This window comes from Labeo rohita, chromosome 17, assembly GCF_022985175.1.
Source record: "Labeo rohita strain BAU-BD-2019 chromosome 17, IGBB_LRoh.1.0, whole genome shotgun sequence".
Classification (NCBI taxonomy): Eukaryota; Metazoa; Chordata; class Actinopteri; order Cypriniformes; family Cyprinidae; genus Labeo; species Labeo rohita.
In genome coordinates, this window is record NC_066885.1 from 24,381,110 (window position 1) to 24,501,050 (window position 119,941).

A 119,941-nucleotide genomic window follows, 5' to 3' on the forward strand; every position below is an offset into this window, starting at 1 on the left:
ACAACAACTCCGTGACTGTTCTTGAATGGCCCAGCCAGAGCCCTGACTTAAACCCAATTGAGCATCTCTGGAGAGACCTAAAAATGGCTGTCCACCAACGTTTACCATCCAACCTGACAGAACTGGAGAGGATCTGCAAGGAGGAATGGCAGAGGATCCCCAAATCCAGGTGTGAAAAACTTGTTGCATCTTTCCCAAAAAGACTCATGGCTGTATTAGATCAAAAGGGTGCTTCTACTAAATACTGAGCAAATAGTCTGAATACTTAGGACCATGTGATATTTCAGTTTTTCTTTTTTAATAAATCTGCAAAAATGTCAACAATTCTGTGTTTTTCTGTCAATATGGGGTGCTGTGTGTACATTAATGAGGAAAAAAAAATGAACTTAAATGATTTTAGCAAATGGCTACAATATAACAAAGAGTGAAAAATTTAAGGGGGTCTGAATACTTTCCGTACCCACTGTATTTTAATAAAAAACATCCTGAACAGCAAATCAGCATATTAGAATGATTTCTGAATGATAATGTGACACTGAAAACTGGAGTAATGAAGCTGAAATATCATCTTTGATCACAGAAATAAATTACATTTTAAAATATATTCAAATAGAAAACATTTTAAATAGTAAAAATATTTTTGCTGTACTTATACTACAAATAAATGCAGGCTTGGTGAGCAGAAAAGCATTAAAAAACATTAAAAATCTTACTGTTCAAAAACTTTTGACTGCTAGTGTATATCCACTTATTACCTGAGGTAGTAGTATTAGAGTTGGTGTATTGCCTGTGATCAGCAGGTCTGTGGCAGTGTAGTGAAGTACATGTTTCCTCCTCCTCCAGTCTTCCGCCTGCTGTCATTACACACATTGACCTCCAAACATGGCCGGCGTACGAGCCCTCGGTTCCCTCTCCAGACTCTCAACCAGAAGATATACGCTGTTTCCAGGTATTTCACACGTCCACAACCTTTCCTTAAATTACTCTACATCCCCATCGTATTTGGCTTAGACACTTGCATAATAAACCACTTTGGAGAGTCATCTCAGTCCCACTCCACTGTACTAGCTTAGCTCAACTGCTAATTAACTCAAGGTCTAGTAATGAATGTTTTGTGGCTGTAGAAGTTTAACGCTTCTGTATTTACACTGCAATAACATTACGATGTATGCAACGAAACGACAGTGTTTATTAATGCCGTTTTTGTTATATATTATTAACAGTAGCGTTAGCTGACATGCTGTTCCCATTCATATTGCTAATACTGACTCTTATCTGTTAATGCATGACAAAATGAATAAAAATAAATATGTATAAACGTGTGTAATATTCGCTTACTGCAGAGTTTTCGCCTCTGCTATTGAAAACTAGTTTAATCGTGATTAGTTGAATGAGATCTGCTGCTGTTTCTAATAGATAATATATGAATTATTGTTAAATTATGATTAATAAGTCAAATTTGTTCATAGAGAGACTTTGTATTCAGTTCATAATGTTTTCATAATCTCTGGGAAGTGTGTGGCTTTATCATTGTGGTTTATAGGGTAGGTTAAGGGGAAACTAGGTTAAAGTTCATCTGTGACTGTACTGCTGGAGTAATGTCCTCTACAGGCTGGTCTGCATTCTTCTGTGTGTATTTAATCATCACCTCTTTCAACTTATCCTAACATGACCCTGCCTGATTGGAGGTCGTTTATATTAGGTATTATGATGACCCTTCAATGATTTTACCTTCACATATTCATCACTATTTTTTATTTATTTTTTGTCCAATAAAGGTGTCACGAGACGGACCTTTAGAGTTGCCGCTTGTATGATGGGTAAAATCATTATATATTATATACAAAATAAAAGGAAAGTGTGTGTGTGTATTTAGCGTTGTCAAATCGATTAATCACGATTAATCCAAAATAAAAACATGTATGTGTGTGTATTTATATAAACATACACTACCAGTCAAAAGACTTTTAATATATATATATATTTTTTTAAGTTTCTTTGCTCACCAGGCCTGCATTTATTTGATCCAAAGTACAGCAAAAGCAGTAATATTGTGAAATATTTTTACTATTTAAAATAACTGCTTTCGATTTGAATATATTTTAAAATATAATTTATTCCTGTGATCAAATCTAAATTTTCAGCATCATTACTTCAGTCTTCAGTGTCACATGATCCTTCAGAAATCATTCTAATATGCTGTTTTGCTGTTCAGGAAACATTTTTTTATTATTATTATTATTATTATTATTAAAATTTAAAACAATTGAGTACATTTTTTCAGGGTTCTTTGATAATAGAAAGATCTAAAGATCAGCATTTATCTAAAATAAAAAGCTTTTGTAACATTATACACTATACAATTCAAAAGCTTGGAGAAATTAATATTTTTATTCAGCAAGTATGCTTTAAATTGCTCTAAAGTTACGATAAAGACATTTGTAATGTTACTAATGATTTGTATTTCATATAAATGCTGTTCTTCTGAAATTTCTATTCATTAAAGAAACCTGAAAAAAATCTACTCAGCTGTATTCAACATAATAATAATAGTAGTAATAATAATGATAAATGTTTTTCTGAGCAAATCAGAATATTAGAATGATTTCTGAAGGATCATGTGACTGCAGTAATGATGCTAAAAATTCAGCTTTGAAATCACAGGAATAAATTACATTTTAAAATATATTCTAATAGAAAACAGCTATTTTAAATTTAAAAAATATTTCAAAATTCTGCTGTTTTTACTGTACTTTGCATCAAAGAAATGCAGGCTTGGTGAGCAGAAGAGATTAAAAATCTTACTTTTCAAAACTTTTGACTGGTAGTTCATTCATGTGGAAGCATGTGTTTTTATAATATCAATTATTTAATTGATTATTTTTTCATTTTCACGTCTTCTCAATATTTCCTCAGCTCGTACACACGTGAACTATGAGATCAAGGGAGATGTCGCTGTGGTTCGCATAAATGACCCCAATGCACGGGTAACTGTCTCCTCAAAACCTTGCATTTATGCATTCAGGTGATATTATAATGCATCATGTGTTTTTTTTTTTTTTTTGTCTAGGTCAACACACTGTCTGTTCAGATGCAAAGGGAGATGACAGAAGTTATGGAGGAGGTTTGGGGAAACAATGCAGTCCAGAGCGTTGTTCTCATCTCATCCAAACCCGGCAGCTTCATTGCAGGGGCAGACATTAGGTTCGTATCAGGACTTGTAATATGCTAATTATCTGATTGTGGTGATCATTATCAAATACAGTTCTGATATATTGCCTGTTTGTTTTGCTGTACCTTGTATTTAGCATGATCCAGGCCTGTAAGACCGCAGAGGAGGTCACTAGCCTTTCTCAAGAGGGCCAGAAAATGTTTGAGAAGATTGAGAAGTCTTCTAAGCCTATTGTCGCTGCCATTAATGGATCATGCCTCGGTGGAGGCTTAGAGGTATTGCATTTGTGTGCATTTGTTGTGTTTTCTTCTCCCACATGGTGAGCATAGGATTACGGTCAAATTTCAGACCTTATTTTTAGAAATTTTCTGGATGTGTTTTTTTTATTTATTGATGATTATGATTTACACAAACACTAAAATATAGAACGAGAAGCAAATAACCTAAATTTAAGACAAAAATGAGATTTAAAGTGCATTTAGTTCTACAACGATGATATTGTGTTTTATGTTTTTGTAGTTTGCCATTGCCTGTCAGTACAGAATAGCCACCAAGAGTAAGAAGACGGTTCTGGGCTGCCCTGAGGTCATGCTCGGCCTTCTGCCTGGAGCTGGAGGAACACAGAGACTGCCCAAAATGGTCTGTAATATGCCACCAATACGTTTAGTAAGGATTCTCATGACTGATTCTTTGCAATGTAAGTCAGGTTGTTTTTACATCTTTGTTTTATGCAGGTTGGTATTCCCAGTGCTTTTGATATGGTGCTAACAGGAAGGAGCATCCGTCCAGATAAAGCCAAGAAAATGGGACTGGTTCACCAGCTGGTGGATACTCTTGGTAAAACAGTTTCTGTGTTTTTGTAAAACCGTAATATTGTGAAATGCTCTTATAATTTAAAATAACAGTGTTGTATTTTAATATATATTTTAAAATGTTCAGTGTCACATGATCCTTCAGAAATCATTATAATGTGATGATTTGCTGCCGTAGAAACATTTTTTATTATTATCAATGTTGAAAACAGTAGTGCTGTTTAACATTTTTGTGGTAACCATATTTTTTTTTTTTTTTTTTTTTTTTTTTTTTTAAAGTAAATTTAAAGTAAAAAAAAGCCAGCATATTTGAAATAGATTTTTTTTTTGTAAAAACGTATAAGTCTTTTCTTTTCACTTTGGATCAATTTATTGCATCCTTGCCAAATACAAGTATTAATTTCTCTCTCTCTCTCTCCCTTTTTTTATTATCTAGGGCCTGGACTGAAGAGTCCAGAGGAGAGGACCATTGAATACTTGGAGGAAGTAGCTGTGGAGGCTGCCAGAGGACTTGCTAAGAAGCAAATCCCACTTACCAAAGAAAAGGGCTTGATGCAGAGTAAGTGTTACCTGTAATCAAATTACCAGTCAACTATGTGTCTAAAATAATTTTAAAATAACTATTTAATTAGGCTTTTGCAAGGTTAAAGACATAGTTCACCCAAAAATGAAAATTCCGTCATTAGTTACTCACCTTCATGTCGTTTCAATCCTGTAAGACCTTTGTTCATCTTCAGAACACAAGTTAAGATATTTTTGATAAAATCCGAGAGCTTTCTGACCCTGCATAGGCATAATTGACATGTTCCAGGCCTGGAAAGGTAGTAAGGACCAGTGCTGGGAAAAGCTACTTTTAAAAGTAATGCATTACAATATTGCGTTACTCCCTAAAAAGTAACTAATTACATTACTTAGTTATATTTTATAGAAAGTAATGCGTTACATTACTTTTGCCTTACTTTTATATTTGGGCAGGGCTTGCTTGTTTGTTTTTAATATAAAAACTTCTATTTTTGGAAAATGTAAAAGACTTATCGCACCAAAAGCCTTACACCAAAAGTAATTTTTGCTTATTAGTATGGATGAATTAAATCATTGAAGGTCAGCAGCAAAAACACTGGTTAATAAAATGGGATAAAATACATTTTATTTGTATTTTTTAACTTATTTAATTATTGCAGGTTTGTGTCATATTCTGAGTTGCATTTCAGTGTTTTTATCCATTTTGTGGAGTGCTGAATCAGTTTTTTTTTTTTTGGTGTGCGAGATGATAAAATACACTTCCCTCCAAAAGTTTTGAAACACCCCTGGCAAAGTGTGGTTTTGGACGATATCAGCATAAATACTTTTTTGGTGCAAATACATTAAAGTAACTTGACATTATCATTGAAGACCAGCAATAATAAATTTCATTTTGTTTACGTAATAATGGCAATATATACATGTCAAAGTCAGACATGCCCCTTTGCCAGCTGTGATGCCTGGTTACTGGTTTAAACTTGGCCCAGGTTTTTAAAAGATTCTTGGGTCAGCACACCTTAATAGCTACAATTATCAATTGCCAATTAAGTTTAGAATACAATGAATTGAGGCCCAGATTACGCAGAGCTGTAATAGTTGCTAATGGTGGATATTTTAATGAATCGAAAATTTAATTTTTCTATGTATAAACTGTTTATGTAATAAAATATGTTTGTCCCTTACCAGTGCAAAATTATCACAAATTAAAAAGGATTCATGCCAATATTGTCCAAAACCCCACTTTTCTAGGGCGTCTCCAAACTTTTGGAGGGCAGTTTAGTCCATGTGACATCAGTGGGTCAACCTTAATTTTACGAAGCTACGAGAATGTTTTTTTTGTGCGCAAAGAAAACAAAAATAATGACTTTATGGCTTGTTTACAATTGGGAATGCACACACGTGTTATGATACTGTCGTGAATGTGCACTGAAGACTGACACGGATGGGAAGAAATTGTTCAATAAAGTCGTTTTGTTTTCTTTGGGTGCAAAGAGTGTTCTTGTACCTTCATAAAATTGAAGTTGAACCACTGATGTCACATGGACTATTTTAACAATGTCCTTACTACATTTCTGGGCCTTTCTGCAAAGTGTCAGTTGCATTGCTGTTTATAAAGGGTCAGAAAGCTCTTGGATTTAATAAAAAATATCTTAATTTGTGTTCTGAAGATGAACAAAGGTCTTACGGGTTTGAAACAACATGAGGGTGAGTATTTAATGACAGCATTTTCATTTTTGGGTGAACTAATCCTTTAATTCATTATCTGAATCAGTGTTGCATATATATACCATAACTTTGCTTTGTTTAAATTTTTTTTTTAATGCAGAAATTCAAGACTACGTCATGAGTTACCCATTTGTGAGACAGCAGATCTACAATACAGTTCAGAAGAAAGTCATGAAACAGACCAAGGGACTGTACCCTGCACCACTGAAAATAATTGAAGTACAATATTTGTTATTCTGTGCTCAGTGTGATGTGTTATCATAAATCATGGTAGCAATAGTTTATGTGTAATGACACCTGCTTGTTTTCTCTTTCAGTGTGTGAAGGCTGGTCTAGAACAGGGTCCGACTGCAGGTTACCTGGCTGAGGCACAGGTGCTGTGAAAGTGTTTAAACTGTTTATTATCAGTTCTATCCTACACTTGAGTTAATGAACAGTATCCCATGAATTATTCCACTTTATTACACATCTCATTTGTCTCCTCAAATCCTCACTTGCGTTTCTGATCTGGTGTATTTGAATTTTGTAACTGAAAGCATGTTGTTAATTTCAACTGATTAAAGACAATGTTATGTGTATAGTATTAACATCTAATATTACCTCTTTATCTCCATTTCAGAATTTTGGCAAGTTAGCCATGACCTCCGAGTCTAAAGCACTTATTGGCCTTTACCACGGTCAGGTCACATGCAAGAAAAATCGATTCGGAACCCCTGAAAAGGAAGTAAAGTATGTATTTTATTACTCTATTACTATATGTCAATTCATAAGGTAGACTGACACTGCGTGACTATCGTTAATTAATCACCTTCATTCATCTTCAGAACACAAATTTAGGTATTTTTGATGAAATCTGAGGGCTCTCTGACCCTCCATAGGCAGCAAGTGCCCTACCACATTCAAGAAAAATAGTAAGGGCATTGTTAAAATAGTCCATGTGACATCAGTGGTTTGACTGTAATTTTAACTGATCACGTGAAAAACGGCACTTTCAGTGCGAGTGCTTTGGGTGTAGAGCCTGGTTTATATTTGCCGCGTCAGCATGGCAAAAATGACACGTATGTTGAGGAATCAGTGGCAGATGGAGGATTTGTTTTTGTTTTTAAGCTAAAGTAAAGTAAAAAAAACGCTTCCTAAACCAGAGAAGGTGAACATGTTGTTATTCTTGTGGAAAAAAAAAAACATGGAAGCACTGTCACTGTTTTCTTTTTGTTTTCATTTTGAAAAGTGTGTTATCTTTGTGTTTAACCTCACGCTATGCTATGGAGGCTTTCTTTAATTTTTTTTTTTATTTGATTCCTCGGTTTTTGCTACACATTCTGTTATTTATTAGTCAGTGTTTAATAGCCTGTGGTGTATGCAATGCCTCATTGTTTTCTTTTTTGTTAATAAACATTATGTAAGCTAGTTTGTCATTGTAGCCTAGTGTTTTATCGTTGTGTTTTTTTAATTAAGAATAACAAAAAAATCGATCTTTTGTTTTAATCTAAAAAAAGTGAAAGGTGTATAGATGTAAGCAAAACAGACAATCTTTTCTTGTAAAACGTGACGAGAGTGAATTCAAAAGCGAAAGCATCTGAAGCCCGGCTTATAACATGCAAATAGGGAACTCCCGTTCACAAAATTCAGATCACATCTAATAATACTGATAAAAAGGACCGATTGAATATTAACCACTTTTGTTACCATATACTTGTTACCATATAACTATGAACTATGATAAAAGTTCATCAGCATGCATTGATTAATCCTATGTTATAGCATAAATAAATAAATAAATAAATAATAATTTGACCAAATCATGTGCTCTTGTGACCAACTGAGAAAGTTAGTCACAGAAGAGCGACCAGTGGGTAGGATGAGTCTAGAGCCCTGTGTTTGTTTATTGCTTGTAAAATTGTAATTCATTTGTCTTGATTTTCTGTTTGTAGAACACTTGCTGTCTTGGGAGCAGGGCTGATGGGTGCTGGCATCGCTCAAGTGACTGTAGATAAAGGCATTCACACTATTCTTAAGGACACCGCAGTGGAAGGACTCAGTCGCGGAGAGCAGCAAGTCTATAAAGGGTGAGTATTAAGTATACTGAGCTAATGAATTTAAAAATTATCTAGATCAAACAGGGCTCTACGCTTAGGTTTCTTTGTAGGAGCACCTTCTAATCAATAATCAAAAAATCGGATCAAAAATTAGCCTTCCCCTTACGAGGTGATATTTGACTCCTTAAAGTGATTTAGAGAGGAATTTTGTTTTTACCTTTGTAATGGCATTTTTCTAACTTTATTAAAAGTGTGTCATCTTTTATGTCAATTTTTTTTTTTTAAGGTTTCAAATTAAAATTTTCTAATTAAAACAACAGAATAAGAACAAGTAGAATAACAATAAGTTAGCAATCAAATGAAATCAGTATTAACAAAATTAATTTGTACTACAGAGGTGGCACAGAAGAACACAAAAGTGGCTTGTAGGTGTATTTTCATATGTCTAATGAGGTTCAGAGGTGGCATGAATGCAATCAAATTCATAAATTCATGTTGAGATTAATGTTTTAAATATAACATTTTGAAAACAGAAATATTGATTTCTGAAATGATTTAAATAACTGAAAAGCTTTAAACTTTAAAAATGAAACTAAATCTGCCAGTAGGTGGCGGCAAGTCACTGATTTAATTACTGAATCATTCGTTCATTTGATTTGTTCAAACAGCTGATTCATTCATGACTAAAGCAAGTGGCTGTCTTTATAAATGGGAAATTGAATCATTGACTCACTAGATTGATTTAAAAATATAGAATCATTCATAAACAAAACACCGCTGTGTTTGAATAGAGTCATGAAGCGGCTCAGTTGTGACTTGTTTCAGACTATTTTTAATGACGAAATAGAGCAAAATCAGGCAATGGTGTTGTGGTCAGACAGTGTAAGTCACTTAATATTAACTTCTTGTTTATTTAACTGTTGCATTAAATCAATATCTCATTTACAAACTCCCTTAAAAATGATTAAATCTATCTGTCACTCATTTCAGTTCATGGCAATCTTACAAAGTTTCATTATAATAAACGAAGCTCTCTACACTGCACAAACAATCTCTTATTTACACCCTGTCTACAGTTTGTTTATCAAAGGATTTGTGAGATATGTCTGTGATGCATTACGCAATAAACACATAGAAACCTTTGAAGCTCCCCTCAGCGCAAACACAAATATGCTGATCGAGTCAGGCGCACATGGTGCTCGTAAATATTTTTTTATAGTCGCACGCAGTAGTTTTCAGTCACAGTGTCAAACCTGAAGAAGTTCAGCCAGAAATATAAATCACCCTCATGTTGTTTCATGCTGTTCATCTTCAGAACACAAATTAAGATGTTTTTTGATGAAATCTGAGAGCTTTCTGACTTTTTAATATATTTTTGTATTTTATTTTTAATTTCATTTTGAATTCTTTATTATATTTAACTGTATTAATTGTATTTTATTTTCAGGCTAAATGACAAGACTAAGAAGAGGAGCATAACATCATTCGAAAGGGACAGTTTTCTGTCCAACCTCACAGGGCAGCTTGACTACAATGGCTTTAATAAAGCTGACATGATCATTGAAGCTGTGTTTGAGGACTTAAACATCAAACACAAAGTCCTGAAAGAAGTTGAAGCTGTAAGTTCAAGATCAAACAAGACTTCATTTTCAACTTCTCCTAAATACGAAAGCTTTGATACCATATTCTGTCATTGTAGGTGATCTCTCCGCACTGTATATTTGCAACCAACACATCTGCTTTACCAATCAAAGATATTGCAGCTGTCAGCAAGCGACCTGAAAAGGTAAGAAATTTGAGTTCTTGACCACCATGTCATAGTTGGAGGTGATCTCAAATGTGTTGTTGTTTTGTTTCAGGTAATTGGAATGCACTACTTTTCTCCAGTTGATAAAATGCAGCTTCTGGAGATCATCACCACAGATAAAACCTCCAAGGACACAACAGCCTCAGCGGTGGCGGTTGGCTTGAAGCAAGGCAAAGTCATTATAGTTGTTGGGGTGAGATGTCATATATTCTTCTGTCAATCCTAAATGCACAATTTATGGCTCTGTAATCCATTAAAATGTTTTGGAGTAATGTACAATTTTTGTCTTCAGGACGGACCAGGTTTCTACACCACCAGATGTTTAGCTCCCATGTTGGCTGAGGCAGTGCGTGTATTGCAGGTTTGTGTATTTCCTTCCGAATTATTAATTTTTACCCATCTGTTGTAGAAGTATTAGACACAAGCTACAATGACGTCCTTTATAGTATTAGTAACATGCTCAATATGCAGATCATTTTGTTTTCTACTTACAGGAAGGTGTTGATCCCAAGAAGCTGGATTCCCTGACCACAGGCTTTGGCTTCCCTGTGGGTGCTGCTACCCTGGCTGATGAAGTGGGCATTGATGTGGCAGCTCACGTGGCTGAAGACCTCGGCAAGGCCTTCGGCTCCAGATTTGGAGGGGGAAATATTGAGTTTTTGAAGAGCATGGTGGACAAAGGATTTAAAGGTACATTCTTTAGATTAAGGGCAATTAACAGGCAGAAATTTGTCAACCGGTAGATTTTTATTTTTATTTTTTTTGGACTATCGTCTCTATCGCGATTACATACTAATGTGACATTGCTGTGCTATGTGGTCACGAAAACATATTGTTTGCATGCATTTTAAGCATTGCAGTGTAAAAACAAGAAATTTTAAGCCGTTTAAATGCAATAAGCAGTGAAAGAGAACTAATTTCGCAATATGCGCGCACTCTGTTTCTGAGCTCTGTCAGTGCACATGAAGACGGTGCTCATAGAGCGCAGGAGTATTAAGTTATTTTTGTCCCTTTATAGGCCTTGATTGGTTAAACACACACTTGTATGTGTCAAAATGCCCATCTGCAAGTATTCTCGCAAACATGGTAATTTAGCTCTTAAAGGAGAAGTGCACTTTCAGAACAAAAATTTACAGAATGTACTCACCCCTTTGTCATCCAAGATGTTCATGTCTTTCTTTCTCCAGTCATAAAGAAATTGTTTTTTGAGAAAAACATTTCAGCATTTTTTCTCCATATAATGGACTGATATGGTGCCCCGATTTTGAACTTCCAACATGCAGTTTAAATGCGGCTTCAAACAATCCCAAATGCAGTTGTAAACGATCCCAGCTGAGAAAGAAGGGTCTTATCTAGCGTAACGATTGGTTATTTTCATTAAAATAATACAATTTATATATGTCTTTTTTTAACGTCAAATGCTTGTCTTGTCTTACTCTGCCTGGACTGTTTTTTTTCCGGTTCATGACAGTTAGGGTATGTCGAAAAACTCCCATCTCATGTTCTCCCTCAACTTCAAAATCGTCCTATATCGCTGTTTTGTCTTTTTTGTTAAGGGTGTTTGATCTTCTTTGCATGTTCACTTTGGAAAGACTGGGTCGGTACTTCTGCAGCAATGTAGGATGATTTTTGAAATGATTTTTGAAGTTGAGGGAGAACATGAGATGGGAGTTTTTTTCGACATAACCTAACTGTCTTGAACCAGAATACACAGAGTTCAGGCAGAGCAAGACAAGACAAACATTTGAAATTAAGAAGTATTTAAATAGTATTTTTTTTAATGAAAATAACCGATCGTTTCGCTAGATAAGACCCTTCTTCCTCAGCTGGGATTGTTTACAACCGTATTTGGGATCGTTTGAATCCGCATTTAAACTGCATGTTGGAAATTCAAACTCAGTGCACCATATCAGTTCATTATATGAAGAAAAATGCAGAAATGTTTTCCTCAAAAAACACAATTTCTTTATGACTGGAGAAAGAAAGACATGAACATCTTGGATGACAAAGGGGTGAGGACATTATCTGTAAATTTTTGTTCTGGAAGTGAACTTTTCCTTTAACATGTTCAGTATAATTGGCATAAATCATTTCTTCTTAATTTACTCTTAGGCCGTAAATCAGGCAAGGGCTGCTACATCTACCAGCCAGGACTCAAACGCAGAGATGTGAACCCAGAAGCTCTGGAGATTTTGGAATCATACAAACTGACACCAAACGCTGCAATGTAAGTTGTTCAGACTCATTAGGTTCAATTCATAAAGCAACTTTTTATCAGGACAAATGCAGTGTTATTGTTTTCTAGTAGGATAATTTATAATTTTTCATCCAAATTAGAAAAAAAAAATGTATTTCTGTCTCTCCATCCAGATCTTCAGACTCAGATATTCAGTACAGGTTGGTGTCTCGTTTTGTGAATGAGGCTGTTCTGTGTTTGCAAGAGGGAATCCTTGCCAATCCAGTGGAGGGTGACATTGGGGCCGTGTTCGGTCTCGGCTTTCCACCCTGCCTTGGAGGTGAGAATCTAAGTCTGAATTAACATTTTTTGACTTTTTTTTTCCTTTAAAGAATTAGATCACTTCCAGAATAAAAATTTCCTGGTAATTTACTCACCCCCATGTCATCCAATATTCATGTCTGTCTTTTTTCAGTCAAAAAGACATTAAGGTTTTTGAGGAAATCATTCCAGGATTTTTCTCCATATAGTGGACTTCAATGGGAGCCAACAAGTTGAATGTCCAAATTACAGTTTCAGTGCAGCTTCAAAGGACTCTACATGATCCCAGCAGAGGAATGAGGGTCTTATCTAGGGGTCTGATCAGTCATTTTCTAAAAAAATAAAAAAGATATACGCTTTAACCACAAATACTTGTCTTGCACTAGCTTGACTTCACACATTACATAATCACGCACGTCTGATGCAGGCGAAAGTACCGACCCAGTGTTTACAAAGCAAACCCCATTGAAGTCCACTATGTGAGGAAAAATCCTGAAATGTTTTCCTCAAAAAGCTTAATTTATTTTTGACTGTAGAAAGAAAGACATGAACATCTTGATGACATGGGGGTGAGTAAATTATCAGAAAATATTTATTCTGGAAGTGAACTAATCCTTTCAAATTTCCCTTTCAAATTTCCTCTACAGTTTAGGAATAACATGCATTCAGTCCCATCATTATGTTAATTATCCAATTGCAGGACCCTTCAGGTTTGTGGACAGCTTTGGTGCAGACAAACTTGTGGAGAAGATGAGAAAGTTTGAGGAGGTCTTTGGGAACCAGTTTACACCTTGTCAGCTGCTGCTCGATCACGCCAAGGATCCAAGCAAGAAATTTCACAAGTGACTTTAGCCGTCATGTGCCATTACTACTTCTTAGAAGATTCATGTGAAAAACAAGCAATCACGATTGTGCACTTAAAGCAAGAGTACAGAATGTGAAGGGCCTTTTGTTCCTTTAAACGGACAGATCATATATTACAATATGAAATATCACTTCCCCGTAAGATGCCATGTGTAAGACTAAAATTCAGGTAGACTATGGCCAGGCGATAGCCTTTTACTAAATTAATTTAGTTTTTGAGTTGTTTTTGTATATTAATGAACTCCAGGTGAAATTGTTTTCTAATGATTGTGTACAAACTGTACAGGCAGAGACATCAGGCGCATTCCAGTACAGATGTCAAAATCAAAACCTAATGCTCTTCCTCATGTTTTCTAGGGTATAGGCCAAAAGCACTTATCTGTAAAATAACTTTTTATTTGACAGAGCTCAATCTGTCTCTCTGGACATAGAATGTGGCCTCACATAAAAAATGTCAGTGAATTAAATGAAATGCTCAAATCTACTGTGTTTTTATTGATTCCATGTGTTTGTTACAGACAATTTGGGTCATGTGAACTTGTCTTTCTGATGTTATAAACATGTAGACATGCATCTGTTAACTACCAACTGTACTAAAAATTGTGTATGAAACATACATTACATTTAATGACAAAATTGGAAGCTTTATTTAATAGCATTAAAAAATATAGGATGTATATTACAATTTAAATGAACTATAGCTGTACAGCATCTTTATATAGTAACTTGGGTACTAAAGCAGAACGCCATATGAGAACATTTAATTTAGATCATTATTATAGCATAATCTGTTCCTGTCTTTTCTACAGACCTTGAGATCTTGAGTTGCAATCAATAAACTAAATGGAGTGGAAAGGTCAATGTTATTGATATTGGCTTTTTCTTATAAAGAGAAAACTTGATCTCCTACAGGGGGCGCTCGGTGGATCAGTCAAATAAATAAATAAATGAAATATACACCTGCTCTGGATAAATTTGCAAATTAAATTAAGAAATCAACTTTGAAGGTGTTTATTTTGTGATAATCACCAGATTATTTGATTATTTGACACATTATTACATTTATGGACCACAGTTTTTTTTTTTTAAGTATTATTAATATTATTAATATTTTATTTTTGTATATTTTAATATTTCTATTTTTAATATTTTAAATAGGTTTTATTATTTTATTTTTATACTTTTTTATTTTAGTTTAAATTTTAGTAATATTGATAAGTGCTTTTGTCATTTGTATTGAATTTTATTATATTTTTTGAAGCTTTAAGTGATTTTGTTTTAATATATATTAGGCCAACCTTGTTTTAGGTTAGGTTTTTCATCAAATATTTATATTTCAGTTTGTTTCAATTAAGAAAAACATATCTTTTTTTTTTTTCGTTTTTTCTTTAACAATAACAACACTGTCCTTTACATGAAATACTGATTTTATTTGTAATCGTAAATTACTTCTACATTACTTTACAAAATACAAAACAATTGGTTTTAGCAACAACATTAATGTATGCAATGTTTTAGTAATATTTGTACGTTAAACTTTTTTCAGTTTGTTGCCAGGGTAAGTTTTTCCATCAAATCTTTATAATTCAGCTTTATTTTAAGTCAAACTTCTTTCTTTCTTTATTTTATTATTATTATTTTATTTATTTATTTTGACATTTTTATTCTAACAATAACAGCACTGTTGTGGACATGAAATATTGATTTTATAAGTAATTCTAAAAAACAATTGGTTTTAGCAATTTTAGAGCTACAATTTTAGTTTATGCATATTTCACATATAAAGCTCCTGGTCCTTCTGCAAAACTGTACAGTCACAGAAATAAAAAGAAAAAGAAAAACGTGAGGGGCTGAATTTTTAAAAAAATAAAATAAAAATAAATAAAAATAAGGCAAATATTTGTTAATATTTTAATAAAAAATGCAAAGCTGTCTATCATGTGGAAATGCTGTCTGAGGAAAGTTTATAATTAGTTTTTTGAGTCTGATTTGACCTGTAAACAATTGGTTTTAGCAACAACATTAATGCATGCAGTATCATTACAGTACTCCTATGACAAGAAAAAACACGGATTGATTTATTAAAAAAAAAAAAAAAAAAAAAAAATCTAATTAACACCTGTAAATTAGTTCTTGCTAACCAGTGCCTATAACAATAATCAAAATAGTGTAGTAATACAATTTTTAAATGCTTTTAATATTGATTTATCAATATATATTTGATATATTAATATTTGTTATATTTATTGTATTTATTTTATTTTGTATTATATAAAAAAAAATTAAGTAATAACTTCCGCGCGTAGCCCCGCCCCCGTCGGTCCGCTTTCCCTTCCCTCAGTTTTATTTCAGCGGACAGGATCCTGCCACCCGGAAGTTTCCAATGGATGATGTTGGCGATTACAGCGCGCTGATTTGCTCGTCCATTGCGGCTGTGTCTGGCGTTCGCTGAGGCGAGTGCCCGAGGATGTAAGGCTGTCTGAATTCCCCATTAGGCTCCTCCAGCATGAAGAAGAAAAGCGAGTGAGCGGCGGCTCGTCCGGGATCTCAGTGAAGGCAGCGTGTTTTCGGCAGGATGCTCCGGCTGTTCGCGGCTCTGGTGATTGTTGGGCTGCTGCTCGCGTGCTTCACTTCCTGGGTGTTTGACAGCTATGACACCGCTTGGCACCCGAAGCGCAGTTTACATCAGTCCAGAAACAACGGCCCGCCGTATCCCGACGGGCAGCTGGACAATATATTTTGGTTCGTGCAGGTGAGCAGAGGTTTGCGCCGCGGTGTGTGAGAGGTCATGAAAAACGTGTCGCGCTGTCATTAGTCTGTCAATGAGCTGATCATGTGATTGATTGAGGGATGGCTTTTATTTTGTGCTCTGCCATAATAATTTATTATTCGTGCAGTGAAGAGGATTGTTGTGTGAAATATTTAAGCACGAAAAGGTCGGAATATTCTGGCCTCTAACATGACATCAGATGTCTACAGTATAGCTGTAGAGTGTATGACCATGAATACTCAATAAATTGTATTGGTGTGATCACGACGAGACATTAAATGAATGTGCAATTGTCTGCAGATGTGTGTTAGGAAAAATTAAAAGGACATTTATTTTTCGTGAGATCACATACTTGTAGTTATTAGTGTAATCAAGCATAAGTAGCTTACACTTAATAGTATACTGATTTCATTAGTAAATATTAATATTAGCATGTAACTGTTAATAGGAAATATTGGCCTACAAGACTTTCCTCTATTAGAACATATTTGTTTATATTTGCTATATATTTATGAATTTATTTACTTATTTAAATATGGTACAAAACACTATTATTACTATAAAATATATAAAATATAAAACTATAAATCTAAAAATTAATCTAAAATGTAAATATAAAAACATTTTGATATTATATTGTATTATAATAGCATCCGAAATGTTATATATATATATATATATAGTATTATACTATATTATTATATTGCATGCATTATATATTATATCAGTATTTTATTATATTCAGGATATTCAGTGTTTCTATTAATTATAGAATAACACAATTTCAAAATATGTAATGGCATTTCAAAATATGTCATTTATTTTTATAGTTTAATTTAAAAAAATTATAATATATATATATTTTTAATGAATCTATAATTTAAAACATTTTTGATTCAAAGGGATGTAGACTTTCACAGTTTATAAAACATTTTAATAATTACACTATCACACCCATTATTTATCATAAAAATTATATTTGAATGTAGCATTAGCAATTTTATATATATATATATATATATATATATATATAATATTATATTGAATTGGATTATACTATATTATTATATTGCATGCATTATATATTATATCAGTATTTGATAGAAAATATATATATACACATATATATATATATATATATATATATATGTGTGTGTGTGTGTATATTCATATATATGTATGTATGTATATATATATACGTTTATATATATATATACTTTTTTTAATGAAACTATAATGAAATTATAATTTAAAACATCTTTGATTGAAAGTGGTGTAGGCTTTCACAGTTTATAAAACATTTTAATAATTATATTTACTATCACACCCATTATTTATCATAAAAATTATATTTGAATGTAGCATTAGATATATATATATATATATATATATATATATATATATATATATATGTATAAAAATAACACGATTCTTTGATTTTTATTGTATTTTTATCTGCTGTATATATGACATTCTACAAACCAAAAGCATGTCATCATTCGTGTATGTACAGTGTGCATGAAGCCCTAATGTTATAATTTACTTGCTAAAACATGAAACCTTTAGCTGTGTACTGACTTGCACATAAGAGATGCCTCCTCTAATATGCCAGTGACACTTGTTCTATAAATAGGCAAGTTTTATGTGTGAGATTTCCAACACTCACTGTTAACTACACACAGGCCTGCAGGAAACCTCATTATTAGCTCATTTCTAAACATGCTGATTCCTCTGTGCAGGTTTCCGACATCCATATCAGTCGTTTCCACGATCCGAGGCGCATTCCAGACTTCGAAAGATTCTGTACTGACACTATTGATGTGATAAAACCTGATCTTGTGCTGGCCACAGGTGAGCTGCCATACATTACTGTATACTGTATACATAATCAAATTCGATTTACAGTTTTACTTTCTTTAACAGGGGACTTAACAGATGCGAAGACTGAGAGTAAAATGGGCTCTCTTCAACATGAAGTGGAGTGGCAGGCCTACCACAACGTCCTTAAAAGATCACGAGTGCTAGAACGAACAAAATGGATTGACATTCGAGGAAACCATGGTAATTTATTTACTTTTTTTTTTGTTTTGATGATCTTTAAAGGGATAGTTCACCCAAAAATGAAAATTGTATCATGCATTACTCCCCCTCATATCGTTCCAAACCCGTAAGGAACACAAATTAAGATATTTTTGATTTTTGAAGGACATCGTTAAAATAGTCCATGTGACATCAGTAGTCATTTTTCATTTTTGGGTGAACTGTCCCTTTAAGGGATGGAGTAATATATTAAGAGGTGCTGATTTCAGATCATACAAATTCATACGAATTAGCCACCAATTCACCAAAATGTACGATAGCTACACAATGAAATTAAATTGTGTTGAACACACTGCTTGCCTGCCATTGGTCAGTAAAACAGATAGTCCCGCCCCAAAATCACACCATTGGCTGAGCCAATGTTGCTGTATCGGGCTTGAATGATAAAATGTTTACACACCTTATAAACGGAGCTTACGTACAGTTGCATGTTACAGTGGGATAGGAAAAATATTTTAACATCACAAAAACTGACACAAATCGGACACCTTAGCTTTGTTTTCTTATGTCAGTTGTGTTTAGAAATCATTATGAAAGCGTCTTGAGGTTTGTGCGGGAGATCTAAACAAAGAGAAGAATTAAGTTTACTCTTTGCACGTCACCGTTGGTCAGGGACAAATAAATTGTTCGTCTTTGTCCGAGTGTCTGTTGGCAATAAAACAATTAAAGGACATTGAGTGAAGACAGCTGGACACTCTTATGTCACACTAATGACTTGAAATGAAGCCCAGCTCTATTAAAACAGGATATTGCCAGCTTGTTGTGACACAGAGCAAACTTCAGTGGATTAATATCAACTTTGCAATCATGAGGCTGTTTATGATTTCTCCTCCAAGTTACTATCTTGATTTAAAGGGATAGTTCATCCAAAAATGAAATTTCTGTCATCATTTAGTCAGCAGTGTTATTTGAGTATTATTTATATACTGTTACAGTATTTTATGCATATTTTGAAATACACTGCCGTTCAAAAGTTTGGGATCAGTAACGTTTTTACAGAAGTTTCTTATGCTCATCAAGGCTGCGTTTATTTGATCAAAAATACAGGAAAATTTAATGTTGTGAAATATTTTATATTCAAATTTATTCCTGTGATCAAAGCTGAATTTTCATCATCATTATTTCAGTATTCTGTGTCACATGATCCTTCAGAAATCATTCTAATATGCTGATTTATTATCAATGTTAAAAACTGTTGTGCTGCTTAATATTTTGTTGGAAATTGTGATACTTTTTTTAAGAATTCTTTAAACAAAAGTTAAAAAGAACAGCGTTTATTTAAAATAGAAATATTTTCTAACAATATACACCACCGTTCACGGGTCAGTACATTTTTATTCTCTCTTTTTTTGAAAGAAAATAATACTTTTGTTCAGCAAGGATGTGTTAAATTTCTAAAAAGTGATATTCTTTTCACAAGTTTGGGGTCAGTACATTTTATTCTTTCTTTTTTTGAGAAATTAATACTTTTATTAAGCAAGGATGTGTTAAATTGATTTAAAAAAAGTGATAGTAAAGACTTATATTGTTAGAAAAGATTTATATTTTGAATAAATGCTGTTTTTTTTTTTTTTTTTTTTTTTTTTTTTATCCATTAAAGAATCCTGAAAAAACAATCACAGGTTCCAAAAAAATCTTTGGCAGCACAAATGTTGCCAACATTGATGATTCTAATAATAAATAAGTATATTAGAATGATTTCTGAAGGATCATGTGACAGTGAAGACTGGAGTAATGATGCTGAAAATGCAGCTTTGCATCACAGGAATAAATTCGATTTAAAGTATATTAAAATAAAAACCATTATTTTATATTGTAATAAGATTTCGCAGTATTACTGTTTTTATCAAATAAATGCAGCCTTGAAGAGCATAAGAGACTTTAAAAAAAGCTTTTATTTTTATATAATCAGTTTTCATTTTATTGTTAAAGTTATTCAAATTAAGTATTTTTGTTATGTGCTTTTTCATTTTTATTAGTTTTTTAAAAAGATTTCTATTTAGCTTTAAATTATTTGTATTGTATTTGTATTTTTTCTTTTTTTACAAAAATTATTTTTACTTTTTTTTTTTTTGTAATTTTAGTACTTCACTTTATTTTATTTCAGTTAGTTACAATGGCAACTTTTATTATTTAAATTATTCATTTGATGCTCAGATACACCTCATTTTAAATCTGTATGATTTTTTTTTTTTTGTGTCTGTCAAACACAAAAGGAGATATTTAGTTGAACGTTCATGCTGCTCTTTTACATACAGTTGGTTGCTAATTCATACTATAAATCCATAAGTATCCATACACTACATTCCAAGTCCTAATAAGCCATTTGATAGCTTTGTGTAAGAAACAGACTGAACATCAGGTTTACATCAGGTCTGTAAGAATTACATTTTGCCATAGCTCTTCAAGCCTCATTTTACAACCAACCAGGTGTGAAACGTTAAGTTTCCAATGACAAATCCACGTTAAATCGAAATGCTTTGAAGTGCAACAGAATCCCAGCCAATTGAAAGTCATTTAATGTTTAATATTCAGTTAAATGAAGGAACTGGACTAATTACATTTAAAATAAACAGATTAAATATACATACCTCTCTGAGTAAAGTGTGCAGTAGCTGTGTTTAATCTGGTATTAGTATATTAATATTTAGCTACGAAGACTGCATCGACTGGTGGAGACTAATGAACATCTGTAATGAACTCGCATAGCTCACGTATCATTTTTCCTCTATTCCCATTATCCCATTTCCCCACAGGTCCTTTAACTGGTGTTACATTACGAAAGCAGCCAGACATGTAATAAGAGCCCCATTATCAGTTATTTTGCACTTCTTCCGTTTCCAGGAAATCATGACTGATTTTTTTTTTTTGTCTCCTCAGATGCCTTTAATATTATTTCACTGGAGAGCGTGAACAATTATTACAGGTCTGTACAAATATTGCGAACGCAGAACATAAGGGCTATAAAGTTAGAAGAAGGTTCGACATTAAAAAATTCATTTTTAATGCATATTTAATAGTCTGACTGGTAAAAATTTCTTTTGTCTTATTCATCTCCATTACTGAATGCTTAGAAAATACTCTGCCAATCAGAAAGTTGGATCCTTCCACTACATACACAGAACTCCTTTTGGGAACTATTCGTTCATTTGTGCCGACGCCACTCTGACCCCTGGACCCAAACGACCCTATAACTTCTTTGGGATTATCAATCAGGTAGGAGAGATAATTTTAGCTTTGCTTATGTAAGTGTGATGACAACATTTCCTTTGGACTGAAATGTGAATGTTCCCAATAGACTCAAATGGACATGTTGGCGAGCTTTAGAGAGGAGAGTCTGAGCAGTAACAAGTCCATCTGGTTTGGACATTATACCACATCTACTGTCATCTCCCCCTTCCCAGGAATCCGAGAGCTCATGAGGTTTGGAAAAAATCTTGCAGTAACACTGTCAACCAATTTGATTTTTTTCCCCCCACTGACCGCCAATAACCGCCCACTTAGACTGGAAGAGAGCATGTGACCAACATATAAAGTGACCACAGTTTGTTTTTGTGTTCTGTTAGGGGTTGGTTTATCTGAAATGAGATTATATTACAATAAAGGAGCAACATGAAAAAAATAAGAGTCCCAAATGTATATATATGTACTGTACTGAAAACGTTAGAAAACAACTTTAAATGTACGCTACCAGTCAAAATTTTTTAATGTTTTTTAAAGAAGTCTCTTCTGCTCACCAAGCCTGGAAAAGCAGCACTATTGTGAAATATTTTTACGGTTTAAAATAACAGCTTTCTATTTAAATATATTTTTAAAATGTAATTTATTCCTTTGATCACAGCTAAATTTTCAGCATCATTACTTCAGTCTTCAGTGTCACATGAACCTTCAGAATTCATTCTAATATGTTGATTTGCTGTTCAAGAAACATTTATTATTATTATTATTATTATTATTATCAATATTTAGCAGTTGTGTACTTTTTTTCAGGATTCTTTGATGAATAGAAAGATCCAAAGATCAGCATTTATCTGAAATTAAAAGAAATTAATACTTTTATTTAGCAAGGATGCTTTAAATTGATCAAAAGTGATGATAAAGACATTTATAATGTTGCAAAAGATTTCTATTTCAGATAAATGCTGTTCTTCTGAACTTTCTATTCATCAAAGAAGCCTGAAAAAAAAAATCTACTTAGCTATAATAATAATAATAATAATAAAAATTTTTTGAGCAGCAAATCAGAATATTAGAATGATTTCTGAAGGATCATGTGACTGGAGTAATGATGCTAAAAATTCAGCTATGTAATCACAGAAATAAATTACATTTTAAAATATATTTAAATAGAAAGCAGTTTTTGAAGTAGAAAAAATATTTCAAAATTTTACTGTTTTGCTGTACTTTGGATCAAATAAATGCAGGCTTGGTGAGCAGATGAAAATGTTAAAAATCTTACTGTTCAAAAACTTGACTGGTAGTGTATATAGTTTCAGTCCGTATAAAATGATAATACAGTAATATAAATTATTGCACAGGTGTAATAAAAAAAGACGAAATTTGGGGTTGATACTTTTTTGTAATGGTTTTGTAAGAAGTCTCTTTTGCTCACCAAGGCTGCATTTATTTGATCAAAAAATAGTAATTATATATTATATAAAAATTCTATTTAAAAAATGTATATATTGTGATATATATTGTTACCATAAAATAAAATGTTGGTCATATCACCCACTCCTAAATACAATAATATAAATTACTGCAAAAAAAATGTAAAAAATGTTCAAAAGTTTTGGGTCGACACATTTTTTTTTTTTTTGAAAGAAGTCTTTTTTTTGCTTACCAAGGTTGCATTTGTTGGATCAAAAAAAACAGTAAAAATAGTAACAATAGTAACAATAGCATCATTACTCCAGTCTTTAGTGTCACATAATCCTTTAGAAATCATTCTAATATACTGATTTAAGGCTCAAAAACATTTTTTGTTATTATTACTGTAAACAGTTGTGCTGCTTAATATTTTTTGTGGAAACCGTGACATATTCTTTGATATATTCCAAAGACAGCATTTATTTGAGGTAGCAATCTTTTGAAGCAAGATTGTAATGAAAACACTATGAAAAACAACTAAAAACTTCTGTAGAAATTGTTATATGTAGACTATATATGTATATATATATATATAATATATAGCCTACATACTTTTGTTTCAGTCCATATAAAAGTAACTCCAAAAAACCTGAATATTTTATTTCTTTTTCTTTGTTTCTTTTTGAAAAAAAAAAAAAAATCCCTTTGTTGCATATTAGGGAAGGGCTTACAATATTTCTGTGCAGAATGAATCAGAATCAGTCAGTGACCTGTGGATGGCCTGTGACTGTGCCATCTGAGGCTGTGACTAGATTTAGGCCACTTTTCAAATGTCATTCTAAATCCGACGTCTATTTGGCCATCTGACCTACATCTAAACCATAGCATATGACTCTCAAGCAGGAATTCTGGTCTGAAATCAGTGTTTGGCACTCAGCATGCTGTATAAATAATATCACATTCAGTGCCGTTTATGTTAAATAAATATTAAAGAGCTGGCAAGCGACACTAGATTACATCTTATGATATTCATCATATTCTGCTGAATCTCACATTATCCATTGTTCTTTACAGTACAGCCGTAGCGTATTTGTGTGGGCACCTACATACACTAGGAGGCTTCATGCCGGTACTGCACAGTCGACATCAAGGAGGCACGCTGGAGTTAGAGCTGGGAGACTGGATGGACAACCGCAGGTAAGTTCACAAAGAACAAGGCCCACGCTCAAGGGAATGCCGCATGATGTAAATATAGCTGACTGTGTAAGCAAGTACAAGAACAACAGCTGATATATGAGGAACACTTATCGCTGTTCCCTAAAAAAGCAGTGATACGCAGTTCTCTCTTGGTTCAGGTACAGGATATTGGCTTTCGACCATGACCTGCTTAGTTTCACTGACTTGAGATTCGAGGACTGGCCAGCTGTGCTGATCACCAATCCCAAAAACGCCCAATACCTGCAGCCGGGAGTGGAACCTCTGAGTCGTATCCGCAGTTCCACGCACATCAGGTGTCTCTGTGTGTGTCCTCTTGAACCTTCAAGCGCTTGTGAAACATTATCGTCTCTCATCCGAACCTGACGTTCATTTTTATACCCTGCATGCTTGTCTTGTTCTGTCCTACCAAGAATGTCACATTCTGAGGTTGCACTTATTGCTGAATGTGCTTTGTGTGTTGGTTTTGTAGGCTTCTGGCCTTCTCTGAATCTCCAGTCACAGCTGTGCACGTGAGCGTGGATGGAGTTTCACTGGGGAAAGCGTTTAGCACAGGGGGTCCTTTATACGTGCTACAATGGGATCCAACGCTATACACTACTGGACTGCACACTATTAGAGTTAAAGTGGAGGTAGGTAATGATTTAAACAAACCACTAGCTCTAGTTTTAAACATGTCACTCACCCTTCAAATGATGCGGCTTATTGAGAAGAGGTGCACTGCTGAGAAGAAGTGATTGCTTTTCTAAGCGTTTGATCTTAGCAAATTCTGCTTGGTGGATGACAAATTAGGCAAAACGTCCTGGAGACATAAATGGACTTCAGCAACAACCAAACACACAGAATAACAGCATGCTTAAAGGGAGAGTTCACCCAAAAATGAAGACTTAATTACTCACCCTCATATTGTTCTAAATCCGTAAGACCTTTGTTCGTCTTCAGAGCACAAATTAAGATATTTTTGATGCAATCTGAGAGTTTTCTGACCCTGCATAGACAGCAACGCATCTGACACGATCAAGGCCCAGAAAGGTTCAATCTTAATTTTATGCAGCTACGTGAATACTTTTTGTGTGCAAAGAAAAAAAACGACTTTATTCAACAGCTTCTTCTCTTCTGTGTCAGTTTCCTCTGCACGTTCACTAGAGTACCACATTGAATGCGTGTGTTGCTACTGGGGTCAGAAAGCTCTCAAATTTCATCAAAAATATCTTAATTTGTGTTCTGAATATGAACGAAGGTCTTACGGGTTTGGAACGTCATGAGGGTGAGTAATTAATGACAGAATTTTCATTTTTGGGTGACCTATGCCTTTAAAACCACTCAGAAAACCGTATAAACTGCACTTTGTAAAAATAAATGAAAATAAATAATAAAAAAATGTAATTAAATTCATACAAATTACAGTAGTTTTTATTTGCTATTTTAAAATTGTTTATTTAAATATAGAAATGGTTGTGGTGCTATTTTAAGAAAATGGCACAGAGTGACTTTTTCTCACCTATTCTCTGTCTCCCTGTCCCAGGACTCTGCAGGTCGCTCAAAAGTGCGAGAGCAGCAGTTTACAATGGAGGAAGATCTCACTACAAGCTTCGGCTTCATGCAGTCCTTCATCCTCCTCACAGACCACTACATACTGGTACGAAAATGAAACCAAGTCATCGTGTGATGGTGAAAAATTGATTATACAACAAATATTAAAATAGCTATCTACTTCACTCTTCAGTTAAAGGGACAGTTCACCCAAAAATAAAAATTCTGGGTAACACTTTATTTTAAGGTGTCCATAATACAGAGTAATTACCTAATTAAGTACTTAGTAGTAGCTGTTGTACTTGCATGAAACAAAATGTACTTACCATGTAAATAAGTTATGGAACAGCCTGTAATTTGTAATTATGTAAATGTAATAGGCAGCTACTGTTACACATATGTAACAGGCCGAGTCTGTTACACAGCTACTTGTACACTTAAGTACAATCTTGATACACTTTAAGTAGCTTATGCCTGTGTAATATTCTGTCATTTTAATGTAATTAGAAAGGAATTACATGTATTTAAGCTGTGTACTGGTTGGTTAAATCAAACTAAGGTGCAGCTGGATAAGCTGTAGATACACATGAAGTACGTTTAAGTACAATAAAGTATTTTGATACACTTTATTTTAAGTAGCTTATGTCTGTGTACTTACATTTTTAATTATGTTGTATAAAGTATGCAACACTTATGTAACAATCTTTTGGTTACATATGTAGCTGTGTAACAGACTCTGTCTGTTACATATGTGTAACAGTATCTGCCTATTACATCTACATAATTACAAACTGTAATTACAGGCTGTTCCATAACTAAGTTACATGGTAAGTACATTTTGTTTCATGTAAGTACAATGGCTACTACTAAGAATTTAAATGGGTAATTACTCTGTATTATGACACCTTAAAATTAAGTGTTACCAAATTCTGTCATTAATTACTCACCCTCATGTCGTTCCAAACCTGTAAGACCTTTGTTCATCTTCAGAACACAAATTAAGATATTTTTGATGAAATCTGAGAGTTACATCATTATTAAAGGAACTCATTACCAGGGAAAGTAACTATTGTGTCACTTTTTAAAAAAGAAAATTCAAATATGTCAAATAACTTGGATGCCCCCAATATTAAATATGTTAAATGAATAAAACATTGTACACTAATCTACACTATTTTAATGTTGCTGTGGGACAACCCGCTTCAACCCGCAGACATACAAAACATCCCTCAGCAAACACTGTTAACCTTCTGGGGTCAAAGACCGCACTGGTGCAGTCTGTCTCGTTTTTTCTTAATGACCGCGAAAAGAACTAAAAATACTCCGTCATTTTTGATCATACAAATAAGAATAAAGTATCATTTGAAACTGCAAAGAGTCTACTTTTATTTTTTTGTATAGTCATAGTAACAACAAAACAATGTGCTTTTGTAAAATAAATAAAATAAACAGGGTGCGCTCTCTGCCGTCTCAGTCTCCGTCACCTCTCTTCAAAGACACGTAAATAAAACAACCTAAATCTCACTGAGTATATGTATAGAAATCTTGAAATGTCTACTTTTAAATGAAGTAAGTCACATTGAAAACAAATATTCTCTGATAAGGTAATCCGTATGATACCAATGCGAGCTCCAATTTTTTTCCGTCCAAACTTATTATCTCTAATGTAATCACACCCATGAGTGGCTCCGCTTTTCAAAATTTAAACATCCATGTGAGATGCGTGGACATGTAGGTACCGTAGACGCCCACATCACCTCCATAAATAAACATGAACATTCATCAGGTACATCTTGGCTACTTTTTGGTCCTGGAAGAAGACGTGCTGAAAGGAATAAGCCAGAATTTGCCTCACACGGAGAACACAACGCGATGCACAGCTTAGCCGATAAGATTACTTGCATTGGTTGTTTCATTTTTGGCTGAACTATCCCTTTAAATTATCATAGCTTTAAAAATGTCATGATGAATATTTTATTGTGGATTTTCTTAGTTTTAGATTGAAAGTCTGTGTCTGGGATAAGAATACAACAATAAATCTCTACATAAAACACATTTAGCACAAAAGTACATGATAAAAAGTTTCTTAATAGTTTACTGTTTTATTAAATGCATCTCAATGACTGTGTGTTTGTGTGTGTTCCCACAGGCACGGATTGCCTTTGTGGGGATAGTATTACTAAACCTTGCTGGGCTTGTGCTCTTCAGATTTATGCCTGTATCTTCTACAAGAGGTATTTCTGTTGTATTCATGTATAAATCTTGTCTTGTCATTATAACTGACTATAAGTTCCATAGCATAATTGACACTTGACCCTACATACTCTTATAATCCATCAGGACTGTCTTCTCAAGCGTGGATGTCCCTGCATCTTGTCAGTAAGAGCAATACGTTCTTCTACTCTCTGCTGCTGTTCAACCTGTGTACAGCATTAGGTAAGTCACCGCCTGACACCACTCGAACAGTTTCACAAACTGATGAAACATAATGACTTAAACTACCACTTTTGAAGGCCTGTAATCATTTTATACAGAAAGACAGTTTTTTCCACCAGACCATTCAGAAGCAAGAATGAATGATAATGACATAATTATTATATTATAGATAATTGCCTCTTAAGTTTTATAAATGCCCATAACCAGCTCTTGACCCGAAGGCTGCATAGGTAATCTAATACAGTTATGAACTAAAAATAAAAATCTAATACAGTTGTTGAAGTGCCGATTACAGAATTCCATACAGGTCAACTTGTCGCACCAAAATAAAAATATTCATATTCCCAACTTTTTTTTTAGTTAGTTTGTTTGTCTTAAAGGAATAGTTAACCCAAAAATGAAAATTCTGATCGTAGATCGTCAACGCTGGTATTTGGTAATTAGAGGTTGCGTTAGACTTTAACATTTTGAAGAGAACAGATGAGCAGAGACTGTTCAACACCACACCTGTAGTGACAGCTGAGGACACTAAAATATTTCTCGATTTTAATAGATTTTCATTTTTATGAACCAATATAGATTCTTAAATCCCAGACAGTCTTTTGGTCTATGCTGTTTTCAGTTGATGAATGAACAGTACATAGTGCGCCTCCCATCCAGTAAATCGCAATAGCCTAGGCTAAGCTTTTGTGCTTTGTTACTTTTAATATGAAAAAGTCTCAGATTTCAAATTCTGTCCATTTCATTAGGAAATTCAAACAATAAATACCGTTTTGGCGCTCTTTAATGTGGCGTGATAGATCATTGTAGCTTTTGAGTACTCGCCTGTGCATAATCAAATGCATAGCAAAAGATTTGTGGCAGTTTGGTTTTTGTTCTGAATCCTGTGCTCTGCTGCTACACTAGAGCACACTTGCTACCAACTGGACAGGGGTGGGAATTACACTTACAAGTTACAATAGATCACCCTCAGTGTAATCCGTCAAAGTAACGGACTGCCTTCTGATTTTCCTTCACTGATTAAAAAATTCTGTCAATGACTCTGGTGGTAATATACTCTAGTACATCATGCAGGACATCCAAATGCTCACCTATCATTCATTGACCTCAAATATGGCTTTTCATCTGAAATATGCAAGTATTAACAGCTTTACACGGCCGCCTAATCTAATGTTAGCCTAGAAAAATGTGCGCTATTGAAGTGTCTGTGTGGATTGTGGAAGCTAAACAGTAGCGCACTTACTACATGACAGATGGAGGTGCCGGTGCGCTGACTTGCTCTTACAATACTCTGTCATTTTTGGTCATACAGATAAAAGTAATACATCTTTCGAATCTGTAAAGACTCTACACATACTTGTGTGCACTCAGAATAGCAACGTAACGTTGCGCTTTTTTAAAATAATAAAAGCAAACAGGATGAGCTTTCTGCCGTCTCTGTGAACTTGAGCGTGAAACTTCAAAACTCTGTGTATACTTGCCTTACAGACATGAAAAATATAGGCTTTCTATATTGAAATGTCCACTTTTAATGAACCAATTTAAATAAAAAAACAAATATTCTCAGATTATACAATCTGAATAAAACCCATAGGCGCATCACTACTGCAGAGATGATGAGGCAGTGTCGCCGACTTCAGCTCTTAAGCCGAGAACAAAGAAAGCACTAGTTTATCAATAAATTTATTAAAATGCAGTCTCGTTGCTGTTTTTTTCCCCTGAAACGTTCATAATTATTACTTCTGCCGGTGTGCTGTGGCAAGCTTCTTTTGCGTGTGCGCTTATTAGGCTATGTAGGCAATTAAAGGCTCATTATTATGATTTGTATGGTGTATTAATAAACATGCAACTAATAGTCGACTAATCCTTTAAACAAACGACTATTAGTCGACCAGAAAAATCTTTAGTCGAGATTTATTCAAGATCTTTCTGACCCTGCATAGACAGCAATGCAACTGGCACATTCAAGACCCAGATAGGTAGGTAGGACATTGTTAAAATAGTCCATGTGACATGTTGTTCAACCTTAATTTTATGAAGCTGCGAGAATATTTTTTATGTGCAGAGAAACAACGACTTTATTCAACAATTTGTGCTCTTCCATGTCAGTCTTTGACGTGCGCTCAGACTCTTTTAACAATGTCTTTACTAGCTTTCTGGGCCTTAAACGTGTCAGTTATGTTACTGTCTATGTTTTCTTATGTGTTCGACAGAATAATGTAAGTCATACAGGTTTGGAATGACATGAGGGTGAGTAAATGATGACAGATTTTTTGGGGGAGCTGAAATATTCCTTTAAGCAGTCAGATATGTTTTTTATGTGTCACTTTTGTTGTGACGCTTAAAAAGAGGCAACCCGAAATGAATAATCATGATTACGGTATCTAGGGAAATGATGAACATAATTGTGTAGCTTTACTTGCGCAATGAAGATGTGTCAGGATGACCTCGGTCGCAACACGTCCTTGCAATTACTCTGAAGAAGGAACAGTGCTTTTAGTCTACTGGTTTTTCAGGTCCATGGTTCATTGGGGAAGTCATTGATGGACACAATGGAGCCTGCTTTGCTTTTGGCGTGTTTGTGGACGGCCATTTCCTCGAAGGCAGTCTGACCTACGTCGTGGGTGTCATACAGGTAATTCAAGATCTAGGTGCAGATCATACCGGTCGTAACGGCTGAGACGTAACATGCCGTCTGTCCTCCACAGGTGCTCTTCTTCAATATGCCTCTGACATATTACCTCTGCTGGAGTCTCCACCACAGGAGTCGCGGCACCAGCTTCCGCCTGCATTTCTCTCGGCCGCGCAGCCGCTGGAGGACTCTGGCGATGCACCTAGGCATGCTGGTTCTCATGATTTGGCAGGCCTATTCTTGCTACTTCCTGCTGGAGACCTACGGGCCGCTGGCATTCTTCCTGTCTCCCGTACGTACCTGGGCCCTGCTCATGGGTCTGCTGCTGGTGTACAGGGCATGGTGGGGAACACCTCCTAGTTTCTCCGGCGGCAGCAAGACAAACCGGCCGTTGTGACGGTGACCGTTTGAAGAGAGGCCTTCACCTGGATCATTGTTTTGTGCCAAGCTCTTCCCTCCTTTCACTGCTCTCTTCACAGTCACCAGTCATTCCCATACACGTTAGTATAGAAAAAACAGTCTGTGGAGCGATGATGGCATCACACGTGGATGACGGAGCCGTTGCAAACCTGGTTCTGATCCTCCTTTGACACTAAGACACGTTGGTAGATTTTATAGCCAGTTCCCGTCTGTGTTGACGTCCAGATGTGCGTGGTTAAGCATACCTATTACTTTGATAAACTGTGAATTATGTACAGTACACATCAAATTATGTTTGTTTTTATTTGTGAGGAGCAATCAAGAAAGGAATAAGACTGCCTGATGTTCTTAATGTTTCTGCATGAAACTGCCACTAATCCGTCAATATGAATACTCATATTGTTTTTAATACATATTATCTACACAGCAAAAAGGGGTGATATTTTTTTTACACCTGTAGACAAGGTATAATATGAAAAGGATAATTCAAGGGATGAACCTGGTCATTATCAAATATCATCAATCGTCAAGAACCCTGACACAAACTACTACTTTCATTATCAGCTATAGGGAAATAAGAACTAACCAGTTTTTCATAATTATTATAATACTCTAAAATAACATGGTAAGACACCATTTTGCAGTCTCAAGCAGTAAAGCGAGCTGTTTTGTACAGCTAAAACTCGCTGGATGCGGATGAGACCGGAAGCCAGACCAATAAAATGTACACTCTTATGCCCGCTCTTACGTGAAGAAAAAGGTGGACACACTATACATATTTATACATCCTTAAGTCAATATTAATTAAAGCTGCATTTTGTAACTCTTTTTGGTTAAAAATGATCCAAAATCAATTATTGAGCATGTACATAATCATTACATCACGTCTGTATACAAGGACTCCTAGCTCATGTTATTGTTAGGCTACATTGCGAGTGTGGATGCTGCAGCTGGTGGATGATTCGTAGTCTCCTAAATAATTCAACTTGACATAAAGGAAATAGAGTCTTAAACGATGGTAATGAAATACACGTTTGTGACTGAAATGAGATATTCCAGTTTTAAAATGTGCACTGTACTTACAAAAGATTTGTATTTCAAAGAGAAGTTCTAAGGAAGATTAAATTGCTTTTTGAGGTTAAAAAACTATTTATTTAGATGACATTCGAATGGTATGACAAATAAAAATTGAGGAATGCAGAAATTAAAATCTACAGATAAGACTAATAAAAATTAAATACACATAGTCGCGCAATGTTGATGTTAACATTAACCATTTGAGAACAAAGTATAACAATAATAATTTGCACGGTTTGACGTGATCTGAGCTAACTGCGATTATTAGATTTAACCGCCATTAATAGCACGATTTATTGTAAAATGTTTTTCAGTTGGTCAAAACAACACTGGCAGACATGTTACTTACTTGTTCATTTGACGTTATCTGGTAAACTTCTTGTTTTGGACATACTTCCAAAACGTAGCATCTGTAATTCTGATGTGCTATGACTGACAGCCCACACATACACCTCAAAACATTAGATTCATCAGCACTGAGGAGCAGTTATGATGCACGACCCGTGTAAAAAAAGATACCTTTTTTTTCGACAAACGGTAAAAATTACGGACTGCAGCTTTAATATGGCTATATATTGACTATACATGTATGTATTTATTTATTTTTCTCTCCACCAATTAAAATAGTTCCAAGTTAAATCATGACAAGCAAAACAAATTTTAAACGTGTATGGAACACTGCTCGGCCAATCAGATTAGACCAGGGGTGTCTTGGGTCTGGAGGGCCAGTGTGTTAAATTTAAAGTTGGAGCTAAGCTCTGCAGGACAGTGGCCCTCTAGGAACAGGTTTGGACACCTCTAGATTCAATTATCTTAAGTCTAATGACCAGATGACTGTATATTATCCCATTCATTACACCGCTACTTAACTAAATAAATACTGAATTTAAGTTTTTTTTTATTATTATTATTACTATTTTATTGCTAGAAGAAAACTGCGCCGTGATATAAGGGACATGTAATTGCCTTGGCCAATGTTAAATTTAGTTTAGTAGCCATTGTACAAAAATATTTGACACAGAATGCCAACATTGAGAATTTGTCAGAATTAAAGAGATGTTTCACCCAAAAATGAAATCCTGTCATTAATTACTCACCCTTGTGTTGTTCCAAACCTATTAGACTTTCGTTCACCCCCGAAACACAAATGAAGATGTTTTAAGAGAAGCTCAACCATGCAGGAAAGGGTTTTTTTTGTTTTCGAATGAACATTCAATGAAGGGACAGAAATCTTTCAGCAATCATTAAAAACATCATTTGTGTTTCAACGATGAATGAAAGTCTAATAGGTTTGGAATGAGATGTTGGTGAGTAACAGATGACAGAATTTAACGAGTAAACTAACCTTTTAAGTATTTTTAAAGAGCCGTGTAAGGAAGTTTTTTGGTGTGAAACACAAAGTTGACCTCTTCCCTGCCCTACTGTAAGTTTTATCCATTGTCTTAGTGTGTGCACAACAAAAGTGAATTCTTTTGAATTCAAGTTGAACATTTTCAGCTGAAGTGGGAAATTCGCATAATGCATTGTCGCACAAGCCAATCAGTGAAGAGCTTATCGTGCTTATGTTTTTATTTCTGTGAGTATGCGATGGTTGTTGACATACAAAGTCAATGCAAAGACGTAAATAGATATCATTACGTGATGGGTGATGCGAACGTGCAATAATCGTGTCTCCTGCGCAAGTTGAAAATTTTCAGCTGGAGCGGGAAATTTGCATGACACATTGTAGCACCAGCCAATCAGCACAGAGCTTATTGACACGTCAGGTTTTCTAGTAGTATCAGAAAATGGAGGAAAGCATGCGCTATGTTTTATTTGCTCAAGTCTGTAATGGTGTGCACACCAAAAGCGAATTCCGTTATTTCCGGGAGTAGAGTACATACAAAGTCGATGCAAACAGATGCCACTGGGCAACATGATTGCCTTAAATGTGCGATAATCGCTTCTCCGTGCAAGTTGAAAATTTTCAGCTGGAGTGGGAAATAGCATGACGCATTGTCACGCATTGTCGCGCAAGCCAATCAGTGAAGAGCTTATCGACACTTATGGTTTGACGCATCCATTTGTATCAGAAAATGCAAACATTCTGCGATGGTGTGCACACCAGTTTGATATGTCCAGTTGTTTCAGATAATGGAGGAGAACCTGCGCAATGTTTTTTTTTTTTTTTCTGTGCAAGTTACGCGAAAAACGTCCCACGATGGTGTGTGCACACCAAAAAGTGAATTCAATTATTCACGCAAGTAGATTACATACAAAGTGAATGCAAATAGACACAAATTCGTGCTGGGCGTCGTGATTGCAGCGAACACGCGATAATCGCGTCTCCGATTTTGAACATTTTCAGCTGGAGCGGGAAAAATTTACATGATGCAATGTTGTGCTAGCCAATCAGTGAACAACTTATCGTCACGTCTGGTTTGACACATCCAGTTGTATTAGAAAATATAGTAGAGCATGTGTGATGTTTTTATTCGCACAAGTGGCACAAAAAAGCGAATTCAGAATCTAATTCAATTATTTGCGCGAGAAGATGATACACAAGGTCAATGCAAAGATGCAAATAGATACCAATTCGCACCGGGCAACGCTACTGCCTCAAATCCGCGATAAACGTGTCTCCCGTGCAAGTTGAGAATTTTCAGCTAGAGCGGGAAAATCGCATGATGCATTGTTGCACAAGCCAATCAGCAAAGAGCTTATCGACACACCCCGGTTTGACACATCCAGTTGTATCAGAAAATGGAGGAAAGTACGCTGTACAATGTTTTTAGTTGCGCAAGTGACGCGAAAAACATCTCACAATGGTGTGTGCACACCAAAAGCAAATACAATTATTTGTGCAAGTAGATTACATACAAAGTCGATGAAAAGTCGCAAATAGAAGCAAATTCACGGCAGGCGATGTGATTGCCGCAAACGCGCGATAAGCGTGTCTCTTGCTCAAGTTGAAAATTTTCAGCTGTAGAGGGGAAACAGTGTAAGAACTTGATTTTGAACAGTTAATTCTGTAAACTGATTATACATATTTAAATACATATTCAAGGACTAAACCACTATATTTGTATAGAGGAGCATGAATGTAGAACATTTTTGTTGCACTATGGTTAGTTAATACACTTAATAATGGCTACTTCAACACATGCTGAAGATTAAAACCAGACATTTCAGACTGCTGAAGGAAAATCCAAATGTAGCATATAGAATAAAACACTGAACACATGGAAACAATCAAATGTGCACAATTCTGTTACGTGTTTATTAGAGAAACGTTGTCAAGCAGCTCTGTTATAGTTGCAAACCACACAAACAGCCTAAGGACAAAGGCCATTTTGGGGGTAAAAACAGCTAGTTTGAAAAGAAACTCTGTGTTGTCATTGAGGTCTGTCTTTTTTGCCCTCATAATCCACTTGATTTGACAGAAAGAGCTGTGACAAGAGTTTCTGGTGGATTCACTGACATTCCTGTTGTGTCAGGTCACTCAAGGTCTTTGTTGTCTCTCAGGAAAGTAAAGACTTGAACAATAGGCTGCTCTAGTTTGTCTTTCAATGACCCGAATGTTATTTTGAAGAGTTTTGTTGCAGTTTTAAGGCACATGGTGGTGGAGAATGAACATTTTTAGAAGATTCCACATTTACTCAGTATGTTAATCTAGATTTGTGGTGAACCAATAGGACTTTGAATGTTTGATGATGAAATATCTGATTTGTCATATGATCTGATATGTGATTTGGTTTTAATTACTGTATTCATTTTTAATGATTTTACTGTATTCATCCACATTGATATTGTAATGTATACTCCTTCCAGTTATTCTGCACTGTTTTATGGGCATTCTCGGTTCCTGTGGTCACGTGGCTTTTGTAGTTCTACTCATGTTGGAAAGTACTGTTCACATTTGTTTTGTGGAAGGCACAAAATAGTATATTTTCAGTGAAAGACAAATACATATTTACTTAGTATTTAATCCGAATTTACTTCTAACAATTGTCACCACAAATTATGTCCAAAAATAGATTCTTTATTCTGTTTTACAACTGACAATGTTGTTTTTCAACATGAAATGACCTCAATTTATATTTGTCATGTTTCTGCAACTCTGAGTCATTTTGCATTGGAAATTGATTTATCTGGCTGTATTCATGTACAACAAAGTAAAGGGGTTTCATATTGTGACATACATTTTGTGGTTTCTTTTTCATGTAAAGGCGAGACTTCACAAGTACAATTAATTTACTTGTAGTAGATAAAGCCAATCAAATAGAGCTATTTTTAATACCTGTCACATCCACTACTGTTTAAAAGTTGGCGTTAGTAAAATTTATTTTTTTAATAATACTTTTAATCAGCAAGAATGCATTAAATTGATCAAAATCGACAGTGAAGTCATGTTACAAAATATTTGTATTTTTTTAAAATGCTGTTGTTTTAAACATTTTTTCATCAAAGAATCCTGAAAAATATATAACACAAAAATATTAAGCTTTCTTGAGCAGAAAATAAGCATATTAGATTGATTTCCGAAGGATCATATGACACTGAAGACTGGAGTAATGATGCTGAAAATTTAGCTTTGCATTGTATTTTAAAATATTTAAAAATGGAAACAGTTATTTTAAATCAGAATAATATATAACAATATTACTGTGTTTATTTTTGATCAAATAAATGCAGCCTTGGTGAACATAAGGGACTTCTTTCAAAAATATAAAAAGAAAAAAAAAACTCAACAACAAACTAGAGCAAGCCAAACATTATTACATTTAATTTTAAATGTTAAAAATGAACTATTATTATTTTAGGTCATTATTTAGGCCATTTAGTTGGTACAAAGTGACTTACAGCACACTTAAAGGGACAGTCCCACTGGAGAAACCTCAGATGTCTTTCTGAGAGTCCTTTTTGGTAACCTTTCGATTACCAGCCCAGATTTACAATGCCTTCACCACCCCCACAAGGCCTCCAGATGCAGACGTCTGACTCAGTCTGAAATTTTGACAACTTGTTTACCTATGTTGCCTCCGGTCATCATGGAGCAGAAAGCCTCTAAAATATGCATAGTGCATACATATAAACATAGACGGTTCATACAATATGTATGCAGAGTATACTGAGGCACATAAGAAAATAGTAACAATAATAAACTCTTACCTCCCATGTTTTCTAAACCATTTACAACAGTTTCCAACACCTGTAAAATGTAAAGGAGAGATAAAACGTACAAAAGTTTTGTGGCGCCTTTCATAGGAAACATGACTGTGGTAGATTTACCTTTATCTGGCCCGTCTTTACCCAGCGGCTAAGCTGCATAAGACCTTCTTCATGTTTCTCCATGTAGTTCAATACAACAAATCTCTCCCTGTGAGCATATTGTAGTTGGTAGAATGATAATTCATACACATATGCATACATACAATCAACAAAGTCGGTTTTACTAGCTATTTTTTGTACCTTGTGATGTTTTTGCAGCGCAAAGCTTCTTGGGTTTCTTCACTAAGAGGAGGTGGGTAAGGCACATCCTTATTGTACTGTGATATTTGGCCACACAGGATCACATGACCACTAGAATTCATCTGCACAGTGTGAGTATTGCACTTTAACACACAGTATGACCCACAATAATTGACACCTGTTGTAAGAGGGCAGGACATTCTGTACCTGTGATATAACAGCATCGCTGATGGGACCGCCTACATTGTCAAAGTATATATCAATGCCTGTGGGGCAATGCTCCCTCAGTGCTGAGCTGATATCTTCTTTTTTGTAGTTTATCCCTGCTGTAAAACCCAGCTCTGTTACCAAGGCTTGGCATTTCTGGTCTGATCCGCAAATCCCCACGACTCTCTCACAGCCATCCAATCTGCCGACCTTAAACAACAGAGAGCAAAAGTTCTTAAATTGCTCATCGAAGAAGAGGTGCATTCAAGTTTATAGAGTGCTCTCCATAAATATTGGCACCCTTGGTAAATATGAGAAAAGCTGTGGAAAATAAAAGTGCATTGTTTATCCTTTTGATCTTTCATTCAAAAAATTCACAAAATTCTAACATTTCACTGAAGTAAAACAATTGAAAGTGGGGGAAAATCTCAATATGAAGTAAATGTTTTTCTCCAATGCATGTTGGCCATTATCGACACCCCTAGAAATTCTCATTTCTGAAGCATATTCCCATTCATATTTACATTTCTTTTAGCACAACAGGGTGACTAGAAGCATGAAATTGTCCAGCCATGACCTCATGTTCCACAGGATTATAAATGTTAAAACAATCTTAAGTAGCACAGATATATATATATATATATATATATAGCAATAGCCAACAATACATTGCATGGGTCAAAAATATGGATTTTTCTTTTATGCCAAAAATCATTAGGATATTAAGTAAAGATCATGTTCAATGAAGATATTTTGTAAATTTCCTACAGTAAATATATCAAAGCTTATTTTTTTATTAGAAATATGCATTGCTAAGAACTTCATTTTGACAACTTTAAAGGAAACTTTCTCAGTATTTTGATTTTTTTGCACTCAGATTCCAGATTTTCAAATAGTTGTATCTTGGCCAAATATTATCCTATCATAACAAGATTATTTACTTAGCTTTCAGATGATGTATAAATCTCAGTTTCGAAAAACTGACCATTATGATGGTTTTGTGGTCGAGGGTCCATGAAGTTTTTTTAAAAAAAAATTAACATTCCAAACAAACAAAAAAAAAAGAGCATCACTGATGCATCTGCCTGAGCAAGCAACACTAAATATTAAATGTTGACAAAACTAAATCTTTCTGTAGAGAACAGATCATATATCACTTACATATTACCTGTCCAGCAATTGACCCACAAGCTCCAGCTGCTCCACTGATGACCATCGTCTGGTGTGTTCCTGGAGTCACATGACCCTTCTCTCTTACACCTAAAAGAGCAGTGAGGCCAGGCATGCCTACCGCTCCTAGAACATATGACAGGTGACCATCTACCATCTCTGGGTCGACCTGCAAGAACAAGTACACCACATATCCATACACATGAAGACTATTAATCAAACTTTCCAAATTGAACACTATACCTTTTGTAAAAGGCTGCCATCCATCACACCGTATGTTTGCCAAGGCCAGTTGAAGGAGGTGACAACAGTGCCCACAGATAATGCCTGATTCTTGCTGGCCTCCACTACACCAACTCCACCTCCATCCACACACTCCTCTAATCTCCATGGCAACAGGTAGTCAGCTCCAGTATCATCGTTCATGCGACAGCGCTGTATTGAGTTTGGTGTTAATATTGTTTCATGTGTGAGTGAATAAGTTAATGGCTGGTAATATATTAATTATACAGGTGAGGTCAAAAGCTTACATACACCTTACAGAATCTGCAAAATGTTAATTATTTTAACAAGATAGGAGGGATCATACAAAATGCATGTTATTTTTTATTTAGTACTGACCTGAATAAGATATTTCACAAAGACGTTTACATATAGTTCACAAGAGAAAGTAATAGTTGAATTTATAAAAATGACCCTGTTCAAAAGTTTACATACACTTGATTCTAAATACTGTGTTGTTACCTGAATGATCCACAGCTGTGTATTTTTTTATTTTTTTTTGGTTTAGTGATAGTTGTTCATGAGTCCCTTGTTTGTTCTGAACAGTTAAACTGTCTGCTGTTCTTCAGAAAAATCCTTCAGGTCCCACAAATTCTTTGGTTTTTCAGCACTTTTGTGTTTTTGAACTCTTTGTATGATTTTGAGATCCATCTTTTCACACTGAGAGACTCGTATGCAACTATTACTGAAGGTTCAAACACTCACTGATGCTTCAGAAGGTGCATTGAGAACAGGGAGTGTAAACTTATTGAATTTGAAGATCAGGGTAAATATAACTTATTTTGTCTTCTGGGAAACATGTAGCTATCTTCTGTTGCTTCTGAAGGACAGTACTAAATGAAAAAAATATGATATTTAGGCAAAAAAAAAAAAAAAAAAAAAAACACAAATGTACACATCTTCATTCTGTTTACACTCAAAAGTTTACACCTCCCTGGCTCTTAATGCATGTTTTTTCCTTCTGAAGCATCAGTGAGCACTTGAACCTTCAGTAATAGTTGCATACGAGTCTCTCAGTGTGAAAAGATGGATCTCAAAATCATGCAGTCATTGTTGGAAATGGTTCAAAAACACAAAAATGCTGAAAAACCAATGAATTTGTGGGGCCTGAAGATTTTTCTAAAGAACAGCGGGCAGTTGAAATGTTCAAGACAAACAAGGGACTCACGAACAGCTATCACGAAACAAAAACAATAAAAACAAACAAAAAACAGCTGTGGATCATTCAGGTAACAACACAGCATTAAGAATCAAGTGTATGTTAACCTTTTAAACAGGGTTATTTCTATAAATTCAACTATTATTTTCTCTTGCGGACAGTAAACGTCTTTTATGTGAAATATTCAGGTCAGTGCTAAATAAAAAATAACATGCATTTTGTATGATCCCTCTTATTTTGGTAAAATAATTAAGAATTTGCAGATTCTGCAAGGTGTGCTTAAACTTTTGACATCAACTGTAGGTTGAATATTCATGAAAGACATATTCATTATAGGCTAGTGAATACAGACTAGTGAAAATAGTGAATATTTCCCATATTAAATTAAAATTCAAAGTGATAATAAACATAAGCAAGGCCATCTCACCATGTAAGGGTCAACTGAGAGGAAAAGTGTACGGACTAACACTTGTCCTTCTTTCAGCTCGGAGGATTTCATAATCTCCTCCACACGGAAATTCTCTGGACTTGGTTGACCATTTTTGCCTAATTATAAACAGAGAAAAACATAAATGAAGTTCTTAAGAAACATGCAGCACATTAATAGTGGACTACATTATTGTTAACGGTTTGTCAACTAGCAAATTCATCAACATGGTTTACCTGGTCGAGAGCGCAACACAACTCTTTTTACATTTAACATTTTCGCTTCTTTTATTACTTAATGTTTATTATAAAAGAAAACTTGTAGCTGACTATTACAACTCTCAAAAATCTATGCAGCGAGTGTATTTCTTCCTGGAATAATCACGTGATACGCATTAGCTCGTTTGATTGGCTGCTTGAGCGTTAAAGGACTGCTCGCATGTGTTGTGATGACGGAAATTCAGACTCGCGAGTCGATTCTTTTGAACGGTTCGTTTCGAAGAACCGGTTCTTGTTTATTATAACGTGCACACAACAACATTATAACAATAATACGCAGTTTGAATATAACGTGTTGTTCGTTTCTAGTTCTAAAGTGATTTAGAATCTAAACATAAAATTACAATAAATAATAATACGGTTCGTTTTAATCTTTTGACTAAAGCGTTTTTGCATGGTTTACTAAAATAACAGTTCTCGGTTCAATGAGCCGAGGTTGTGGACTCGAGAATCTTTCTGATTCTGATTCAGTTCGATTCGTAAACGAATCGCCTAGAAGGTTCTGCGAAAAGAATGAACTGATTCAGACTCGGTTCACAAGTATGATTCGTTCACTAATCGGACCTCGCGTGTGTTTACTTTGGACACTAGTGCAAATCTTTACTCTAGTTTTTTCACAATACTTATTTTAAAGCACACATGACTTTAGGATAAGGAGTTTACATTGATTTAACTCGATGATATTTTTTTTACACGTGGTCGTAAATGTGCCTCAATAACTACTAAAGGTGTCTCCTGTATTAAAGATGCAGGAGAAAAATTACATCACTGTGCAATTTGCAGCGGGTGGCGCTCTTGTTACCAACGAGGAAGTGACGCTACAGGCAAAGGCTTAAAGTTTTTTTCCCCTTTTTTTCTTGAAAGCAACGCGAAAAAGATCTGGATCGCTGGAGCTGCGTCGCAGATGTTTTTGGAGGTAATGTAATGCGCAATAACTACCTTTCTAACTAGATCCAGACTGAATGTATTTCCACGCGTTAGACGTGGATTTCTGATGAGTTTCTGCAGGACGTCGAAAGCAGATATTGTTCTGGAGAATGACTTCGTTTGGGTGGTTCCGTAGTTTTGACAGGCACAATTAGATGCGCTTTTGTCAGTGTTACGAGTTGGGAATTGTTTCTCGTAAACACATTTTTGCACAAGCGCTGCAACTACACGTGAGCAACAGAAAGTGCTTATCAGTTGCGTTGCAACAAAAATGTAAGGATCACTTCTCTCGTTATCAAATGCAAGCGTTTCCTTTAAATCAGTGACGGTGTCAGGAGAGTGTCAGTTGTGTACCTGCATTATGATGGATCATGTTACTGTTGTGCAACATTTGGTGGTGTTGCAACAACTGTGTCATATAAACTTGGGTCAGCCTCCCCCCCTAAGCCATCACAACGAGTGCAGCCGTTTATTGGTTATGCACTTCTAGTTCGAGTTCTGGCTTGAAATCATGCATGCATTGCAACTATTAAATAGGCATGCAGTCACGCGTCCATCTGCAATGTGTGATTAAGAATGCAGAAAGGCGCATGCATGTAGTCTGAGAATTAGATTTTACACACCCGAATAGCATTCGAGGCTTCGGATTGTTTATTGAGGCTGGTACACTCAGCACATGCCATACCCTGTGAATGGCTGGCCGCATGTCTGGTGGCTTTGCACTTTATTTTAAGGCACAGCAGAGAGAGAGAGTACAGGAACACTGACACGATGAGGCCTATGGGTGTCTCCTTACTCACGGCAGCACATGCTTGATCATGTCCGTGCTGCTGAACCACTGCACGTAGGCTTTGCACAAATGCGCCGAGTTTTAGGCGTGATTATCGTTACACAGAGTCCAGAAGTTTTCCAAATACTGATAAAAAGGGAGTCTGTCTTATAAGCGTTGCCTCCATCATAATCATGTTCACAGTGTTCCCTTTTGGTTTTGATAACAATTGTAGAATGAGAGACTTGTCTGTCTGTTCTACTGTAACGTTACAGTGGGGCAGACTGGTAACGTCTGTAACTAATTTCCGCCAAATCTCTGATTGCAAAATAATATTCCCATATTTGTCTGCTACATAGTGGTTTGTAAATGCACAGATTATTCCTAAATTTAGCAGTAGCGCATTATTAACCTGAGTTATGTAATCGGATTACTTTTTTCAAATAAGTAAGGCAAGTTACTTTGTTTTCCTATTTATTCAGTGACAGCTCTCCTGTGTTGAGACAAACTGGGAGTGAGGTGCAGAGGCACTTCGTTCACCCTGAGGCTTATTAATTTCACCGTTGGTGTGAAAGCCTTTACAGTCACCAAAAATATGACTTTTGGCATTTCTGTTATTACCAAAATAAATAAGCAAGTCCAGCCAAGTGAGAAAAAGTAATGCAAAAGTAATCTAATACACTGCTTTCCATAAAAGATAACTTAAGCAGCGCAGTTAGTTACTTTATAATGGCGTAACGCAATATTTTAATGCATTACTTTTAAAAGTAACTTTCCTCAACTTAGTGTCAAGTAAGAAGAGTGCTGTTACAAGGTGCCACACTAGTAATTTGGGGTATATTTTTTAACAAACATCCAACAATGACATTTTAAAAATGCTATGCATGAATTTTTTGAGGTCATTCCCCAGAATTTCTATTCATTTGAGACATTTTAATTTTAAAATAGAAACAAACCAATGAACCCTTTACGCATTTCCGGGTTTTCAGAAGTGGAAGTTGTCATAGTTGGGCAAACGTCTATAGTGATAAACAGAAACTAAAACAAATATAATATCTGTTATCTGTATGTTATCTATAATATCTGTTTCAGTAGCAAAAGAAGAATCCATGATAGCATTTCTATGACTTTTTGAGAAACAAAATATATATATATATAAAATCTTGCAAAGGTCAGAAGAGAGAAAGATGTCAAATTTGCTATTAAACTCTCTTAGCTGTTGTAGTAGAAACACTCATGCAGTAGTGATAACTAGTTGTCTGATAATTTATTGCCATAATGTACACTTCAAAATAAAATGGATAAACCCAGCAATTGGGTTGCTTGGATTGTTTAAAAATTACTGTATGGCTGGCTTGAAACGAACCCAAAATAGGTTGTAAATTAATAATCAGACACATAATTACTAAAGGCATCAGCAATAATCAGAAGGTGAACATTTGTGATCCTGAACTACAAAACCAGTCATAAGGGTAAATTTTTCAAAATTGGGCTTTATACGTCACCCGAAACCTGAATAAATAAGCTTTCCACTGATGTATGGTTTGTTAGGATAGAACAATATTTGGCTGAGATACAACTATTTCAGTATATGGAATCTGAGGGTGCAAAAAATTTAAATATTGAGAAAATCGCCTTTAAATTTGTCCAAATTCAGTTCTTTGCAATGCATATTACTAATCAAAAATTAAGTTTTGATATATTTAAAATATCTTCATAAAACATGATCTTTAATGATTTTTGGCATTAAAAAAACTATAATTTTGACCCATACAATGTATTTTTGGCTATTGCTACAAATATACCCCAGCGACTTAAGACTGGTTTTGTGGTCCAGAGTCACATTTATTAATAAGCTATTTCAAAAATGTTTATTATTTAATTATTATTCATTCAACTTATTAATACAAAAAGCAATTAAGCAAGAAATTGTAAAAGAAATTTTAAGAAAGAGTTGAGTTAAATAAAACTACCTAGAAGGTTGGGTTAAACGTTTAACCAACCGCTGAGCCAAAACAACCCATTTGCTGAGTTTTTCCATTTTTCACTCAGCATTTTTTTTTTTTTAGAGGGCAGTGTTACACACGCACATTACATTAGGCTTAGTAAAAATTAAAGTATAAAAAAACTATTGTGTCATCATCAAAAAGGTTCTTTGATCTAATAGGGATTAACACCTGTAAAAACAAAACAAAAACAAAGATAGTGCTAGCATGTTTGTTAGTCACTCTGACAACTGTGGGAAGTAGGTCTATACATTGTGTAAAATAGGACAATCTTTGTATCCAGTAGAAATGCACTGGATAGTGTTACAACCCTCCTCATCTCAAGATCAGCTCAGATATGATATTTCTAGTTTTAAAACATGCATGGGCATGCATGATTCAGACGCTAATATCATTTAACATGCTCACAAATACAAACTTTCTCAATATTTTGTCTTATATTCTGTGGATTTTAACAGTACCTGTCATAACAGAAGGGTGGTGGTCTAGTGATTTCACCTCCATAGCTCATTTCTTATTGGTTCAACTGTTGGTGTTACAACACACCACATGTTACAACACTCCCTTGTCTCCCCAATTCAAACAGCTATGCAGTTTGCTTTTTTTGTTATGATTAACCCTCATAAATATCTCTGATTTGCTGCTTTTCCATTAGTTTCAACCAGGTGCCTCTTCTTTGTGCTCACTGTGCACACATATTGTAATTCATTCCCTCGATTCAGTTAAGGATGGGGATGTTTGGTACAAGCCATGCTTTTATGAACATTTCCCAGTGACGGAATTTCCCGCATGGCCTGTGCATTTGCTGTAATTTACAGCGCCCCGCATGGAAGGGGAAAGGCCTTATATGGTAGCGGAAGTGGGTGTGGCCAACGGGACAGTAGGGGATCACAAGACTTCAGCTGAAAGAGAATGTGTTGTTCCATACTTCATGTACGAGTCAACTACAGTGTTTTGGGCGTTTTGATTCGCATGTGCGTGCAATAGTAACGAAATCGCATGCAATTGTTTTGAAAACGCCTCGCCATTTTGTCAAAGAGCCCTCCATTTCCATTTCTCGGTGCTTTCGTTTGCACAAGGATCTACCTCTTGACTTGAATATTACTGGAGTGAGGTCAGCATTGCATGACTCAATCGTGGATAAGCATGCAGTCATTTTTCTACTGTTGCATTGGACCTTGCAGTTGTTCTTAGGACGACCTGAAAACAAACGCTGAAAATAACACGTACGGTAAGGATTATCTTTCAAAACGCCTTATGTTTATTGTTTACGGCTGTTTAGCCTTAAATCGTGCAGTAGATACAGTTATCAAGTTGTAGCAAAATATGAATCGGATTCGATGCGCTACTTGTGTCTAATACTGAAAGCGTGAAGTAACTTGCGCACGAATACATTCACCAGAGTTGACAACTAGGAAGAGACAGGAGGGGGGCTTGTCATTTACCACTTTTATTATTTTGCTGCTCAAGCATGCTTCATAGGGTGTATTGTTACCTCACTTTGTTGCACTGTGACACGGAATTAGTGACTGGATAATCCCTTTTCTGCAACAAAGGACTTCTGGTAAATAGCGCTGAGCTGGCTTCACTATGAAGGGGGGGTCCAGGAAGGGCACCCAGTATGCAAACACCCTGTCTGTGTCTCAAAACCTACTGAGCTGTTTACCCAGACAGCTTTTTGAGGCGCTTGCATGCGCTTTTCGAACGTTAGAACGTTCGAACGCAACGCGGGCGTCCCGCGTCGCGGCGCACCATGAGCGTTGCGTTTACAAAACAGCGTGTTTTAATTAAACGCGCAAAACGAGAGCTCTGTCATCATTTATTGACACTCGTGTTGTTCCAAACCCGTGTGACAAAACAAGATGTTAGTCTCAGATTCACTTTTTGCGTGTCTTTTTTTTTTCCACGAAATGAAAGTGAATGGCTGTCGTGCATAGCATCTCCTTTCCCACGGAACAATTATAGTCACACAGGTATGGAACAAAACGAGGGCGAGTAAATAATGACAGCATTTTAATTCCTAGGTGAACTGTTTCTTTAAAAGTAGATCAACTCTTTAAGAGAACGCGTCTCAAGACCCCGTTCTGTGTCTACGCCCCCTAAAATGCTGTCTAGTGAGGAAGCTGAGCCACAACTACGTTACTCTCTCTCTCTCTCTAAGGGGAATTCTCGCTCATGCCTCAGCACTTGAGTCTCTTCTGCATTCGTTCGCGGTTTAAATTAAGAGCTAGGTAGGATTAGGTAACCGTACTTGACGTTACAATCTTATTAAACGCGTTCTCTTGTCAGATGTTGCCTTGTATAACCGTGCGTCGTTGCTGTGTCTTATATTGTTTTGCTAATGTAATGACATTCATGTGCGTTCAGTGCGCAGAGTTTTCAGCAGGGCGCCATGCACTGGATTACCTGAATAAATGCAATGCACTGAAATGTGTTAACGTTAGGTAAACTTGACCTACAGTATGGTCCTAACGCTTTAACTGGACGTTGGTTTGCTTGATGCAATTGTTGTTTACATCTCCGCGCTGTTAGGGGTGTTTCTCATTGCCTTGCGTCAAACCCTGAAAATACTGCAGCTTTAAATGGCTGCTTTGAGTACGCAGTATTTATAAACTTCAGTGTATAATGTATGATTTGGCCAAATGTAATTAAAAGAATGTTCATTTTGAAACATTGCTCTGTGGAATGCTCAGTTATTTCGTTTTTTCTCAGCAGTAACAGTGTGAACTTAAGTTGGTCAGTGTACATTTCTATGCACATTTCATTTCTTTGTAATATTTAACTCAGCCCAGGAAATAGAAACTTGTTTTTAAGTCGTTTTAGCTGGTGTAAAAACAAGTGGTATGTATTTCTAGTGTAATTTAGCTGGCAATATATCAGCTGTAATTAATATATGTGACCCTGGACCACAAAACCAGTTATAAAGGTCAAATTTTTTGAAATTGAGATTTATAAATGATCTGAAAGCTGAAAAAATAAGCTTTCCGTTGATGTATGGTTTGTTAGGATAGGACGAGGACAATATTTGGTCGAGGTACAATTACAGTAGTCAACATCTGAAGTGGATCAAAAAAGTTCATCAACATTGTTCTGAGACAAAAACAGTGCTCCATTTCAAATGTTGACTGCTGTATATGAAAATCTGGAATCTGAGGGTGCAAAAAAATATATAAAATAAATAAAAATATTGAGAAAATTGCCTTTAAAATTGTCCAGATGAAGTTCTTAGCAATGCACATTACTAATCAAATATTAAGTTTTGATATATTTATGGTGGGAAATTTGCAAAATATCTTTGTGGAACATAATCTTTGCTTAATATCCTAAAGATGTTCGACATAAAAGAAAAATTGATCATTTCGACCCATGCAATGTATTGTTGGCTATTGCTACAAATATACCTATTCTACTCAGGACTGGTTTTGTGATCCAGGGTCACATATAAGTAATAAGAAACATATGCATTGGATTTGAAAGGATTCAGGTGCACAGCATTTAGATTTTAGTGCAATTTTATGCTAAGCGTAGAGAACATGTTTTGGTCGATGTAATGCGAAAGCCATGTGAAATGTGCACTACAGTGATTTTAGCGCAAGTGATCAGTGTTAGTAAAACCAGAGATACTAATGTACACTAAATAATTAAAGAACAGTAAACAATTATGATCGAATAAAGATCACAAAAGAAATATCAGATTAAATCATCAGGTAAAGTGCTTTGGCCTTATTCATGTAGTTTGTAATTTGCTTGCATATTGCATTTAACAGATATGCACTCATAAGTTAACTATTTTTTAAAAATAATTTCATTATTTTTTTGATTGCTACAAATGCACATACTCATAACAGCATGCACGCCCTCCATAATTTATGAGAGGAGTGTATAGCAGGTTAATGATGACTCTTATTGATTTTAATGTTAATATTTGGATGCTAATGTGAACTATGGGGGGAATTACCTTAAAACATGATCATTGTGAAACTAGGCTAGTACATTTTCACACTCTCTGTGGGAATATGTGTGCAACTGTACAACTCTCCTCATCTTACTCACTTTCACTGTTGCCCTCTCTGCACACGGTCTAGAAAACAATTGTTTGCGGTAGCATGCACATTTTCCCCCTAGTCTCACTTTGCATTCTCACGTATGTGTCATCATGGTTTGTTGGTTGCTAAGATTAGTCTGTTACTTTCTGAACAAATTACCTGCAGTATGTTCAACATTGTTTTATGAGCACTCAACTGCTAATGCCACAGCTCCCCCAAGCCTTAACAATCCACCTTTCTCTTTCAAATCCTTTTCTCTAGTGCCCTATTCATGAAAGTGCTGAAACAGCTTTTACAATGAACCCCCACTAAGCCCAAAGTAGTGTCTCTGAAGGCTAACCATAATATTTGTAACCACTTTCTGTTTAGGTTGTCTCCAATGAATGAGCAACAAGTTAACCTAAAGACTTCTCAACCCAGCTTGACATCCCGGGAGTGGAAGAGTTGCCAGTGAAGAAAAAAGCAAATGGACATGTTTGAGTTACAGCGTTCTGAAACGGCTATTTCTGAACAGGAGATGCTGCAGTTTTTTCTTTTAAAGCTTACCTGCATTCCTACCATGTTGAGTAGGTTTGGATGACCATTAACTGTCTATCGAGGGTTCTTTGTCAAGGTTGATACTCTAAGACTCTTCATTAAACCAGAGAACGCTTTGTGTGGTTTGGGAATTTGAACGCTTGTCTCCTTAACCTCCCACTCCACCACACCCCAGAATCTATATTCATGAAAGTCATGAGTTTGCAACCTCAACAGAAACCAAACGCAAAGAGAACGGGCAAGCGCATCACTTTCTTTAACGATCAGGGTGTGGCGATGAAAGAGGCCTCTCAGCATACAGAGGCCTACTATGGCATTGGGGTCCCTCAGTCAGGGCCAGGCCATAATGAAAGTGGAGGTGTGGAAAGCTTGAACGCAGAAGCACCACATACGTACCTCAATTCTGTCATTTTCAGCCCAGAGAAGGGCGATCAAAGCCGTGGGCACTACCAACAGATGATGCCCATGAAGTGGTCACATCAAGACCCACCTTTGCAGCCCCAACAGCGAACAGGCAGTTGGTCACAAGGCATGTCCGCTTGGCCCCAGAACTTTGGCTCGTACCTGGGGGCTCAGGCGGCTTTTGCAAAGCAGATGCATGAGGGCATGTCAGTACAACCTCAGCAGCAGCAACCTGAGCCTTCGACTATTAGGCCAACTGAAAAACATGGGGCTAACATAAGTGGAGAGACCTTTAGGGATACGACGGCCAAGCCTGCCCGGGGCATGGACTGGGAACAGCAGCAAACCTTTCAGCAAACGCAAAAGCCTGGAATGTTGAATCCGCAGCAGCACGGACAATCCACCACTGGGAATTCTGTGCTGCAACCCTTTCAGTTGGCTTTTGGACAGCCCAAGCAGGTTGCGGGTTACTATCAGGTAGTTCAGGGCAATCGGACCTTGCCAAATTTGAATTACAGCACGCAGACGAATTCCCAACAGCTTCAGCAACTGCAGCAGCAGCAGCAGCAGCAAAGAGCAGCAGCAAAAGCTGCAGCGGCATATATTATTGCAACAACAACGGCATCAACAGCTGGAACAGCAGATACGACAACAGGCGCAGCAGCAGCAGGTACTTCAGCGTCAAAAACAGATACCACAGCAATTAAAACACACTCAGCAGCCGCCACAACAACATATGCAACAGATTCAACCACAACAAGACTTGGTGCAGCAGCAGCAGCAGCAGCAGCAGCAACAACAAAAATCTGAGCAACCTTTTCAGAACCAGCATGTATTGGAAAACTACTCCGATGGCCAGCAGCCGCACGCTTCTTCAGTTGATCAGCATCACCCCTCGTTACCAGGGCAGTCCCAAGAGACAACTGAGCCAAAACAGATTCAAGATTCTGTTCCTCCCACAAACGTTCCCCAGCAATCCATCGAGACCCAACAACCTGGGCCCCGGAGGTCACGTCGGCTTTCAAAGGAGGGTGGAGGCCCTGCCTCGGATAACCCGTTCGTCATGCCGACCGATCTGCACACCCAAGGCTCTCAGAATGGTGCTTCTGAGACCAATGCGGTGCAAGACATCCGGGCCGCTCCGACAGGTGTAATCCAGAGTACACGACGTAAGAGGAGGGTGTCGCAAGAGGTCAATTTGGAAACCTTGGCTCAGAAGGCATCGGAAAGGGAATCGCTTCCTTCACGTAATGTCAAGGTAAGACCTTCCTTCATGCTTTTCAGTTAGATATTAGGGCTGGGAAAATAAATCGATGCATCACGAATCAAGAAATGATTCAGCATTGATTCTGAGATTTTTTCAGAATGCGTCACCATGCTTTCTCGACTCGATTTCGAGCTTCGTTTTGAACAGCAGATGGCACCGCATCCACAGCCATACTCTGCTTGTTTCCAAATCCTTACACACACTTAAACCTAAAATAATCATTCAGAAAATCTGTGAAAGTTAATGCAAATTACAAGGGTGTTCACAGTAGGCTATATTTACGTTAATCTTGCGTCATAAAAGCATTCTGAGCCGTGGTGAAATTACATGACTCAACTGAATCCATAAACGTGGATCTTCATGAGTATTTGAGTGTGCGGATAAAAACTAGATTAGAGCAGCATCTGCAGTTAAAATCCAAGCTCAGAATCGATGCATTCGAAAGTTATCAGAATTGATCCACAAATTGATTCTGCATCGATTTATTGCCGTTGGAGAAATTAAAGGGGTCATGATGATTTTAATACGTTTCTTGAGGTTTACTTATATTGTTAATGAAGTTTTTTTTCACCAAAAAAACATGTGGAAAAATTATTATTTTCAACCCTAAAGCGAACTGTAATCGGACACACTAATTGGCTAATGTCATCACATAGGAAACAGTATCAACACCCGCTCGCTATTGCATGTGAGTGTTTTGACAACATAATAAAAAAAAAAGGTCAATTCCAGACAAAGCATTATGAAACAATTTACTTACAGTTTGTGATGCAGCTCCTGTCAGATCTAGTACCGCTTTATCTTTCATCAAATGTTTCTTTGTGAACCCTCCATGACACTGTGCCTAATTTACAAAACAATCCTCAGACATTATCCGGGATGCCATTAAAAATAAACTATCCACTTGTTCCTTATGCTGGGAACCTTCTGATATCTGTAACAAAGACGCGAATGAGCTGTTTAAACCGCGTCAAAGCGAACGCTCTTTCTCTCCATTTGTCTTATTGACGACAGACTCAAGCGCGTGTCAGAAAGTGAACGTGCATCTGTATACTGTATCCGGTGTAAACAAGATACAGTGATTGTAATTTCTATTTGCTTTTGACGTGACACTTGCGTTCAGTGGTTGAGCCCTATAGTGAGAAAATAACTATTGGTCTATGTCTTGCTCTGGAGGCAGTGTTTATGCAAATGTTTGTGCCCAGGTGACATCATCTTGCACTTTAGGTCCAATCGAGACATTTTTGTAGCTTGATTAACTAAATGCTTTGTTTATAATGATGTTTTAATCTATAAAACCTGAAGGATGTTTTAATGGTACAAAGACCTTATTTGCCAAAAGATCAAGGCAAATTTGATTTCAAATGTCATGACCCCTATAAAATCCGTTTCAAGCAAGCAATTGTGGTTTTGCAAATTCATTGCTGATGAAAAGTTGGCCTGTGACTTAAGGATGACAAATTACCTTGAGCCAAGGGAAGTTGACGTCATTATCTGCTTAACGCTGTACAGCGAGGATGCACGACTTGTTTCAAATGCATACAGGTTCTGCAGGTTTCTCCGTTGATTAGGGGAGTGTAAAGTTAGTACAGCTATTAGGTCACATAATCTCTTGAGCCAAACAAAGGCTTTTCTACACCACTATCTCCTCATACATATACCAACCAGCCCACTGGCCCTCTTGAGGCTGCCTGAACATTGATGTTCATAAAGACCTGCGTTTCCTTTTGTCGTAGCCCATAAGCACAGCTAATTTTGATTTTGCAGTGTCACTGAGTCACTTCTTTTTTTGGAACGGGAGATTGTTAAGAGATTTCATCCTATTGCAGTAGATGTTGCTTATAGGGACTACTGTTAATTGCTCGGTTTGTTCATTCCTTTAACCGCGCACAGAGAATTAGCGCAATTAGCAGTCAAATTTAACGAGGGATCTAAATGTTTCTGGGCTGCGCTATTTAGTTCACTCTGCGTTTCCTTGTTATATAAACTTTCTTTGAAAAGGACAGCAGCACTCCTATAAGACTCCCAACGGATGATAACAAAGAAAGGGTGTGTGTACATATACTGTCGATCTGTGGGCAGATAACGTACAGAACACAAAGAACGGTCCAGTAAAAGGCAAATCTAAAATCAGCTGATTCCAGCTCCTTAAAAGGAATAGATACATAAGTAAGTGAGTTTTTTTTTTTTTTTTTTTTTGGTCTCGTGGTGATGACGGGTGTCACTTTATGCCTCTAAACCTTGTCTACTCTAAATACAGGCTGAAAAACAGCTCTTGCTTAAGGGTGAGAGCTGCAAGGGCTTCATGTACTAAGCTGAATACCTCAGCGGTGCCAGCAAGGCCGAGGTTCAGATAAGACAGGCCACATCCTCAGGGATTTCTAGATTTTCATGCAACTTCCAGTTAGACGTACCATAGTAGTGACGCATATTGCGTTGTGTCTTTCCACAACATGTCAGTGAAGTTTCAGTAGCTGTATTTTCTTTAGTCTCATGCCTTAGTGTTAGCAATGAGGAGAAACAGGAATTGTTCTCACAATAAAGGAAACATGGGTTTGGTGCACCTCCCAGAATGCTTTTTTTCTGACTCAAACGTCATTATGTGTATTTTTTTTTTTTTTTTTTTTTTTAAGAGGTTGCGAAATTTGCAGTTCATTGTGAAATTGCTAAGAGTGCCACTTTTGTACGGTGCTTATTAAGTTCCTGTTTTGTATGGATGCAGTTCAGTAAACCTAACATAGGAACCATTCTTTAATCATTAACATACCCACAGGAGAGTCTGGTTATACTTGCATATTGTCCTGTGCTGTCATGCCATTGTTATTTACTTGTGACAAAGATCTATACATCCTCATGCAGTCTGCAGGGCAAGATGTTTCTTCCTGAAGCAGAAATGAGGTCGCAGTTGATTCATTAAGATGTTTTTGAAAATAGTCTTGCGTTAACCTCATTTCCTGTGCTAATATATCTTATCAGCTCTTAAGCACTCTCTCATTTCATTCATGCATATCAAATATGTCTCTAGAGTGGAGGGAGGATGCACTCTGCTGAGATTTAGAACTTTTGTTTAACCATTAATTTGACTGTGTTAATCATGTGTGTTGTCAGCAAGAGCCGCACAGGCCCTGGAGCCCCCCTGTTGCCCCGACGGGTCCGGGACGAGGGGCAGCTGAGGTGGATCAAGTGAGCGCCAAGCGGCCCAGAGATGACAGCCTTATGCCGCTGGTCATTCCAGTCTCTGTGCCAGTGAGGCAGACTGATTCCTCATCCCCGGATCATGATCATGCCTCACTCTCAGCTAGTTGGCCTTCACGGCCTTTGGGCACCCAAGACATGAGCTGCTCCGATTACAAGACTTCTGTGATTGTCACACGACGACGTTCACTGAGGAACTCTCTGTCTGAGAGCTCGGGCCAGGTGAGTTCACAAAACATTAAAGATATCTTTCTATGCCTTCTTATCTATTCCATCCCCCTCTGTTAAATCCTGGATTTAAAATTCCCCAATAATCTGCAGATTTCTGCTGACCCTCCCCCCTTCCATTTTCTGCACCCTAATCCAACCTTCCCCCACCCCATTTATGATAACAGATTTATGAGATCTGACCAAATTTTTCAAGATAATCTAGATTGCATGTGGTGTATGTAGGGGTGTGCTATATTGACAAAAAATGATATCTCAGTATTTTCTGGATTTTTGTCGATAACTCGTTGTCCAGTCGTGTTCCGTTCACACAGCACGTGTGTTCCAAGAATGCGGTTGTCCTGAAAATTTATGGGTGTGAGTTCAGTTACAGAATGCGGTTGTCACACCCGTAAATAACCTTACTGAGTGTGGACGTAACTGTATTAAGGACTCAAATACGGTAATGACAACGTGTGAACGTGGCCTAAATATTCTCATGCAGTAGTCTAACCTACATCTCAAAGTGTATGCATGCACTCTCTGGGTGTGTTTTTGTTTGGTTTTTACAATTATATTCAATAATGTCAAATCAAATGTCACTTAACAATTATGATATTACCGTAGACTATATATATTGCACACTCCTAGGTGTATCTATTTTAGAGGGGTTTCCAACATGTAATCTCTTCTACAGAATGGCGGAGCAGAGAGCGGAAGTGAAGCTGACGGGAAATTGGCCAAAGCCAAACGACGGCCTCGTCCAGAGCCGCTCTTCATACCTCCACCCAAACTTGGAACATTCATTGCCCCACCGGTCTACTCCACTATCACACCCTACCAGAGTCACTTGCGTTCACCTGTCCGACTGGTCGACAACCCCCTCAACATGCCGCCTTACACTCCCCCGCCCATCCTCAGCCCAGTTCGAGAGGGTTCGGGTCTTTACTTTTCCACCTTCCTGTCAGCCGCTGCCGCTGCAGCAGCAGCAGCCAGCAATCAGGGGCTGCCCCCACCTGCCACTCCCAAATCTGCCACCCGCAGCCTCCTGCGCTCCAGTGAGTTTCTTTTACTGTCTATACAAAGTACATTGATAAAATGTATTAAATAGAACCTTACAGGAGAAGTCCACTTCCAAAACAAAGATTCACATATATTGTACTCACCCCCTTGTCTTCCAAGATGTTCATGTCTGTCTGTCTTCAGTTGTAAAGAAATTATGTTTTTTGAGGATTACATTTCAGCATTTTTCTTCATATAATGGACTGGTATGGTGAACTTCCAAAAAGCAGTTTAAATGTGTTTTCAAATTATCCCAAATGTGGTTGTAAACAATCCAGCTGAGGAAGAAGGGTCTTATCTAGCGAAACGATTGGTTATTGTATAAAAAAAAATACAATTTAAATATTTTTTAATCTCAAACGCTCATCTTGCCTTTCTCTCCATGAACTCTGTGTATTCTGGCTCAAGACAGTTAGGGTATGTCAAAAAACTGCAGTTGTATTTTCTCCCTCAACTTCAAAAATCATTTTAAAATCATCCTACATCACTGCAGAAGCATCGACCCAGTCTTTGCAACGTGAACATGCAAAGAACAAAAAAGGTAAAACAGCGACATAGGACGATTTCGAAGTTGAGGGAGAACATGAGGTGGGAGTTTTTCGACATACCCTAACTGTCATAAACCAGAACAAAAACAGTCCAAGCAGAGTAAGAGTAAGTTTAGCATTAAGAAGTATGTAAATTGTATTTTTTTTTTTTTAAATGAAAATAACCGATCATTTCGCTAGATAAGACCCTTCTTCCTCAGCTGGGATCGTTTACAACCGCATTTGGGATCGTTTGAAACCACATTTAAACTGCATTTGGAAGTTCAAAATCGGGGCACCATATCAGTCCATTTTATGGAGAAAAATACTGAAATGTTTTCCTCAAAACATAATTTCTTTACGACTGAAGAAAGAAAGACATGAACATCTTGGCAAGGGGGTGAGTAAACTATTTGTAAATTGTTGTTCTGGAAATGGAGTTCTCCTTTAAATAAATGAAATAATAATAATAATGCAAAAAAAAAAAAACAAGTGCAACCTAAAAGCTAAATGTAAGTACTGTTCCAAAACCTAGTAGAGTATGTTAACTTAGTCTAATATAAGCTCCTCCTAATGCATGCTATGGCTGCCTAAGTAGCAAAGGAGACATGCTATGCCTTAGAATTTGGTACCCAAAATATTAAGGAAAATGAAGTAGCATGAGCTGCCTACTGTTTTTAACAGCTTGAAGTCCTGTAAGCAAGCACCTCATTAGGTGTTGGAACACACTTAGTACATCTAAGATATATATCCTAACTAGCCAGGATATGTGTAATTAGACACAATTGATGTGCATGATATGAATAGGAACACATAATAAGAAACACTGTTGACTTTGCATCTAAGCACGGTCTTTTTGTTTGCATATGTCCAGACAGCAGTGATATAACCCCTCCAGTTCTCTCTGCTATGAGTGAGGCTACACCTGTTAGCATTGAGCCGTAAGTACATACGCTATTCAAATAACACCCCCACACATTACGCTTCACAAGTTTCTTTAATTAGCTTACGCATATGGCCAAATGATGATTTTCTTTACTTGGTTAACCTTGCCTTTTTATTTAGCTCGTTGCTTACTAGATTTTATTCAGCTGACTGAAAGTCAGTTGTCTAAATAGCTTATTGTTTTCTTCACATTTTATGGCAATTATTAGACAATGCTCAATAGAGTAGCCAGGAAATCACTTTATGCAGCTTTACACAGCATGAACTTTGACAGCGTGAAAGAAGGATGTGCTGCTGCTTCTTTTACACACTGCTAAGGCCTCATTTCTTGAGTGTACATTGTAAACTGTAGACTGCAGATGCACAGTTCATAGTTATAGCTTGTTGTGTTTTTGTATGTTAACAGTGGAGCTGGTTTGGGGGCTGTTATGTCATGCACAAGTCGTTCTGTTAGTGTGTTTAAGGGAAATGACAACACATTTGGTTTCTTGGATCGTACATATGGGGTATTTCAGAGCTTTTTAAGAGCACAGTAGGTGGGGAATGGTGGCTGAACAGAGGGAATTATGGGATATCTTCTGTGACTGGTACCAGCTGGTTATCTAATGGTCAGAACAGTGTTTGGTAGAAATTCTTTCTCTCTTACATACACAGACAAGCTCTCTGTGAATGGCTGCAGATCCCTTCATTTTGGTGTTGGCCAATGCTCCACGAAAGCACATCCTGGAACAAAATAATAAAACACAATCTGTCTTGCCTTATCCCCAGACCTTGGCAGTCAGATACTGGAACATTTGGCTTTGAAAAACATGGGGTGTTAATTTTATGCAAATACCCATGGTCAGAATCTACTCTCATGAATGCTTCAGTTCTCAACAAAAAAAAACTGACAATGAGATGAGCAATAAATGAATTCAAATGGCAGTCTGAAACAACTCTAAAAGTCCTTAAAAATTCCCCATGATTTACTCACTGTCAAGCCATCCTAGGTGTACTTTCTTCTTTCAGACGAATGCAGTCTGAGTAGTTTTTTAAAAAAAAAATAATAATAATGTTCTGGCTCTTCCAAGCTTTATAATGGCAGTTTGAGTCAGTATGAACAGTTAAACTGCCCACTGTTCTTCAGAAAAGTCCTTCAGGTCCCACAAATTCTTTGGTTTTCTAGCATTTTTGTGTATTTGAACCCTTTCCATCAATGACTGTATGATTTTGAGATCCATCATTTCATACTGAGTACAACTGAGGGACTCATATGCAACTATTTACAAAAGATTTAAACGCTCACTGATGCTCCAGGAAGAAAAAAACACGCATTAAGAGCCAGGGGGTGAAAACTTTTGAACAGAATGGAGATGTGTACATTTTTCTTATTTTTCCTAAATATCATATTTTTTCATTTAGTACTGCCCCTCAGAAGCTATAGAAGATACATACATGTTTCCCAGAAGACAAAATAAGTTAAATTTACCCTAATCTTTAAATTCAAAAAGCTTTTACCCCCTAAATGCATTGTGTTTCCTTCAGGAGCATCAGTGAGCGTTTGAACCTTCTGTAATAGTTGCATATGAGTCCCTCAGTTGTCCTCAGTGTGAAAAGATGAATCTCAAAATCATACAGTCATTGTTGGAAAGGGTTTAAATACACAAAAAAACAAATGCTGGACAACCAAAGTATTTGTAGGACCTGAAGGATTTTTCTGAAGAACAGCAGGCAGTTTAACTGTTTAGGACAAACAAGGGACTCATAAACAACTATCACTTAAAAAAAAAAAAAAAAAAAAAAAAAAAAAAAAAAAAAAAAAAAACACAGCTGTGGATCATTCGGGTCATAACACAGTATTAAGAATTAAGGGGATGTAAACTTTTGAACAGGATCATTTTTTATAAATTCAACTATTATTTTTCTCTTGTGAGCTATATGTAAATATCTTTCATGTAAAATATATTTTTCAGGTCAGAAAAAAGGTTAATGATCACTCTTATTTTGATAAAGTAATTGACATTTTAATGAATCTGAAAGGGGAGATGTAAACTTTTGACCTCAACTGTAGGATGTAGGCGAATGTGGTGACGAACGCGGAAGTACAGAGGAGAGAGCAAACAAAACACTGGTCATGGCTTAGTAGTACAAAGCAAGGATTTCCAAAGAAAAATGTCAGAGGATTTCGATATAAGCCTAGGGAAGACTGGTTTTCCTTTGTTGTAAACAAAACTTAGAAGTTAGAGATTATGATCTATAAAATTTTAAATACAGACAGCAGACAATTTTAAATGCAGCACAACCTCATCGATTTGCTTCAGAAAGCCTTTATTAAGCCCCTGGAGCTGTGTGGAGTACTTTTTATGATAGATGGCTACACTTTTTTGGACTTCAAAATCCCAACGCCCATTCACTGCTGTTTATAAAGCTTGGAAAAGCCAGATCATTTTTGAATATAACTGATTGTATTCGTCTGAAAGATGAAAGTCATATACACCTAGGATGTATTGAGGGTGAGTAAACCATGGGGTAATTTTCATTTTTGGGTGAACTGTTCCTTTAAATGGTTCTGATTAGTGAACCAGACACTTTAAGAAACTACCTGTGGAATGACCTGAAGTGGAATGCAACTCATTTTTAGCTTCCAATTTATTTTGAACCACAAATATTCCCATTTAGCCAGCAGTCCTTGCTTTTGGAGATGTTTCTCAAATAATGCAAATACAAGTATTTGAAATGCTAAAAATGCAAAATTGTATTCATGTTGTTTGGATGGCTACAGCACCCTGTTTATATTCACCCTCTCTTTCAGTCGGATAAACATTGGATTGCGCTATCAGGCGGAGGTCCCGGAGCTGAGAGAGCGCTCGGCAGCGCAGCACGACCTACACAAGGCTGAGCTGGTGTGGGCGCCACTGCCTGACCTGGAGGCCAATACTGAGCAACTGCAAAGAGGTTTACGATTTGCACAATACCACATTAACTTCTCTTATTTAATTCATTAAAATGAATGAAAGGAAGTTGCTGGAATATGTTCTGCAATTTGTCCTGCTTATTTCAATTAAACCTGCATGACCATATGTTTAAATCCACGTCTTTCCTGTGTCCCTGCAGTGGATGACCTCATGCACCTGGCGTGCTCGAGTGCGCTGTGTGGAGGAGGGACCAATCAGGAGCTGGCCATGCACTGCCTGTATGAATGCAAGGGTGACGTCATGGTGAGTGTCATGCTGTAGCACACTGGCATATTTAAAGTGCGCTTCCTGCTGCATTGTGTACCAATCAGACCTGTTTACGCCCGACTGCTCCTTTTCTCAAACCGCTGATTATTAAGAGCGATAGATGGAGGGTTTGTCAGATGAGTGGAGTATTTCTGAATGAGCAATTGGTTTTTGAGTCATTTAGGATTTCTTGGTGACATCTGTGACAGGAAATAGTTTAGGGAGTATAATCATCAAAATGAAATTATGTGGAATTATGAATCGCAAAGCCTGAAAAGAAGTGTTGATGTGACTGTGCAAACGCATTACACACGGAAAGTGTGTATGTAAATGACATAGTTTCAACAGCGTTTCTCGCCAGCATGCATATGAAAAGCTATTAATTTAAAATTATTATTTGAACAGCATATATCAGTTGGCAGCCCTGGTTTATTTATTTATGATAAGTGATTGGCAATCCAGGTGAAACCATTGCAATAGCGGCCTGCTAATTGATGACCCCTGTTTTATGAAAACACAAATGGCGCGTGTGTTTTGATATGATTCTTTTCAACGTTCGCTCAGCTGAGCCAGCAGCTGCAACAACACAACAGCCAGCCGTTTACTGCTGAGCTGTCACACCGCCGCCATGGCAACCGCCTGTCAATCACAGGCTTGTGTCCAGAACGACACATTGAAGATGACTAAATCATGTGCGTTGTTTCTGAGCCAATTCACAATCATGCTTGAGTTACACTGCAAAATAAAACACCCTTTGTTGCTGTGGTTCGTATCTCACATAAACCACTTCTGCAGAACCTGAAAGTCAGCTTGACTCTCGGAGAAGTCTCTGTGAGGTTTGTGGTGTTTATTGAGTGCCGGTGATAAGAGAGATGCATTGACAATTGTTGTGATGTTGTTGCTTTTAGTAGTTTATCTTGTTGCATCTTACAGTTTGTGTTTGCAAGTTGCTAGGCTCTTAGATGTTTGTTGTTTTGTTTCATGCAAATGAATAATACGTGTTAGGCACTAGCTAAAATAGTCTTGACGTAGATATTTTAACGTATTAATAAGTATGTCAGACAGTAATGGGGTTCAGCTGTAAATTGAAATAATCGTTAAATGGATAGTTCACCCAAAAATAACAATTCTGTCTTGAATTACTCATTTAAAAATATATCAGTTTGTGTTCTGAAGATGAGCAAAGGTCTTACAGGTTTGGAACAACATGAAGGTGAGTAATTAATGAAAGAATTTTGGGTGAACTGTTCCTTTAACGGATTGTTCTGTGATAAGATCTGTAATGTCGTGTTGAGTTTTTTTCAAAAATAACACTTTTCTGAGCTGTTTATGCAGTCGAATGCTGCAGGGATGACATGGTTTTGTAGGCTAACCTAGAAGGCATCACCCTGTTTTCTTTGAATAGGATTTTTACATTGGCTTTTGGATTATTGCATCTTTAATTGAAATCTACATGTTAGAAAGTTTGAGTTAAAATAGTTTGTAAGTGCATGAGTATAAACACAACAAGGCTGTAAAGGCAGACAAGATGCATTGTCCTGCTTGGTGTCCTGACATTTAATGTCTCTGATAGTGATCGACTGATATTGATACTTTTTTTTTTTTTTTTTTTTTTTATAACCGATACCAATTATTTGCATTTCTGTGTGCCCGATAACCAATATGCAAAACTGATATTTATTTACTGTTATAAAGTAAATAAATGACTGAGTGAAGTAAGTTCATACTTCACTTTGATTTTTGTATTACAACAATACATTTTATTTACAATTGTTTATTATATATATATATATATATATATATATACACACACACACAAACACACACATATATATGTATACATACATACATACATACATAATATATATATATATATATATATATATATATATATATATATATATATATATATATATATATATATATATATATATATATATATATATATATATATATAAAATGCATCAACTGCAACACTAAGCAAAACAAATGTAGAATGTCTAATGTTTTCAAATGTAGAAAATAAATAAAGGACAGAAGTCATATCAACTTCATTTTAAACTACAGTTTTAGTAGGTTTATAAGCTGTTTAATATAAGTGAAGAATAGCTCACTGGATACTTAATATTCTTTGAAATATTGGAATATAACAAACAAAACATCGTATTTTATTGCATTTCTGAACTGGTATGTTATATCAGAATCACTAATATTTTGTTCTAGATTCTGACAAAGTGCTGTTTACACAGAACTGCGATTGCTCGTGGAGATAATAAATAATTAATTTCCGTAGAGTTGTATATTTTTAGATGTGTATTAGCAAATGGTTATATAGTAAATGTTGATATAATTTAGGGTTTTTAAAACAAGTGAATCTTGTTAAAAGTTACATGTGGTGGCTGTGCTGGAACATTTCCTGAGCACCACCCCGGTGAGTGAACACCAAAATGAAAGCGACTTCATGAGATTAATGATATACACAACAGAGAGAATTAAATTAAGCACTTTTATTTCCAACATGTGCTCATTCATGGCTGTATTATTTAATCAGGCAAAGTTAAGTCTTTATTGGGACAGGACTTGATGGATTATTTTAGCCAAATTCACATTTCTACCACAATACCATGGTGCAGTTAGTGTTATCACAGTAAAACCATGGTAAATGATGTTGATTTGTGGATTGAGAAGCCTTCTGACCTGCTCATTGCGCACAGTGTTTCTCCTGGTTGTCAGCACTCCTGTTTCATCTGGCTTTAAACTAGTTTAAATCACAAGAGTCATTTGTGTTCTTCACCGAATTCTATCGCATCCTTATAGTTTTATAATAAGAAAATTATACAATTATAATTATAATTTTATCACCCAATCCTACTTATAAATAAGCTGTAAGGTGATTTTTAGTAACCACAGCCAATTAACCACAAGTGTATTTCATCACATGAATTATGAACACAGTCTACTAATATTTAACGATCATAATTGGTCCAAACGTCTGTTTTATTTTATATTATTCAATTTTTTTTACTATTATATTATTTATATTCTGATTTTTTTTTTTTTCTTATCCAGTGCAATGACATTAATGCATGTTTAAGTATGGCTTAGTTGTCCAAATACTTTTTGGGACCTCTATATGAAGTGCACATGCTTCAATATGTTGAACTTTGGTTTTCCAGATCAATAAAAGTAAAAAAAAAAGCACCATATATAAGAAAAAAACTCATGTTATAACTCAATGACCTAGAAAAGACTATGGTGTCCTCGATTTATCGCACCCTGAGAGACTGTATAGTAGAGGAAGGTGGAGAGAACAAGAGGGATTATCCAGCGACTTGCACAGCTGGGTTAAACGCCTTCAGCGAAAGCCTTTTACACATGTTGTTAAAGATACAGCGATGGTCTTCCAGAATGGCATCTCTCCTGCCCTCATTAATCTCTTCATATCAGCTCTAGGGCATAACTTGCGCTGACCTGTGTTTCCCTAACTTGCGACTACGTCTCTTCCGCCAAAGCACATCACACACCGCAGCAAGTTTTGTTTCCTCAACCGTGCTAATTTCACTTTCTTTTTCATTTTTCAGGGAGCCCTTACCCTTCTGTTGTTAAAAAACCCCATCTTTCCCAAAGCACACCCCCTGGCTGGCTACCACTACTCTGGTAAGTCCCTTTCTACCCGTCAAGCACACTTTCCTTTTTTTTCACCCTTTTTTTGGTGATGTGAGTTAATCCGTATGGCATGCGGTACCCCGTCACCCCCTGCACTGACATTCCAAACCACGCTCCGTGTCTCAGTTATAAACAAAAGCAGCTGAGGAGTGGAGTACAGCAGAGCGGAGGGGAGGGGTTCGACTGAGAGATTGCCGGGTGACCGAGTGGGTTGCTGGGTAGAGTACGAGAGGAAAGGAGGGGGAGTGTGTCTGTGGCATGTTGTTAAATCCTAGGAGAAGACAGCGGCATCATTGTTTGTCTGGACATGTGTGTGCTGGCTGTTTGCCCCCTCTCTGTCCTTTGTGCGTGAATGTGTTTGTGTTGGCGGGTGGGGGTGCTCTATAAGAGGATAGGCTGAACACGCAGCAGCCTCTATCTGATTCTGTGCACCGCTTGTCTGTCCCGCGCAGGCTCTGACAACTGGACGCCAGAGGAACGACGTTTCTTCAACAAAGGCATTGCTTCCTACAAGAAGGACTTTTTCATGGTTCAGAAACTGGTACGTAGAGGTTTGAACAAAACCCTAACAATGAGTGTCAATCCCACACACAAATCAAATTATGCAGCTTGAAGAGTTGTGCTGTTCATTTTCCAAATGAAAATGAAGAGTCATATTTAGGGACATATATTATAGAGAGTTGGGCCTATTTGACTTTCTACCAGTAAGTAACCACCTGGAACATTGTAGCAACACTTTAAGAATAAACTACAACACTCACTTAAAGGTGAGTGTTTCACTACCCAAAAATGAAAATGCTGTCATTAATTACTCACCTCAGTGGCGTTCCGAACCCGTAAGACCTTTGTTCATCTTCTGAACACAAATTAAGATATTTTCGATGAAGTGTGTGAAAGCGATGTGGATGTTTGCACAAGCTTTGTGGTTCAGTACTCCAGTAAAGTCACATCACATTTATTTATATAGTATTTTTTTTTAAAAAGATAGCCCTAAGTCAAGCAGCTTTACAGTATTAAACATGAAAAACTAGAGTCGGTATCACTTTCAGTTAGAATTACAACTTAATTTTCTGTTATAATGCAGCTTGTTAATTTGGAGCTAGATAATCATTAAAATCTTTTTATTAGTGGGGAAAAAAATTAATTCATTAAAGTGATAGTTTGCAGAGATCAAAGCTTGATCTAGCTCTGGACTGTATTGATTATCATAATCTTATAAGGTGTTTAATATAAATATAAATAATATAAAAATAATATAAATAAATAAAAGAGACACTTTTATTTTGTTTCTTATCCATATGGTGATGTTAGTCAGTTTGATTGAACGTCATTGTTACTTTTTCATTTAACTAATTTAAATTGTGAATAAGAGAGTTTTTCTGTCATCTCATTTTCTGAAATTGTAATTAATTGTCTAATAATTGTAATTGCATAATGTGATTTTTCAAAAGCCGAAATGACCTTTATTTATTTGTTAGAATATGTATAACTCAATATTTTAACTAATTGCAAAAGCTGAATAATCAAAGTCTACTGATTGATTGGTGAAATAATCGGCGATTAATCGTTCTAATAATCGCTAGATTAATCGATTATCAAAATAATTGTTTGTTGCATCTCTACTACGAGAGCACTTCTTGTGTGCAAAGACAACAGAAATAACTACTTAACTACTAGAATTTTTTTAATTTGTGGAAATGAATAAAAAAGTGTCAGTTCGCGGAATTACATTTAGATTCACTCTCACTTCATCAGATTGCTTTTACACGTTGTTTTGTGCAGCGTTGAGCCTTATAACCAATCAACCGCATATCTGTTGTACTTAGGAATGCTTCAGCCAATCAGAGGCACTTAGATTAGTCAGCGCTGAAAATAGCAGAGCTGTTGATGAGTGTGCAGGCATGCAAATTTCCTCATCATAAACAAAACAGTGAAGATACGATGTCAATAAAAGATTAATTTAATTGCTTCAGTGATTATAACAGGAGATTTTGCATAACTTGTGCTAGGCTTGGCCAACACCATGGGATTAAAAATCATTATTACAATATATAGAGCAATAATCTACAATAATGTTTTTTGTCATAATATTTGAGCCCTATGAGCTCCTGTTTTTACATGTATAATTTAGATAAAATTTTAAACAGTCTGTTGTTGACAAGTTTAAAATACTGATTAAAGTAATTGGGTAAAGACAACATGGCTTTTAACGAGGTGGTTCTACAAATTGCCCTCACAAATGTAAAAAATAGCCCTGGAAATCAATTCCAGGGGGAAAATATTGCCTCTTAATGATATAGTTAACTTCTGACCCCAGTAGATATCAGTACCATCATTAGAAATTTCAAATAAAGCCCCAAGAAGCCGTGGTTTACAGTGAATTTATAACAGCTAAGTGGCGTTGTTATAAATTCACTGTAAACCACGGCTTCACAGGGCTTATTGCCTTTATTAAACAGTTATTCCATGTACGTAGTAAGGTTTCACAAAATAAAACAGAGCAAATAAAGTGTAATGAAATTAATAAAAACATTTTTCTTCCGCCAAACAATGTAGTTCCTCAGAAACGGTTGTGGTTGCAACAAAGTGTTTGCTGAACAACACACAACCCTTATTAAAATTATCCATGAATTTTACTACAAATGAAACCGAAAAAACATGATTGCTATAGTTAAACCATGGTAACCACAAATTAACCATAGTTTTGCTACACTAACCATAGTTTAACCATGGTATTTATAGTAAAAATAAAGCAATAAGCCCAAGAAGCCATGGCTTACAGTAAATTTATAACAGCTAAGTGGCGTTGTTATAAATTCACTGTAAACCACGGCTTCACGGGACTTATTGCTTTTATAAAACGGTTATTCCATATACGTAGTAAGGTTTCACAAAATAAAACAGAGCATATAAAGTGCAATGAAATTAATAAAAACATTATTCTTCCGCCAAACAATGTAGTTCCTCAGAAACGGTTGTGGTTGCAACAAAGCCATTGCCGGGCAACACACAGACAAAAGCAATAAAAAATTTAAAACGTATGTTATAAAACGGATAGTTCCGGTCTTGGATCTCCACATTCAAAACTGTTGTAAATTACTCTACAAACATACACCTTTGTTTGCATCTCCCCTAGTGAAAAATTAACCATGGTTTTTACTACAAATAAAACCAAAAAAAACATGGTTACTATAGTTAAACCACGGTAACTAGAAATTAGCCATGGTCTTGCTACACTAACCATAGCTTAGCAGAAGAATAATGTTTTTAATAATATCATTACACTTTATTTGCCCTGTTTTATTTTGTGAAACCGTACTACGTATATGGAATAACCGTTTTATAAAAGCATTAAGCCCCGTAAAGCCGTGGTTTACAGTGAATTAATAACAAAGCTGTTATAAATAAGCTGTTATAAATTCATTGTAAACCACGGCTTCCTGGCACTTATTGCTTTATTATAAAACTGACAGTTCTGGTCCTTGATTCTGGTTGGTTGAGCCGCGTTCAGAGGTGTATGTTTGTAGAGTAATTTACAACAGATTGGTTTACATTTGTGTTGCTCGGCAACGACTTTGTTGCACCCACAACCGTTTCTGAGGAACTACATTGTTTGGCGGAAGAATATTTTAAATAATATCATTAAACTTTATTTGTTCTGTTTTATTTTGTGAAACCTTACTACGTATATGGAATAACCGTTTTATAAAAGCAGTAATCCCCGTGAAGCTGTGGTTTACGGTGAATTAATGACAACACCTCTTAGCTGTTATAAATTCACTGTAAACCATGGCTTCTTGGGGCTTATTGCTTTATTCTAAATCACTCAGAACACCTTTGCAACTGAATTGCAGAACTCTAGCAACCACCACTAACAGCCTAGCATTATATGGTGGCAAGTGTTGCGTGGGCTGCAATTCTAGTCAGTCCTTCAAATGCTGAATTGTGTTGATGTTTGACTTAAAGGTGAGCTCCAAGACCGTGGCTCAGTGTGTGGAGTTCTACTACACGTATAAGAAGCAGGTGAAGATCGGCAGGAACGGGACACTCATTTACGGAGAAGCAGAGCCACCAGAGACTAAACCCACAACAGAGGAGGAAGTGGACAACAAAGTGAGTTCCTGTGGCTTGCTGTCTAACATGTACCTGGGTGATTTAATGGCCTACAAAGTGAAGCATTGAAATGTCTGTTCTCCTTCAGAGTTCACAGAAATTTGAATCACGGAAAGAAGACGAGGAGAGCAGGAAGTGGGAAGGGTCATGTGACAGGAAACAAGAAAACAGCCCGGGCAGGGTGACGCAATCGCTACAGGCCACTGAAAATGTGAGTTTGGGGAGATTTGATTTGCATGAGGTTGCAAAAACGCATGGTGCCTACAGAAAACTATCTTCAGTTCCTTATTGTTCATGCCTAGCTCTGGCCTAGTTGCAATAATAAGAAAACAGGTTTGCTATAGACTGACAGTAATCATGTGTAGTTCAGCAATATAGGGTATTTACAGCGCCATCTAGTGGTACAAGCTTAAATTGTTTATCCCATGCATTGTAGACTCACTAGAGACAGTCCAGCTGGAGTAACCTGCAGTTAATTTTGCTGAAGGGCACAATGGTGAACTCTTACATGGGTTTGAAACGGAGCTACTTTACAACACCGCCTCTCGGCTACCACAGAGGATGTTTACTGTGTCTAATATCTGTATGCATTCAGCTGTGGTTGCTATAAGTAATCATTCATTTCCTGTTAGGCTGCTGCTGTCTTGGTCTTAAGAAGTCAGGAAGACAGCACTAGAGATCCGTCCACGTTGGGGGTCAGTCATCCTCCCCCTTCTGCTCCTCCACCACAGTCTAAACCCCGCTCCGACACCGCAGGCCGGAAAAGCACTGGCAATACAGGAAAGGGACAAACGAACCAAGAGGGTGAATTCCCCTGCAAAAAGTGTGGCAGGTCAGTTTATTGGGATACACACTCTATTTATGCAATTTTCTAATGATAGTAGTCTAACATTTTTTTTTTTTTTTTTTTTTTGCTTGTTTTGTTTGCTTAAGATTACCTCTTATTTATTTTAGATTTACGTTTATTTAACATGTTTATTTAGTTATTCATTCATTCATTTATTCATGCATTCAAAATGACCATTTATTTATTTGAAGTCACATTATTTTATTTGTACCTTATTTTTTAAAATATTTATTTAGTTTACATTTACCTTTTATTTGTTTCTTTAAGTTTACCTTTTTGTTTAATTAAGAAATAAGGTACATTTACAATAAATAATTCATGATTTTATTTACGTGTTTACCTGTTGTTCTCTGCTATTAAATTTCATGTTTAATACATTATGATAATAGTGTAACACAAATGTAATTAATTAATTCATTAAAAATTTACTATTTATTTAAAGTCACCTTATTTTATTTAAATATCTATTTATTTTTATTTATTTATTTTACATTTACCTTGTATTTATTTACTTAAATTAACCTTATGTATTTAATTATGGTAAAAAAAAAAAGGCAAATTTACAAAAAAATCATTCATTATTTTATTTACGTATTTTATCCCTGTTTTTCTGTGCCATTAAATTTTCATGTTTAATATGTTATGGTAATAGTGTAACACATTTTTTTTTTATTTACCTCATTTTATTTACCTAAGCTTACCTTTTGTTTATTTTAGATTTACTTTAATTTAAAATGGTACATTAGTTATTAATTCAGTCATTCATTTAAATTGAACTTTAATTAAATTGAAATTAAATTTTATTTATTTATTTAAAGGCATGTTATTTAATTTACATTGTACCTCATTTTATTTAAATTATAATTTATTTATTTATTTTAATTATCTTGTATTTGTTTTTTATTTAAATTTAGCTTTTTATTTAATTATGGTAAAATAAAATAAGTTGAATTTATTTTCTTTATAGAAAATAAATGTTAAATGCTGCTGTCTATCAATTTGAAGTGATATAAATTATTTTTTTTTTTCTAGTTTATTAACTAGTTTTTGTTCCAGATAAATGCTTAATGAAAATGAATTAAAGAGTTACATATGCTACAGTTTCAAAAACAAGCTTCACAATGGTGATTTGTGCGTATCACTAAGTGACAAGCACTGGCAGTGTGGTCGTTTCATGCAGCTGATATACAGCTGCTCATAAAAAGACCAGGGGTCTTACGAGGAATCAATAAAGCTTGACAGCTCTTAGGTGTTACATGCGTCAGGGATCAGTCTAGTAGTAAGCAGTAAAAAGACTGATTTTGATTGGAGATTTTATCCATGGCAACAGTCGGCTTGTTAAAATCAACAGTCTCTTAGCAACCAACTCTATGGAGATGTTGAATGCCACGTTCCCGGATCTGTACATATCAGCATGTGTGAGATTTGAATACACATGTGCTCTTCTAGCTTTCACTAAGCTTACTGATACCATATATACATATATATAGATACTGATACCATAGTACTCTGAGGATACCATTGTATTATCATGGAGCTAGAGTTAATAGGGAGTTATTGCACAAGTGATTAATTTGTAGTTGTGAAACTTCATCAAAAATGACTTGTATTGTTCCAATTCTGTATGACTTTCTTTTTTAGACACTTTTGACTTTATTCCAAGTTATCTGAAATCATATTATAGCTTTGTTCATTATTATTCACTGAAAATTTTGACATGCCCCAATTTCATGAGAAAAGTAGCGTTTGATTCATGAACGAATCGTTCTTTTGAGTCATATGTTTAATGATTTGAACAAACTAGTTCACAAACCCTTCTGAATGAGACATTCACAAATCTTGGGTTCAGCTCATTGACTAAATGATCTTCTTACCTGATTTGTGAACAAATCTCTTTTTTTCTAGTCAGATGTTTGTAATGAATCAGTTGATCCAGTTTACAAAACCAGTTTGAGTGATTCATTCACGATTCTGGGTGATCTGGTTCTCGGGTGAAACAAATCATTTCTTTTACTCTTATTTTTGCAGTGAATTGTTTATTCAAAACCTATCTGTATGATGTATTCACAAATCTGACTGAACCGTTTTTGGGGTTTTTTAGTTAAGCTTACTGAGTCCATGGCCTGCATGTCTGATTTGTGAACGACTCATTTTTTTGAGTCAGATCTGTGCAGTGAATTTGTTGATCCAGTTAACATAACCAGTCTTAATTTGTTCACAAATCTGACTGATTCAGTTTTTGGTCTCAACTCACTGACCTCAATGATCTGTCTGATTTGTGAATGAATCATTCTTTTGAGTTGGATCTTTGCAATGAATTGGTTGAGTCACTTTAAATGATTTGTTCATGAATCCAGTTGATCTGGTTCTTGGGTTCAGCTCACTGACTCTTTTAAGTTGAATCTTTGCAATAAATCAGTTGAATCAGATTAAATGATTTGTTCATGAATCCAGCTGATCTGGTTCTTGGGTTCAATTCACTGAGTAAATGCTCTACATGTCTGATTCTTGAAATCATTCACGATTGAATGACTCGGTGACCTGCATGTCTGATTTGTGAATGAATCATTCTTTTGAGTTTGATCTTTGCAGTGAATCAGTTTAAATTATTTGTTCATGAATCCAGCTGATCTGGCTCTCTGGTTTAGCTCACTGACTCAATGGTCTTCATGTCTGATTTGTGAATGAATCATTCTTTAGAATTGGATCTTTGCAGTGACTCAGTTAAATCAGTTTAGAAGATTTGTTCATGAATTCAGTTGATCTGGCTCTCTGGTTCAGTTCACTGACTCAATGGCCGATTCTCAAATGGAAGGCTCCATCCTCCAGAGGTTGCATTTGTAGGCTGCATACGTCATCAAGAAGATCTTATTGTAAAATATTAATAATTGACCATTATTCTTAGTTAAGTGTAATTTTTTTGTAATATGCTTATGACTCACGAATGTAAAATGATCAGTTAACTAAAATAAGCCAGGCTTGATGACGTATACAGCCTGCAAATGCGACCTCCGGAGGATTCAGCCTTCCGTTTAAGAAACGGCCACAGATCTACATGTCTTTTTGTGAATGAATCATTCTTTTGAGTTGAATCTTTGCAATCAGATGAATCACTTCTAATGATTTATTCATGAATGCAGTTCATCAGATTCATCAGATTCAGTTCACAGACTAAATGACTATATGATCTATGTCTGATTCTTCAAATCATTCACAGTTCACTGACACGCTGACTGCATGATCTAAATTTCTGATTTGTGAATGAATCATTCTTTTCAGTTCAATCTTTTTAATGAATTGGTTGAATCAGTTTAAGTGATTTGTCCATGAATGCAGCTCATCTGACTCCATGATCTGCATGTCTGATTCTTGAATGAATCATTCTTTTAGATCTTTGTAATGAATCGGTTGTATCAGATTAATTGATTTGTTCATGAATCCAGCTGATCTGGTTCTCAGATTCAGCTCAAGAATCACTGACTCGATTTGCTTGATTAAATGAATCATTCTTTTGAGTTGAATCTTTGCAGTAAAAATAATTAGAATCAGTTTAAATGATTTGTTCGAGAATCTAGCTTATCTAGTTCTCAGAATCAGCTCACTGGCTAAATGATCGACGTATTTCATTCTTGAAATAATTCACAATTCACTGATTCACGATTCACTGATTCAATTATTTACATGTCTGATTGATGAATGAATCATTCTTTTCAGTTGGATCTTTGCATTGAATCAGTTGAATCCGTTTGAATGCATTGTTCATGACCCCAGCTGATCTGGCTCTCTGGTTCAGCTCACTAACTCAGTGATCAACATGTGTAAATCATGAATGAGTCATTCATTTAAGTTGAATCTTTGCAATAAATCAGTTGAATCAGTTTAAATGATTTGTTCATGGATCCAGCTTATCTGGTTCTCGGGTTCAGTTTACTGACTAAATCATCTGCATGTCTAATTTTTGAAGTCATTCACAATTCACTGACTCACTCAATTATCTACATATCTGATTTATAAATGAATTGTTCTTTTGGGTTGGATCTTTGCAATGAATCAGTTTAAATGACTGAGTTTAAATCACTGATTCAGTTATCTACATTCTTTTGAGTTGGATCTTTTCAATGAATTGGTTGAATCAATTTAAATGCATTGTTCATGACCCCAGCTGATCTGGCTCTCTGGTTCAACTCACTGACTAAATGATCTGCATGTCTGATTTGTGAATGAATCATTCTTTTGAATGAGTCGGTTTAAATTTTTTTTTTTTTTTTTTTTTCATGAATCCAGCTCACCTGGTTCTCAGATTCAGTTAACTGAGTAATGATCTACATGTCTGAGTCTTAAAATCATTAACGATTCACTGACTCAATGATCTGCATGTCTGATTCTTGAATGAATCATTCTTTTAGATCTTTGTAATGAATCGGTTGTATCAGATTAATTGATTTGTTCATGAATCCAGCTGATCTGGTTCTCAGATTCAGCTCAAGAATCACTGACTCGATTTGCTTGATTAAATGAATCATTCTTTTGAGTTGAATCTTTGCAGTAAAAATAATTAGAATCAGTTTAAATGATTTGTTCGAGAATCTAGCTTATCTAGTTCTCAGAATCAGCTCACTGGCTAAATGATCGACGTATTTCATTCTTGAAATAATTCACAATTCACTGATTCACGATTCACTGATTCAATTATTTACATGTCTGATTGATGAATGAATCATTCTTTTCAGTTGGATCTTTGCATTGAATCAGTTGAATCAGTTTGAATGCATTGTTCATGACCCCAGCTGATCTGGCTCTCTGGTTCAGCTCACTAACTCAGTGATCAACATGTGTAAATCATGAATGAGTCATTCATTTAAGTTGAATCTTTGCAATAAATCAGTTGAATCAGTTGAAATGATTTGTTCATGGATCCAGCTTATCTGGTTCTCGGGTTCAGTTTACTGACTAAATCATCTGCATGTCTAATTTTTGAAGTCATTCACAATTCACTGACTCACTCAATTATCTACATATCTGATTTATAAATGAATCGTTCTTTTGGGTTGGATCTTTGCAATGAATCAGTTTAAATGACTGAGTTTAAATCACTGATTCAGTTATCTACATTCTTTTGAGTTGGATCTTTTCAATGAATTGGTTGAATCAATTTAAATGCATTGTTCATGACCCCAGCTGATCTGGCTCTCTGGTTCAACTCACTGACTAAATGATCTGCATGTCTGATTTGTGAATGAATCATTCTTTTGAATGAGTCGGTTTAAATTTTTTTTTTTTTTTTTTTTTCATGAATCCAGCTCACCTGGTTCTCAGATTCAGTTAACTGAGTAATGATCTACATGTCTGAGTCTTAAAATCATTAACGATTCACTGACTCAATGATCTGCATGTCTGATTCTTGAATGAATCATTCTTTTGGATCTTTGTAACGAATCGGTTGAATCAGATTAATTGATTTGTTCATGAATCCAGCTGAGCTGGTTCTCAGATTCAGCTCACTGACCAAATGATCTGCATGCCTGATTCTTGAATGAATCATTCTTTTGTGTTGAATCTTTGCGGTGAATCGGTTGAATCAGTTTAAATGATTTGTTCATGAATCCAGCTGATCTGGTTCTCAAGTTCAGCTCACTGACTAAAAGATGTCCATGTCTAATTCTTAAATGTATCATTCTTTTGAGTCTGGTCTTTGCAGTTAATGGGTTGAACTAATTTAAATGATTCGTTCATGAATCTGACCGATCTCCTTGATGCAACGATCTACATGTTCATTGGAACTAGTTCACAAAATCTGACCTGGTTCTTGAGTTCAAGTCACTGATCTAAATATCTGAACACTGTGTTTTCTCCAGGATCTTCTATAAGGTAAAGAGCCGCAGTGCCCACATGAAGAGTCACGCTGAAGCGGAGAAAAAAGCAGCTGCGCTCCGGCAGAGGGAAGCTGAGCAGCGGGCCGCGGCCGCCATGTTGGCCGCCCAGCAAAATGGAGCAATGGGAGATCAGAGCAGAATGAGGAGAGCCAGCAGCGACGACTCCTCAGAGGAAGAGGAGGATGCAGATGATGATGACTGGCACTAGCTAACAATCTCTTTCAAAAAACCTATTTATTTTTATTTTACCAGCCAACAAGACCCATCCCAGAAGAACAGTTTCAGGGACTGGCTCACTCCCGTAGAGTGTTTGTGTGAGTGCGTATGTGTGTTACGTGTACATGAGACGGACAAAGACGGAGACCGATGCTGTAGAAGCATTCAGGGGCTTAATGTGCAGATATATAGGGCTATTGGGAGTGTAAGCCATGCCATCTCAGTGTGAATGTGTGCGCGTGTCTATAATATGCACTTTCGGACTCATCCAACACACACTGATCGGACCGCAGCACATCTATCCAGCATCTGTGCACAGATCTCACTCACTGTTCTCCCGTGAAAAGAACCTTTATGGATTCAGTGCTGTGGATGTAGGAGGACACAGAAGCAAGTGTGTGTGTAAGTGTGTGTTTAGTCTTTTCTCCATTTTCGAAAATGAAAACGACGGTATCTTTCTCTTCCACGTGACTGCCAAACGCTTGCACAACTGTGCTTGTACGCCTGGTTTTGATCTCCAGTGCTGTAATTTTGGGCTTTCTGTTTTGAGTATCTTAAGGGTAAAGTTCATCCGAAATGGAAAATTCTGTCATTTTCTCACCCTCATGACATTCCAAACTTTTTTTTTTTTGTTTGCTCTTTCTTCAAAACACAAAGTGAGACATCTAGCAGAATGCTCATGCTGTTCTTTCGCAAGTATTGTCCAAGGGCTTTCAAAATTTAAAAAGGACACATCAAAAAACATCATAAAAGTATGTCAAAAACTATTATGCTATATTCCAAGTCTTGTGAATAGGTTTGTATAAAAAAATCACAGAATGAACTCTTTGCTCATCTTGACAGTGTTATTTAAAACAAGATCTATTGAAAATCATTTTCTTAAATTGATATAAATTAGGGCCGTAAAATCAATTAATTGTGGATAATCGCATCAAAAATAAAAGTTTGTTTGCATAATATATGTGTAAGTACTTTGTATATTTACATGTGTGTGTGTGTGTGTATATATAAATGCACACACGTATATATTTAAGAAATATGTAATATATATTTATATATAATATAGGTTCTCTATATGTAAATATTTCATATATATATATGTTTGTGTATTTATATATGCATATAAATATACACGCATGTATTATGTAAACACAAACTTTTAATTTTGATGCAATTATTCATGATTAATCGATTTGACAGAACCAATTTAAAGCTAAAATAAAATATACATATTAGATGAAAAACTAAATAATTGGAAAATAACTGAAAAGAGATTAAGATGAAGTACAAAAATAGCTAAACCTGATATTCGATTAATCTGACATTGATTATTGTAATTCATCGCATCCTAAATAACAGTTTGTTTACATAATGTGTGTATTGTTTATATTTGTGTTTATATATACATATAAATATACACAGTACACACACATTATGTAAACAAACTTATTTTGAATGCGATTGAGATTAATCAATTTGACAGAACTAATTTAAAGCTAAAATTAAATATTAGATGAAAAAAGGAAAATAACTGAAATGAGTTTAAGATAAAGCACAAAAAGAACTAAAACTATACCTGAAATTTGATTAATCTGACATTGATTAGGCGTGATTAATCGCATCCAAATATATATATATATGTATGTATACATATATATATATATATATATATATATATATATATATATATATATATATATATATATATATATATATATATATATATATTTAAGAAATATTTACATGTATATACATATTCATATTTATATGATTTATGTTGCACGTAAATATAAATATATATTACGTATTTCTTAAATATAGGCATTTATGTGTGTATTTATATATACATATAAATATATAGAGTACACACACTTATATCATGTAAACAAACTGATTTTGGATGCATATATTTGACAGCATATATATAATGCCAAAAACATGTAACAAAAATACTTGCACTTGAAAATGTAAAAATAAAAGGCAATTGAAAATATTAATAAATGCAAAAGTAGTATATTATACAATAGTAGATAAATTATATTAAAATAACACTGCAGAGTAACAATTTTAAACCTGGATATGCACACGTTTATGAGGAATGGTGGTATTTTTAGCGAATTACTTATTTTCACAAAAATGTATCATATGATTTCAAAAGACTGTGTATACAGAGCATGAGTTACGGACATTTTATGGTGCTTTTTTTAACTTTTTACAGTTTGATAGCCGCCCTATTGGTACTATATACTTTAATTTCATGAAAATGATCAGCCTGAAAATTCTGCCTACAAACCTACAGGTTTGGAGGACATGAGTGTGAATAAACAATGCTAGGATTTTTAATTTTGAATGAACTATTCCTTTAATTAAAAACGGTGACCTCGCTAATGCCTTCGATGTTTTTGACACTTTCTATCTTTACATGACAATCACTTTTACAAAGGTTCTTTTTTTATACTCTGCAGATTATAATGGTTGTGCTTGATATAATCATTTATTGTTATTATCATTACTGTTACTATTAGCTTTGTACTGTTTTATTATAATTCTGTTGTTTTTCGGGGGAGGGAATGGGGTGGAATTCTTTTTCTCATTTGACTTTTAGTTTTAGACGTTTGCTACCTGTGTTCAAGTGAGGATTGCAAATATTTGCTGAAAGCATGATTATAAAATCACACTGTAAGTGCAATAGCAATAGTGGGACTTTCGAGTTCCCTCCCACTCCACTTTTTTTTTTTCTTTTTTTATTCTTAGCATCTTTGAACAAAAGTATTAGATAATCAACTTATGTTTTAGTGTAAGAACAAATGTGAGATGTGATGGTTGGTGAGTTTAAGGGCAGTTGCGAGCAGCTCGGGTTTCTATCTCTCTACTGGCCAAACACTTAAGCACTTGGCTTTGTCTCCATGGCAACAAAGAGTCTTCTTTTAAAGGATAGGCACACGGGGGATTCACAGCCAACAGTAACGGCTCCAATTATTGCTAATAACACAGAAGTCTTCTATGCAGCGTGTGTGTGTGTGTGTGTGCACGTGCGAATGCATGTGTGTTTGTGTTTCTTTGCATGCGTGGTTGTGTGTAGTTGATGCACCAATATTCAAAACTGTTTCAAACTCAAAGCCAAGTGAGAAAAAGAAGCTTCCTAGACTATTTAAATGTCTTTTTTATTTTTAAAAATATATATTATATATACTTGTTCATATATGTGAAAAGACTGATTTGCTCTAATATGAAGATACGGGCATTTGTTGAAACAATTTAGCTAAGCTTTTTGTTATTCTTGTCGTTGTTGATGATGTTTTTGAGATATGAATATTCAGAAATGATATTGAAATGAATTTAGGGAATGTTGTAAGGACGCACCTCGTGTTTCTGTCTTTCATTCAGCCAAGGGAAATTCTTCTGTAGAGGAATATAAAATATGAAAAAGGCTTCTAAAACTGTATGCACACTTTCTATGCTATTTTCATAGGGGCTTGTACACTAATGATGGCTGTGGAAAGAACTCTGAAGTGCTTTTTACTACAGTATAACTTATTGTGTTTCAGTTGTGTTTTTATCATGTGTTTTAGAATAATAAATAAGGAAAAAACACAATAAACATGACCATATTTGTAACGGTATTTGGGCAGGATGAGTGTATTTTAATTGCTCCTATGATGGCTAGAGGAATAATAATTAAAAAGATTTGAACAATATTTATTCATATTTTTCATAAGTTGTCTATGGAGCACACTGAATGTCCACACGGTGGCGTTGTGGTCTACACATTTTTTTTTTTTTACTCTAGAAAAGCTACAGTGATCATATGAAAATCTGCAGAGGAGAAATCTTATGAATGTATTAAAATATATATCGTTGGTTTATTAAAAGAATGTCTACAGAAATAAGCAAGGATGATTCAAAAAACGAATTTTACTAATCAAATAATGACCACACTTTAGTGATACGCTAAACTGTCTAAAACATGTCTTTTTTATTGAATAAGAAATATATGAAGAGTTTATATTCAAAAACCGATGACTCCATTTTTAACGTTTTTCAAAAGTCATGTTTTTCATTGTGCATTTCAATTAATCTCAGTCAAACTGCAGTCAGGTTATTCTGGGTAAGTAAAAATAACTAAAAACACAATAAAACAAAAAACATGATTTTTGAACATTTTGAAAAACTGAGTTTTTGCAAATAAACCCTTCATATACAGTAAAAATGGTACATGTCAATTTACAACAAGAAACTGACATTAAAGGGTGAACACATTAAAATCAGATCAAATCCAAGACAAAAATTAATAAATGAAGTACACAAATTATAATACATTAATAAAACAAACACAAAGGGGGAGGATTTCTACAACAAATTCCATAATACAAAAGTAAATGAAACAATTTTATTGCTTTTTGTAAAGTCTTTTGAGAAATGTTTTAATTAATTTCTGAATATACCAAGCAGGAATCTACATTTATGTAGGCTATAAAATATTTTACCAATATATTGCTCGTTACCAGTTACTCTCTCCAAAAATAAAAATATTAGGCTACTTATTTCTTTCTGGCAACAGTGATGAGTTATACAATTTATATTACTTTTTCTTCACGTCCTAAATAACCCTTACGAAAATTAACCATGGTTTTACTATAAATGAAACCAAAAATAAAAACATGCCCACCCAGCACCGGACGTCGTTTTTTGGGCTATCAAGTCGTGTCATGGCCTTCTTTTAGCTCAGAAATCGACGTTGAAAATTGGTCGTTGTTTGGTCCAAATTTAGCCCAAAATTCGATGTTGAAAACTGGTCTTTGTTTGGTCCAAATTTGGCCCAAAAATCGCCGTTCAAATGGTTACTAGTTAAACCACAAATTAACCATGGTTTTGCTACACTAACCATAGTTTAACTATGGTATTTGTAGTAAAACTGGTTTTACGCCAAAGCAATATACCAAAAACCATAATTCATTTTTGTATCTCCCCCCCCTGGTGAAAAAAACAGCATATGCTGGTAGGTGTGTTTTGATGCTGGGATGCTGGTTAGGTATGTTTTGGTGCTGGTTTATGCTGGTCTTTGACCAGCAACATGACCAGCATAAACCAGCAAAGGACCAGCAAAAACCAGCATCAAAACATACCTACCATCATATGCTGTTTTTTTTCACCAGGGCCATTAAATTCTTCTAAAATGTTACCATCTATATATTTCTGCTTCATCATTTGACAAAAATCCATATTGGATCACAGTTATTACAAACATTCATTGGTGACTGATTGTGACGTTTAAGTAAAAGTGTTGTATTATTCTTATTAAATGTTGTGTAGCTTGAAGCTAATTGTAGTTATAATTTCTGTTATGTACCCAGTTCCAGATTATAATTCATGATGTATTTTATCACAAAAAATCACAGGTTTGCAAGAAAATGTTTCGTATTCTAAAAAGCCCTGGTGAAAAAAACAGCATATGCTGGGAGGTATGTTTTGATGCTGGAATGCTGGTTAGGTAGGTTTTGATGCTGGTTTAAGCTGGTCCTTAGCTGGTTTATGCTGGTCCTTTGCTGGTTCATGCTGGTCCTTGACCAGCAACATGACCAGCAAAAACCAGCAAAGGACCATCTTAAACCAGCATCAACTTTTTGTCCACCACTGGGTGGCGCCAACATCTGCCAAATAATCCTCCGTGAGCTCTTGCAATGTAGTTATGTTTCTGTTTTTAGCATTCATGCAACTAATGGAAACTTATTATGTCATTTTTTTTCCAGAACTTTCAGATAAACAAATAAAGCGAAGATTCATCTAGCTAAATATGTGCAAACAATTCAGAGTAACACTAACAAATATGTCATTTTATGCATTCAAATGAAAGGCTAGGCCTGCATTTCAAAGCTGTATTTAGCTTGCACGCATATGCAAACTACAAACGTCAGAACAACCTTCAACTCCACTAAACGATTTGTCTTGACAAAGAAACGTTAAGAGCACGTAAACGCCACCTGCCAACTAGTCATTTACTGACCAGAGCCACCAATCACACATTTACCACATGCTGTGATGAGAAACGTCTTGAGGTGTGTTGACGGTTGCTGCGATGCAGTGCAGATTCAGGGCTGGAGGTAAAGAACTGACTGATGTGTTTCAAAGTAAGCAGCAGGGGATTTTGGGGGAGACAGACGAGGTGGTTTCGTGCACATTCTCACTCCCTTTTCCTCCTACTTGGAAGAGATGCAGAGATAAAACGGCCAACATAATCTCTATAGTTTTTTTTTTACAATCTTAGACAACATGTGGAAGCAATCAGAGATCAGAGGGGATCTGTTTTGTCTTCGGGAAGGACACACAAAGGACTGAGTTTGCACAATCTGCAATGCAAACTTCAGTAGAGTGTATATGGAGAAAATTCCAGCCAGCCATTTGTAACAGATGTGATAGATTTGTTCATTCATCAATGGAAAGCCAGCGAATCATGAGCTCTGTCGGTTCGGCCTGACGTCCCTCAGGGCGATGGGAGCAGCAATACAGGAGAGATGTTTACAGGTTTAAGATTTAGTGGCCCTGTGATTTACTGTAAAGTTGTGGAATCACGTTTGAAATGGATATTCAGGAAGAGCTGTGTTATATAAAGAACCTGATACAGATTCACTTAACAGATGTTTGATGAATCTCCTGACTGGTTGAATCTCACGAAAATGTCACAAAGGTCACATTTTCTACGGAAACCCATTTCCACCACTGAATTATCTCACAATTCTGACCTTTTTCTCAGAACGGCATGACATAAACTCGCAATTGCGAGTTAGAAAGTCAGAATTGGCAGACAAAGTAACAATTCTGAGATATAAAGTCAGAACTGCAAAATATATAATGGTTAAGGTTTTTTTCTCAAAATGGCAAGTTTATATCTCAAAACTGTTCATTTTAAACCCGCAATTATGAGTTTATATCTCACATTTCTGTGGAAAAATTCAGATTTGTGAAATAAAAAACTGCATTTGTGAGAAAAAAGCCTGAATTGTGAGTTTGTATCATGCAATTCTGTGAACAAAAAAAAAGATAAAAAAGTTGCAATAACATTTTTTATTTTTTATTCAGTGGTGGAAACGTGCTTCCATATACATGTACATTTTATTCAAAATCAACAACAAAAAAAACCCTTTGTTTTCTTTATTTGTGATAACACTTAAGCTTGATTGATTTATTTTTTAAATAACGGTAACACTTTATAATAACTTTTATTAATAAATCACTAACAAACATTATATAATGTTTATTAGATTGTTAGTTAATGTATATTCAAATAGCTATAGATGTGAGATAATGTGTTTAATGTTTACTAATAAACTTATTAAACATTACCTAATGATTAACAGATTATTAGTTCATGTAAATGTTATTAAATAATTCATAAAATCATGCACTTCTTAAAAATCAAATACAAATGATTTTGACACAGTTTACAATGATTAAAGCTTTATAAATATGTAATAAAATGTAATAACATTATCGATTATTTGTTCATGTTTTTGCAATACCCATTCTAAATCTGAGACCTTTTGTCATTTGTAAATATTTCTAAACCTTTACTAATAATTTTTACCTTTATAAGCAGTCATATCAATGGCAAAATGTGTCCCAAATTACCTGAATTCACCCTATTTACACATTTTTGAAATGATTTATTAATCATTTGTTCATGTTTTTGCAGTACCCAATCTAAAGTGGAAACTGTTCATCATTTGTAAATGTTTATAAACGTTTACTAATCATTCAGTATCTTTATGGCCACTGGACTTTTAGCTGATTTAACAACATTTGTGTAAAGGGTGGTTAGTTAAGTTCAGCTAAATGCTTGCATTTTATTGCCTCAACACTTATATAATTCCTACATCAACAGGAAAAAACAAATCAGTTTTTCAAGAAAATGCTTGTTCTTTTATCAAAACAATGAAATATAAACAGACTGAACTGTGCTTCCTTACAGTAATCAGTTTGACCCCTGTACACTTCTGACCCTTCAACAGTGTTGGGGAGGTTACTTTGGTTATGTAATAGGTTACAGATTACAAGTTACCCTATTTAAAATAATAAGTAGTGTCACCATTTCATTTAGTTTATTAAAGTAAATGATTACAGTAGATTATTTTGTATTACATTTTTACATTCCCAATGAATGTTTTCAGCTGTTAAGCATTTTCAAACATTTAAAGCAGGCAGGGTTAACCTTACAGTAGTATTCAATACTGATTGCTGCCAGACTTCTCAAAATCCTTCATTACTTAAATTAAAATTATAGTCATTTAACTTTAAAGCACCACAAAATCAGACTTTAGTACCTCTTTTTACTTTGAGATCTTTCTGGGGTCAAATACAGATTTAAAATCATAACAAGAACTAGTAAACCTTAATACAAAAAGTATTCAGATGTAACCCCCCTTTGTAATCGTTAATAATTTAATAATTAACTGTATTAGAAGCGCATGATCATATTTGAAAGTTTAACACATTAACTAATGACTCATTAAGCTTTATATGTTTTTTTAATGATTTGTTAATGAAGCTTTTAATCATTGTAAACCATCTGTCAAAATAATTTCTTTAGTAACATTTATTATTAAGCATTTAATTAAATTTAATAATGATCTGGTAATTGTTAGGTAATGTTTAATAAGTTTATTATTAAACATTAACAGGCTGTGAATATATATATTAAAGGATTATTTCACTTCCAGAACAAAAATGTACAGATAATTTACTCACCCCCTTGTCATCCAAGATGTTCATGTCTTTCTTCAGTCGTAAAGAAATTATGTTTTTTGAGGAAAACAAAAAAGGATTTCTCTCTATGTAATTCTATGGTACCACCAAAATTGAACTCCCAAAATGCAGTTTAAATGCAGCTTCAGAGGGCTCTAAACCAGGGGTGCCCAACCCTATTCCTGGAGATCTACATTCCTGCAGAGTTTAGCTCCAACCCTGACCAAACACACCTGTCTGTAATTATAAAGTGCTCCTTCAGATACTAATTAGTTGGCTCAGGTATGTTTGATCAGGGTTGGAGCTGAACTCTGCAGGAAGGTCGATCTCTAGGAACAGGGTTGAGCACCCCTGCTCTAAACGATCCCACCCAAGGAATAAGGGTCTTATGTAGCGAAACGATCGGTTATTTTCAATTTATATACTTTTTAATCTCAAACGCTCGTCTTGTTCAGCTATCTGTGAACTGTTTTTTCCTGTCATGACAGTTAGGGTACGTCTAAAAACTCCCGCCTCATTTTCTCTTCCAACTTCAAAATCGTCCGACATCGCTGGTTTACCTTTACCTTTGTAAGGGTGTTTGATCTTCTTTCCATGTTCCCTTTGTAAACTCTGGGCTGGTACTTCTGTGGGGATGTAGGACGATTTTGTTGGAGGAGAAAATGAAATGGGAGTTTTTAGACGTACCCTAACTGTTATGACTGGTTCACACAGAGTTAGACAAGACGAGCGTTTGAGGTTAAAAAGCATATAAATTGTAATTAAAATAAATAAAAAATAACCAATAATTTCGCTAGATAATACCTTTTTTCCTCTTCTGGGATCGTTTACAGCCTTTTGAAGCTGCATTTAAACTGCACTTTGGAAGTTCAAATTTGGGAGCACCATAGAAGTCCAATTACAGTAATCCTAAAATGTTTTCCTCAAAAAACTATTTCTTTATGACTGAAGAAAATAAGACATGAACATCTTGGATGACAAAAGGGTGAGTACATTATCTGTAAATTTTTATTTTGGGAGTGAACTGTTAACTAATGATTGGTTAAGCATTATATGGTGTTCGTTAAAGATTTATTTATGAAAGTTATTATAAGGTGTTACATACTGTGAGTAAAATAAATAATCTTATTTTTGACAGGTTTATAGGATTCCTCCACCAGGAAATATAATGCTTAATATTGCTATGAAAATGAAGCTATGAAATGATACACAACAAAATATTATCACTGAATAAGTTGTGTGCGCATGTGTGGGTGTGGGTGTGTGTGTGGTCGCAGAGTAACCTTTTATAATAATTAACTTAACAGACACATTGCATCTTGGGAGGAAAATCTAGGTTCCTGTAGTGAACCAGAGGCAAAGCCTTACAGTTAATTCCCATTTATATTTACAACTAGACCCATAATTATAGTGTAATTTGCGCCGGATAACATCTTGTTTTATCACCTTCTTATTAGCAGGACTGTGTAAAAGACAGTGGGAGGTATGCCAGTATGTGTTCGGTTAAGTTTCTATAATTCTGTTATGTAAACAAATTGGTTTGTGACATTTTTCTACGAGGAACATTATTTACTTTTAAAGTGAAAACCATGATTTTCAATTAGACCAATATAAAAATGCACTTTAAAATAAATGACACCGTTGTTTCACATTTTTTAACAGCAGTGTAGAGTGTATACTGTGCGGTATTCTATAAGTATCCTATTTCAAACATTGCACCGCATGGATATTATCATATCCGGCCTCTGGGATTTAGCAGGAAGCCGCCCTGTTTGCTAATCAACACAGTAACAGAGACAGATGTGCAGCCGCTCACACCTCGCAGGTGCTCGGAGCTCCGATCAGCCGTCTTCCTGTCTCTCACTCCGCTCTTATTAGCACACACTGACTTTCTCATTAAACACGATGAGATGTGTGCAGCTCATCACAGCAGATTGCTTCCAGCCTCGCTCTGCCGTTTGCGAGGACAAACCAACGAGTGAGTGAGGGTGGATGGAATGAGATGGGACCGACGGGACAGAAAATTTAATTCAACAAATATTATGTACTGCCAAAACAGATGAGGACCAGATTCGAAAATCAAACCCCCGTTTCTCCCTCATGTCACATTCTGGCAGGGCCGTCTGCTAGGACTTTCTCGGACAAATTTATGCGCTTGAAAGATTTGTTTGGAGAACTTTTTGGGAAAACTCATTACATGTTTAATGAAGTGCTGATGTTTTGTTGCAGTTTGTCAGAGCTCTGCGAAAAGAAAATAATTTAGGCCTTGAATTATTTATATCAGTGATTAGGATTTAACTGCATAACTTCATTCTTGTGATCCCTAGTTTTTAAACTTTCTTCATATCTCATACTTTTTAATTAGATATGCTAACATTGTTGCTATTACTCACACAAATATTAAACTTTCACATGATACTTCACTCATGCACTTTGTTGAGAAGAGGTGTGTTATTATTTTTACAATTAATCAGACTTGTGAATTTCACCATGTGGATGTCAGAAGTTAAACATTTACATGAGTTATATCGACATGAGCAATACAAAGAGAACACAATATCCCTTTTAAGTGGATTCTTTTGACTGGGTAGGGAACACCTCAGCAACCTCACAGCAATCTTACCAATCCTATCCACTTTATTTTTTCCCGTATAAGTGTCCCATTTGTAAATTTTATGGGACTGGCTTCCAGCTGTTTTTGCTGTTTTGCTGCTTGATATTGCAAACTGGTATGTCTTACCATATTATTTTACTGTATTATCTCAATTATGAACACACTGTTTGTAGTGCAAACAGTTTTACCGTTTACTGCACTTTTTTCTTCTTCTTGTTATTTTCCAACAGCGGCTAGTTAACCGGAAATCTCGGACATTCAGAGAAAACTTTATATTATATGTCAACTTGTGTACCTTTGACAATAGATTAAATGGCGATTGAAGTGTCATAGCTACACTATTGTTACAACTGAACAAAAATTAATTAATGTGTAAGTGCTTCAAAATCTGTTGACTGTGGTGAAACTGGAGATTTATATTTTGTAGCTGTCCGGACTAATTCTCCGGGAAACTACATAGTACTTCCGTCATTCGTCCATGCCTGTGTACCACTACCCTATTGTTACGGTATGTCATAAATATGGAAGCCTACTGAATAAATAATAAAAAAGGTAATTGCGAGTTTTTTTCATTATGACTTGAGAGAATTGAGAGATATTTGCAACTGCAAGTTAAAATGTCAGAATTGTGAGATACGAACTTGCAATCTTGCAACTGCAATTCTGACATTTTTTTCTCAGAATTATAAGTTTAAATCTTGCAATTCTGAGTTTTTTTTTCTCACAGTTGAGTTTATATCACACAGTTCTGACTTTATAACTTGCAACAGCAAGTTTACATCACAATTCTGAGAAAAAAAGTTGAAATTGGGAGGTTATATCTCGCAATTCAATTATTAATCAATCAATCGATCAATCACGTTTATTTATACAGCACTTTTTAACAAAACAGCAACTTTACAGTATTAAATAGGACAATAGTGTGTTAATAACACAAAAGTTTCATGTTGCAGCAAAGTCAGATTGCAGAGGACTCATCTGGTTCCCGTGGGCTTGCACCGACGGCCGTCTAGGTAATAATTCTAACAATTCTGACATTATTTCTCAGAATTAAGAGTTTATATCTCTCAATTCTGAGTTTTTTCTTGCAGTTGTGAGTTTATATCATGCAACTGTGACTTTCTAACTCGCAATTGCAAGTTTGTGTCACAGTTCTGAGAAAAAAAGTCAGAACTGGAAGTTTATATCTCACAATTCTGACTATATTTCTTGCAACTGCAAGTTTAAATCACAGTCCTGAGAAAAAAAAGTGAGAATTGTGATTTTATATCTTGCAATTCTAAGGTTTTTCTTGAAATTGCAAGTTTATATTATGCAATTCTGAGAGAAAAGTCATAATAGTGAGTTTAAATCTCACAATTCTGCCTTTATTTCTCAGAATTGTGAGTTTATATCACACAATTCTGAGAAAAAAAGTCGGAAGTGGGATTTATATCCATCAATTCTAACTTTAATTTCTCACAATTGCAAGTTTATATCACGCAATTCTGAAAAAAAAAATCGTAATTGCGAGTTTATATCTTGCAATTCTGCCTTTATTTCTCAGAATTGTGAGTTTATATCACACAATTCTGACTTTACAACTCGCAATTGTGAGTTTATATCACAATTCTGAGAAAAAAAGTCAGAATTGGGATTTATATCCCCCAATTCTGACTTTATAGAAATGAAAACGCAATTGCAAGTTTATATCACTCAATTCTGAGAAAAAAAGTAATTATTGCAAGTTTATATTTTGCAATTCTGACTTTATTTCTCAAAATTGTGAGTTTATATCCCGCAATTCAGATTTTACAACTCGCAATTACAAGTTTATTTAACTGATTTTATTTCACAATTGTGAGTAAAAAAAAAGGTCAGAATTCTGAGATTAAAAAGTCGCAATAACCTTTTTTTTTGTTCAGTGGTAGAAATGGGCTTTTATAGATGACTTTTTAAATATCCTTATTTTTTATTAGTTTTTTATTCATTTTTATTAGTATTTTTATATTATACTACTCAGTGTTGAGGGTAATGCATTACAAGTAACGCAAGTTACATAATATTATTACTTTTTCCAAGTAACTAGTAAAGTAACGCAATACTTTTTAATTGACAAGAAAATATCTAAGTTACTTTTTTCAAATAAGTAACACCAGTTACTTTTCCCCCCTTTTATTGATTAAAAGCTCTCCTGTCCCCATGTTGAGAGAAATCAGGAGTAAGATGTTAATTCTAGAATAAATGTGAACATGCATTAATTCATCTCACTCACAAAAAACCACAGTTCAGTATTCAGTATTGATATGATGCAAACCTGCAATAATTAAATGTCAAATAATACAAATATCCTTTATGCATTTAATCACATTTTATTAACTGATGTCTTTGCTGCCGACCTTCGATGATCCAGTTCAACCATACTAATAAGTGAAAATTACTCAAGATAATCTAACATTTGTTTTCCTTTTTTTATTGCTGAAGAGTTTGCTGAAGAGACATTTTTTTCTTCTGCGGTCTACTGTACAGATGTGAATTTACTTTTTTCGAAGCCTGAGGCGGTCAGTGTGAAAAGGCTTTTACATTTGCCAAAAATCGAACTTTTTATATTAAAAAACAAACAAGCAAGCCCTGCTCAGATTTAAAAAGTAACGCAAAAGTAAAGTAACGCATTACTTTCCATAAAAAGTAACTAAGTAACACAATTAGTTACTTTTTTTAGGGAGTAACTCACTATTGTAATGTAAAGTAACTTTCCCCAACACTGATACTACTAGTATTTTTATCAGATTAAACCATCATATTAAACCATCAGATTTAATCTGTGTAGAGCAGATCCGAAGACCAACTCACCTTATTACCAATATGTTCTGCAGCAGTTTAATGCTTCAAGTTCACAGTGCAGCAGGTTCCTTATGTTTTTACATGAAAAACACTAACTGAAATGACATTTGTAGAAAAAAAGCTTTGTGAAAAGGTCCATTTGAGAAGCTTAAATGAAAATAAGTAGTGCAGTGGTAAAAATGTCATTTTTAAAAATAGAGCAGGAATGTGCTGGAAATGGTATCATTACTTGAACCATGTAGCTGGCTACAAACTTTATATGAATTCTGTAACTCAACGACTCTAGGAGTCTTAAAAACACATAAAACTACTGTGTTATTCTTGGGCATGTGTAATAATCCCTTTTGGTACATAGCATTGTATTGCTTGCCCATTTAATGTCAGCGGGAACTTGACAAATATCCTGTCATAAAACCGTTGAGGGAAAGTGTGCTGTCGTTGCGACCCCGGTGAGTGAAGAAAGCGAGAGGTTGATAACCTTTACCACTTTAAACACAGATGACGAAGCCATGCAAATGCAGATTGCTTGGCAGTTTCTATATTTGAGTATGTTTATTCAGGTTCATCGAATGGACGATCCACGGAAGTTTCAGTTCTGTTATTATTACATCTGAACATGACAAACAGCCACAAATCAGTCAGAAATATCCTTCCTGTTTGAGAAAGGTTGCAAGCGTGAGGAGGTTGAAACCATACAGCTGCGCTATCTCAATTAAATCGCTGTAAAAATAGCAGCATTTCATCATGTGTGTGCTCAATGCTTCCTTCTTCGAAAAATATTTTAAATAGCAAACCGGGAAACAGCCCTTTCTGTCTCATTCCAGATCTCACCATAATAAAGGATCTTTGTTCAAATGCTAGAGACAGAATCAGGCTGAGCGTTGGCTAAGTCACTGTTGGGTCTTGTTTGTGTCTGTTACCATAGCAACCGCTATCCTCTGACCCGCCGGCAGCCGTTCTGTGTTGGGTGGTGGGAAGGAGTTGAAGGGGTGTGCACTCATGTCAAACAGTCACAGAGTGGAAGTGACACTCCCTTTTGAGTCAGTCACCTCAAAATGTACGTGGGATTTGGTATGTGTTCAATCTGGTATGTTACCATATAAGGGTAATCTAAATAAACTCGCTTGAATCAGTAGTTACCAATTAATCTCTCTGGCAGGTTGTTTCCTGGTCTGCAGTTATTTGGAAGTGGCATTACTCTAAATTAGCACTGCCCACTTGTATCTGTTTCATGCTTCTGGAATCTGGAACCGTGCCAGGAATAATTAGCTTTTCGATATAAAGCTCAACATCTGTTGGCATCACCTTCTCTAAAAGTGGAAATTGCTCTGTTAAAGAGCCATTTTGTTTCTTAGTGGGGCACAGGGTGCATTAACACTCACCAAGTGCCAAAGAAACCTCCAGCTGGCTATTAACTAAAGCTTTTTTCTTCTCCACATGGAATATTTTTCTCACATTAAAGCCCCGTTCACACCGCCAGCAATATACAGTGACAACGTGACACGATCCCATTTATTTCAATGGAGTTATCAATTTCTAGCAACACAAGTGACATTGACTATCAGTGACAGGTTGTGTGCCTGAAATCACAAAATCTCATTTTCAATAAGTAATGACTTTGTGATTGCTAAAAAAAGTATGTGCTATGAATAGGCCTCGTTCATGAACCTTTCGTAATAAATTTTGAGTAATTTGCACGTAAAACAGAACTTTACATAGGGCTTCCCTCAACTAAAGATTTTTCTGGGTGATTATTAGTTGTTTATTTTAAGCATTAGCTGTCTATTAGTCGCATGTTTATTAATAAATCATAAAAATCATAATAATGAGCCTTTAATTGCTTACATAGCCTAATAAGTGCTCAAGCGCATCCAAAAAAAGCTTGCCACAATGCACCGGCAGATTTAATAATTATGAATGTGTCAGGGAAAAACAGCAAGGAGACTGTATTAATGTTTAATAATTTATTGATAAACTAGTGCTTTCTGTGTTTTCTGCTTAAGAGATGAAGTCAGCGACACTGACTCATCATCTCTTCAGTACGCATGTTTCATATGAATTACATAATCTGAGAACATTTTTCTATTTGAAATAGACATTTCACTCTCTATAGATGTATTTTTTATGTCTGTAAGGCAAGTATACACAGAGTTTCGAAGTTACTATATTACCACATAGACCAGCCGTTAACAATCTGTCTGTCACGTCCTGTGGAATTTGTTTTTTTTTTCTGCAACTAAGCGACTAATAAAATTTTGGTTGACCAAGCCTCTTCTCGTTGACTGACAGTTAGTGGACTATTAGGGGGCAGCCCTACTTTTATGAAAACTCTCCTCAGGATTCACAAATGCTGCGTATACCACGGATTCGGTAGTTAAATGTGTGTATGCTAATGATTTCTAATTCGAAGACAGGGCAAACTTGTAAAATATTATTATGGTAGTGCATCAAAATTCAGTGTCATCAGTTTGTCAAAAATAACATAGAACGTTTTACGTATTTCTTTCGTACCAACTAACATTTTGAAAATACCAACATTTTCATGAATTCAACAGTTTCCATCAGAATGAGGCCCAATGTGTGTAAGTATGAATATAATTTGGACGTACTTTTGCCATATTGTCATTATCACATGACCTACCAGCGTCAGTTGCACAGCATGCATACTTCAAAATCTCAAATCTTTGAATTCAGACATATTTTGTCCCTTAATTTGCCCACTGGGAAGTATACTATTTTGGACGCTGTCAGGATGTAGGTGTGTCCACTGACAAGGCAAAGTCAAAAAATGCTTAAAGGAGAAGTTCTCTTCCAGAATAAAAATTTCCTGGCAATTTACTCACCCCCAGTGTGATCCAAGATGTTCATGTCTTTCTTTCTTCAGTTGAAAAAAAATTAAGGTTTTTGAGGAAAACATTCCAGGATTTTTCTCCATATAGTGGACTTCAATGGGAATCAACTGCACTTTCAGTTGAGCTTCAAAGGGCTCTACACAATTCCAGCCAAGGAATAGGGGTCTTATCTAGCGAAACGATTGGTCATTTTCTAAAAAAGCCCCCCAAAAATGTATATAATTTTTAACCATAAATGCTGGTCTTGCACTAGCTATGTGATGGGCATGCGCATCTTTACGCACTGCTTAATTATGTTGAAAAGGTCACACACAGTTCTTTGTGCACTTCGGTTCAAAAAGGTAGGATAGGGAGAAAAACTCCATCTCAACATCGTTGTTTTACCTTTTTTTGTTTACGTTTTTTTGTAAGCTTTGTAAACACTGGTTCAGTATTTCCGCCTGTCATGCATGACCTTTCCAATGTGACTATGTAATGCAGGGGTGGCGAACTCCAGTCCTGGAGAGTTCAGCTCCAACCCTAATAAAACTCACCTGCCTGTAGCTTCTTAGTAAGCCTTCAGACCATGATTAGCTTGTTCAGGTGTGTTTGATTAGGGTTAAAGCAAAACCCTGCAGGGCTGCGGCTCTCCAGGATCGATGTTCGCCACTCCTGATGTAATGTGTGAGATTGGGCTGGTGCAAAACAAGCATTTGTGGTTAAGAAGTATATAAATTTTCAGTTTTATTTAGAAAATGACACATAGTTTCACTAGATAAGACTCTTATTCCTCAGCTGGGATCATGTAGAGCCCTTTGATGCTGCATTGAAACTGCAGTTTGGACCTTCAACCTGTTGGCTCCCATTGAAGTCCACTATATGGAGAAAAATCCTGGAATGTTTCCCTCTTCCTTCATTTCTTTGCGACAGAAGACCGAAAGGTCCGAACATCATTGATCATACAGGGGTGAGTAAGTTATCAGGAAATATTTATTCTTTAAGTGAACTTCTCCTTTAACTTTAATCAAATGCAAAGTGACTTTTGATAGTGACAACCAATAGCAGTTAAGACTGTATCAGTGGAGCTCACCCATCTCGTTTACACTTCATTTCAACAGTCCACTTTAGACATTCTGTCAACTTAAGTAACTTTGCAGCTACATGTCAACTAACTAGAAGTTATTAGATATATGATATTAAGCAGACTACCGATTCTAATGCCTGGTGCTTGACATTATAGTTAGTAGAATATCTAAATATTCTAAAAAAGTGTCAAAATAAAGTGTTACCACTGTACTGAATGCATAGACAAGAAACTTAAAATTGATTCATTGATAGTTCTTGTTGATTAAATGATGCAATGAGCAGTTAAACACTGATTTATAACTGTCATATTCAAATGGAATGGAATTTTATGGCAGTATAAGCGAGTTTAAATTGTATTTTAATAGATTGTTCATCTGATTAATGATGAATCGCACTAGCACTGCTCTAGTTTTATATAACAACACTGTTCGCTAGCAGAATGGTATTTCTTTAGAAACAAGAAAACAAATCCTTAGTCAAATTAGAATTATTTTAGCATCAATATATATCATCTGTGATCGCATTTTCTAAAGTTATGTCTAGACTTGCAATCAATTAATAACATTAGAGCAACAGCACTATAAATGTGTGAATAGGGCCTAAGCCCTTAAAATTAAAACATGAGTAACCAAATCATTTATCAGTGATCAATCAATTTGAGAAAGAAGTGTGAAGGACAAGCAGAGGTTTAAAACATACATTTAATGTATAAAATGTTCAGTTTAATTATGAAAGGGTCTGCCCCTAATGAAACATCATTGTGTACTGCTATAGCAGACAACATTTTAAAAACAGATTATACAAATTAGTACTTTCTGAAACATTGCATGGTATCATCATTTTGTCTTTGGTTCTACAATGTGTGATTAAAAATAGTGGCACAAAACAAAAATTAAGCTCCTCTAAAAACAAGCTTATAGAGTGCGTAAACCTGTAAAACAGAAAAGAAAAATACAGTTAGTGCATGTTACATGACATCTACTGTAAGTATATGTAAAACTGGTCATTTTTAAATGGTGAACTCACTTGTGCAATGACCTATTTGAATGTGTGGCTCTCAGTGCCACCCCGCCCAAAACCTGAGGAAAAAAACAAAGAGAATTACTTGTAATTATATATGACAGACAAATAGAAAATATGGTAATACCATGCCCATTTGATCATATGGCACGAAACTGATTACTTAATTACTATATGTGAAGTAGCTTGCACAAGGGCAGTTAGCAGGTTAACTGATTAAAATTTTGCACTGATGCAAAATTCAGTTATAAAACAGAAAACTCTCTGGATAACTGACAGGAAGATATGTGTGTGCCACTAAGAAATTTGAATACATTTCTTGAACTTTATAGTGGTCAAATACTGCCCTACAATAGTTCTTAGTCCTTTATGAGATGAAGCACTAATCTATGTCATGTGATGCTCTAGGTGAAAAGCAACCCTAAAGCACAGTAAAACAGAGCTGGTGACACATTAAAGAAACGTACCTTTAGGTCCAAAGAGTGCAGAGTAGCATGGGTTGTTACAATAGGGCTTCCCATCGTGCTGTGAGGTGAAACACATTAGTCAGTGCACGGTACATTAATGAACTTGAACAGGGTCCATTACGCAAGACCTTTCTCAGGTCGTATTACTCTGACAGACTAACCCCCTGAAGTGTTTATGTAAGGTAAAAATATGCCAAAAGTTAACTGGACTCCATTAAGTCTGCCTGGTACATTAATCTCTGCTCTGTCCCAGAAAGAGGTTGGCAGGCCGTGTGTGACTTACCTCTGCATGTGAGCCAGCCGACAGGGTCTTGTTGCATTTCTCACATTTCAGACAGGGTCTATGCCAGTCTTTGCCAAGTGACGACACTCTCTCAGCTGAAAAATCAATGAGAAATATAATTAATTCAAATAAATATGAACCATATATAAATAGGAGCAAATGGATTGATTAATGCAGAACTGCAGTGCACATTGTTCACAAAATTTTCATTTATTTATTCATTTTTTTTATGCACTCCCCCTCCGGTGATGTGAATTCTTAGACACATATCACAATATTTATTAAAAATTTTAAAGCAACAGTTCACCCATTTTATTTTAATTACTTACCCTAATGCACTTTTTTCAATTGAACAATTTACATTTTGTATTGTAAAAAAATGACTTTTTTTTTGTAGATTTAACAAAGCCCAAAAAAGTTCAATGCTGTATTGGACCCCGTTGACTTTCATTGTATGGATGAAAATAGTTCTTCAGAATATCTACTTCTGCATTCTGAAAGTAGAAAGAAAGTCTTCTATGTTTGGAATGACTTAATGTGAGTAAATAATGACCAAATAAAAAATTTAGGGGGGTGAACTATCACTTTCAATTGTTAATAAATATTTATAAATAATACATATTTTGGCGTAGTTCTGGCGTAGTTCCATTTAGCTGCATTCCAAAGATTTCCTCCAAAAACATCAATGCAGAAAATGGCATTACAAAGAGCAGGAAATTAAATTTGAATAAAGTTCTTTCCGGTTCTCGAATCTGATTGGCTGAGAGCCTTTTCCAGGTGTGCAATATTCTAGTGATAACAGAGCTTTCACCGTTTGTATCATTCAGCTTGCAGTATTTCTCACAGCGAATGTCATGGCGGACGTCTAAATCCACTATAATTTTATAAATAATTGTATGTACTGTACATGTATATATAATTTAAATAATTATGTTAACATTAATATTTTTGTTATGTAATATTTAATTTTAAAACATTGCTTTATTTGTTTGAGCATCTCAGCAGAGCAACATTGAATATTGAACCAATGGTGTAAGTTTGGGGCGGGACTATCTGTTTGACCAACCAATAGGAGAAGTTTGGGGGAGGTTTGAAACGCTCATTATTTTTGCAGATATATTTGATGATAATAGAAATTACACACTGTACTTTCACATCTGTTTACATTTTCATAATTAAAACAAGCAAATTAAAAATTTGGGGTGAGCTATCACTTTAAATTTTCATTAAATAATACAAATTTTGGCTAAGAACTGGCGTAATATTGTAATAAAGTTTGGGGCAGGACTATCTCCTTGACCGACCAAAAGAAGAAGTTTGGAGGAGATTTTTGGGAAATATGTTTGAAACGGTCATTCTTTTTGCAGATATGTTTTATGATAACAGAAATTACACACTGTAATTTTAAAACTGTTTAAAATACAAGTATCATAATTAAACCAATCTATCTAAAATTCTGGGGTGAACTATCACGTTAAATTTGTATTAAATAATACATATTGTGGCTAAGAACTGGTGTAGTGTGAAAACAAAGCCTAATAGCACATTTAAATCCATTTATGTGAAAACCAAAGATTTCCTCCAAAAACTCATTGCAGGAAATGGCTCAAAAGAAATGTTTATTTCCATCTGGGCTTGTTTATAGCCTCACAGACAGCTTGAAATCTAAAGGATCACTCATTGGCTTTTAAATTGTTTTTAAAAAGGAGTCAGAGGAATACAAAGTCAATCACACATGGGAAAATTAGCTGACTTGCAGCCATTATGCAGTTCAATTAAAGCCATGATGAACTTTTTAATGTCAACAAAGCTTAAACTGAAATCTGAAGTCTGGCAGATTGCCTCTGCAGACCAGCATGCTGCAAGTCTTGTCAGATCATTGTGTTCTCCGCTCAGATAAAGACATGACAGCGAAAACATGGGTGGGTGTGGACGCTGCATGCAGGACACTCCCAAAGGAATTTATCCCTCCCTTCCCTTATGAAATGGCCATAAAGAAGTCTTTATCTACAGCCCTCAGCTAAAGATTTCTCCAAACAACCCTCATGATGAACAGCGTCACCAGTAGGGGAGGTGCTTTTTTACGAGGGAGGTTTTGGGCAAGCGTCTACATCTCATGGATGCCAAATACTGTCTGAAAGCATGACAACTCTAAAAGATGTCAGATTTATAGCTCCATGAGAACATTCATTTGAGTTTTTTGGCATGCAGAAACCAATGGATGGACAATGGACAGATTAACAGTTCCCATCTGTGACGTAAATCTGAAAAATGCGATGAGGTGTTAGCAGAGACCCCAGACGGCAAATAATGCTTCGTCTTTTATCTAGTAAGCAGAGTGTTGAAGGATAGCACATACGCTACATTATTCCCATTGTTATGGACTACTGCAAGTTGCTATTATTGCTTACAACAGCTGTATAGAGTAAGGCTGTACTCATCCCAGCTCAGGACAATACAGGACGCCCTTTTGTTTTGTACTGGACTGTGAACACATGATGCAGACATGCTGGGAAAGTTGGATACAGAATCAATGGTCCATGTTAGAAACAACATTTTGAAAGGGCAAACAAGGCAGAAAGGAATTCCCTAGAAAGGGTCTGGCCTCTTGCAACGCTGCCAAGAAATAGTTTTATCATCTGAGCCACACCTAAGACAGTAATTGCTTAACTTCCCTCAGTCAATTACACAGAGGACACACTAATCTTTCTCCTAATGGCCTTTATCAATACAAAGTGTCCTAGACTGGGTGTAAAATCTACAACAGAGATATGTAATCTGCAGATGATGCTTCTGCAGGGCATCTGGTTTTGAAAAGAGCAACTAATTCAATTTATTTGAAAACATTGTTTTTTTTGAGCATCTCAACAAAGCAACAGTAGCCTCGCAAATTGAAAATACGCCCAATGGAAACGCCTCAATTTTGCAAAAACTCGTATATATCTTAAAAAAGGTTTTACACTTGCATAAGGTGGTTTTTCTGGCGATTCGAAAAAGGAATATATCACAAAACTGCACTGGAAACAGTTGTTTCGCCTTTACAGGTCACCTGGCGTACGTAAACGTTGATCGTGGCGACTCTAGTCATTGCTTGTGTTTATACCAGGCACGCCATGGCACGTTTCAGATGCATGATACACGTCTACGTCTCCTTCAGTTAAAATGGCTAGCTGCGATAAACGTAAACCTGTCAACATCAGTCATCAAGGCTTATCTTGAGAGGAAAAAAATTACGTTTTAGTCGCATAACATCGATTTAATGGAAATGCTGCAATTTCGCAAAAGTTTTTTATTTTTAAATCAACATTTATAAAATATCCCAAAAGTTTTGCGCAAATCTGTAATGGAAACGCACCTAGTGATGAACCAATGGTGTAAGTTTGGGGCGGGACTATCTGTTTGACCGACCAATAGGAGAAGTTTGGGGGAACGTTTTGAAACGGTCATTAGTTTTGTAGATATGTTTGATGATAAAAATTACACACAGTACTTTTAAATGTTTAAATGACAAGTATTGTAAATAAAACGAACAAACCTATAAAAAAAAGGGTCCAAATTACATATATGACCCTGGACCACAAAGTAGCACGGATATATTTGTAACAATAGCCAAAAATACATTGTATGGGATATTAAGTAAAGATCATGTTCCATGAAGACATTTTGTAAATTTCCAACCATAGATATATCAAAACTTAATTTTTGATTAGTAATATGCATTGCTAAGAACCTAATTTGGCGATTGCACCCTCAGATTCCAGATTTTCAAATCTGTTGTATCTCGGCCAAATGTTGTCCTATTGTAACAAAACTTAATTACAAAATTACAAATAAGATAACCCACTCGCTATTTGCGGATATGGTCAAGGCAGTAAATTGTGTTATTTTGATTATGCAATCTAATCTCTATCTTATATCTTAATTATGGATTTTTTTCCATCTCTGGGCCTAAGGCTTGTTAGATTGCTTCCCGTTGAACATTTAATAAGAGCTCCAGCTACATGAGGTTATTTTGCATGATGGAAAAGATACAGGTTTAGAGTAGCACTATAACAGCAGAAGTAGAAAGGTGTGAATGTCATGCAGAATAACGACTTTATGTTAGAATCTTTATTAATAATCTGTCAATAATAAATACAACTTTCAGTGAAAGACTACTACTTTACAAACTGAGAAGATATGATATTCAAAAATATTCAATCCTATACGTTAAAAGACAGACTTTGAGTCTGTAAATCCGCTGCTTGATGATAGAAACCTGCCAAAAACTGCCCGGCATGTTTATATTGGCAAAGAATGTACAGTAATTTAGCAAAGAAGAAAAAGAGTGGTGGAATGGATGGTCAGTCAAATGAAAGGACAAAACCCAAGCACAGACTTGCCTCAAAGGAGATGCTTGTGCATAAGTTAAGGCTCTGCTCGGAACTTAAAGAAACTTTAATGTACACATTAATTTTTGTTTTCCATTAAGTGATATTTGTTTAATCCTCTAATGAATATGAACCAAATAGTAAAGTTATTTAAAGACACATCTTGCCTGCTTGCCTTCATGGTACTGAAAATATTTAAATAGTTAGGCTGAATACACAATGCAAACAGGCTACTTTACAATGTAAAGCACTGACATTATCATTTGCATTATTAGTCACTGCTGTACTGCCCCTTCAGCTATTCATGTCCATATTGTTTCTTTATGATTATACATTTTAATAATAAAGTTACACTGCAAGTTTCTGCATTTTTTTCTGTATTTTTGTTTTAATGCTACAAATGCTTGTCTGCAAGAGCAGTTTTGCAAGTTTCAAGCAGGAAATACGTTCACATGCATCAGTTGACAGCACTCTTCCTGGTTAATCCCTCGTGTTGTTCCTTATTCAAGATAGTTATTTCTAAGTATTTATATTAAATTGTATAACAGCATAACAGTGTACTTTGATTACTTTTAGTTCTTTTCCTATTTATTAAAAAGTAGCATGTATGTAAACATAAGTATTTCACACGAGTCTTACCAAAGTAAACTTCCTTCTCGCACTTGGGGCATTTAGGCATGTTTGCGGTGATTTAGTTCCTCGGAGGAGAAAGTCCTGCTTGAAGAAAGTTGAGATGCAGAGCAGCAACGGTCCACCTGCACACAGCCACGCCTTTGGTTTGAGCTTAACCACTGTGCAGCCTTATTTATAGTACTGTGGAAATAGTTTTGCACACGGCAACTGAGAGAGGGCGAGGGAGAGCGCACAAGGGTGTGCGCGTACACGAGAACGCGCCTTACTTCATTATACGTATGCTCATTTTCTGCGGTTTTTCCGCTTTGTATTCTTTACTCATTTGGCTTTTAAATTAAGTTTGCAGACAGATTTACAAACACTGGAGACGTATTGTTTGTGTGAATAACCTTTGTCGGGTTTGCACTGGACGCAGGTTGTCTTGCTTGTTTGAAAGAGATGGAAATATGATCCTGTACTCCGTACAAACCTTCATTCCATTTTAGTGGGATTGTTTTTGAGATGAGACCATGCTGAACGACTCACTCACAGATCAAACAGCAGCATGACGTGAGCGTAGGTGGCCATCTGATGTCATCAAACATGCTGGTCATCACTGCTTTGTGTTTTAAAATGAGTGCACAAGAATATAGAGCAGTGTGCTTGAACCCAAGCTGGTTTACTATTCACTCTTTCACAATTATGAATATGAAGCTGGTGCATTGCACACACCTAGAGAACTGTTTGTGTGTGACTGTGAGGGACTGTTTGTGTGCGGATGCTGTAAATGTCTCTGGGTGGTTACGTTTAGTAAACAGCATCAGTATTTAACAGATCAAACATTTCCTGAGAGTATACTGTAGGTGTGTCTCAGCCCAGCCCCTGGATTGATAAATGCACCATGGCAACTGCTCAACATGTTTTCAAGTGCAGAGAAATACGTATGTAGATACACGCACATACACGCGCACACAGCAGTTTTCTTTTTTATGGGGACATTCATAGACGTAATGGCTTTTATACTGTCCAAACTGTATTTTCGATCCCCTTACCCTAACCCTACCCCTCTTACAAAACATTCTGCTATTTTAGATTTCATTCTGTTTGATTTCTAAGATTGTTACCAAGAAAATGTCTCCACGATGTTAAAATTTGCTGGTATTATTATACTTGCGGGGACATTTGGTCCACATAACTTAGGGAATGCCAGGTTAACGCACACACATACACAAACAGAGATACTGATATCTTTTTATGGCGGTTTAATCTTTTTTAATCAATGACATGACACTTGTCTGGATCTAATCATTGATTCACACACACACACACACACACACACACACACACACACACACACATATGCAATGACATCACTACACCTGTTCTATGATCAACATGTTTTCAGTTTCTAAATTTAGTTTCTAGATTTTTTTCTTATATTATGTAATGCCGTAATGATTCAAATGTCCTGATGAATGAAAGTCTCATTAAAAGGATTACATTTTTAAAAGAAAACCTTATTATTAGACATACTGTAATATTTTATTGATATTTCTTAAAAATAGTAATGAGGTAGTTTCTTCTATCTTTATTAATTGAAACATTTTGTTTAGTCCGTGCGACCAGCATGAAGCAAACCATAAAACCATAAAGTGATATTACTCCCATAACTTTGTGTCAAGGTCAATAAGTTTTGTTCAGTCCATTATGATCTATATACGTTTTTGGTATTTGTAAAATATATACATTTTAATTATTAAATGAATGAATGATTAAATTATTTATTAATGAATAATGATTGTGATGAAAACACCATGTGTACATTTTACATAAAACTCAATTTTTTTCAGACTGAATATAAATTTTTATTGGGCGCACTAGTCAAAAGTCAAAAAGATTTTTAATGTTTTTAAAGTCTCTTCTGCTCACCAAGCCTGCATTTATTTGATCCAAAGTACAGCAAAAAATGTACAATTAAATATTTTTACTATTTATTTTTTATTTGAATATATTTTAAAATGTAATTTATTCTTGTGATCAAAGCTGAATTTTCAGCATCATTACTCCAGACTTCAGTGTCACATGATCCTTCAAAAATTATTCTATTATGCTGATTTGCTTTTCAAGAAACTATTATTATCACTATTTAAAATAGTTGAGTACAGGATTCTTTCAGGATTCTTTGATGAATAAATAGATCCAAAGATCAGTTTTTATCTGAAATAAAAACGCATTTGTAACATTATACACTATACCATTCAAAGGCTTGGAGTCAGTATATATATATATATATATATATATATATATATACTCATTCATACCATCATTTGCAGGATCATGTAACTGGAGTAATGATGCTAAAAATTCAGCTTTGAAATTACAGGAATAAATTACATTTTAAAATATATTCAAATAGAAAGCAGTTCTTTTAAATAGTAAAAATATTTCAAAATTTTACTGTTTTTGCTGTAGTTGGAATCAAATAAATTGCAGGCTTGCAAGAAAAAAAAACATTAAAAATCTTACGGTTCAAAAACTTTTGACTGTATGACGAGTATGAATGATTCATGTGCCACATGTACTCTGTATGTGGCTGCAACCTTCTCTCTGTCCTCTGTTTGATTTATCTTGACAGCTCTACCCACAGCTGATCCATCAGCAATCTTCTAACTCTGTCGTGCCACCAATGTTTACCCAGTGATGCCAGGCCACAGTTTTGTCTCAGCAGACTCCAACTGCCAGCAAACAGCCCACCCGCTGTTTTATCTCTAGGAGGCCAGTGTATAACTGCAGTCCTGTTCACTGGCCTATTCGCCATGCAGACACTGTGAGGTTCACCATCAAGGATTTTCCACTGATCTTTAATTCCTCCCACTGTTGACAGTAGATCCAGCAATCCGTGCTGAGTGATCGTTTTTCCCGCTAGTCTCTTCCAGCACTATTATCACTGTCTGCTTACCATCACCAAAAGCATTATCTGATCTGAGCACCCGCAGTACCTCACTTCCTCTATCTGTTTGTTTTTAAACAACTTGAAAGGATAAAACTTCAAATTTGGTAGATTGCCTAATAGAAGCCTGGCTTACTAATGCTTGGTTCCAGTGTTGGGTAGAGTGCCAAGCTACAAACTCATATATTAAAATAGCTCAAACTACAGTCAAACTTGTCTTCTGGGGAAGTAGTTACCCACTACCCAGATAGTGACATACATCTCCAACATAAAAGCTTTTTTAAAAGCTTTTCATCTGGAAAACATCTGTTGTGTACAAACATCTGATAAACATATTTAAAAAGCAATTTTACATAAACATGCACATTTTAAAGACATTTTCTAAATGTCTTTTTAACATCTCTCAGGAAAAGTCTTGGAGACAGATGAGCCAACGCTGAAAATAAATACATTTTCCAGATGAAGAAACGCACACAAAATAGAAGGTCTCAGCGATTTATGTGTGCTTTTAGGATACAAACTCGAAACCAACACAAATTGTTAATCACACTAAATGTATTCAACATCAATCCACCTTATTTTTCCCATAAGAGCAGGCATGGGAGCATCCACGTCCAGCTATTTTTAGCTGTACAAAACAGCTGGTTTTGTACTTGATATTGCAAATTGGTGTGTCTTACTATATTGCTATAATGTATAATCATAACTATGAACACACTGGTTTGTAGTGCACAGCTTTACTATTTACTGCACGTTGTTATTCTTCTCGTTTTAAAGCGGCTAATGAACCAGAAGTCTCACCCATAAGCTTACTTCCAGGTTGAAGAATAAAGTGGATAGGCTACACATCAAATGAGAACTTTTATTATAATGCGGAATACTTGGTTTTGATTGGCATTGGTGGCATCCATGGTTCAGCTCATTCAGTTATAAAGCATAGACTGTAAAAAAGTTGGATGACGCATCTCCACTTCCTTCCACTGTAGAAAACTGAAGCCAATATTTCCCAGTTGTGTCATTTTGAGTCTTTTTTAAGGAAAGTCTGTTCATTCGGCAACCATGTTTACAACGCCGCCGGGTCGCTATTTTGGGCATCCAAGACCAAGTCCTACTGCCTGCTGAACTCCTAATTAAATTACATATTTCAAATCAGCAACTACATTTGAAATGAACTGCCACATGAATGTTCCTCATGTTTAAATAACCATATTAAAAGCTTAAAATTCGAATCTTTCCTGGGACCCTTTAACGTGTCTACTGGACAAATTCCCGGATTATCTTTCCCATGATCAGAAAACTTTGCTACATCTCCTACTAATGACTGCAAGGAAAATGATAACAACTTATTGGTTGAAACCTGAACCTCCCACGATCTCACAGTGGATACAAAAAAATCAGACAGTTATATTCAATGGAACAGTTGACAGCACAACTACAGCTGAAGACTCACATCTTTGAAAGAAGATGGGGACCAGTTCAAAGTCTTGTTGGATAGGCCACTTATGTCTCTTTTAAGTTTGTATTTTTGCTTGAAGTTTGTCTATCTGTTTTTATTTTTTCCTCAGATCTTTCTTGTAACCATATATATCTTTATTTGAGAGCTCGGGCCCAATCTCAGGACTGTTGTTATTGTTTGTATTTACGTTGACTGTTGTCAATAAAAGTTCAAAAAAAAAAAAAGCTTAAAATTCAATAACATTCTCAGCGGCTCTGCTTCTAATGGCTGCAGTGACACAGTGAATTTAGCAATCAGCAATTGACCATTTGCAAAAATCCACCTTCCGTAGTTACTGTTGCTATGTCCGACAAACAATGCCGCTCTAACCTACACATCACATTCTCACACAGTGAAAAAAACATTGTGGACAAAGAGGAAACTGACAATACTCAGACAGACAAGACAAGAGCAGGTTACTTCTGCTATGAAACAAGGTCTCTGCTTTAATATGCAGTTTTTTATTTTTTAAAGAAATTCAAACAATAAATACCATTTTATGGCTTTTTAACGTGTCATGACAGTATTGCCTTCTTAGATCAATCGACATGTAAACTGATCGTCTTTTCTTATTCACTTAATGAAATAAACATGAATTAACAACAGAACGTATTTTATTTCAACAGTGGAAAGACATCAATACACAATTTTTCAAGTTTAAGTCCACCGAAGTTAATCTACTCTCCTGTCTGATTCGTTTGTCAGACAAAATGGTGGATTCGGCATTATGATTAGCCAGATCACCTGTCAGTCAAGCATTCTGTGAACATTTAGAAGGTCCGACATACTCCGCCGTATTGACCTTATTTAGCCCCGCCCCTTTTTAGCGGTGCTTTTGCTGTCTTGTCTTCCGGCTGTTTTTCACAGTAATCTGATGAATTGATAAGCGTTCGTTTTAAAAACTTCCTCATCTACTGACATTTAAGACATTTGTTTTAAACACTACAGTGCTCATGATAACTTTCGTTAACTCTACAATAAATAAATCCACTTTACCAGCTAATTAGCGATGCCATAAAAATGTACAGAGCTACGGCACAAATGTAAATTCAAAGACAAGATTCTAAAGATGGTGACGTGCTTGTTTCTCTGGAGAATAAGGTCCATTGCGCAATTGCCCATTCATAAGTAATTCACTTGTTAAGTCTGACTTCAAGTGTCACCTCTTCCGTGACTTCCGGGTCCAAACGCTCCATCAGATGACATGAGAAAACAACAAACGGTACTAATTATACACTCACAATGTGATATAATAAGCTGGAGCCGCGAACTCCCACAGACCCAATCACAAACATGCAATTATGACACCACACCCGGTTTTTAAAGCATTAAATAACTAAAAGCAAATGTGTTCAAAAATGGTCTAATAATATATAGATAAATAACTTTAACTGAAACTAAGATTTTATTTCCATGTATTTTATTTATTTGGTGAGAAGGCGTAAAGTAAGCTACGCCTGAATTAATCAGTCCATATTTACAACTAAAGCTGTTATTAACTGTTTATTTATTATTAACTGAGTTCCCATTGGCCGCTGGTGGTGTGCTGATAGTCATCCAAATTAACTGTCCAAACAAACTGATTCACTTACATGAATCATACTTTCCAAAAATCCTTGAGAAAGAAATTACAGTTCAGGTAAGTGCACTTAATTATTGCCTCAGTTTGCTCAGATGCAAAGTTGTAGGTAGCAGCGAAGTAGCAGTAAAACAGTGAAACTCATTGAAAACAAGTAGCTAGTCTACTGAAAAATGTAGTTAAGTTTGTTGAGTCTATGAACAAAACATTCATACATCTCTGAGGGAGGACTGTTGTAATTTGTTTGGTAACAGATATTTGGCATTAGCGAACTGGCGTGGTTTACAGATCATTACTCCAAAATGCTGTTTATAAATAACTTGATTTCCTGTCGTTATTCTCGACAAAAGTACAGCATATCATGTTTTTTTGTCATAATCGCAGATTGTTTTGTTGTGTAGCATAGTAGGCTATTTGTGGGAGCCCATTGCCAGTGTGATAGATCAGGGCGTACAAAAGTGAAAGGGAGGAGGAGTGAGTAGTGAAAACAAACACAGACGTCTGTGATTAGGTAATCACGGTCTGTGGAATAACAGTTTGTTGGACTGAACCCGTCCCCGCTGAAGACAGAGGGAGGGCTGGGAAGCAAACTGTTCTTTTTGTGAGCTGAGAACAGACAAAATGTTACAGTATGTCATTGACTGAGCAGGAAACACACACACACAGAGTGTACAGACCTTGAGGGCGATCCTTTATTGCCCATACTGTTACATCACATGTACACATAACGATGATGTCAGTCATCTCTGGAGGACATTGAGCATTGGGTAGGAGGAGATGTTGCCATGGCTACACTGTTTGTGAGTGAGTTTGGCCTTTTGATTGACAGCTGAACAATGATTGCGGTGTCACTCAGCACGCCTTAAAAGTCTGAACGCAAAATCTGGATGTTGAAAATAAAATTGAAGGACATGTTACTACACTACACGTCACCCGTCTATTCATCACAGGCTTTCTGTACCAGCTAAAACACCTGATGTGCATTGCTTTCAAGAGTTACATGTCAATACAGTGAAAAATGTTTATCTTGGAAAAGTATCAAAAGGTGAGAGATGGTTCACATATGCACAGGATTGTTTAACTCATATTTGTCAGGCCACGTGTAAGTACAGTGGCATTCCTCTTTGTAATGCAATCTGTTTATGTTTCAGCCCTAAAGTATGTGTTTATTTAAGAAATTGTGGGAATAAAGCAAGATTAAATTAGAATAAAACTAATATTCCAAATATGCAGATATAAGTGAGATTAATCTCAAACAATCATCTGTAGTCTTCATTTTTCTGGTGTGGCACAATACTGAAAAGAATGCAGCTATTTTCTCAAAAAAGCAGAGGGGGTGAGAGTCAAAAAAAGTTGTTTCCTTAGCAACCGGCTGTTATTTGTCATAGTTTACTTCCTGTGCCATGGTAACGAGAAATAAAACAGGATATGATGAGCTTGCATGTGTTTAGAAGATTTTAACAGTGTTGCAGCCATTGCACTGGCAGGGCAATGGTATCATCCCGTGTCAGCTGAGCCGCAATACAAGCGAAATTGTTCTGTTTTTATTGCCAGACAAATATTTAAACATGGTATCAAGTTGGACAGCATAATGTATTTGTTTAGCCGACTCTCATTCGTTAGCTAAATGGAAAGCATATGTTCCATTTCGATTATATTAATGTTGAAACGAGAAAACTGACACCCTTGGTAGAGGAAAAGAGAAAGGAAGGAATTGCGCATTACTTTGAACTTCTTATGTAATAATTGTGAGAGCTCATCATAATCAGTGCATGCTTTTGTTGTGCATAGTTGTGTAGTAGTTTACTACCACTAAAACTTTATGGCACTGAGCTGTTCATGATTTGGCACCAGTTTGGCATTAAACGCCCCTGTTTCACGCTGTGGTGTAATTGGAATTTCTTTTCCGAATGTTGCTGTTGCCTGCGCTGATGAGAGTTTTTCCAGCATAATAGGCAAATGTTGAGAGAGCATGTCACAAAAAGCTGAGAAGTGTGATATAATCACTGGCAGACAGACAGCAGCTGGGTGAGAAGCGAGTCCCTGCTGGCCTTCAGTAAGCATTAGTGCTCAACACAACGCTTGGGTGAACATAACTGGGTCTTCTTATAGAACGGTTGCCATTTGTGTAAAAAAAATAACAAATAATTTGAACAGTAAATAGGGGATGTTTTTAACTTGTCTTCAGCTGTGTGTTTGCGTTTTTTTTTAAATGTCAACTCTGTCACTATGTTACTATGATTTTGTTTAGTAAATGACTGGTAATTGAATTTTTAATATCAGCATCTAATAAATATTTTTAAATCTATTAAAAAGACATAGTTGTGGTCACAGGTTATACAACCAGATCTCATAGCAAAACAAATATTTCATGACGTTAGATTTCATATGAATTCTGACATGAATCGCATGAAAATATAGATTTTTTTAGAAAAAAAAAGCATGAGCCTCCACCCCAACCCCACCCTTAAACAAAACTATCACTGGGGTGTAATTGTACAAAAACATGAAATTCAAATTCATACAAAATTTGCCAAAATGTAAAGTAGTTACGAATTGCCATGATATTGTTTTGTCAACCCTGTTACCATCGCTTCTTTGAGTCCATATCTAAAACATCACAGACAAGATAAATTCTTCTCATAACATTATGTTGTGTTACACTTTCAGTAGGGGTGTTTTTAAAATGTCAACCCTGTTACTATGATTTTGTATAGTAAATGACTGGTAATTGAAATGTGTTTATTTGTAATATCAGCATCTAATAAATCTTTTTAAATCTATTAAAAAGACATAATTGTGGTCACAGGTTACATAACCAGATCTCATAGAAAAACATAAATATTTCATGAGGTGAGATTTCTTATGAATTCTGATGTGAATCGCACGAAAATGTACTCTTTTTTTTTTTAGAAAAAAAAAAAAGCCTGAGCCTTCACCCCAACCCCACCCTTAAACAAAACCATCACTGGAGTGTAGTTGTATGAAAACATATGAAATTCATACAAAATTTGTACCAATTCACCAAAATGTAGTTACGAAATGCCATAATATTGTGTTGTCAACTCTGTTACCATCTCTTTTTTTATTCTATATCTAAAAGCAAAAATCTAAAGTTAAAAGTCTTTTATTTTCATAATTTTTGTTACATTTTTCACCAACGATGATTTTAAAATATCAACCCTGTTACTGTGATTTTGTATAGTAAACAACAGGTACTTGAAAAGTGTAATGTCAATATCTAAGAAATCTTTTTAAATCTATTAAAATTACGTACTTGTGGCCACAGGTTATTTAACCAGATCACATTAGGAAAACTATTTTATGAGGTGGGATTTTGTATGAATTCTGACATGAATCCCACAAAAATGTATGATTTTTAAGAAAAAGGCATGAGCATCCACCCCAATCCTACTTTTAAACAAAACCATCACCGGGTGTAAGCAGATTGTACGAAAACAAATGAAATTCAGAATCATAAATTTGTGACAATTCACCAAAATATAAAGTAGTTATGAATTGCTATTATATTGTGTTGTCAACCCTGTTACCATCTCTTTTTTGATTTCATATCTACAAACAACAAAGACAACTAAAAGTCTTCTCATAATTTTATGTTGTGTTACATTTTCACTAGGGACGTTTTTAAAGTGTCAGCCCTGTTACTATGATTTTGTATAGTAAACAACAAGTAATTGAAAAGTGTATATTTGTTATATCAGCATCTGGGAAATCTTTTTAAATCAATTAAAAAGATATAGTTGTGGTCACAGGTTATACAACCAAATCTCATAGGAAAACACCTATTTTATGAGGTGGGATTTCGTATAAATTCTGATGTGAATTGCACAAAAATGTATGATTTTTAGAGAGAAAAAAAGCTACTCCCACCCTTAAACAAAACCATCACTGGGGTGTAAGCAGATTGTACGAAAACATATGAAATTCAAATTCATACAAAATTCATACCAAAATTCTCCAAAATGTAAAGTAGTTATGAATTGCTATGGTATTGTGTTGTCAACCCTGTTACCATACCTTTTTTTTTTAATCTATATCTAAAAACATTACAGACAAGTTAATGTCTTCTCTTTTTCATAATTTTATGTTTTGTTACATTTTCACTAGGGGTGTTTCAAATGTCAGCCCTGTGACAATACTGTATGATTTCATAAGTACACAACTGGTAATTGAAAAGTATGTGCTTGTAATATCAGCATTGATTTTTTTTTTCTAATAATCATAAACATAACTTTATCATAATGATATTATCATTCTTTGAAGAAGTGAACTTTATTCTGTTTTGTTATGTCAACCCTGTTACTTTGATTTTGTATAGTAAACAAATGTTAATTAAAAAGTGTGTACTTGCAATACATCAGGATTACATTTTCTAATAATCATAATTTTTTCATAATGACATTATCATTTTTTAAGAAGTGAACTTTTATTACGTTTTGTTATGGTTGTCCTCTACCAACAATCTTAAAATGTCAGCCTTGTTGCTAGATTCTGTGTAGTAAACAACTGTTAATTGAAAAGTATGTACTTATAATAACAGCATTGAATTCTCTAATAATCATAATCATAGCTTTATCATAATGACATTATCATTCTTTAAAGAAGAAGTCAACTTTTATTATGTTTTGCTATAGTTGTCTTCTACCGACAGTCTTAAAATGTCAACCCTGTTACTATGATTTTGTATAGTAAACAACTGAATAATTGAATTGAAAAGCGTGTACTTGTAATATCAGCACTGAATTGTCTATCTAATAATCATAATAATATTTTCATAATGCCATTTTCTTAAAATTTCAACCTTGTTACTGTGCTTTTGTATAAACATTTGATCATTTTAAGGTGGATTTTAAAACAGGACTGTAACCTAATTATAAATGATTCAAAATGTTACATATTAAGCACAACTCAGTACTGGACTCTTTTTAAATATCAGTTGCAGTCTCAGTGAAGCATGAAATCTGAACTCTGAATAAACTCAATTAAAAAAACTACAAAATTATAATAATCAGTTGAAACATCTATTTGTGTATTTCTGCTATTGCAAACAAGCAGAAAGCGGAAAATAGGCAGATAGCTGATGAAAGTCAAGATTTTAGTGCAAAGTGCAATCTTCAGACAAACGGCCAGCTCCAAGTTTCCATGCACACTTTTCCAGTTTCTGTTTTTACTCTCTTGATAGTCTAGCAATAGGTAAATCAAAAGTAATCTGACCAACTTTACTTTGGCTCTAGTACTCTACAGCAGAGAAAATTACTCTCATATGCCAAAAAGCAACTGGTTGAAAAGCCCTGTCTACTGAAGACCGAAATGTTACATGTTACAAGATTTCAGTGGCAGTTCGATAAGCCTCAGAGTGCATTTACTGCTGGTTTTCTGCCACAAAAGTACCACAATCATCCATTCTACTGCGACACCACCTTAACATTTAGTCCTTAGCCATATATACTACCATAAATCCATTGATACAAAATCAGACATAATATTTGGACAGACCACATATCCACACGGTTTCCATTATGAGGCCACCAAGCCACACATGGCATAGATCAGTAACACAAATTACCAGGACTACAGGTTTATTGGTGTCTTGGTGAAGCTTTGAACTTGGGGATTTTCTTCACCATGTACTTGCAATAGATCTGCAAGGCTCCTACATTTCAGGGAGGCCGTTTCCATTTGTGTACTCTGGAGTCTTCATTAAATCAGTTTATCTGCACGGAAATGACTGTGGTTGCAACAGAGAGAGTTTGGCGGGGGAACGACGGGTTATGTCATTATGGAGTAACAGGCTGAAGGAAAGCAGAGAGGAAATGACTGTACGGTAACCACAGTAACCTGCCACTGTTATACTGTATCCATTCCCTAATCCATAACTTTTAAGGATTTAACACCTACCTGCGCTATAAACCCGTAAGTAATGGAGTGAGAAAAGTGTCAGCGTGCTAAAGAAATACACATTTCAGTTGAGCTAAGGATAGTAAAACTTTTATTTCAAGCCAGTACTCTGGCAAGCCTCAGTATAAACTAGAATGAATGAAAGTCAGTGGTTTTATATGGAAAATGTGCAATTTAGGAATCGGACTGTCGGACAGCAGGAAAATGTCCTGTGGATCGGCATCCTGGGGAAGCGATCATGCTCATCTACTGTATCTGGCACCGCTCCCTCATTGTGCTGCATCCACTGCAACTGAAGGGAAATGTTTAAGTCATTATGTTAGAGATGCTTTGATGTTGTTCTTCTCCAAAAGCTTCTTTGTGCTAAATTCATCTGTAAAATAAAATTAAATGCTTCATATTGGAAGGGCGTAGTGGAAATCTTTATGCTGATTAAGGCTCCTAAAATATGGTTGTATTTAATGGATCATAATATTATAGTGGTTAAGTAATCATTAAATATTAGGCTGGGGATCCTGTGGTCACTTGTTTGTGAATACTGTTGTTCTTATAAAACTGGCCCATTAAATATGGCATTACTGTGGAAATGGCTTGTAAATCTACGTTGTGAAATAAAAGACTATGGGGAACAGGAATGAGAAACACATTAGATTGTGAACTCTAAAATCTCTGTGAATCTGTCCTTTCTCTGTCATTATGCCTTGTTGAATCCTGTGTAAAATCCTCTGAAGTGTCTTTGATTATTAAAACTACCTGGCATTTTCTACACCTTACATAGTTACACCAGTAGTTGGCGACAAGTGACTATCTTTATGAAATGATTTATTCAAAAAAGCATTCATTCCAAGAAGAAACACGCATCTTATATGATCTATTGAATTATTCACTTAGTGATGCAACCGTATATGAGTGAGTCACAGAATCATTTACTCAATAATTCGCTTAATTTCATTCATCAAGGAAACACCACTTTGATCAAACATATAAAGTTTGGCACAGATTGAACATGGTAAGTTTGAGTTAGTGTAAAACATGGCATATCCTGTTGCCAACAGGTGGCGCTATGGTTATAACTTAATATTGGCCTTTATATGTGTTCAGGCCAGGATACTCATCGAACATGTGAGGTTGGTGCAGATCAGACATTTGTATGGCTGAATTATAACAACTTCCTTTTTCCTTGGTGAAACATCGAACTTTGTCAGGCCGCTACGGACACGCCCTTTAACGAAAACTTAAGATCTTCACAATTTAATGTCACAAAGGGTTTTAGATTACACTCACCAAATTTGGTGTTGATCTGTTAAATGTCTAGGAGGAGTTCGTTTAAATACAAGGCCTGAAAATGGCAAAAATGGCACAAAACTTGCAAAGAAAATTCAAAATAACTGATCCTGTTGGGTTTTAAAATTCATACTGCGGGACTTTTTTTTGTAGGTATCGGTGTGTTACATCCCTGATAGCACACTTACATCTCGGAGACATCTATTTGACGTCTACATTTACATCTGCAAGACGTAGTTTACTCATCTGCAATACGTATATCGGACGTTTTCTATCAGATGTCAAATAGACGTCCATTAGATGTCTTTAAGATGTTTATTATTTAGAATGTATGTAAAACTGACATCTTACAGACGTCTGCCAGACGTTTGTACACAGCAGATGCTTTCCAGATCAAGAGATCTTTAACAGACATCTTGCAGACGTACATGTGCTATATGGGATGTGTCTACCGAATTTCGTACATTTATGTAAAACATAGCTCGAGGGGCATTTCATTGAAATTTTATAGGTGGCGCTATCAAGCCATTTTGACACACCCATTTATGAAAACCATATCAGATGTAAATTTTCACCATTTTCTCTCTTGGCGCATGTGCAAAGTTTCATGAGTTGTCGAGCATGTTTAGGCCCTCAAAAATGTGATTCATTTTGGAGAAGAAGAAGAAGAAACTGAGCAATTCCAATAAGGCTCTCTTTAGATGGACCCTAACTAAAACAACAGTGCCTGACTTATAGTATTTTATTGATAATATCCTTATGATATTTAGCTAGTTGCAAAATATTTATGCAGTTGCACTATTTATGGGTAGATGAAATGCTAGGTTCACTCTATGATCTTTGCGTTTTTGAATGTTTTATCATGAATATTGTATATTAATATAGCATTGCAAATGTGATGGAGGCACTTTTTGAAAAAACCTGACATTTGACATTTAAAAAAAACTGTTACCACAGGGCGGATTACTTTCTACAACCAGCGTCTCTAACTCATTTTAGAGTTAAATAGACCGTCTGAGCCCTGATTGGGCACCGTTCCCTCTGCATGGCTTGAAATAATTGAGTGTGGCTCAATTTATGGTCCACAGGTTTGGCCGTCTTCTGATCTGGTTCTTTGTTGGCTGCTGTTTTTTTTTGCTGCTAATCAAGCGCTAATCACATGTTAGCGTACTAAGCTTTTCTGAGGTCAACGTTTTGAGGTCCTATTTGTCTGTTAAAATTATCGTCAATGTTAAGAAGGACACCTCACTTTTCTTAGTGGCCCCTTGTTATTATTAGCCTAATCTTTCTCCTGGAGGAACTAAGTGGGGATTTTAGTTAACATGCCTGTTTCATCAAAGAAAGAAAAAAAATATTAGAAGAAATATTCTGGAATGTTGAATGTCTGAGAACCTTCGGTCTCTATGGAAACCGTTGCTCAACACAAACAAATGCTGATTCGCTCTCCAGACGTGAAAAGAAAAGAAATGTTTTCCCAAAGGAAAGAGTTGGACCAAAGGGTTCCTGTGGTGGGTTTATGTGGGAACTCTTTCAGACCACTGAAGAATTCAGCCAAGTCAAAGAATAGCAGAGCAGCTGCTTTATCTATCGCAGGACACTGGGCAGATTCCAGTCTGCCCGTCAACTTTTTTTTTTTTTTTTTTGGTGTGTGTGTGTGTAGTTAGTCTCAACCTATTGCTTCTACTGAAAAGGACGAAGGAAACTAGTTGTGTAATTACTAGTTGTGACTTTGAATTTTTCCAGTTTTTCCGAAGTGAACTTTTTTTCTTCTTCTTTTTTTTTTAAAACAAACCCTGGTGAAAAAAACAGCATATGCTGGTAGGTATGTTTTGATGCTGGGATGCTGGTTAGGTAGGTTTTGTTGCTGGTTTAAGCTGGTCCTTAGCTGGTTTATGCTGGTCCTTTGCTGGTTTACGCTGGTCATGTTGCTGGTCAAGGACCAGCATAAACCAGCAAAGAACCAGCATGAACCAGCTAAAGACCAGCATAGACCAGCAAAGGACCAGCATAAACCAGCAACAAAACCTACCTAACCAGCATCCCAGCATCAAAACATACCTACCAGGATATGTTGGTTTTTTCACCAGGGAAATCAAAATCATATGAAATAAACATGACAGTGAGTGTTTGATTGTTGACTTTAACTGCCACTTCTTGACGTTCTACTGTAGCCATCTACTACGGGAGAACAACTGGTTTGCCATAGTCTTTACAATGTCACAGATTAGGTAGATAAATGTAACATTTATATATTATATACCACTGTAATTCAATCAGTATACGATTCTGCCATTAGTCTTTCATTTAATCTGTGTTAATATGTTTTAAACTTAAGCGAATTTTAACGATGTTTTCATTTGTACAAAGATATGTCTGCTGTTGGCATCAGCACCTAGTTGCTTAATGATTTTTACGTTCTCGGCTACGGCGGGGTTACAGCCTACTTCCGGTCATCGTAGAAGTTCCATTGGAAGCTGTTGCTTAAAGTCCCTATTTTCTCTGGAGGAACTGTGTATAAAATGTAAGTTACCCAATATTAACTTCTAATTTATTGAACTGTTGTATTAAGCAATATAACACTTTCTGTTTTAGCCTACTATTGCTCTGAATATCCGCATAACAACTGCACGATTGCTATGCGGCATTGCTTAAATATAACGTTGTGTATATTGCTTAAATGTAATATCTTTTTGATACAGCCAGATGCAATATACATATATTTACACGAAATCAAAATCATATGGCATAAACCATTTAAATGAACGCGGAAGTCTTGCCCGAATGGAACACTTTACCATTCCGGTCCTTTCTGGTGTTTCTAGTCAAATTAACATATTGTCCGACCTGATATTATAACGTTAAACCTCTGTAAATTGTAACTAATTGAGTCAATTTGTTTTCCCACCCCATTTAAACATGGATTTCTATTTATGTTAAAGGAGAAAGTCCACTTCCAGAACAAAAATTTACAGATAATGTACTCACCCCCTTGTCATCCGAGATGTTCATGTCTTTCTTTCTTCAGTTATGTTTTTGAGGAAAACATTTCAGCTTTTTCCTCATAATGGACTGCTATGATGCCTCGAGTTTAAACTTCCAAAATGCAGTTTAAATGCTGCAAGGAATAAGGGTCTTATCTAGTGAAACAAGCAGTGATTTTCATTTAAAAAAATAAAATTTAAATACTTTTTAATCTTGTCTTGCTCTGCCTAAACTCTGTGTGTTCTGGCTCAAGACAGTTATAGGGTATGTAGAAAAACTCCAATCGTATTTTCTCCCTCAACTTCAAAAATAATTTTAAAATCATCCTACATTGCTGTAGAAGTGCTGACCCAGTGTTTGCAAAGTGAACATTTAAATCAAACAGCGGTAAAACAAAAAAGGTAAAACAGTGATATAGGACAATTTTGAAGTTGAGGGAGAACATGAGTTGGGAGTTTTTCGACATACCCTAACTGTCTTGAACCGGAAAAAACAGTCCAGGCAAAGTAAGACAAGACAAGCGTTTGACATTAAAAAATATATAAATTGTATTATTTTAATGAAAATAATACAATTTCCTCAGCTGGGATCATTTAAAGCCACATTTAAACTGCATTTTGGAAGTTCAAACTCGGGGCAACATAAAAGTCTACTATATAGAGAAAAATGCTGAAATGTTTCCCTCAAAAAACATAATTTCTTTACGACTGAAGAAAGAAAGACATGAACATCTTGGATGACAAGGAGGTGAGTACATTATCTGTAAATCTTTCTTCTGGAAGTGGACTTCTCCTTTAAACTGTACTCGCAACACGAGAGCACCCAAACAGAAGTTAGAGTCCATCAAGGTGGTTCTCATCGGTTACCTAGAAAAAAGGTGGCTACAAAGAGTGTTTGGATGTTTTTGGGTGTTGCTAAGCATTTACTACAGTTTTCAGTTGAAGTCTATGGGACTGTAGGGTAAGCGATGTGTGTTTTGTACTAACAGGGTGTTGCCTCTTTGGCTGCTGTACACTTACTGGTTTTGGCCTTGATGAAGTGTGCTGGTTTGGCATGGATCATGTCTTCCCATGATTTTGAGGTTATCCTACAAAAAATATAGATGTCTTAAAAGAAAAATGTCCATGAACACCCGTTTGTCACTTTATTAGTGTGTCTAAATCAGTGTGTCAACCATTTTATTGCGTAACTGAAAGGAACAGATGAACAGGAGAACATCAAACTAAAAGACTACAGGAATGGAAAAGAGTCTGGGTTGGATTAATGGTGGGAATGCAGCCCAGTTTAGATGCAGGGATGTGGAGGCTAACACATAACAGGAAGTTCAGTGACAAAAGAAAGGAAAGATTGGAGGAGACCTGAGGAAGGGCCAGAACTGTCACACAATCAGTTTAACAGCTTTTCCTTGTTTCTACAGTGAAAGGAGGAAGTTACGATATGCTGGTTGTCTTCACCTGGATTGTTTTCATTTCAAATCCTAGTAGAGCTTTCAGTTTTTACAATGATTAAGTTGCCTTCATAGTCTTTGACGTGCTGTTTTCAACACAGATTCATCAGAATGCCATCCAGTGTTGTGTGTATTTAGCCTGTCCAACCATCTACTACAAGTCTTGCAAAGTCATGCAAATGGTGTCAGAAAGTTGAGTTGTTGTAGGCTTTGCTGAGCTTGCTTCAGTGGACCTTGAAGGCCAGTCAATGTCAGCACCTTTGTGTACATTCAAAAATAGTTTTGTTTCATAATGCAGGATATATAATTGATTCTGCGCAGTACATACCGTAAATACTCTACACTGATGTCCCCTGACTTAACCATTAAAGATATTAATATACTGTTTTTTTTTTTTTTACTGTGAGAAAGACACTTCCCTACTATATCCAACAATTGAAACCTACCCAGGGTCACTGGAAAAACGTGCCTCTACCTACATTTTTTCAAAACGTTGTCTGAGTTTTACTGCCTTTAGTGTTTATTTCAACTGGAAACTGCTGCAATTCGTACATATAGGTACTTTTTATTGAGTTTTGCAGAAACGTGGTGCACATATTTCCAATGAGCCTGGGTAGCTTAAAACCATACAGTGTGATTGTTTTGACACATTGTTGACATTAAATTAATTGCAGCAATTAACAATTTTAACTCATCTGAAGTCTCAGAAACATAATATTCTATAAAATTGTGAGGAAATAACATCAATTCGACACTTTTATTGTTATTATGTATTTATTTTACAGTTATAGTCATGGCTAAAAATATCGGCACACTTGCAATTCCATCAGAAAATCTCTCAGAAATTTGTTCAAACTGCAAATGTGTTGGTATTTACATGCTTATTGTTTTTGTTTGCACTGCAACAACACAAGAAAACAGAGAAGAAAAGTCAAACTTGATCAAATTTCACACAGAATTCAAAAATGGACTGGACAAAATTATTGGCAACTTGTCAAAATTGTAAGAAATAATTGCTTTTCAAGCATGTGATGCTCCTGTAATTTGTATTTAGACACACCTGTGGCAAGTAACAGTTGTGCGCAATATAGTAATTACACCTGCAACCAGTTAAAATGAAGAAAAGTTGACTCAGCCTTTGTTGTGTGTCACACTGAGCATGGAGAAAAGAAAGAAGTGTAAGGAGTTGTCTATGGATTTGAGAGAAACAAATGTGGATAAACATCAACAATCTCAAAGCTACACATCCATCTCCAGAGATCTTAAAGTTCCTGTTCCATATTCCTACAGCCCATGGCACTGTAGCTAACCTACCTGGACGTGGAGAGCAAAATTAATGAAAAATTACAACAAAGGATTGTTCGTATGGTGGAAAAAGAACCCTGAATAACTTCCAAACAAAGGACACAGGGTACAACAGTGTCAGCTCGCACTATCTGGCTCCATCTGTATGAAAAGGGACGCTATGGTAGGAGACCCAGGGTGACACCATTGCTGACACAAAGGCATAAAAAAGCAAGACTGGAGTTTGCCAAAATTTATGAGATAAAACCACAATCCTTCTGGGAGAACGTACCATGGATAGATGAGACAAAAGTAGAGCTTTTTGGTAAAGGACATCATGGCACAGTTTACAGAAAAATAAATGAAGCCTTCAAAGAAAAGAACACTACAGTCAAACATGGTGGAGGTTCAAAGATGTTTTGGGGTTTTTTTGCTGCTTCTGGCACTGGATGTCTTGACTGTGTGAACAGTACCATGAAATCTGATGATTACCAAAGAATGTTGGGGCGCAACGTAGCGGCCAGTGTCAGAAAGCTGCGTCTCCACCAGAGGTCATGGGTCTTCCAGCAGGACAATGACCCAAAACACACTTCAGAAAGCACTCAGAAATGATTACAAACAAAGCGCTGGAGAGATCTGAAATGGTCAGCAGTAAGTCCAGATCTGAATCCCCTAGAACACCTGTGGAGAGATCTCAAAACAGCAGTTGGGAGAAGGCATCCTTCAAATCTGAATGACCTGGAGCAGTTTGCAAAAGAAGACTCGTCCAAAATTCCAGTAGAGAGGAAACTCATTCATGGTTACAGGAAGCGATTGATTTCAGTTATTTTTTCCAAAGGGGGCGCTACCAAATATTAAGTTACAGGTGCCAATAATTTTGTCCAGTGCATTTTTGGGTTCTGTGTGGAATTGTATCAGATTTGACTCTCTGTTTTTTTTTTTTTTTTTTTTTTTTTTTTTTGTGTTGTTCCAATACAAAAAATAAATAAATAAAGATGGGAGTACCAAAACATTTGCAACTGCAAGGAAGGTTTGCATTATTGACAGAATTGCAAGGTTGCCTATTTTTTTGGCCATGACTGTATTTATGATGTTTATTTAATGTGTTTTGATAGAATTTTCCATTTTCTTGAGGTTCAACATTTTTTAGGCCATGGAAAATGCCTACA

At 35.7% G+C, this 119,941-nt stretch overlaps 5 protein-coding genes across 6 annotated transcripts; 3 read left to right on the plus strand and 2 right to left on the minus strand.

Annotated features, from left to right (window-relative positions):
- Window positions 1–810: 810 nt before the first annotated feature.
- hadhab (hydroxyacyl-CoA dehydrogenase trifunctional multienzyme complex subunit alpha b) lies at window positions 811–13,924 on the plus strand. Its single transcript, XM_051132875.1, has 20 exons — window positions 811–949; window positions 1,779–1,820; window positions 2,917–2,987; window positions 3,071–3,204; window positions 3,309–3,447; window positions 3,692–3,811; window positions 3,907–4,009; window positions 4,421–4,543; window positions 6,332–6,450; window positions 6,549–6,605; window positions 6,851–6,960; window positions 8,163–8,297; window positions 9,715–9,886; window positions 9,967–10,053; window positions 10,127–10,267; window positions 10,367–10,435; window positions 10,569–10,764; window positions 12,187–12,301; window positions 12,445–12,590; window positions 13,272–13,924. The coding sequence occupies exons 1-20, from the start codon at window positions 883–885 to the stop codon at window positions 13,415–13,417; spliced, it is 2,292 nt and encodes a 763-aa protein (XP_050988832.1). The 5' UTR covers window positions 811–882; the 3' UTR covers window positions 13,418–13,924.
- Window positions 13,925–15,561: 1,637 nt separating this feature from the next.
- On the plus strand, window positions 15,562–36,386 carry tmem62 (transmembrane protein 62). The gene is made up of 14 exons (XM_051132877.1): window positions 15,562–16,187; window positions 17,945–18,056; window positions 18,129–18,266; window positions 21,186–21,231; window positions 21,380–21,521; window positions 21,604–21,728; window positions 23,970–24,092; window positions 24,251–24,406; window positions 24,583–24,742; window positions 25,636–25,749; window positions 27,793–27,877; window positions 27,984–28,079; window positions 30,596–30,714; window positions 30,788–36,386. Exons 1-14 carry the CDS (start codon window positions 16,011–16,013, stop codon window positions 31,106–31,108), a joined length of 1,914 nt encoding a protein of 637 aa, XP_050988834.1. The 5' UTR covers window positions 15,562–16,010; the 3' UTR covers window positions 31,109–36,386.
- Window positions 36,387–37,107: 721 nt separating this feature from the next.
- Window positions 37,108–41,285, minus strand: ptgr2 (prostaglandin reductase 2). Of its 2 annotated transcripts, none has more exons than XM_051132879.1 (9): window positions 41,141–41,285; window positions 40,905–41,023; window positions 39,280–39,471; window positions 39,035–39,205; window positions 37,867–38,076; window positions 37,660–37,781; window positions 37,480–37,567; window positions 37,360–37,399; window positions 37,108–37,194 (listed from the first exon to the last, which is right to left on the minus strand). In XM_051132879.1, exons 1-9 carry the CDS (start codon window positions 41,178–41,180, stop codon window positions 37,190–37,192), a joined length of 987 nt encoding a protein of 328 aa, XP_050988836.1. In that variant the 5' UTR covers window positions 41,181–41,285; the 3' UTR covers window positions 37,108–37,189. The 2 variants fall into 2 exon arrangements, with proteins under 2 accessions (XP_050988836.1, XP_050988835.1); XM_051132878.1 differs by having other exon boundaries at window positions 37,108–37,254.
- Window positions 41,286–45,511: 4,226 nt separating this feature from the next.
- mideasb (mitotic deacetylase associated SANT domain protein b) lies at window positions 45,512–78,610 on the plus strand. The gene is given in 14 exon segments (XM_051132922.1): window positions 45,512–46,115; window positions 49,300–50,438; window positions 50,440–51,127; window positions 54,245–54,553; window positions 55,236–55,596; window positions 57,002–57,068; window positions 59,864–60,006; window positions 60,166–60,269; window positions 63,854–63,929; window positions 64,391–64,479; window positions 67,905–68,051; window positions 68,140–68,262; window positions 68,684–68,883; window positions 74,754–78,610. Coding segments are annotated over 13 exon segments (3,318 nt in total). The 5' UTR covers window positions 45,512–46,115; window positions 49,300–49,653; the 3' UTR covers window positions 74,980–78,610.
- A 15,153-nt stretch (window positions 78,611–93,763) lies between these two features.
- crip1 (cysteine-rich protein 1) lies at window positions 93,764–100,028 on the minus strand. The gene is made up of 5 exons (XM_051133930.1): window positions 99,860–100,028; window positions 94,851–94,945; window positions 94,568–94,625; window positions 94,107–94,159; window positions 93,764–94,011 (listed from the first exon to the last, which is right to left on the minus strand). Exons 1-4 carry the CDS (start codon window positions 99,897–99,899, stop codon window positions 94,119–94,121), a joined length of 234 nt encoding a protein of 77 aa, XP_050989887.1. The 5' UTR covers window positions 99,900–100,028; the 3' UTR covers window positions 93,764–94,011; window positions 94,107–94,118.
- Window positions 100,029–119,941: the final 19,913 nt, after the last annotated feature.

Excerpts from the sequence above, each read along its gene's own strand:
- hadhab (XM_051132875.1), top strand. The coding sequence starts at position 883 with ATGGCCGGCGTACGAGCCCTCGGTTCCCTCTCCAGACTCTCAACCAGA. Across the intron at positions 6,451-6,548 it reads CACCACTGAAAATAATTGAA|TGTGTGAAGGCTGGTCTAGA; the intron begins GTACAATATTTG and ends TTTCTCTTTCAG. Across the intron at positions 10,436-10,568 it reads AGGCAGTGCGTGTATTGCAG|GAAGGTGTTGATCCCAAGAA; the intron begins GTTTGTGTATTT and ends TTCTACTTACAG.
- crip1 (XM_051133930.1), bottom strand. The coding sequence starts at position 99,899 with ATGCCTAAATGCCCCAAGTGCGAGAAGGAAGTTTACTTTG. Across the intron at positions 94,946-99,859 it reads CGAGAAGGAAGTTTACTTTG|CTGAGAGAGTGTCGTCACTT; the intron begins GTAAGACTCGTG and ends TTGATTTTTCAG. Across the intron at positions 94,626-94,850 it reads CGGCTGGCTCACATGCAGAG|CACGATGGGAAGCCCTATTG; the intron begins GTAAGTCACACA and ends TTCACCTCACAG.
- ptgr2 (XM_051132878.1), bottom strand. The coding sequence starts at position 41,180 with ATGTTAAATGTAAAAAGAGTTGTGTTGCGCTCTCGACCAG. Across the intron at positions 38,077-39,034 it reads GTGGGTCAATTGCTGGACAG|GTCGGCAGATTGGATGGCTG; the intron begins GTAATATGTAAG and ends CTGTTGTTTAAG. Across the intron at positions 37,782-37,866 it reads GCGATGCTGTTATATCACAG|ATGAATTCTAGTGGTCATGT; the intron begins GTACAGAATGTC and ends CACACTGTGCAG.
- tmem62 (XM_051132877.1), top strand. The coding sequence starts at position 16,011 with ATGCTCCGGCTGTTCGCGGCTCTGGTGATTGTTGGGCTGCTGCTCGCG. Across the intron at positions 21,232-21,379 it reads AGCGTGAACAATTATTACAG|AAAATACTCTGCCAATCAGA; the intron begins GTCTGTACAAAT and ends CTGAATGCTTAG. Across the intron at positions 24,743-25,635 it reads CTATTAGAGTTAAAGTGGAG|GACTCTGCAGGTCGCTCAAA; the intron begins GTAGGTAATGAT and ends TCCCTGTCCCAG.